Source organism: Barbus barbus (assembly GCF_936440315.1).
Source record: "Barbus barbus genome assembly, chromosome: 6".
NCBI classification, from domain to species: domain Eukaryota; kingdom Metazoa; phylum Chordata; class Actinopteri; order Cypriniformes; family Cyprinidae; genus Barbus; species Barbus barbus.
Genome location: NC_136734.1, coordinates 3563940 through 3708118, shown reverse-complemented (window position 1 = coordinate 3708118; position 144179 = coordinate 3563940). Strand labels below are relative to the sequence as shown.

At 35.6% G+C, this 144179-nt stretch overlaps 5 protein-coding genes across 7 annotated transcripts in view; 4 read left to right on the top strand and 1 right to left on the bottom strand.

Moving 5' to 3' along the window:
- LOC306871469 (nipped-B-like protein A) overlaps nt 1-43806 on the top strand; it is a 46168-nt gene extending 2362 nt beyond the window's left edge. Inside the window, exons 3-45 of one of the 2 annotated variants that reach the window (XM_079419428.1) lie at nt 1382-1547; nt 2538-2674; nt 4548-4656; nt 8089-8243; nt 8342-8397; nt 10159-10528; nt 11964-12677; nt 14779-14943; nt 15398-15565; nt 15886-15957; nt 16060-16143; nt 16476-16576; nt 19968-20054; nt 20170-20401; nt 21012-21163; nt 21264-21344; nt 22809-22909; nt 23013-23139; nt 23256-23338; nt 23432-23564; nt 25851-25994; nt 26098-26184; nt 27592-27809; nt 27921-28023; nt 28118-28216; nt 28324-28470; nt 30362-30496; nt 30611-30709; nt 31668-31721; nt 31812-31920; nt 33014-33144; nt 33677-33817; nt 34082-34330; nt 34927-35017; nt 35521-35694; nt 35884-36074; nt 36980-37087; nt 37323-37523; nt 37624-37770; nt 38926-39329; nt 39429-39603; nt 40357-40536; nt 41652-43806. In XM_079419428.1, the coding sequence (XP_079275554.1) occupies nt 1382-1547; nt 2538-2674; nt 4548-4656; nt 8089-8243; nt 8342-8397; nt 10159-10528; nt 11964-12677; nt 14779-14943; nt 15398-15565; nt 15886-15957; nt 16060-16143; nt 16476-16576; nt 19968-20054; nt 20170-20401; nt 21012-21163; nt 21264-21344; nt 22809-22909; nt 23013-23139; nt 23256-23338; nt 23432-23564; nt 25851-25994; nt 26098-26184; nt 27592-27809; nt 27921-28023; nt 28118-28216; nt 28324-28470; nt 30362-30496; nt 30611-30709; nt 31668-31721; nt 31812-31920; nt 33014-33144; nt 33677-33817; nt 34082-34330; nt 34927-35017; nt 35521-35694; nt 35884-36074; nt 36980-37087; nt 37323-37523; nt 37624-37770; nt 38926-39329; nt 39429-39603; nt 40357-40536; nt 41652-42011 (7040 nt within the window). In that variant the 3' untranslated portion in view covers nt 42012-43806. Of the gene's footprint in view, nt 1-1381; nt 1548-2537; nt 2675-4547; nt 4657-8088; nt 8244-8341; nt 8398-10158; nt 10529-11963; nt 12678-14778; nt 14944-15397; nt 15566-15885; nt 15958-16059; nt 16150-16475; nt 16577-19967; nt 20055-20169; nt 20402-21011; nt 21164-21263; nt 21345-22808; nt 22910-23012; nt 23140-23255; nt 23339-23431; nt 23565-25850; nt 25995-26097; nt 26185-27591; nt 27810-27920; nt 28024-28117; nt 28217-28323; nt 28471-30361; nt 30497-30610; nt 30710-31667; nt 31722-31811; nt 31921-33013; nt 33145-33676; nt 33818-34081; nt 34331-34926; nt 35018-35520; nt 35695-35883; nt 36075-36979; nt 37088-37322; nt 37524-37623; nt 37771-38925; nt 39330-39428; nt 39604-40356; nt 40537-41651 lie in introns of both variants that reach the window. The other variant, XM_079419427.1, reaches the window with a different exon arrangement.
- Nucleotides 43807-50278: 6472 nt separating this feature from the next.
- Nucleotides 50279-52094, bottom strand: LOC306871620 (glial cell line-derived neurotrophic factor-like; the record flags this gene model as incomplete). Its single annotated transcript, XM_079419685.1, has 2 exons — nt 50279-50700; nt 51941-52094. 2 exons carry the CDS (start codon nt 52092-52094, stop codon nt 50279-50281), a joined length of 576 nt encoding a protein of 191 aa, XP_079275811.1.
- A 3835-nt stretch (nt 52095-55929) lies between these two features.
- egflam (EGF-like, fibronectin type III and laminin G domains) lies at nt 55930-80252 on the top strand (the record flags this gene model as incomplete). 2 transcript variants are annotated; one of them, XM_079418807.1, is made up of 24 exons in its annotated part: nt 55930-56023; nt 59188-59297; nt 60863-60949; nt 61570-61596; nt 61681-61798; nt 61899-62034; nt 64305-64471; nt 65372-65484; nt 65625-66060; nt 70043-70143; nt 70228-70328; nt 70875-71019; nt 71188-71377; nt 72209-72334; nt 74035-74278; nt 74401-74512; nt 75301-75417; nt 75663-75843; nt 76896-76919; nt 77050-77128; nt 77876-78019; nt 78127-78210; nt 78400-78503; nt 78791-80252. In XM_079418807.1, 24 exons carry the CDS (start codon nt 55930-55932, stop codon nt 78940-78942), a joined length of 3192 nt encoding a protein of 1063 aa, XP_079274933.1. In that variant the 3' UTR covers nt 78943-80252. The 2 variants fall into 2 exon arrangements, with proteins under 2 accessions (XP_079274933.1, XP_079274932.1); XM_079418806.1 differs by lacking the exons at nt 55930-56023; nt 59188-59297; nt 60863-60949; ... (10 more) ...; nt 72209-72334; nt 76896-76919 and having other exon boundaries at nt 74190-74278; nt 78791-80248.
- Nucleotides 80253-82402: 2150 nt separating this feature from the next.
- On the top strand, nt 82403-91622 carry LOC306870655 (melanopsin-A-like). The gene is made up of 9 exons (XM_079418049.1): nt 82403-82669; nt 84381-84514; nt 84709-84912; nt 85822-85993; nt 86095-86250; nt 89108-89215; nt 89579-89753; nt 89982-90098; nt 91002-91622. The coding sequence occupies exons 1-9, from the start codon at nt 82533-82535 to the stop codon at nt 91278-91280; spliced, it is 1482 nt and encodes a 493-aa protein (XP_079274175.1). The 5' UTR covers nt 82403-82532; the 3' UTR covers nt 91281-91622.
- Nucleotides 91623-93878: 2256 nt separating this feature from the next.
- On the top strand, nt 93879-139674 carry LOC306870806 (PDZ and LIM domain protein 5-like). The gene is made up of 15 exons (XM_079418233.1): nt 93879-93921; nt 99568-99731; nt 107949-108100; nt 121298-121334; nt 122042-122418; nt 127142-127162; nt 127266-127283; nt 127449-127627; nt 128015-128054; nt 133808-133902; nt 135080-135254; nt 136532-136712; nt 137341-137461; nt 138236-138351; nt 138435-139674. The coding sequence occupies exons 2-15, from the start codon at nt 99633-99635 to the stop codon at nt 138522-138524; spliced, it is 1701 nt and encodes a 566-aa protein (XP_079274359.1). The 5' UTR covers nt 93879-93921; nt 99568-99632; the 3' UTR covers nt 138525-139674.
- Nucleotides 139675-144179: the final 4505 nt, after the last annotated feature.

Below are 144179 nucleotides of genomic sequence, written 5' to 3'. Positions count from 1 at the left end.
ACTTTGCAAATAACAATCAAATTAAAATCTATGGAGAAATATAAAACGACTCATTTAAGTATATTAATTGTCTATAGAAACAATGTATATTTAGTTTATTGCAAAAAATGCATATGTATGCAAGTATTTAAGAATTAAGGGAGGCTGACTCGATTACATTATTTGTGGTGCTTTATGGGCTTCAACAAAAGCATATACCATCGATTAACAACCTCGTAGCTCACAACTGAAAATGAAAAATTCATATGTAGTTTGTAGAGATTTTTTTCCAGCTTGTAGAGAGACTGGTTACAGTGATGACTTGGCATTGGTGGCGTTATTTAAAAAAATATGGGTAATATAGTTCTTCACCTCCTGGTGACATAAAGTTAAAATCAAACTCGTGCATTCTCTGGATACTTGTTTGTCCTAAATGGTTTATACATTGTTTAAAAGCCATTTCTGTGGAGTGAATGAATGATATTTGTTTTTACTTCCGAAATCCTACTGTTGTCTTTTTTTTTTTTTTTTTTTTTAAATACACAATTGTGGGAATCAGAGCATTGTGCATACGAGGTCATTGTAGGTCTTCAGGATGGTTTCCTCTGAAAAAAGTTTACAATAAAGATTTTGTGCTTTTTTCATTAGGTTTGTTAAAACAATTGATCATATACTGTAGTATTGAACTTACAGGTATGCGTGTATCTTCTATTTAAAATGGGTTCTATCAGAATTTAAAGTCTAAATTATCTATTTTGTAATTAAGCAATGCTCTATGAGAGACTTGAATATTTAGTTTTTTTTTTATAAAGCTCTTACATCATCATAAAATAATTTTTGTTGTTGTTATTGTTTTCACTATTTACACTACTGTTCAAAAGTTTGGGATTTTTCAGCATCATTACTCCAGTCTTCAGTGTCAGATGATCCTTCAGAAATCATTCTAATATGCTGATTTGCTGCTAAAAAGACATTTATCAGTGTTTAAAATAATTGTGCTGCCTATTATTTTTTGTGTGAAAACGATACATTGTTTAAAGGACAGCATTTATACAAAAAATCTTTTGTTAGCATTTTAAAGTGTCACTTGATCCATTAAAGCATCCTTGCTGAATAAAATTATTCACTGCATCCAGCAAAAGCAAAAAAACCTTGCAGATCCCAAACTTTTGAGCAGTAGTTCATATTAGATAATTTGCTGTAGCATCTGGATTAGCTTCAGGTTTAGCCGATAAAACATTGCTTTCTTGGACTCTGATTCATGTGCGCTGTGTAGAGGGTGTTTTAGATTGGCTGCGTCAGAGCATCTCTGACTGCACTTTAAGTGGCTGTTAGATTTCTTCCCTGGGAGTTCTTGTAATAAAGAAAGCTTTGCCTTATCACACTCTGTTTGTGTGTACAGTGTTGAACCAGCTTCCCCTGCCCTCCCCTTTACCGGGCACCACCACTAAGAGCCTGCTGTACAGTGGGCGTGTAGCTGAGGAAGTGGGGCATCTGATGGGCTGCAGGGATGAAACTCTGGTCTCTCAGCTTGCCAGCGGCCTCAGCCAGGTCTCCACGGAGCACATGTGAGTTTCTGCTTATATTTACCCATTACATACATCACTCCTCTATATGCCTGCTCTGTCTAAATCAAACTCTCTGCTCCATAAAAAAAAGTTTTAAAAAATTCCCAAATTGCATGCTTTCCATTTTCATTTTTCAGGATTCTGTTTAATAGTTTAATGAAATTTTAATAATCAGAAAAGATGTGATCAGAAAAGCAACTGAACCCATAAAACTTGAATTACTTAATAATTACTTAATAAAACAATTTTTGATAATAGGGGCTGTGAAATGTTTTATTTTTCAGAAATTGTGTTTTATGATTGAATCAAAAACGGTGCTAATCAAATGAATGCCTAAAACTAATAACGGATGCATATGAATGCATAAATCTTTTGAAGTGTGATCAAATGAAATGATCAATTCCAATTTTTAACGAACCTTTAAAAGTGCTGCATAACAGTATAAATGTAAACATAGACAAAAAAATTATATTCCTAAAATGTCGTTGCTAAAAGTGCATTCTACATGTATAGTAGTAATATATTTGTCATAATTTCTTCAAGTTAAACCAAATGTTTATTTTGATGGGCTGTAGTGAAGACCTTTGAGTTTCTGTGTGTATATCACAATAGTTTTATCAAATGAAAGGGTGAAATGCTGATGTCCTTATGAGGCGGCAGATGCTGAAAACACCACAAGCATCAAGTATATGTAGTAGACAAAACTGTGCCACTCACTCACACATGCCGACTTCATATCTAAATAGATTTTGCAGTTCAATGTTCACAGACACTATTCTATATCACAATTTGATTAAGTGCACAGCCCTTCTTTTGATTTATTCTTTCAAATTTTCCGAAGTTTTCTGACAGTCTGGTGTTATACAGTGAATTCCATATTTATGACGGATTCTGCAATTCTGACAGCGTTTTCCACATTGTGGAAATCATAGGGCCCTGTGTATTCTTTCTGTGGTGTGTGAGTTTATCAACTGTTATGTTTTTCTGCAGAGAGCTGAAGGACAGCCTTGGCAGTGATGAGTTGGAGGGAGATGTACCAGTGCTGCTGCAGCTTTTGCTGTCTAGGAACCCCAACATCTTCAGGAATAAGACCTCACCGAGCACTCCCCAGTATCCGGCCCAGGCGGGTAAGAGTCAGTCCGAGCACACAGGGAAACTGATACTGATACTACAAGCTTAACAGATTGCACTTGCAACAAAGCTTACTTTTGGGTTGCTAGTTTGCTGTCAGGGTACTTTCACCCAAGTAGGTAAAAGTAATGAAATATGTGGGTCTGCCTGCAGAATGTTTAGTTATCTTTGCAGCTTTTGTCCTTCTGATAAGACAGATTTTGCCTCCCTTTCCTCTCCCTAGAACTTGGTGATTTTTCCATCAGAACTGCAGAAAGAGGCATTGTTTTTCTCTGACCTTCAGTTATTCAAAGAAGATAACATTTATGCAACAACAGAGAAGAAACAAAACCAAGTGAATTATTTCTCCGTAATGTGTATGTTAAGGAGAAATAATTCATTTGATTTTGTTTCTTATGTATGCCAAAACAATCAGTATATAAAATAAAGGAACTTTGTTAATATAAAAAGCACATTAACGGATATATTTTCCACATGTAATATAGTTGCCACGGCACCATTCATCAGCAAAGGCCTGTTTACACTGACGGCATCGCAAAACAATCCAAGCTGATTTGTGCTATCGAGCTGATTTGTAAATTTGTGAATTTAGAGTATGTTTGCATAGCACATCAAACTTGTCTATTTAAAAAAAAAAAAAAAAACCTTTAGTGCCTAAAAGTAAATGGAAAGCTTTGTCAACTTTTGGACAACATACTTTAACATGTGATGATGGAAATGGCACAGAAAAATGCATGAAAGAATAATTTAAAGGAATATTTATATTATAAATTTTTTTTCATACAAGATAACTTGTTTAAATATATAATATCTCTTTAATAAACAATCAAGTTTATTTGTATAGCGCTTTTTACGATACAAATCGTTGCAAAGCAGCTCTACAGGAAATTAAGTTTCTACAATATATTTATATATTGCAGAACCTTAATATATTTAATTTATGGCAAAATTTGGTAATTCTGTATGTTGTCTGAGCGTTTGCATCCTCTGAGGCCCTCTGAGGGGTTGGCATCATCTTTTCTCAGGTGTTCGGTCATCTCAGATCATTTAAGCGTTGGATCCAGACTGAAGCTTGTCATTCCTAGTTATCATGGGATGTTAATCCTGTGGCAGAAACAGAGAAACAAATAGAGACATAATTAGCGTAGCTGCTGTTCTATCTAAGCAAAAATGATTTGTTCAACCCAAGCTAAAGAATAATAATAATGTACATTTGATCAGATATAACTGCAGTACAAGATTATAAAATGCATTATGTGAATGCTTGGCTAAAGAGATGTGTCTTTAATCTGGTTGAGGTTGGATTGTAGCGTGGTAGAAGACGAGTTAGGTACGCAGGAGCTAAACCATTTAGGGCCTTATAGGCAAGTAATAATATTCTGTAAATGATACGGAACTTAATAGGTAGCCAGTGCAGAGACTGTAAAATTGGGGTAATATGATCATATTTTCTTGACCTGGTAAGAACTCTAGCCGCTGCATTTTGGACTATCTGTAGCTTGTTTATTGAAGATGCAGGACAACCACCTAGCAGTGCATTACAATAGTCCAGTCTAGAGGTCATGAATGCATGAACTAGCTTTTCTGCATCAGAAACGGGTAGCATGCTTCGAAGCTTGGCAATGTTTCTAAGATGGAAGAATGCTGTTTTTGTAACATGGGAATAATTCTGTTGTGCCAGAATTATTTCATTCGTTGCTACTTCCTTGTATAGCAGCAAAGAAGAAATAATGGTTTTACCTGGCTCATTGGAACTTTGCCAGTCTTTAAACTTTCAGTAACCATCTCAAGTGATGTTGTTGTTATAGTAGCTTTTCTGCCAGTGTTGTTTCTCAACCAGACTATTTTTCACACTCTTGTATTTCACAGGTGTAAGTCAGCAGTCAATGGCACCGCCGTATAAAATCACGCATGGCTCCATGCAGGGAAGTCCAGCCTCTGCCAATTACCAGGCCTCTATGTCCCACAGCCCCTCTGGGTGAGCCTGCTTTCTAATTACATTTTTATGTGGAGTAACTGGTGCTACTATTTGTGTCACGTTCAGTTTGTTTTCATTGTATGAAGCTAACCAACAACTGCTGTTATTTACAATTAAAGCCATCATGCACAGTGGCGTAACTTTGGTTTGAAAAGTGGTGGGGACACCGCACAACTCGTTTTGCTATTTGTTTATTTAATAACCGAATTTACTTGGGGACTGAGTTCAGAGTTGGAAATGCACTTAATTTTCACTTTGATGTACACATGCATCACATTCACAAATATGTCTATAAACATCCGAATAAGCAAAACGTAACATTCACAATGTGAATGTTACGTTTTGCTTATCACAGCACATCCAGGGTAGCTAATATCAATCAAAATACGCAAGATAAGTATGGTGAACTTACCATTTCATGGTCAGCTCAGCTGCAGCGTATTCATTAATTGCACAATTGTGTGTGTGTGTGTGTGTGTGTATTACGATTCATTCTACTTTGAATTACTTGCATATTTTCTAATCAACATTACGTCAAGAGTCAAGACAAGCCCACAAAATGTTCCTCATCCAATCAAATAATTTAACCAATCCTGAACTACACAAAACCTTGTGTAAAACATGAGTGAGAGTTTATTTGTGTTTAAAATGGTTAAACTACCTTTATTAATTAAATAATTAAATAAATGAAATTGTTTTGACAAATCTTTTTTTTATTACGTTTTTATAAAAGCTCTATTTTTTCCTCCCCCACCCCACATGTAAAGGCTAGTTAACGGTAAATGTCGCTACCTATAGCATAAATGTTAAAACATCAACAAAATGTCCAAAAAAAGTGTGGAAGTGATATAAGAAGCTTTTTAGTGAAGCAGCCACGCACAGTAAGTTACTTTGCTTAACACGAAAACATATTATATTTAACTTACGTGAATATAGACATACTGTCGCTAATCATGTTTTCTGGCGGCCACTGGAGCGCGCTGTATTTAATACAAACAAAACTGAATTAAAGGACTATGAACTAAAGACTTGTATACTTTTTGTTTTAATTGTGAAAATCCCAGTCATAACATAGAATTGTCCTGTTGCCTAAAAGTGCTTTTACTATTATTCAGCCTTCAATGATGGACAAATGCCAATATATTGCTTATGATTGCAAATGTAAACATTTAGATCCCAAAATGAATTACTTACTTCTTACATAACTTCATTTTTCCTATAACACTTAATCATGACTTGTAATAATAACCGTGACTTGTGACTTTTTAACAATGCCTCAAGTGAACTCCCCTCGCTGCGTGGTTGAAGAAGAACCGTCGTCCACCTTCTAGTCATCACTTGATGACTACAGTGAGTGATGATTTGACTTGTGGACCAGGGATATTGTCCAATTAATCCTCTCAAAAATCTCAAATAAAATATTTCAACCTTGAAACAGTATCCAAACAATACGAACATCGTAAAAAGAAAGGTACAGGATCTGTAGACTAATTATACGGAAAGGAAACTACATATCCCATGACGCATATCGCATATCTCGCGATAGTTTCACAACGAGACTTAATATTCATCTTTGAGGACGTTGAAAAGCGTCTGACCGGCGGAAAAATGTGTTAAATGAATGGATTAGATTATGAAGAGTGACGATTTGTAGATGGTGCTTTTCCTTTAATATATACCTTACGCAATCTATTTTTCAGTTACTTTTTAAAAGTGGTGGGGACAATATCGAGCCTGGTAAAAAGTGGTGGGGACATGTCCCACCCGTCCCACCCGTAAATTACGCCTATGATCATGCAGTATGTTTTATAATAATGTGTGTGATTTAATATGTATTTGATTTGGTATTAACTAGGGCTGTAGTCAACCAAAGAAATGCTTAGTCGACCAAAGTCCTGTCCTGCGCAACGATCAGTCGACTAAAAAAAAAAAAAAAGACGTGATGTTTTGCATTTTGATTGAACATTTATTAAACAATTTTCATAGAGCATTTATAAAACAACAACGAAAAACATCACTATATAAAACTATAATAATACAATTCTTTGAAAATTAAGTGATTAAGTGAGGAGCTCTGTCCTAGGTCTATAGTGACAGTCACAATCGCGCACCTGACCACACCACACGCTACAAAAAATATAACTGCTAAAACTGCCAAATAATGACAAATCCTAACAAAAGCTCTCGTTTATACAGGCTGTATATTCTTCTTTACTTTCAAAGCTATGGGTTAACTTTTGTCCAGCCGATCTAGGCGTTTTAAAACAAACACACAAAAAACCCAAATAGCCTAAAAAACAACCCTAAATAATAGGCTGTATAGTAGGAAGGCCTATAGATTTATTTTCGTTTTGTTACATTATTTAGGCTATTTTCAAACGCGTCAAGTGTACAAATAAAAACAAAAACATAAGAAAACACAATCCTATATTCCTTACTAAGCGCGAAGCAGCAGTGCAGCCAGCCACAGGTGCGGTTCCCGAGTGTTCGTGGTGCGCTAAACTGTGGCGCTGTTATAAAATAGCCTAAATTAAAGCATTTAAAGTTGGGGATAAAACATAGGCTAATTATATTTAGAATACAGTAATATATAACTGCTAATAAAGGAATAAATATCAAGGAGTAAATCAATGAAAATTTCTTTATTGGTGAAAAAAATAAAAATTATGCAACTGGTCGACCAATGAGAATGTCAGTCGACCAAGACGGCATCGACCGATTAGTCGACTAAACGACTAAAGTTGACAGCCCTAGTATTAACCCATTAATGCTGTGCTTAGGAAAAAACAGATATAAATGTCATGATTAATCATACAAACCTGAGATTTTATTGTTGCATAGCACGAATATCAAATTGCAAAGGCTGCGATTGAATTAAATAAATGCGTTGCATGTTACCAAGCACTGTACACTATTTCATGCGAGCAGCTCATAATCCGCTGTTTTCTGTGCCTTAGTGAGGCTCATTTCACAAATACTTCTTTACACATCTGCTCTGACTTTGGGTCTCTTATAACATGCATTTGAGAACACAACTTGCGCCAACCATCTTTCCAGGCTTGTAAAGAGAAACCTGAAGAGCTCTGTGTAGCTTTCAGATAAAATAACAGCTTGTTGGTGTAACGTTTTACATTTAAATATTGCAATAGTAACATTTCTTATTTTGTTTAATTTTATTTAGTAATAACTTCATTATAAATAACTGCAATTGTTTTAGAATTTATAATAATTACAATATTTATATTTATTATTAGTATTAGATTTTAGACAAAATTACAATTTAATTTGCACATTACAATTTATGTATTTCATATATAACACAGTGCAATTTAAAATAACTGTTTTCTATTTTTCTATATTTGAATTTTAAAATGTTGTGTATTCCTTAAACGAATCCGTGTTGACCATGTCCCTTCCTGTTCCTTATGATAGGCGTTTTGTGCCGGGGCAGTCTGGCTCTGGTGGACGGTTTCTGCCTCAGCAGGGCAGCCCAGTGCCGAGCCCGTATGCCCCTCAGAGCCCTGCTGCCGGCTACAGACAGTACCCACACCCTCCAGCCTACAGTCAACACCAGCACCTACAGCAAGGTCTGTATGAAGATGCACACATTGGCAGATCTATACATCTCTTCCATTGATCGAGACCTTTCTGTTTTCTGGCTTATTTAAACTTTGTTTTTTTCCAGGTTCAGTAGCAAGCCCGATGATTCCAGGAGGCATGAGAAACGTTCACGAGAATAAGGTATTTAAAAGTCTGTTCTACATTAATAGCCGACCAACAGTTGCCAGTTTTTCTGTTTGGCTGATGTGGCAGAAGTGGGACTTGTATTTTGACAGCGCTGAGAATGCCAGCACATGTGTGCATGGAGCTAGAGCCCTGCGCAGGACTGTTTTCTTAAACCCGCACCCACCCGCTCCCGCGGAATTTCTGACCAGGACCGCCTGCTCCCGCAACCTGCGTGTTCCACTCCCACCCGCGCCCGCAATGTTTGTGTCCACTCCCGCCCGCTCCTGTGGACTTTCTGTCAGAGCTTGTGAAAATGTCGGCTACACAAATACTCAAATATTCATTCAACTTAACATACAGAATAGCAGGCTTTAATCATGATTGCGTTTAAATAAGATTAACTAATGCTAAACCAAAGCACCACATGTGACGACAACTTTGGGTATTTTTTATTAATGTTATAAAACATTAACCGTTAAAACAAAAGCACAAATAGCAGCACCTCAGTTTTTAAAAGTAGCCTACTGCTTGATACACAAGCACCAATCGATTTACTAAACAAACAGTTCAAAGGACATTGCACACCCAGTCCGAAATTTTCGCACGTTAAAAAATAAATACGACCTTTCATTATGTCAATCATGTTTACACATTGCCTCCGAAACTTTCGTCCGTCATAAAAAAATTCTCATCAGGTTCGATTTCTGCATTTTCGCATCCATAGCATGCATTATGATAGAATGAGGAATATGGAAAAAAACCCCCGGAAAAACACACGCACAAATTTCAGACTCTGTGTGCAATGACCAACTGTTAACAAACAGTTTATGTAAGCTAAATAAACCAAAGCAAAATATTAAATAACTTTAACTTGAGTACATAGAACTTAGAAAATAGGTGTGCCGTCTCAGGGCAGAGGTGCCAGATTTATGTCCTTGTGCACGCAACTTAAGTTTAACTCTTTCCCATTTTTTTCAGTGACAATTGAGAATTGTTTCCAGATGTCTGACTTGCCTTATCTTGCTTTGCTGTTGTCAAATAAACAGCCGCTTTAATTTTCTTCTCAATTTAATGTGTTGACTCCTTTTCTATTACACACCAAATCTCACCGTTCCATGCGGGTCTCCCGCAAAATTTTCTGACCGCCCACTCCCGCCTGCAGCAAAGGTAAAACCGCCTGCTCCTGCGAGATTTGCGTTGGGTCCCGCGGGAGCCCAAACCCAATGCAGCCCTCTACATGGAGCTCCCATTCTGTTAAACAAAGTAAATGGAATACAAAAATATAATGTTTAAATATGGAAATAAATATATATTAAATTTTAGCAGGTGCGATGCATCTTTACTATGATATATATATTAGCTTTATATAGCAGATTGATTTGGAAAGAAAAAAAAAAGTATTTCCATGGCACTGTTGGTTATAATTCTATAATAGGATTACAGTATCACAAATTTACCATCAAATCTTTTTTATTAGCTTTTTTGTTTTTTAAGTTCAGGATGTTGCTTCAATATTAATTTTCAAATGATTTCTAATTTCGTAAATGTGATGTAAAATAAATATACATTTAATTTCAACAATTACAATGCATGTATTTTACTATACTTTTGACTATTTTAAATTTAGTTTAAACTTTTTTTTTTTTTTTTTTTTTAATATATTTTACATATATATCGGATATCGGCATTGGCCATCAAAACAAAAATTTACATTTTGGTCAACCACTTTTCTTTTAAGAAGCTGTTCTGATTGTGTATTTCTCTGAAAACCATTAGGATCAAATGAGGGCAGGTTTCACGTCTCACATACTACAGTCATCTCCACCTTACACTCCTCCTTGCGACGGGGCTCAAGAAATGCATCTGAGCTCCCCGGACAAGCAGCGCGGTCTGAAGCCCAACGAGGGAGAGCGGGACCCGGCCGATAAGGCTGCGGTGTATGATATTGTGGGCTCTCCGGCAAAAGACCCCACTAAGCTGATCCTGAGGCAGTCACGGACCAGGCCAGCAGAGGTGGAGCTTGGGGGAATGTACCCCGGTTCGGACCCAGAAGGAGAGCTTGTGGAGGCTCTTGCTGCAATAGAAAGGATGGAAAGTGAAGCGGCCATGGAAACGGACCGTGGCGCTAAAGAGGTGCAGGATAAAGGTAGGATGTCTGTAAACACACAGTCTCCAAAATGGATATGTGCACTGATATAGAAACTTGACTGATGAATATAGTATACATACACGATAGATGCAGATTATTATTTTTATGTTATGGAATATACTTATTAATAATTCAGTCATCCCTAATATCCCCTTTCTGAGACATATTCAGGCTGAACACACTTTAGCTGAACACAGTATAGCAAACAGTTTAGCTGTACACTCGTTCAAAGTGTCTTATGCCCAACAAGGCTGCATTTTTTTTGTTAATAAATAAAGTAAAAATAGCAATATATTGAAGTATTATTACATTTTAAGAAAATCTTTTAATTAGGGATGCACAGAATTTTCAGCTGCTGAAAATGACATTTTCGGTCTTTGGCCGAAAGAGAAAAATGGCCAAAAATACGAGCCGAAAATATAATAATGTGTATATATAATAATAATAATAATATACATGGCACTCCCCGCCCCACCCAGCAGTGTTCAGCACGCAGGTTTCACTCTTCTAGTCATTGCGTGGTTTGATGCTCCGCTCAATATTCTGTTGTGGAATGTGTTCCGCTTATGTACCACTCATGTACCACAGCATTTTCGGTTTCGCTTTCAGTTCAAATTTCGCTTTCAAATTTCAGTGCAACCAGAATTTTCGGTTTGGGCCCAGAATTTTCATTTTGCTCCATCCCTACTTTTAATGTATGTTAAAAATGTGATTTTTTTCCTGTGATTGCAAGTTTAATTTTCAGCATCATTACTACAGTTTTCAGTGTCACACGATCCTTCAGAAATCATTCTAATATGCTGATTTGTTCCTTAAGAAACATTTCTGATTATTAGCCATGTTGGAACCAGTTGTGCCGTTTAATATTTTTGTGAAAACCATGGTAATTTTTCTTCAGGATTTTTTATCAATTGAAAGTTTTTAAGAACAGCATTAATTTGAAATATATATTTTTGGTTACAATACTTACCAAAAAGTTTTTACTGTCACTGTTTTACTGTTATTCAACTTGATGCTTTCCTGCTGCATAAAAGTTTTAATTTCTTTTAAAAACCCAGACTTGTCGGTGCTGATAGCCTCATGGGCAGCACACCGACATAAAGCGCCATTGCGCTACGGGCGTCCCGAGTTCGAATCCAAGCTCAAGGACCTTTCCCGATCCCACCCCCCTCTCTCTCTCCCACTTCGCGTCCTCTAAACTTTCTTATCAAAATAATTAAAAATATTAATCTAAATGGTAGTTAAATATCTGAATCATATTTCAATGCTTAAGCAAAAGAAAGAAAACATAAATTGTGTTTTGTGAAAAGAAAATTTAGTTATTAAGCCTGTTATGCCATAAAGACCCACGTTTTGACATTATATTCGTTAATAAGAACACTCCCTCAACTTTCATAATAAAAATTATGAATCTGATCTCTTCTCTCTGTAGATAAGCCTTTGAAGAAGCGCAAACAGGACTCTCACCCGCAGGAGCCTGGTGCAGCTGGCACAGCTGGTTCAGGCTCTGGGGCTCCAGGTGGAGGAGGAGGGGCTAACGCAGGGCACAGGCTCGCCCCCCAGGAGGCCAGCGCCGCTGGCACCAGCGCCAGCCGCCCAGGCCTGCAAGTGAGCTTGGAGCAAGTGGGCAGAGTGGAGGACGCCAGCATGGGCATGCCCATCCCCGCCAGCGAGGCTCAGCGCTGGCCTCAGGAGCCACAGGAAGGGGTCACTCCGAAGGCCCTCAAACACAAGCATGACCATGCTCCAGAACACCGGCATCAGCCTGATACCCCGCGGCAAAAACACAGACCTGAGGGTCGGCACGGTGATGTCGGCATGCAGTGTGCGGCTCAGTCGGGGAGTAAACCAGCAGAGCTTCTTCCGTACATGCTGGGCGAAAACACCAGTTCGGGAGTGTTTAAAAATTTCACCATTCCCAAAATCAGGAAAGATCTCGGAGCAGGAGATATTCCAGAAGGCTGGAAGCAGCCGTGTGTGCGGCTGGAGAGACTGGAACCTGAGGTGGATGTGAAGAAGACTGTCAAGCCTGTGGTCGTTCTGCAGAAACTCTCCATCGATGAAGTTCAGAGGCTCATGAGGGAGAGAGACTCGCGTGGCTCCAAGTCTGGCAAGAACAGGCTCTCCTCTGGGAGATCTGGGAAAGGTAGGGGAACTCCTTTTATCTTTGCTCTTTCCTGTTTGAATGACTGTTTCCCGCTCTGAGAACAGGTTTTTCCTTTCGAATTGAACGAACAGCCAGGCAGGGAGATATATTACTTGGCTGCTTGTAAAAGGGTAGTTATGCAAAATGTTCCTTGACTTTTCCAGCTGGTAAGAGCTGAACTGTTACCAATTTGGTGTTTATTTATTTATTAATTTTTTTTGTGCATTGTTGAAATGGCTCTTATAAGAGGTTGTCGTATGTTTTGAAATAGTGTCTCGTTTGTATAGCCAGATTTGTTGTTGGTAAATGGGTTAGAATTATAGAATACAAAAAGGAAGAACAGCAATTTCTTATAAAAGTAATGTTAAATAATTAGTAACTGGTATGTGTTTTTTTTTTTTTTTTTTTTTTTTTTTACAGTTGTTGATACGATTGTCATGATCAGTTACAGTACTATTACATTATTCATATTTTGAATGAGCTGTTTATAATTCTGCTTTTCATTTAAATTTTTCTTTTTTGTTTTAGTAATTTTATGTGCTTTTGTCGTTTTTATTAGCTTTTGGGTTTTGTTTATATATTTGGGTTTATGTAACATTTTAAATTTTTCTTCCAATATTTGCATTTTATTTGCAAATATAAATAAAATGTTTGTTTATAAAAAACAGCAATGGTCACTCACGAAATCACACTATAATGTTACATTTATTTTCCACAGTAAAATCTAACATGCTTTTGAACATACTCATTTATTCAACATTTCTCTATTAAGATTTTTTTTATTTATTCCTGTCTGACAGCATTATCAGTTAAGTTAATATTGATTAATTAAAAGAATGCAAGAGTAGTTAAATGTAAAAAAAAAATATGATTTTAGTACGTAACAAAAAATACAAAAAAACGGAAAACATTCACATTGGCATGAGGCTATTGTCACCTGCAACAAACTTATGGCCCTATGAATTTGTCCATTTTTTTGTATAAAACGATCAAGATTCGCAGACCAATTTAACAAAAACAGTCTTTCTGCTCTTCTTGGATATTACTGTAGTTATTGTAGTTATTTTTCACATTGGTGCCTGATTATTAAAGTATAAATTTATGAAATGTTGCATGTTGCCGCTACTTAAATTGGGTTTTAATTTGGGTTGTTACTTCTGCTTGTATTGTGAAGTATCGGTACTTTTGACATTCCTAGTGGTCAATTTATTTAAACTTGTTAAAGGGTTAGTTCACCCAAAAATGAAAATTCTGTCATTAATTACTCACCCTCATGTCGTTTCAAACCCGTAAGACCTCCGTTCATCTTCGAAACACAAATTAAGATATTTTTGATGGAATCTGAGAGCTCTCAGACCCTCCATAGACAGCAAGGGTCCTTACATGATCAAGGTCCAGAAACGTAGCAAGGAGATCGGTAAAATAATCCATGTGACATCATGGGTTCAACCGTAGTTTTCCGAAGCTACGAGAATATTTTTTGTATGCAAAGAAAACAAAAATAACGACTTTATTCAATAGTTTGTCTCCTCTACGTTAGCGTAGCGCCATTTTGGAGAATATCCACTGGACGGAAACTGCGTACGCTCTTCTGTGTCAGTCGCACCGCGCGGATACGTCTGTTTCTGTCCAGCGGATATTCTCCAAAATGGCGCTAGGGTAACGTGGAGGATACAATTTTGAATAAAGTCGTTTGTTTTTTTTTTCTTTTGCACACAAGAAGTATTCTCGTAGCTTTGTAAAATTACGGTTGATTATTTGACCAAATTACATGGATTATTTTACCGATCTCCTTGCTATGTTTCTGGACCTTGATCGTGTAATATCCCTTGCTGTCTATGGAGGGTCTGAGAGCTCTCAGATTCCATCAAAAATATCTTAATTTGTGTTCCGAAGATGAACGGAGGTCTTACGGGTTTGAAACGACATGAGGGTGAGTAATTAATGACAGAATTTTCATTTTTGGGTGAACTAACCCTTTAAGACCATTACGAGATGTTGTTTGTTTAGTCCCAATTACAGTTGATAATATAAAGGAGAGGATTTCAAACCCTGTGTGTGCTGTAGGCAATGCAAGTTTAACGTAAGTCTCTGTGCACAGGTGGAATAGACCCGTCAGTGCTGAAGGATCTTCCTCCAGAGCTGCTGGCAGAGATCGAGTCCACCATGCCTCTGTGTGAGCGGGTAAAAATGAACAAACGCAAACGCAGTACTGTCAATGAGAGGCCTAAATATGCGGAGGACAGCTCAGAGGACGAGGATTTCTGTGAGTAGCACCACTGTAATGATAACTGTCTGCTTCCACACAAAGAGGAACACCAAATAGATCAAATGCAATAATAATTGGGTCTTATTTATGAATCCTGACCTAACTGGACATTGTCTTATCTAAGTTCACAAGGTGCATCCTGGGATGCTTTAGTAGTAAATTCATGTGCATGCAGGACACTTGTTGACTGATTTCCCTTAACTTTCTACTCCAATACAGCCATTAAAAAAACAACAACAGAATAAGTACAAATTTTAACCAAACTAATGCCCCCTTGCCCTGATTTTCACTCATAAATTGCTAGTAAATTTCACAAGTAATTGCAAAGAAACTGCAAGTAACATTGAATTAAAATTGAAATTGACGTAGAAAAGCTGAAACGGTATTTTCAAAATTTCTTATTTTATTTACTTAACTTTATTTACATTTATGGTCTCTGTTTTCTGCCCAGCATCTCGTAAACGTCAGAAGAAGGCGCGTGATAGAACGTGGGAGTTTGAGGAGCGCGACCGAAGGAGTTCAGGAGAGCATCGAAGAGGAAGCTACGATGCACGCAGAGGCTCAGGCGGCCGATATGACGACTCTGACCAAGATTCACCTCCCCCCAGCCTTAGTGACGGTTAGCTACAGAATATTGTGTCCATGAAATGGATTATTCACCCAAAAATGAAAATTCTGTCATCTTTTACTCACTCTCATGTCAGTGCAAACCCACAATTGTCCTTCAATTAAAAAAGATCCAAAAAGGTCTGTAAATGATGTTTTGTTGACATAATTTTCCTTTTTGTGTGAACTATCCCTTTGAGCATTTAATTATGAAGTCAAAGATCTGGTCCAAAACTTAGAGTAGCTATAGTGTCATCATATTTGAGATTTTTCTGAAATGTGTTTAAATGGTTCATTAGTGGTTGAGTTAGAGATTTTTTATTTTCCTTTCAGTTGCAAGGCGTTTAAAGTCGAAGGAGAAGCAGAAGAGGAGGAAAGCGTATGAGCCTAAGTTAACACCTGAAGGTAAACCCTTTCACCTCTTTCTCAACCTTCTCACCTTCGTAGCATTTCCCCCATCAGAATGATGCTCATTAAATCCCTGTATTTTTCCACTTTTTTCTGTAGAAATGATGGACTCTTCCACTTTTAAGAGGTTCTCGTTGAGTATTGACAGCATCTTGGAGAATCTTGAGGATGTGGACTTTAATGGTCAGGGTAGGGCAATCTAGCCCTTTTTTGTAGAATTTACCACCCTGTATCATATTTGCTCAATTAAATCCAAGACTTGTTTATTATTAATTTTAGGGTGCTGTTTCCAAAAATTGTGTCTGTTTTGCTGTAACACATCACACTTTCTCACAAATTATGATTTGAATTTGAACATATTATTCTTTAATCAGCATTTTTCTTTAATCAGCAATTTTTGCAAAATAGTAGATTTAGTAGTACTTCAGATTTTGTTTTTTTTGGCACATGCAGTACTTTATGTACCATCTCTTTCAGTTTTTGACTATTCTGTGTTGACATTTGTTTGTTCTTAGATGATGATGAGATCCCTCAGGAGCTGCTGTTAGGGAAACAGCAGCTAAATGAATTGGGTAGTGAATCTGCTAAGATAAAAGCGATGGGCATCACCTGCAGGGTAAGAGATACATTATTGGTATACTACTCCTTTTATGCAATTGTTAAAAGTCCCATGAAATCTATATGATAGTACTTGTATAAAGAGCATCTGTATGATAGTGGCCTCCTAAAATTGGACAAAGTTTAAGTGCACTTTAGTTGCATTACATACACTATTCAATTTTTAAAAAAATTGTTTTTAAAAGAAGTCTCTTATGTTTTCAGAGGCTGCATTTATTTGATCAAAAATACAGTAAAACATTAATATTGTGGAGAATTATTACAATTTAAATTGAATATATTTTACAATGTAATTTATTTCTGTGATGTAAAGCTGAATTTTCAGCATCATTACTGCAGTCTTCAATGTCACTTGATCCTTTAGAAATCATTCTAATATACTGATTTGCTGCACAAAAAACATTTCTTAGTAGTATCATTGTCGAAAACAGTTTTTGGAAATGGAAAATATTTTTTTCAGGATTCTTTGAACAGTTTGAAAGTACAGCATTTATTTGAAATAGAAATTTTTTGTAATATTATTAATTAGAGATGCACCGATCATCTGGCCAGTGACCAGAATTAGCCAGTTTTCCATGAAAAGGTCATGAAAGGTCTTAAATTGTACAAGAAAGTTTTATAATTTCAAGAGGTATTGGTGCTTTAGATTTGACGATAATTTATTTTAGATAAAGACCTGTAGATTGTTTGCTTTGTTCCTATATGGGGATTAATTTGTTACATTGTTGCATTTTCTTCTTGGTTTGGTTCGCTACCAAACTGTTTATGCACGTCACGTGAGTAAAGCTGTCCTCTAATTGGTCAGTGTTCACCTGTTTACATTCCTCTGCGTCATTCATCAAGATGGACTGAAAAGATCGCTCCGTGGGTAGGGCTTGGCGGTATATCGAGTTTGTGCGATATATCGATATATTCTTTATAAGCGATACGATATGAGGCAATACCGTTTATATCGATATACTGTACAGTAGTTTGAAAATGAGCAATATCTGAGAATACAGTGGAGGACACAGACTGAGCTAGTGTGGAGAAAGTGCATAATACAATTCGTTCTAAACACGGACAAATTTTATATGAAGGTCTTTAAAAAAAAACTTGTAAGATATAGAAGCCTATAATTTAGTTTCAGTTTAAAGCGGCTCTGACAGAAAGGCTGCGTGTGCCGCTGATAGAGACTCGCGCTGTTTAATGTGTTTGAGATGTGCTGTTTTCCTAAATGCATAACTTACATTTCACAGGTATATTCTCCATCTGTAAATGTTTGAAAGCCATGGAAATATTTCCATTTTACTGTCAGAAGCGCATGAGCCTTCTGCTTTGAAATTCTCCGCTAAACTTCACAGACTTCAGTGAACGAACGCCGTTATTATTTTCATTTTTAGTTTAGTAAATTTAACTTTTAGTTTTTAGATTGCAATGTTACAACGTTAAAATCTAATTTTAACCCTTTTTTAACATAATATTTGTTTAGTATTTGTTTAATCCAAATTCAAAAGCATAGAAAATACCGAGATATATACCTTATACCGCAAATCAGCCAAAAAATACAGCGATATGAATTTTTGCTCATATCGCCCAGCCCTATCCGTGGGCTTATTGTGGCTTTTCAGCTGACCTGGCAAATGCAAAAAAACGCATGTAGCCATCATTCCGCTCTAATATATCTATCTCTATATAACTATATTTAATTATATTTTCACTCTATATACATCACTCATTATAATGGGTTTTATTGTCCGCGTCGCACCACTCGCGTCCAGTGTAGACACGGTGTGAGTTTTTTTAATGGGTTATGTTATAGCCCTGCTTGTTTTTAATGTTTTTATGAAATATCTGTATTGATTGCATGATCATATCATCGTATTATTTACTGTCATGCAAGCCAGAAATTGAAGCTTGGTGAGCCGCGCAATGAGTAACACTGTCCTACGGTCTCGTGGACTTAACAGATCTTTCCCAACATTTCTTATTTGTATGTTTAAAAAAATTAAAACATTAATCTTATAAAATTCTTTATGCATTCAAAATTTTGCAGTTTAAATGCATTTATGGCACCCCAGCTTCATCAAACAGTCTGTGTAAATACATCTAATGCCACTTCAGATACAGCTTCTGTTTCCTGCAGTGGAAAGATGGAGTTTATTGATACTGATTTCATTTGAATGGTAACAGCTCTATAGTTTCTTATTATTCTAACTGACTGAATTGAAACAATGTTAGAATGTGATGTGAAAGAAGACATATTTAATAAGGTTATGAAATTAAGGTTAATGAAAATATCCTAGTAAAGAAAAAAGTATTTCAGAAAGCATCTTAACCCTTAAAAGAGGTCTTAAGGTCCAAAATTGTTAGGAGTACGGACGAGGACTTTTAAGGGGCTTAAGAGTTTCTTTAGCAGTGGAGAAAATGGACGAAACATGAAGAGGGAGAAGAAATGTGTTGCACACAATGCATGACAGTGAGTTAATAAGACGCTACACATTAGATCGTGCAGGGATCATGTTTGTGACCGATCTTATTAAAGACACGCTAACATCTCCGACACCGTGCTGAAATGCCATAGCGCCAGAAATGGACGTAATCACTACATTAACATATTTGGCAACTGGAAAAATGCAACTATGCAGCAGTGATGATTTGGGTCTATTACAGCACTTATTAGGCTATGTCTCTGTTCATTTCCTATAAAATACAGTAAGTATGACAGCCTGTAATTTCAAAGTGAAGGCTTATAATATACCCTACTCTTAAACGCGCTCTATTATTTCCTCCTTGGACAACAAACCAATCACAGTCTTCAAAAGAATGTGTCATAGCTAGCAACAGGGTCAGCCCCGCCTCCTCACTAAAATAAAAGTTTTTGTCTTTTCTCGCTCAGAGTTGCTCTCAGATTGGTCCTGAATTACTTTTAAACCAAGACTCCTAGTTAGAAATGTTTAAGCTAAATTAGGAGCTCTTTAAAAGGATTCTTAGAATCTTTAGGAATACGGGCCTTGTTTTCTTAAATAGTACAGCAACTCCTTTACCGTTAATTATTATTTCTACCTCTTTTCCAGTCACAGAGAACTTTATTTTGAGAGTTGTTTAAATGAGATAACATCTGTAACTTTGTCCAGATTGGTGGAATTGTAATGTTTAATAATGTTTTTATGCATTATTAAAAGTATAGATTTTTTGTTTGCTGTCAATTATAGTTTTTAGAAAGAAAATCGGAATCGGCCAAGAAAATTGCAATCGGTGCATCTCTATGATAAATGGTTTGTATAGAGTACATTTATATAGTGCACAGAAATCTCAGAGAGTGAAAAAAGAAAATAAAATCAGTTTTTTGTTGCGTCCACCACTCTGGCTATATAACTCATTCTGTTGTTTTTTCCTCTAATGCCCAGATTCCTTCTGATAAACTGGTGAAACTGTTGAGTATTCTGGAGAAGAACATTCTGGATGGATCCAGTCTTTCTACACTTATGAACCATGTAAAAATCACTTTGTTCCTTAATCATGTTGGTTTTTCGAGTGACACTTTCACACTTCGAATGATGCCTTTACTTGTAGTTCAGTGCTTTCCCTCTTCTCTCTGGTCTTCATCAGAATAACGATGTAGAGGACGAAGAGCGTCTCTGGCGGGATCTCATTATGGAGCGTGTGACCAAATCAGCGGATGCATGTCTGACCGCACTGAACATCATGACATCATCACGCATGCCCAAAGCTGTGTACATTGAAGACGTGATAGAGAGAGTTCTGCAGTACACTAAGTACCACCTGCAAAATACTCTTTACCCACAGTATGATCCGGTGTACAGAATCGACCCTAAAGGAGGTGAGATTTTATTTTTCATATTCCATACATACACACACACACACACACACACACACGCATGCATACATACATACATAGTGTCAGTTTTTGGCCTTATTTGAAAATCATTTAATTTCTGCTGAAGGCCTGTTCACACCAAGTCTTATGTGTTTAAATGGTACAAAACCATAAAATATTCACAAAAAGATTTTGCTTTAGAACTTTTCACTGGATTTAATGCCTGAATGATTTTTTTGACAAATGTATGACGAAAGATGTACCCTTCAAGTATTGCATTAATTGTCTGACATCTAAAATAAAAATGTAAAAGATCAGCCAAGTGCAGTAATTTGGTTAGTCTGACAGAGTTTGTAGAAATGTATTATTTATATTTAAAATCTTATTGAGCAATTTTAAATGGTTTTATAGATGATTAAAATGACACATTTTATAAATGAACTAAATTTGTTATTAATACAATTAATAATGATGATGATCATTTTCTTTTTTTGACTAATTTTACATTGGTGTTTACTTCATGTTGTAAATTACCAGTACATTAAATAAGATGAAATGTCATCTGTTTGTAAATGTAAATGAACTACTTCCTAACATCTTGATGTGGTTTCAGGTTCCATGCTGAGCTCCAAAGCAAAGCGAGCCAAGTGCTCCACCGCCAAGCAGAGAGTCATCATCATGCTCTATAACAAAGTGTGTGACGTCGTCAGCAACATCTCCGAGCTGCTGGAAATTCAGCTGTTGACCGATACAACAATATTGCAGGTAGGAATATTGAATGTTCTATAGTTATATTTTTGAATGTTCTATAGTTTATTTGCATTTATTGTAAGTTGTATCGCGCTGTGTTTTTGTTCCTCTGCAGGTCTCTTCAATGGGCATTACTCCTTTCTTTGTAGAGAATGTCAGTGAGCTGCAGCTGTGTGCCATAAAGCTGGTGACGGCGGTATGTTTTCTTATATTAGCAGCAAAACCCTGTGCTTTTGGTTTATCATGCATTGAAAGTAGGGCTGCACAATATTGGAAAAAACACACATTGCAATATTTTGTTTTTCTGCGATTTATATATTGCGATATGAAAAAAACAAATCATCAATGACTTGAATAGCTCTATTTGAAAAAAAGAAAATCATGAGTAAATCAGCATAGAAAATAATCAAATTGCAAGCATAGATAAATATAATAGAACAAAGATACAAATTAAATAAAAATTGCTTTGTATTTTTCAGGTAAGTCAAGCAGTATTCAGGTACAGAAATTAAATAATCAAATGTAAAATAACCCTGCATAGTCTTCACCTAAATGAAATCTAATAAATCTGTGTTAAAGCTACAAAAGTTTGGTTTTTTAATTAACATTCATGACACAGAAAGCAGGAACATTAAACTGCTGTGAACAAGTATACTATTACACACTCATTTTCTTTCTCAGTTGTTTACCTTCACCTAAGCCATAAGCAACTGTGTTTACAAGGATATTTGCAGAGACATGCATTTTGACATAATTCCACATGCTGTGTATTTGCCATTACAGGCACAAATAGTGCATCAGTGCTCAGGTGCATCTGTGTGGCTCTCACTGTTTCTACAATGAGCGCGAGCGGTGTGATGCGACAAAATACAATAGAACTAGAAACAGTGATGTTGTCTACACTGGATGCAGCGCAGCGCGACATGACAAATCCCCGACAGTAAACTGATGTTTCTATTTATGACGTACTGACACAAATGATTTGCAGTGGTTCCATTGTCGCATCCAGTGTAGAGAACCTTGAGCTGTTCATGACGCTACACAACAGCTGTCGCGTCCGGGGTAGACATGATGTCTGCGTGTGATCAAAGAAAACAATCAGTATAAATAACGACAAGTATACTAAACATCGCACATCCTGCCATGTGACTATCACAGATGCGCACATCGCGATATCGATGCTGAAACGATATATCGTGCAGCCCTAATTAAAAGCATTTTTCAACATTGATCAAATTACATCTCACCAGTCATTAAACTATTTTGCATGATTTCATAAATTACTATGAGATTTATAATTATAAAATATAAAATCCTATGAATATAATCAAATTATTTTCAAAATTAGATTATAACAAAACTATTTAGCCATTTTCACCCTTTCTTCTGTCAGGAATGTCTCATTTTTCTTTTACGTCCTATTTTATGGCAAAATTAAAATAATTACAAAATGTTATTATGAAATAAATAACAATGCTATTAGTATAATCAAATTATTAATTTATAAAATTACATTATAACCGCAAAATTAATTGGCTATTTTTTCCAAAATGACCCATTGTGACTTTTGTCTTTTTGGCTTAAAATCTGGAACGCCGCTTTTGTTTTTTTTTATAAACATGACACTAATGGAGGCATTTCACTTCTCTCTTTGTCTCAGGTGTTCTCTCGCTACGAGAAGCATAGACAGTTAATTCTAGAGGAGATTTTTACCTCTTTGGCCAGACTGCCCACCAGCAAACGCAGCCTCAGGAACTTCAGGTATTGATATCACTGCCTAAATTCAGATGGCAGTTCTGCCTAAACTATTGATCTGTGATAAACACAAGCATTTCCTGAATGCCGATTCTGTCTGTGTGTTCAGGTTGAACAGTAGTGATGCTGAGGGTGAGCCCATATACATTCAAATGGTTAGTGCTTTGGTCCTGCAGCTAATTCAGTGTGTGGTCCATCTGCCCTCTGAGAAAGACTCTGAAGACGATCACAAGAAGGTACTAGTTACTCACCCAACATTACTTGAGCTAGTCTCACATTTGCACTATTGCCATAATGTCTGGTGTAGATTTACAGGCTATATTAACAATATGATTTAATCCGTTTTTTTAAGGTTGATGACGATGTGTTCATCACCAACTCGTATGAAACCGCCAGACGGACGGCTCAGAACTTCCTCTCTGTCTTCCTCAAGAAGTCAGAACATCCATATTTTCCATTTTTTCTTTATGAAGTATATGTCTGTGTGCAGTACTCAGAATATGTTTCTGTATTGTTGTTACATCTCAGGTGTGGCAGTAAACAGGGTGAGGAAGACTACAGGCCGCTGTTTGAGAATTTTGTGCAGGATCTGCTGTCTACGGTCAACAAACCCGAGTGGCCTGCTTCAGAATTACTGCTGAGCCTGCTGGGTAGATTACTGGTAAGAACAAGCCATAGCCAATCACATTATCTGCAACAGAGCATTAACTTCCCTGACCGTGCTAGACATGAAAACACATGCATACTTATGAACCCGTAGGAGTTTACGATGGAGCTTCAGGGGATTTGTGATAAATGAAATTAGATAAAATAAATATATATGTGTGTGTATATGCACACAAAACACTACCAGTCAAAAGTTTTTGAACAGTAAGATTTTTAATGTTTTTAATTCTCTTCTGCTTACCAAGCCTGCGTTTATTTGATCCAAAATACAGCAAAAGCAGTAATATTGTGAAATATTTTTACAATTTAAAATAACTGCTTTCTATTTGAATATATTTACAATTTTCAGCATTATTACTCCAGTCTTCAGTCACATGATCCTTCAGAAATCATTTTGTTAATATGGTGATTTGCTGTTCAAAAACATTTACTATTATTATTATCAACATTTAAAACAGTTGAGTACATTTTTTGAATAGAAAGATCCAAAGATCCGCATTTATCTGAAATAAAAAGCTTTTGTAACCTTATACACTATACCATTAAAAAGCTTGGAGTCAGTGTATAATTCTTTAGTTGGGAAAGAAATTATAGAAATTAATACTTTTATTTAGCAAGGATGCTTTGATGATAAAGACATTTATAATGTTACAAAAGTTTTCTATTTCAGATAAATGCTATTCTTCTGAACTTTCTATTCATCAAAGAAACCTGAAAAATTATATTCAGCTGTTTTCAACATAATAATAAGGCTTTGAAATCACATGAATAAATTTTAAAATATATTCAAATAGAAAACAGTTATTTTAAATAGTAATAATAATTTAATCAAATAAATGCAGGCTTGGTGAGCAGAAGAGATCGCTTTAAAAAACATAAAAAATCTTACTGTTCAAAAATTATGACTGATTGTGTTTGAGTCAAAAGGGTTCAAGCAGGCAAAATATAGTTAAGAACCCCTGATATATAAGCAGTATCATATAAGTAGAATTGAGATATGGCTGTATATCGGCTCGGCTGTAGACATGAGGCCGCAGGCCATCACAGCGTGCCGATATACAGCCATATCTCACGTTTACTCGTGTGATATTGCATTTATACAACAGTCCGACGGTATGAGTGTGTAAATACATAAATAACAACGGAGTGCCTTTAAAAGCCCCCTTCTGTGTTGACAGTTTAACAACTGAGCATAAGCCTCTGTTACTAATTCCAAAATGTCACTTTAGAACTAGTAAAGAAGGAACGTTGAGTTGCTTCATTAAAAGCTTGTTGTATTACTGTATTAAATGCGGTGTATTATGTATAGTAGAGATTTATGAGAGATGGACTGACTGAGCACTTGGTTAACGTTACCTGCATCTGATACAGCATTCATTCTTCAGATCAATCTCATATTCACAAAGAATTTAGTATGAATGTCTGATAGGCTCGTACTATCCTTTGATCTGTTAAGGGTGACTACTGATTACAGCGCTGCTATTCATATCAAATATTATTTATTGAATAATAATATTTAATAAACAAAAACAACAGCCATCATAAAAGTTGCAAGGCAATTCAGTCAAAAGTACAAAGGCAGTACTCTGATATCCAGCATTGAAGTTACATAAGATATAAGTTACATAAATGAGTTTTTGCCAAAACTATTTGCTCTGGAACAAATAATAGATTGAGACCAAAGACTGACGGTTAATTTTACCCAAAACGAAATATATCTCATGTTTAACCACATCAGAGCCAGTGGTAAATTCCAGAAGATCTGGCCGAGGTGAGGTGCTCTCTCCGTGGGTTTATGAACGCTGAACGTCCGCTGAAGCCCTGGAGCTTATGGCTCCGAAAACGTTGAAGCAAATTTTCAAATAGATATTATCTTTATTGACAAACCACATAGTTGAAGTCCAAACAAAGTACATTCTTGCCTAAAATACTCTTAAAACTACACACTGCGAGACAATATTATTATTTTTTTTTAATTATAGTGGATCTTGGTGTCCGCCATAACACTTGCTGTGAGAAATACAACAACTTCAGCAAGTGGAGTTATAAAAACGGTGAAACAGCTGTTGGAGTTCTGTTGGACTTTAATATCAAAACTCTTATCAGCCAATCAGATTCGAGGACCAGAAAGAACTGTTGTATAAATAATGATATTTGTAAGATTTATAGCATTGTAAAAGATTAAGAAAAACACAATTTGTGTAATGAAAGAAAATATCATAACAGTACTTGCAGGTTTGACTCCTTCAGTGATTCTTGACACTTCATGCTCTGTCTCTAGGTTCACCAATTCAGTAACAAGCAGACAGAGATGGCACTGCGAGTGGCATCACTGGATTATCTGGGTACCGTAGCAGCCAGATTGAGGAAAGATGCCGTCACCAGCAGGATGGACCAGAAAGCTATCGACCGCATCATCAGAGAGGTACACACACATGTATGCGCATTACACATGCTGCTGCATGTGAACTACATCTAAACACTCAATTTTAAATGTGTTTTTTTATGCTTTTTGTTTGTGTCTTTAGAGCTCAGAGGGAGATGAGACTCAGCGGCTGCAGAAAGCCTTATTGGATTATATGGATGAGAGTGCAGAAACAGACCCTTCCCTCACAGTGAGTCTAGCTCAGATGCTCTTCATTTCCTGCGGCCTTTATGTTGAGTTGTGGTCAGGCAATACGTCTTTCTCTCTGATCTAGTGTCAAAATCTAAAATGCATCTAAAGTTGCCTGTGATTAATATAACACCTCTAAATAACAGTACCAAAAGTCAAATGTTTTGACATGCGTGACTGAATTTGTTTCTCATTATCCTAAAAACCTTTTGCACTAAAGGTTTATGCTTAAAATTATAAGTAAACTTTGGTGGAGAAAATCTCTAGTATTATAAATAAATAGGTGCTCTAAATGTACCAAGATAATTGAGTTTAATTCCATTTGTGTAATTTTATAACTTTGAGATTTAACTTTTAAAATAGTAATATCTCATTAAATTAAGAGAATAATCCTTCAGAAATCATTCTAATATGCTGATTTGCTGTTCAAGAAACATTTCTCATTATTATCAATGTTAAAAACAGTTTTGCTGCTTAATATTTTTGTGGAAACAATAATACCACTGAAACATTTGTATAAGATTTAAAAAAGAGAAATGAATAATTTTATTCATCATGCATGAAAGTGATAAAAAGTGAGTGAAGACATTTAAAATAATTTCTATTTAATAAATGCATTAACAGTTTTAATTAATATATTTGATAAATGCAAATAAATGCTGTTCATTAAACTTTATATTTATCGAAAAATCCTGAAAAATAAAGTGTATCACCATTTCCACACAAAATATGAAGCAGCAAAATAGTTTTCGACATAATCAGAAATGTTTCTTGAGTCAAATAAATTGTAATGATTTCTAATAGATCTTGTGACACTGAGTAATGATGAAGAAAATTCTGCTTTGCATTACAGGAATAACATTACGTTTTATAATATATTAAAATTTGTAATATTTCACAATATTGCTGTTTTTTTTGTTTTTTACTTTATTTTGATCAAATAAATTCAGCCTTGATGAGCAGAAGATATTTATTTCAAAATCATTAATAATTGTAATGTTTCCAAACCTTTGGCTGGCACTTTAATAATAATAACAATTCTATATAGCGTACTTTACTACAATATATTATATTGTTATCATGATCATTAAATGCTGATTTAATTTTTTTTACAGGACAATAGTATGTATTATTACAATATAATGTATATTTTTTTTTGTCTCTAGCTGATCACATGCCTAAGTAATTACAGAGACATGCACAAAATTAACATTTTACTGATAGCAGATATCAGTAATAATAATTGTTGTAATTTATTGTAATGATTAATGCTTTTAATAATAATAATTATTATTATTATAGAGACATGCACGAAATTAGCATTTTACTCATACAGATATCACTAATTTGCCCTTTTTCTACTCTTAATCTGCCATGTCACATTCCTGAATCTGATTTTGTATTGTAGTTTGCACGCAAATTTTACATCGCTCAGTGGTTCAGAGACTGCACTACGGAGGCTGAGAAGGCCATGAGGACTCAGAATCAAAAGGAGGATGATTTGGAGGGCACGCAGCACGCCAAAGAACTCCAGGCCACCGGAGACATCATGCAACGTGCAGAAACTCGCAAGAAATTCCTCCACTCCGTCATTAATTCAATTCCCAATCAGTTTGCTACTCTCAGGTATTACCACACACATATCTCTGCTTTAATTAAGTAATGTCCTCAGCCTCAGTCAAGACTGTATTATAAGGGTTATATTGTGGTATTAATGCCAAATAAATCTTTTGGCAGGATGAATTCAGACACTGTGGACTATGAGGACGCCTGCCTTGTTGTACGCTACTTGGCCTCCACCAGACCCTTCTCTCAGAGCTTTGACATCTACCTGACACAGGTGAGAAGATGGGTCTAAAATGTAGACAAAAACAGTTTCCACCTGGTATTAATGTGTCTAACAAATGCTTCTGTTTTTTTGTATTTTCTTTTAGATTCTGAGAGTGTTAGGGGAGAGCGCCATAGCTGTCAGGACCAAAGCCATGAAGTGTCTGTCTGAGGTGGTGGCTGTTGACCCCAGTATACTGGCCAGGGTAAGAACTGCAACTAAATTAAAACTGACAGCACAAGACTATAGGTAATTCTGTCAGAGTTGACTGTTCATGTCTGTTATTGTGGTATGATTGTGTGTGTTGTGTAGTCTGATATGCAGCGTGGTGTTCACGGGCGGTTGATGGATAACTCCACCAGTGTGAGGGAAGCAGCGGTCGAGCTGCTGGGACGGTTTGTGTTGAGTCGACCACAGCTGACGGAGCAGTACTATGACATGCTCATCGAGAGGATACTGGTATGACTGCACTTCAGATCAGTACCTGTCTGAAAGTTAAGGCAGCAAAATGTAAAGCTTTGATCACTGTCATATGGAGCAATATCTCTATATGTAAATCAGAGGTTGCGTTAGACTTTAACATTGCCTGTCATTTTGATGGACAGGGTCGTAAAAATTCAGTCATAATCTTTTATTACCCATCATTTTAATTTTCATATTGTAATTATAATAACACATTTAATTGCTTTTATTTTTGTTCACGTTTTAATTTTTAATAATGAACCTGGAGGACCAGCATATAGGCTTATGCATTTATTTATTTATGAAGAGAACAGATGAACAGAGACTGCTTCACTTTTTATGTTCAACACCGCAGTTACAGCAGAGGCCACTAAAACCAACAAAATATGCTAGGGCTGGGTAAAAAAAACAAAACAACGATTTCTCTATTTTAATAGATCTTATTTTTATGAACCATTATCGTTTCTTAACTCCCAATCGATGCTGTTTTCATTTGATGAATGCACAGTAGGCTACATACAGTATAGTGCGCCTCCCATCCAGTAAGTCACAATAGGCTAAGCTTTGTGCGTTGTTACTTTTGATATGAAATACAGATTTCAAATTCTGCCCATTTTATTAGGAAATTCAAGCAATAAATACCATTTTGGTGCTCTTTAATGTGGTGTGATAGATCGCTGTCTGTCCGGGACGCCCCCATTGCTTAAAACAAAGCGATAGAGTAAAATCTTTCCCCTGTGCTGCACTGGGACGGATCGCGGGAGAGCTCGAGGGTGATTCCCGTTTATATCATGAAGCAGAGGTCCAAACACCACTGGCCACGAGCTTTGGGCTCTGCTCTCACGGAGAATATTGATTTATATAGCATATTTTATTTTAGATCAACTAGAAACTATGTTTAATTTATGAAGTTTTGTTTTGAAATGTAAGTCAATAACAATTGGCTGAAGCCAGAGCCTATGGTGAAAGTCTTTGCCCGAAGAGCCCCCGCCCCATTTTGGAGGTTCTGCCCACTTTTGTAGTTCACTTCCCATTTTGGAGCTCTTAGGTCTGCAGTTAGACCTACTTGGATGATCCCGCGCTCTGCTGCCACATTCACCACCAACTGGACAGGGGTGGCAATTACAGTTATAAATTACAATAAATCACCCTCAGTGTAATCTGTCAAAGTGACGGACGGCCTTCAGATTTTTCTGTCACTGCTAAAATAGATTCAGAGAATTTTCGGTTAACGTGACCTCTGATGTAAATGTATACACTACCATTCAAAAGTTTGGGACAAGGTTTATGCATTCAAGAAGAATGCATTAGATTGACCTTTTTATAATCTTATAAAAAACATTTTTTTTTTGCTTTCTCTTAAACAAACAAACCAAAAATCCTGAAAAAATTTAATGGTTTTCTAACAATGAAAAAAAGTAATATTAAAATGAATTCTGAAGGATCATGTGACAATGAAGATGCTGAAAATTCAGCTTTGCCATCCTAGGAATAAATGGTTATTTTAATGTGCAATAATATTTCACAGTATTGCTATTGTTTTTTCGATCAGATAAATATGAGCATAAGGAACTTTTTTTTTTTTTTTATTGTGAATGCAACTTTTATGACCTCATAATTATTTATAGGCAGTATTTGTCATTTAAAAAAATTATTTGATATACTTTAGGACCATTTAAAATAAGCTATTTGTGAACATGAACAAAATTAACAAAAATGTTAACGGTGACCCTTTAAAGGCATAAAATATGCACTTTCCCATTGATGTAAATTTTAGCCAAAAGTCTTGATGTTAAAAATGCGTACAGCTGTGTTTTTTCTGCTATTTTGAATACTTAACATGTAATCTGCGAGAAGTTTAAAGTGTTTTTATGTGCTTTCACTCCAGGACACTGGTATCAGTGTGAGGAAGAGGGTGATAAAGATTCTGAGAGACATCTGTTTGGAGCAGCCCACCTTCAGTAAGATCACAGAGATGTGCGTGAAGATGATCCGCAGGGTCAATGACGAGGAGGGCATCAAGGTGCAACCCCGTTCTCTGCTTTTTGCGTGATAAATGCGGTGCTGAACTTCTGCTGTGATAGGTTTTTCCAGTTAGTGACAAAGGTTTGAGCTAACAGTCTTTTTCTCCCTGCAGAAACTGGTGAATGAAACATTCCAGAAACTGTGGTTTACACCCACAGCCAGCCATGACAAAGAGACAATGAATAGGAAGATTCTCAACATCACTGATGTGGTCAGTCCTGTTTATATTGTATATATTTATTTAGTGTGTGTGTGTGGGGAGGGGAGGGGTTCCACTGGGTACAGTACCTGGTACTTTTTTCAGTACCACCTCGGTTGAGGTTGAGGAACCGTACCGTTACCAAACGTGACATGTAAACTCTGTGGATCACTGATTGGCCGGAGAAAATTGTCTTTGCCTGTGTCATTGAACTTGCGACACGAGACACAACAGACCCGCTAGATTTAAATCAGCACAGCCAGCGAAGGATTGAACACAACTGTTTTGAATGAACGCACCTTAATTTTAACATTTGTTGTCTGTTGAGGAAGTACAATGTTCATCTAGTTGATAGCCGAGGAGCGGATCCAGCAAGTGCTTGATGGAGCGACGTGGAATGAAAAAGTTTTTGAGGAGTCACGGCAGTAGAGGCGGCACAGCTATAATGACATGTGAATAATCCTGCCCATTCGATTGAGTTATGCTGCAGTAAAGTGCTTGTAGCACTACGGTGATTAACTTTGTAGCGCGAGCAGTACAAACAACAATGCAGAATATTAATAACTAGCCTATGACTGGGACTGTCATAGACATAACATTATAATAAGAACACTATTATAAAAGAATGCATCCACAAAAGGAGTTCATTCAGAGCTGCGCAGACACGTTCACTTCTGCAGTCGGGGCATTTTGTGAAGATAGCCTATTCCTGTCATGTGTCCTCAATCGGGAACCCTGATTTAAGAGAGAAGGAGGGACAGGAGAAACAACTCTTTCAAATATTTAGAATTTGGACTGCAGTACCCATTTCAACCGCTAGCTGTCAATATTACATACTGATCAATATAATATTACAAATTGATCAAATCAGATTGAGTCGTGTCCATACCTAAAGATCTAGTGTGAAAATGGCTTTTCTTTGAAATGGAGCATCTTCCCCAAGCTAATCTTATTCTTTTCTGTGCTGCAGGTCGCTGCCTGTAGGGACACTGGCTATGACTGGTTTGAGCAGCTCCTGCAGAATGTAAGTATTTTTGAGTCAAGTACGTTTCCATCTGCCGGCCTCTAGTTTGGAGGACTGTAGAGCTGCAACTCGGTGTTTTGTTTTTTATAGCTTTTAAAGTCAGAGGAGGACTCGTCCTATAAGCCAGCCAGGAAGGCCTGTGTGCAGTTGGTGGACAATCTTGTGGAGTACATCCTCAAATATGAGGAGGCACTTGCAGGTACGCACATACTACTAGACTTGTGAAATCCGATTTATTTTTTAACATATCAGTTACAGTGTTTCCCACAGACTTGCACTCTATGTGTGGTGGCATTTCCCCCGGTAGCGCAGAAATAGCGTTTTCCCCAGTAACGGCTCTAATCAAAGCAGCACCGCTCTTAAAAACGCTACTTCATCAAGCATTATAGGAAAGATGAAATGAAAATGAATTCGAAGCTTTTCTGAAGACGGTCGGTTCTTTTCAAAGATACATTCATATAAAAACACCCGCGCCACATTTTAATTTTGAAACGTGCAGTGCTCATGTTTATGGTCAAAGCCTTTTGGAAAATATATTTGTGGCCATCAGTTCTGACATTGTGGCGGTCCACCACAAATAATTTAATGTAAGGGAAACACGGAGTTATCAGTAACCCTGTAAAGCCTGATGTGTGAAATAGTAGTCACACAAAAAATCTAATTTTATTGTAATAGAACAGTTTATAGAACCTTCAGACAAATTTTTTTTTTAAAGTTTGCTAGGGTGACTTCTTTTTTTTTAAAGTACTTTTAAAGTTTGGATCACGTTAAAAGCCTAATTTGTACATTGTGAATTATTATTATTATTATTAATAGTTATGTTTGCCAGCATACGTTCTGTTTAGCCGCACTAGTGCATCATAGAGTTGTATTGCCTTCAATATAAGCTGTTTTTAGACTAACAAGAAAGTTTTGAGTTCTGAAACTTACAGGATTCCATTTTTTAATCGATTATGCTTATTGACAATTAATCAATCGTCGATTAATCGTCAGCATCCCTTGTTTTAACTATCACTCAGTTTTCCATGAAGTCTTAGTGTAGTTTTTTTTTTTTTTTTTTACGTTTATTAGTGTTTGTTGCATTTAATGTAATTTTATATAAATGTAAATAATAAATTATTGTATAAATAGTTTAATGAATTAATTTAAAGCACTTTAACATTCAACCAATTTTTGAAACAAACCGTCATGATCTATCAAGCCAGTGGATAAAACTTGCTCTACAGTTTGTTTGTGATATTGAGTTTCCCCAACATGTATTAATTTGCTGTTGTGATGCTGTCTGTGTGCAGAGCACAAGAGTGTGAACTCGACGCGGTTAGTCGCATGCATCACCACGCTGTATCTGTTCAGTAAGATCAGAGCGCAGCTGATGGTCAAGCATGCCATGACTATGCAGCCCTACCTCACCACCAAGTGCAGTGTAAGTTCAGACTTTCATTTTAACAGTAAATCTGTCGTTTGCAGCGCTTTGTTTGCCAAAAAATTTAAGGAATTGTTACATTTTCATTTGATTACATTAGATTCATTAATGTTTTATTCCTTTTTTATGAATTTGATTACCACTGTTATTAATAATAAATACCAATAAAACAACAGAATCTAGAAAAATGGAAACAGAATCCAGGAAAAAAAATAAAATAATAAAAAAACCTGACATAAATTGTTGTTAAAATGTATTAGTGTCATGATTTTAAATAGTCAGAAATGCTTATTAATGTTATTTAACCATTAAAACAAAATCCAGAAAAATTGAAAATTGGTAAAAAAAAAAAAAAAAATTTGGTTTTTACTTTCTACCAGTGCAATATTTGAGGTCATTCTGCCATCTAGTGGCCGTATATTGTTAGTGTTTTAAGATGATATTGTCCCAAGGTATACATGTCAGAAGATTGTTCTTTGTTTTTGTTTTTCAGTGTTTATGCATAATGCATTTGTGTTTGTCATTTTCACAGTCTCAGAGTGACTTCATGGTGATATGTAACGTTGCGAAGATCCTGGAGCTTGTGGTTCCTCTGATGGATCACCCTAGCGAGAGTTTCCTGACCACCATTGAAGAAGACCTGATGAAGCTCATCTTAAAATATGGCATGACCGTAAGTGACCTGCTCTCACCCACTCATATACGTAATTCAAATAGCTGAATTAATATTTCATTTACTTAAAAGACAGTAATGATTCTAGTGTGATTTGTGTACCTTTTTAAAGTAATAGTAAACATTCATTTATATGGTTCATTAATCTTAAATTAGTTTAACTACTGACTGGTTGTTCATTTGATGACATGTAGTTACAGATACACTTTTGCATCCTATTTCTACACATCCCACTAAGTTCTTTCTCTCCTTCTTTTCGCACAGGTTGTCCAGTACTGTGTGAGCTGTTTGGGTGCGATAGTGAATAAAGTGACTCATAATTATAAGTTTGTATGGGCCTGTTTTAACCGTTATTATGGGGCTCTGACTAAGCTAAAATTACAACATCAGGAGGGTACGAACAGCATGGCACTGGCTGCCACCAAAGCAGCCCTGCTCAGATCTCTCTTCACTGTGGGAGCTCTCTGCAGACACTTTGACTTTGACCTTGAGCAGTTCAAGGGCACCACTAAGGTATCACAACCTTTCCCGATACATAATTAGACCCATTATACATAACCCTGCAGCTGTGATTGCCATGTAGTTATTTGCTTGTTAACTTTAGCTCATTAGCATTAACAAACACAAATTACATTGAAACAAGACTTGAGATGCTTTCTAAGATGATGATAATTAATTTTTACATTATATTTATATATTTAGCTTTCTTAAACCCAAGATTGCTTGTTATAAGTGGGTTTTTATCTAAAGATATTATTTAAAATGATTAGTTTTATGAAATCTTTCCAAGATTGCCCATTTTGTTTTATTCTCACTTTTAGTACTATGATATTTGGGGTTACACTTTATTTTAAGATTTTCTTGTTACAGTGTAATTATTCATTTAAGTACTGAGGATTATTAATTAACTACATGTACTTGCTGTATGTTTAGGATTAGGATTCGGCTTAGGGTTACTTGAATGTAATTATGCATAGTTTATTGTTATTATAATAGTAAGTACATGTAACGTGTTACAAGGACGCCTTAAAATAAAGGGTTGCCTAATTTGGTATGTTTAGCTAAAACTTGCGTTATTTAAACATGGAGTCTTGCACTGGCATTGGCAGGTTGTAATAAAGGAGAAGGTTTTGGAATCATTACTGTACTTCACCAATCACGAGGATGAAGAAGTTAGATGCAAAGCCATCATTGGGTTGGGTAAGATGAAACATTCATTGTTTTCATATTTTTAATAAACTATTATAGTATTTATTCATATTTGAAATAAAGTTTTATTAATTTTGTTATATGCTTTTGTCATTTATAAGTTTTTTTATTTCTATATAGCTTTAATCAAAATAAATGTTTTGTTTAATTAAGATTTATTTCAATTTTAGTTTATTTTAGTACTTCAACTAAAATTTATTTGTTAATTGCCATGGCAACGTTTCTAATTTTCCTTTGCTTTTCTTTCATCTAAATATTTATATTATATTTCAGGTTTATTTAAATGACTGAAAATAGTGCTTAATAGTTTAATTTTACTTGACACTAACAACATTTCAAAAGAAGAACTGTGTAATGTTTAATATCTTAGATGCATAATTGTGTGTGTGTCTACAGAACCAGTTCTCTAAATTATTTCAAACATATTTTAAATCCTAAAAAAAAAAAAAAAACTTGTTTTAACCTTTTATCATTTTCTTTCTCGTGTTCTGCAGGGTTCCTGATAATCATGCACCCGAGTCAGATGTTTGCTCCAGAGGTGAAGTCTCTGTATAACGGGCTTCTGTCTGATAAGCGGTGCTCCATCACGCTGAAGATCCAGGTGTTGAAAAACCTCCAGATGTATCTCCAGGAGGAGGACTCTCGCATGCAGGAGGCCGACAGAGAGTGTGAGTGACCATGACATCGTTTGCTCAACATTTTTAAAAATGCTAGTATGATTTTGAGATTAATAACATTCACTACACTAACAGCAGAAAACTTGGGCCAAACTAGAAACTTGGATTGTCAAACTCTATAAAGCTACATGAACTCTGTACCACCCTTAAAGAAAGCTTGTTGTGTTTCTATCTTTTCAGGGCAAAAAATGTCAAAGCAGGAAGATCTGAAGGAGATGGGTGACATCTCTTCTGGTATGAGCAGTTCCATTATGCAGCTCTATTTGAAGCAGGTGCTGGAGTCTTTCTTCCACACGCAGTCCAGCGTGCGACACTTTGCCCTCAATGTCATCGCTCTGACCCTCAGCCAGGGACTCATACACCCTGTACAGGTACACACACCCCTATACAACAACAGTGACATTATAAACCCAGCGTCAATGTCATCACTAGTCCTGCAAAGAATCATAAACCTTTGCGTGTTATTTTGTTTTTCCAAATTTTATAATTGCAACACCACTTATGCACACCAAAGCTGTATTTATTTGATCAAAAATGAAGTAAAAACAGAAATATTATAAAATGTGACTCTGGTGCACAAAAGCAGTCTTAAGTCGCTGGGGTATATTTGTAGCAATAGCCAAAAATACATCGTATGGGTCAAAATTATCTATTTTTCTTTTAGGCCCAAAATCATTAGAATATTAAGTAAAGATCATGTTCCATGAAGATATTTGTAAATTTCCTACCGTAAATATATTAAAACTTAATTTTTGATTAGTAATGCGTTATGAACATCATGTGGACAACATTAAAGGCGATTTTCTCAATATTTCAATTTTTTTTTGCCAAATATTACAAACCGTACATCAATGGGAAGCTTATTTATAAATAAAGATTTATTTAAAGATTCATTATTATTTATAAATCTGAATTTCAAAAAATTGACTGGTTTTGTGGTCCAGGGTCACAAATTGAAAATAACTGTTTTCTATGTGCATATGTTTTAAAATGTAATTTATTCTTGTGATCAAAGCTGAATTTTCAGCATCATTACTCCAGTCTTCAGTGTCATATGGTCTTTCAGAAATCATTCTCATATGCTGATTAGCTGCTCAAGAAATATTTTTTCTCAGTGTTAATATTTTGATGGAAACACGAATAGAAAGTTCAAAACCATTTTGGATTTTTATTTCCATTCTATAGTTTTTTTTGTTTTCCACAATCCAGCAAATGTAAAAAAAGTCACAGTCTTGGCAGCAGAACTTGTCACTTTTCCTTCTCCTTCCAATCACAGTGTGTGCCATATCTGATCGCCATGGGGACAGATCCAGAGCCCACCATGAGGAACAAAGCGGACCAGCAGCTGGTGGAAATTGATAAGAAATACACTGGATTCATCCATGTGAGCACCAGTCCACACACCTTGCCATATGTGTCTCATGCAGTATCATTTTATTCATAAATTGTATAATTTTGGTTCACCATTCCTACTGGTCAAATACATCAAAGCTGTGAATGTAAGAATGTACAGTAGAAAACCACATTATAACATATATAACCAACCTGAACGCTAAATTGCTTTATCGCATCATTTAATTGAATTACTATTAAATCATATAATTTTAATTACTCTACAGATGAAGGCTGTAGCAGGGATGAAGATGTCCTACCAAGTGCAGCAGGCCGTCATGGGATCAGCAGGATCCGTGGTCCGTGGTTTCCGTCAGGACGAGTCCAATTCTGCTCAATGTTCCCACCTCTACAGCATGGTCCGCGCAAACAGACAACACCGGCGAGCGTTCCTCATCTCTCTGCTCAATCTGTTCGACGACAGCTCGGTTAGCGCTCTTTGTTTGTCTTTCTCTACCTGACGCTGGCTCATTGTTGTGATGTTGAGACTGATCTTTTCCATCTGTCTGTCTCTCTGTGTCCGAGCAGAAGATTGAGGTGAACATGCTGTTGTTCATCGCTGATAATCTGGCCTACTTCCCCTATCAGTCTCAGGAGGAGCCGCTGTTCATCATGCATCACATAGACATCACACTGTCTGTGTCAGGCAGCAACCTGCTGCAGACATTTAAAGAAGTAAGCGTGCTCTCAAGTGCGTGTGTCTGACCGTAGCAGTTTGTGTAGCACATTTCAGCACTGATTGTTCTGTGAGCCTGTCACTGTGTAATCCAGCTTTACGAAGCATCTGTGCTTGAAGGATGGAGCAGTGCAAACTCGCATCTCTGTGTGAGCGTAACAAAGCGCAATGGGAAGAGGGCGTTTACATAGTCATAGGCACAGTAGCACAAATGGCCCATTTAATTTTAAAACACAAAAAGATAAAAATGGTCTTGATAATATTATAAGGCTCAAAAATAAAATGCATGATATCCTTTTATAATCAGGGATATGATCCCACCCCATATTCATATGGATTTCCTTATTTTCTAACCTGGCCCACATGAATTGCTTAAATCTGATTTTAGAGTGAAGTGCAGCACAATCCTGTGTTTTTAGTGTCTCAGAGCGGCGCACAAACTCATCTCTGCATGTACTTTGTGTTTGGGTCACTTATAATGTGCATTTGAAAACACAACGATTAAAAATTAAAAAATAAATATCAGTATTGTAATTAGACTGTAATACCGAAACACTGAAACTTCGATAAGGTATCTTGAAAAATATTGATATTCAATACCATTTTTAATACCACGAAGAAAAATTGGTATTTAAAAGTATTTATCGCAAAGTACCCAAAACAGGGCGGTGTGAGCATGTAATAAATTTCTGTTCTGTAAAATACAATCATTATCATTAATATTTGTTTATTTTACAGTACAATGTTATTTTAGTCATTTATATCTTATTTATTTTAAATAATATAATAATATAATAAATCATAAAAATAATAATTTATTATTGTGATTATTATAATTATATTTGAACAGTCATATTGAATGGGAGATATTTTTTTTTTATTGATTAATGATCACAGTTTTTTTGCAGCAGAAACCTAATTTAGATTTTAAAACAACACATTCTCCATTCTTGCAATTACTCCAATTACTGCTGTTCCTTTAAGTTTATATATGTAAATGTATATGAAGGTTTATATATGTAAATAACCTCTGTTATGACTATATTTAACACACGGTTGTTTATTAGATGTAAACATGGATGGTCAAGTTAATGCACTGATGGTTGTGACAGTAGTTCCACCATGACTTCTAATCGAGTCATCGTTGTACCCAGTCTCTCATTAAGGTTCCAGGCAGGAAGAGCAGAAAAAGGAGACGGCGGCGGCGGCGGCAGCATCATCATCATCATCATCAACATCAACAGCAGCAGAACGGTTCAGAGGAGGAGAGGGGAGAGCAGGGCGAGGAAAGAGAAAGGAACAGCGGAGATGAAGAGTATGACAATGATGATTATGAGGAGGATGAGGAGGGGCAGCGGGTGAGGAAGCCCAAGCCCACGGAGGGCCCCAGGCAGTCAGAGTCAGATTCGGAATCTGACCTCGAGGATGCTGATGCTGTTATGGAGCGTCTCCCTGACGACACAACATCTCTCCTGGACTTTGCTAGGGCATCACAAGGCATACTGTTACTGTTGGTGCTCAAACAACACCTCAAAAACCTCTACGGCTTCTCGGACAGGTAACAAGCACCCATCATGCATTGCAGCAACCCTGAAATGATTGCTGTTCTCTTCAGGTTTTATATTTATTGTCTTTATTCTGCTCTCTTCCAATGCAGCAAAATTCAGAAGTACTCTCCCACGGAGTCGGCGAAGGTGTACGATAAAGCCGTCAACAGGAAGACATCGGTCAACTTCAGTCCACGGCAGACCATTGACTTCCTCCAGAATGATGAGATTCGTGACGAGATGACCTACGAGCTGAAGAGGAAGATCGTCAAACAGTACCTCGATGTAAGATACATATATGTACATATATATATAATTTTTTTTTCTTTTTTTGGTACAAATTTTCTTCAAGAAGTGTTATGAAATGTTATATTCATATTGTTAGTAATATTATTTAACATTGTATTAATATTAATTATAAGAATATTTGTTAGTAAGATTAATCATCTTGGTAAACTCCCGGGGAATTATAGTTTTTAAAAGAATTACTTAAATATATTATTAATATAATAATAATAATATTATTATTATTTTAAAGTAATCAAATTTTATGTAAATATATTTATATTGTTAGTAATATTATTTAGCGTTATGAAATTTGCCAGTAATGATCGTTATAATTAATAATAATATTAGTAATGATGCTAATAATAATATACAAAATTAGAAACATCTAAAATTTATATATAGATAAATGGGTAGTTGATTGGACCAAATTGGACCTATGTCCTATGATGTGACATAGCAAAAATGTAGAAAAAGACAACATATAACATGAGAAAAATATATCTTCATTCTTAAGAGTTACAGATAGCATGACAGAGGTTTATCTTCAATGTTAGAGGTTGTTTTTTTTTTTTTTTCCATCACACCATAGGACACATTGATACGTCAACTATAAATATATAGGCATTCCAATTTCTGTTAATAAAATCACTTGAGAACCGCAGAAGTGCTTGAAGAATTATTGTGTTGGAGAATAGGGGACCTTTCAGTGAAGATGTTGAGAATTGCTGATTTACACTGTTTGATTTTCAGTTTAAGTTGCTGATGGAGCACCTGGACCCTGACGAAGAGGATGAGGAGGGAGAGACGAGTGCAAACGTGAGGAATAAAGCCATTACGGCACTGCTGGGGGGAGCAGCCACAAGCCCCCGAAACCACCACACTGTTGACTCAGAGTATGAGGACAGTGACGGAGAGGAGAGGACACCAGGGGTGAGAGAATGCAAAACAATACAACACAGCCAGACCTCTGACTGACAACCTAGAGGGGGTGTGCCATATGTGTAGTCTAGAGTAATATCAGAAATGATATTAGCTGACATTATCAGCTTGCATTAAGTATGTCACTCACTTTGCAAAAAACAAACAAAACACACCTTGAGAGTGCATGCTTTCAGTGTTGTCTAGTAGCATGCAGACATATAGGGTACATAAAAACCATATATTGTGGCAAAAATACTCCTGTATGAGTTTGTCACACAAGCAAACATACTGTTTTTCCCAAATATCTCCACTATTACAAATGTGTGTGTGCACTGAAGCGTTGTTTGTTTGCATCACATTGCGCCTTACGTTATGAAAACAATGTTTGATATAGTATACAGACATAAGCACTTCGTGATGTAGACAGTTTGATATTCATTCAAATTATGGTGAAAAGTTCTGAAAACCAAGATATTTTTGTGTTAAAATAACATTTGTGTGTTCAAAATGTAAAGAAATGCTTATATTAGTTAACTGACCATCAGAGCGAACCAACCCCATCACATCACATGCTGTGGCATTGCAAGATGGCGTCACCCTTGCTCCAAAAGCTATAACAAAACATCCTTTTTTCTTTAAAATGGTTACATTAATGGTTACATTGGGGGCAGTCGTGGCCTAATGGTTAGAAAGTCGGACTTGTAACCCGAAGGTTGCGGGTTTAGGTCCGGCAGGGATTGTAGGTGGGGGAGTGAATAACCAGTGACCTCTCCACCTTCAGTACCACGACTGAAGGTGAGACCCTTGAGCAAGGCACCAAACCCCCAAACTGCTCTCCGGGTGCCACAGCAATATGGCTGCCCACTGCTCCGGGTGTGTGTTCACTTCTGTGTCTGTGCACTTGGATGGGTTAAATGCAGAGCACAAATTTTGAGTATGGGCCACCAGACTTGGCCACACGTCACTTCACTATTAATTGTGTTTGTTATTCTTAAATTTACCTTCATAAAACCTGCAGAAACCCTGTATAATAACAAATGTAATAAGGACATATTCAAATAAATTGTTAGTGCTTAGACAACCACCAGTCATTGCTCACATTTTGTTTGTGTCTCTCCTCACAGGCGTCTCGACGCGGGAGGCCCTCGGCGGACCTACTGTCGACAAACATGAACGAGTCGGTCAGCGCGCTGGACATCATCGCCATCCACTGTCCCAAATACCGAGACCGGCCGCAGATCGCACGTGTGATCCAGAGGAACAGCGACGGTTACAGCATCCACTGGATGGCGGGCTCGTACTCCAGCTCCTGGGCCGAGGCGAAGCGGCGCGATGGACGCAAGCTGGTGCCTTGGGTGGACACCATCAGAGAGACTGACATCATCTACAAAAAAATCACACTCACCAGTGGCAACAAGCTCAACCACAAAGTGGCGCAGACTCTACGGTCACTCTACGCTGCCAAGGACAGGAACTCCAGCTAATAATACGTAAACTCACGCACATACCTCCCATCTTGGATTCTCTCAGCCTAATGCATCACAGACACACACACACACACACACACACACTCTCACACTGTCTCTCCATATACCAACATGCCTGTCAGCCAAACATCTCCTGGGTCAGCCAAACACACACAAACACGAGCGGCTCTTCTACACTACAGACTCTTTCTCTCTCTGATGCACTCTGGGTCTGGCGGTGACGTTTGGCCCTCTGCGCCAGAGTGCATCGTCGTATCGCAGGAATAAAATGTTTGGAGAAACATTGTATGGGTGCTCCTTCGCTGTTGTGCAGCAGATTTCTGGTTGTTTGATTTCTACTCCCAGTGTATCATAGTTTAACATAAAAATATTGTTTATATCTATAAAAGAAATTTAAATATATACTGAATGTTGAATTAGTTTGTTGATCTTTTTACTTTTTTCCATTTTCCTTTCGGATTTCTTAGCGTCAAGCGGCTCTCTATAGCTTAGCTCCTTTACTGGCTGATGACGAGGATTTTCTCTGTTGAGCTGTTCGTCCATTTTGTACGATAGCACCGTGTGACTGTAATTTATTGTGTATAGCATGCAGTGTCTGTGAGGAGGGCTGTGTCGAAGGAGATTTGCGATTACAGGTCGCCCTGCTCAGCGTAAAGGGACCCACATGCCTCTGATGGAACAAATACTGCAATAAATTTTCTACTTCTCTTACTTGCAAGAGTCATCCTGTCCGTTTGCAAATCCTGTTCAATGATCTTTTTGTTTATTGCATTTTTTTGTTGTTGCCATGCACGCGTCCTTTATTGACAGGTATAGTGAAAAGAGGACAAGAAATTGTGGAGAAATGCGTCCAGGGTAAAGTTGCCCGAAGTCATTTTTTTTTTTCTAGTATTAGAAATTAATACTTTTTAAAGTCACGCTTTTTTTGATGTGTCTTTGTTACATAAATATTGTTTACACTGAAAAAACAATGGTGTGGCATTTAATTTTCACACAAATAAAATGACTAGCAGCACTCCAATAAGCTTTATTTAGAAACAAAAATCATTTTTAGTGTAGTATAGTGTTAGTTGCTGTACTAAATACATGTAATGTGTAACAATGCCACAGAATTATATTTTGCTCATTGAATATTATTGAGAATGTGCATTACCAAACCACAGCTGTGCACAAGAATGCACTTTTAATTAACATGTATACAGATGTGCACTCAAAAGACTTTTTTGACAGGCAATGCCATCCTTATGTCCTAATTTTCTCATCGCAAATCCAGATCCAGTGGAGAGACTAATTCTGTCATAGCAGTCGTTTAGGATAGGAGAGGAAGTAAAAGGACCTTTAGTATAATTGCAAAAATGTCCAGCCTCAGCTTGTAGTTCACATCTTTTTACTGGGAAATCTTTATTGATTTTTATAAAGTTAACATAACTTTTATATGGTTAGTCATATTTCAAGATGAACACTTATTAGATGAAACAACTTGGGTTTGATTATCCATGCATCGTTTTTAAAAACAATCATGATGTGAGTCTCAAATATGATCATCAGGCTTTTGAGGAATGCATATTTCTTCATCTCTCAGTCATCATTGTATTGCATTGCATTATATGTTTAGAAACTATAGAGCTTTGATTATTAAAGCTCTAAATATAACTATCAGCAACTGCACCAAAATGCATTTTTTGTTTCTTAGTTTCTGAGCCTCATAAATATACAAAACATAAAAGCCTGATTTATCAAATAAATATAGCACTCAACCAAAAGCACATCTGCAAACTTATTTCAACTTGTCAAAAATATTGTCTTAAGGTTTAATTTACCGTTCCATTAAAAAATAAATAAATTATGACTTGTATGTCAGGCTTTGCAGTGTTTACAGTCCAAAATTCAAATGCAAAATATTGTTGAATGTAGAGTAGCATACTATTTCTGTCATATCTTTGCATTCAGGCTTTGTATTTATTTCCAAGTGTACAAGAATCTAGATTTGAACTAAACACATTTAATATAGTGTCATGTGACAGTACTGTAGCATACTGCTGTTGTATACCTAGTGTGTACTCACTTTGAGTAAACAAAGAGTACTAGGCACTATAAGGTGTATATACTGCATGGTATTTAGTTAATATTGTAATATTTTCCGCAGTATGTAGTTCATATTCTATATGCATATTGTCTGTATGGACAAAATACTACAGTACCACATTTGCCAAAGTGTTCAGTGTATAAGCACACTGTGCTATGTACTGTATCCCACAATGCAATGTTCTCAACCTGCCATTAGCTGTGTAATGAACTGGAAGTAATAGCAATATCTCTTTATTGACTTCTTTGTACTGCCAAAAGTTAAAACATGTAACCTTTAGTTTTTTCTGAGATGACCGCTAGATGTTAATCACTCATTTATACACACATCATGGCGCTAATAGATATGCAAGTATCTATTTTTGATTTAATACTTTTTTATTATTTTTTTATGCTGAGGAAAGCGGCTCCTCTTGTTTCCTCTGGTACCGGAAGTACCAGAAATGTGGGTTTTCCATGTGAATTGTCTCCTCCTCTGGGTTCCTTTGGATCAATGAACTCACATGACGTTCTGCTGTTTAATGGATTCACTTCACCATTTATACACATCGTGCTTGTCAAAAGCAATTTTTAACCTATGAAATATTTTGGCCTATGAAATAAGTTGAGAATTTCCATGAATTTTCTATAATTAGGACTGTATTCTTACAAGTGTTTCCATTTACTGTTAACAGTGAACTGATGAAATGCATCAAACACAGCAATGAAATCATGTTCCAATTGCATAAATGCTACTTTTTTTTAAGGATAATCTTCAGAAAAAAAAATCTAGGATATAGCTTTTCCAGATGAGAAGTACTGCTCTGTTAACACGCTGTTAAATGTTAATCTTGCTTCTAAAATTGAAAAATCATTTATACATGTATAAAGAGCATGCATATAAAAGGTTCATGCTACTGTATGTTTAAATAACGTGACCCCCAGTGAGGTTTCACTGGTCCAAAGTTGATGTCCAAAGTTCAGTCATTTCTGTAGAACATGACGTTATTTACCTGTCAGCAGCTGCACAGGTGCTGGAAACAGGACAACAGGTGTTTGCTCAAAGGAAATGTTTTTCCTGTACGTCATTCTGGGAGAAGAATGTATGTTATGATTGGCTGAAGCCTTCATGTCGCAGAGAATACGTGATTTCAACTGATGAAAGACAGAATAGTCCAATAAATGTGTATGAAATATAGATCAATGTAGGTTATTTGTGCATTCAGAATGCATTCAAACATTAGATTCTCCTCACATCAATTACAAATAATCCTAAAATCTGTTTAATCGACTGTCCTATCCTGTCAAACAAACTATTACCATTCCTAAAAACAGCATCTTTCTCTTTAACTTCTGATACTCTTCATACTTCCATACTTTTATTTTTTAAGTTTTTGTAATTTTTTTTAATGTCTATATAGATTTGATTAATTTTCATTTCAGTTTTGGTTTAGTAAAAAGTAATCCACACCGCTCCAGTCCATCAATGAACATCTTGTGAAGTGAAAAGCCACGTGTTTGCAAGAAACAAGTCCATCATTAATGCATTTTAGCTTTAAACAGTCACTTTTGACCAAAATGCAAGTCCATAACATGTTAATTAATGGACTTAGGGTTGTGATGTTTTTATCAGCTGTTTGGACTCTCATTCTGACGGCACCCATTCACTTTGCTGAGCAATGTAATGCTACACTTATCCAAATCTGTTCCCTTGAAACAAACACATCTACATCTTGGATGAATACATTTAAGCAAATTTGATTTTTTGGGTGAACTATTCCATTAAAATATAGGAAACCTATGCAGCAGGAGATTTCTCAGCCGATCCTCTACATTTGTCTCTATACGTTAAACAGACAAAGATATGTATTATTATTACTGCTCATGATGGCATGTCTTCTGTTAACACACAATGCACTGTACTGAGGCCCTTCATCATTTGAGCTGAACGCTGTGGTCGTTATTTCAGATATCGACTTGAAATGCTGCTCTATAATTACAGATAAAGAAGGAGAGGCTGGAGCGTCGAGTCAAGCTCCAAGCTCCAGGCTGAACAGAAAGACCGGCTGCATAGTAGGAAAGGTAAGAGATGTTTTCACACAGGCAGTGAGACGTGAAGTCTTGTGATGTTACAAAAGATTTCTATTTCAAGTATGTTTTTTAAACTTTCCATTAATCAAATAATTCTGAAAACAAAGTATTGTAGTTCAGACAAAAATATGAAGCAGAACAACAGTTATGAATAATAATAATGTTTCTTGAGCAGGAAATCAGCATATTAGAATGATTTCTGAAGGATCATGTGACACTGAAGACTGGAGTAATGATGCTGAAAATTCAGCTTTGCATCACAGGAATAAGATATACAGTATATATGGACATTCACTCCCTCCACCTACAATCCCTGCCGGCCTGAGACTCGAACCCACAACCTTTGGATTACGAGTCTGACTCTCTAACCATTAGGCCACGACTTCCCCAAGATTGCATACAAGTTATAAACTCACTGCACATGTTACAGTCTTGTTGCATGATATAAGTGAAAATTTGTAAGCCATAACAGGGTTTGATGACATACATGTCAATTAAATGGTGTGAATTTGGTTTAAGGTATGATCACTTTGACAAATATGATATAACGCGCTCTCATTTTACTTCCATAATGTGGTATATTTTCCAGGACCTTAAGACTAGGAACAGGTCAATGCAAAGATAACAGCGTCAGTTTTGATTTCATGTTGACTTTAACACTAATTAGATAACTACAGACCTGTCTCTCTCCTTCCATTCATAGGGAAAACACTCGAACGAGCTGTCTTCAACCAGCTCTCGCGGTTTCTTTCACAGTACAACAAGCTGGATGCTAAACAGTCAGGTTTCAGGAGTGGCCATTCAACAGAGACTGCGCTACTCTCAGTCACTGAAGCCCTACGAACTGCAAAGGCTGATTCCAAATCGTCAGTCCTCATTCTGCTGGATCTCTCTGCTGCTTTTGACACTGTCAATCATCAGATTCTCCTGTCTACACTCTCTTCACTGGGCATCACTGGAATTCCACTTCGCTGGTTTGAATCCTATCTCACCGGTAGATCCTTCAGGGTGGCCTGGGGAGGGGAGGTATCCAAACCACATCAACTGATCACTGGAGTTCCTCAGGGATCGGTTCTTGGACCCCTCCTCTTCTCCACGTACACTACATCGCTGGGTCCCATCATACATGCACATGGCTTCTCCTATCACTGCTATGCCGATGACACGCAGCTCTATCTCTCTTTTCAACCAGATGACCCAACGGTAGCTGCACGGATCTCAGGCTGCCTGGCGGACATCTCGGCATGGATGAAAGAACATCACCTACAGCTCAACCTGGCAAAGACGGAACTTCTGGTCTTCCCTGCCACTCCGACTCTACGGCATGACTTCACGATTCAGTTCGGCTCATCAATGATTACCCCATCAACTTCGGTCAGAAATCTTGGTGTAATCTTTGATGACCAGCTGACCTTCAAAGAGCACATTGCAAAGACTGCTCGTTCCTGCAGGTTTGCACTACACAACATCAGAAAGATCAGGCCCTTTCTGACAGAGCATGCTGCGCAACTTCTTGTCCAGGCCCTGGTTGTTTCTAGACTGGACTACTGCAATGCTCTTCTGGCTGGTCTGCCATCAAACGCAATCAAACCTCTACAAATGATTCAGAATGCAGCGGCACGACTGATCTTCAACGAGCCCAAAAGAGCGCATGTTACACCACTCTTCATCTCCTTGCACTGGCTACCAGTGGCAGCTCGCATCCAGTTCAAGACACTGATGCTTGCGTACAGATCTACCACAGGCTCTGCACCCTCCTACTTCCACTCACTATTACGAACCTACATCCCCTCCAGAAGTTTGAGATCTGCTAGTGAGCGACGCCTTGTGGTACCATCACAGAGAGGCTCAAAATCACTCTCCAGAACATTCTCGTTCACCATTCCTGGCTGGTGGAATAATCTTCCCACCCCTATCCGGAACGCCGGATCTCTGGCAACCTTCAAGCAACAACTGAAAACTCATCTCTTTCGGCAGTACTTGACTTCATCCTAAACTTAAAAAAAAAAAAAAAAAAAAAAAAAAAAAAAACTTTCCCTCTATCTTTCTCTCCACCTACTAGTTTGTACTTATTTGAACAATGACTGAGACTTGGTGTTACGAGCACTTCCTCTGTCTGACTGCCTCTTCAAGATGAATCGCTTTTTGTATTCCCCAATTGTAAGTCGCTTTGGATAAAAGCGTCTGCCAAATGACTAAATGTAAATGTAAATGTAATTACAAATATAAAAATACCAAAGCATCTGTTCTAGGTAAACAAAATAAAATTATATAAATTATATAAAAATAACATTCACTTTCACTTGCTGTACAAAACAGACAAATACAATGCTGAGAGGTAACTGGTAACTTTGCCAATAATACAGTAAGTTTTAGAGCATCACATGAAACAGTAGTAAAGCAAGTTAGTTCAACTAGTGACTCATAAATACCCATCTAAATAAAGATGGGGCAGTTTGGCATTTTGGGAAGTTACCATTTGCTAATTTTCATTCAAAATCCGCGAGCAGAAAAGTTGCTAAGATAAGATATAGATAAATTAATAATATAAGGGCAACCCAGGCTTATTAGAAATACATGATACATACATTTCACTGCAGTTTCCAGGTGAAATGAACACTAGAGGCAGCAAAACACCAACGACTTTTGTTCCTTTTCACACAAATTATGATTACAGGGGCAGATTATCGATAAATAAAGGCTTAATTTTTCAAGTGGTTCCTTGGACAATACTGTCATGTCCTCAAAACACTTTTACATACATTTTAACATCTCACATGTTCTTCTCAATATGGCTTTACTGATAAAGTAAACTCGCTCGGTAGCTCACCCGGGACAGCACTGCGAAAACCATATCTGCAGTTGAGAAAAAATTATACAGCTTATGGCGCCTCCTGTAGACGTGTCATCTGACAAATTCAGCAAAATGTAACCAGAGCAACGTGTTTCATGTTTTGCAGAAATGTAGGCAGACGTATTTCCAGCGAGCCTGAGTTGCAACAAGGCATGAGTGCCAATATTTTCATTTCTGGTTAATGAGATTTAAAGTTGCGATAAAACTCAACTAGCAACTTTTCTTCTTTATTGTGATGTACATCAGAATGGAACAAATTATGAAAAAGAAAAGTAGGGCGGGGACTTGATTCTGTCTTTCGGTTGTTGATTGGATGTTGGGATGTGGGCGTGGCATTCAAACGCGCATTCAAACGTTTAAGCAGACTAAATGATTGGAGGATTCCTGCATACATCAGGAATGAAGACATTTTGATTAAATGTTCGGACGGAAAAATAATAAAAAATGTACAAATGAATGAATCACAATGAGATCTATAATATGCATTTAGAAAATTGATTGAATTTTCTTTTCATGGTGGCTTCAAGTACTACAACAGATAGGAAGATTTTCACTTTATAAAGACATGTTGGTCTGTTCATCATGAAAAGCTTCAGAAGTCTTGAATATAGTGCATGAATCTTTTGGAATAGATTTTTTAATGTGCTGACATATGGAAGATTGGTCATTTTTATTAGACAAAGAAAAAATTACTTGGGGCTGGGGGGGGGGGGGGGCATATAAATAGATATTTAAATATATAAATAGGGATGAATTAATTTGTTTTTGGTTTTGTGTTTAGCAATGAACATAAGAATCAGAGAAAATTCTCTTATTATCCCTAACTAGTGGAGGTTGTCAAAAAGACACCATAAGAACTTATAAAAATGCACATCACACAAAATATCCTGTCTTGCTGTTTAAGATGTGCGTTCCTATGATGTAAGAAAAAGCGTACAAAGCTGTCACTGGGGTGGTATTTTAAGTGACCTTATTTACCCCTAAATAATACATATTAGTAGCTAAAGTGTACGTATTCCCATCTTTTAGCTTTTGTATCTCAGGGTAGCGCCCCAGTTACAGCTATGTTTTTCTAAGAGTGTATGTACCAGTTTTTGAACATCTTGCAACACTATTCTTGCAATTCCTTATCCTGTATCTTCTCAGAGAAATGCAATCATGATGATTCCCTCGACCGAGCTATGCTCACACATGTAATAACCTGAAATAGTTTCTATTGATTTTCCCATCTGGTGTCATTGTCTATCACAGTTGCTTAGACACAGCCACATTTCCGTGCCGAGTGCCTCTTCATGGTGTGGTATATGAGGTTGTCATCCAGAAAGGACAGGTCGTCGTCGTATTCGACAGGTCGGCAGCAGGTGGTGGGAGGAGAGCTGCACAGAATGTTTTTGCCGTTGCCGGCGAGGCCGGTGAGGATTTTGTCGTAGTTTGTGAGGGAGTTCATACACACGCCGCTGCAGTAGCTGAATATCAGCTCCTCCTGACTCCGGTAGCCCAGACCCAGATCAGACACTTTCAGCTGGACTTGTCTCAGTGCACACGCTCTTCCTTTGCCCTTCTCTCTCTCGTCACGACTCGGTCTCTTTCTGTCCATCTTTTTACGAAGGAAACTTCTCCGTTTTGGAGATGTCTTGGATCTGTGGGTGAAAGCTGAGTGTGGTGTGGGAAAGCTGTCTGGATGACAGAGGAAAGAGATGTTCCTGCATTTGCATTACAGATACAATCTCATTTTAAGCAATATGCTAAAATAAGCTACAAAAGCCTCTGAATCTACTAAGGTAGTTTTATATGGAAAGGTGATACTCTGTACATATATATATGTTTTGAAGGGGTCACATCATGGGGAAAAAATAATATTTCGTTCATCTTTTATATGAAAACAATTTGATCTAATGAAAACATTTTTTTTCTCACTTTCTGAGGTGTAAACTTCCTCTCCAGAACAAAAAGCCATTTATTGAAAAATGTTATGAAATATAAATATGATGAAAAACATAAACTGAACACATAAACTGAAATTAAAAAAAGTTGAAGTTGAAGGACTAAATTAAACTAAAACTGAAATCAAAATAAAGCTAAATAGAAAATTAAAAATTATAATAAAAATTTTAAAAAATTACTAAATCTAAAATAAAAAGTAAATTAAAGCTTAAATATATAAATAAAAAACTAATAAAAATGACAAAAGCACAAAAATGACTAAAACTAAAAAATTAAAGCTAAATAGAAATATTGAAAAAATAAAATTGACAAAAGCATGTAACAAATGTACTAGAAAGTGAAATAAAAATATATAAAATAATAAAAATGACAAAAGCACAACAAAAGTAAAACTGAAATCAAAAAATAAATAAAAGCTAAAGAGTATTGAAAAAAATAAAATTGACAAAACAACTAATTACTTACAAATAAAAATAGCTATATATAAACAAATAATTGACAAAAAGCACATAACAAAATGATGAAAACTGAAACTAAAATAGGCTAGTGGATCTCAAGGAGAACACAGACTGCTGAGATGACCCTTTCAAGTGCGTTGTACATTGTGTTTTGACAGAATGTAAAGGTGGTAGTGTTTTGATGTGCCTTTATGACAGGACGAGTAAAGTGATCAAAGAGCCATGATAGAGTTTGCATTATTCTGACAGCTTTGAGCAACAATACTGCTTTTGTCCACAGATACCAGATATAATACAGGTTCAAATGGAGTTGTAAGCTCAGTTTGTAAGCTGATAGAACTAGAGTAGTGTGTGTGTCTAGTGTCTCTCCCAGGTACAATGGGTCATCTGAAACGTCTTTACTTAACCATCACAACAGTATCAGGTGTGTCCCGAAATACGCTTTATCACACCTGTGTGTGTATTCATGTGACTTTTATATATTTAATAGTAAGAATCGAATGGCTTCTCCTGACCTGAGTGACTTCTTGGCTGCAGATGTTTGCTGGTACGAGCATCAGGCAGATGATATGGTTTTCTCTGTAGGTCCTGTGGTCCGGTTGGGTTCGAGACGGAGGACACGCAGCTCAGCATCAGGGCACACGCCAGCATCACACCCCAGACCTTCATCTTACTCTCTCCTCAGCTCACAGAGCCTGTGCCAAAACATTCAGGAAAATTACACGCTTTTCTTAGTCTCTAATTAGGTTTTTTCTCTCTCTCTTAATTTCTCCATCAGGCTACTGTGAAAAAAGCACTTTATAAATTACATCTGTAATAATAGCAACAACAACAAATATTTAAGTTAATATATACAGACCCAGAACAGTTTAAGAAACAAAAAAACAAACTAGCCTTTCTGAATTATATTTGTGATAATAAAAATGGGCTATTGTGAAAAACACACTTTATACATTACATTTGATAATAATAATAATACATATTTAGCTTAATATAGCATTATTATTATTATATAGCCCAGAACAGTTTAAAAGTACATCTAGCCATTTGCTACTATGAAAAATAATAATAATCATAATAATAACTGTAATAATAATATTAACCAACTTCATATAGAATTATTAGCCTACTATTTTGTTAAAACATTTTAAAAGTAATGTTTAGTTTCTAAAAAAAATATAATAGCCACTTGCTATTGTGAAAAAATGCACTTTCTAAATTCTGTTATAATAATAAACCAACGTAATATCATTATCAGTAGTAGTAGTAGAATAACCTATAGCCCAAATATAATTTAAAAATATAACTTTTAAAAATAACCACAACTCGTGCTGACAAAAAAAAAATATTTGCAATAATGATTAGGCTATTATTGATTCTGTAAAAATAAAAAAAAGTGCAAAAGATGGTCACACTCACCTGAGCTCAGCTCTGTATATCCGGCCATCAGCACTGATGATCACAGCTACAGGTGCTTTCCGAAAACATTTATCAAATAAAAATTGTGTATATTATATTTCCTTTCATCTGACTCTACTGTTCTTTTGTCAGCCTGTTTGTGACGGCAGTTTACACGCACAAATATGATCCAAAATGTTGAATTCTTCCAACAAATCCACTTCTATGATTAGATTAGTAGTTTATGGCTGGTAATCTGATTGATTGTTAATTCAGGTCCAGAGTGAGTCCAGTTCTTTCCTGCATCAGCTGCGATTAAAACACGTGACCTCGTGAACAAAGCAAACCTACACCTGCATGTTATTTAAACGTGAAAAAATATGCCATATCTTTGTGAGGAACATGTCCTTCTCTCATATATATTATTTTAGTATTGAAGTTACCGTTCGTCTTGTCTTTCGTGCTGAAAACTGCAATAGGCCTACCTGTATATCCATGATGAAGCAACTGTGTTACCATTTGCGGTTTTTCAAAAAAAAAAGATTAATAGTAAAATGATAACCTGCTGCTGAATGGATTTCCAGCTCATATGAATGCCAAACACTCCCTCTACAGGTCAGGGCTTCATTTGACAAAATACATTTGAAGAAAAAATGTTTAGGATCATTTTAAAATATTTGAAAATAACTTTTAAAGACTATATATTTTACATCTGAATTCAAATTTGGTCTACAACAGACGTTAATTTATAAAAGCTGTATTATTTGAATCAATCTTGTTTAATCTGAACTGTAACATTTACTGAGCCTACCTAAACCACAAAACCAGTCATAAGGGTCAATTTTTTAAAATTGAGATTTATACGTTTATACGTCATCTGAAAGCTGTATAAATAATCTTTCCATTGATGTATGGTTTGTTAGGATAGGACAATATTTGGCGGAGATACAACTATTTGAAAATCTGGAATCTGAGGGTGCAAAAAAATCTAAATACTAAGAAAATCGCCTTTAAAGTTGTTCAAATGAAGTTCTTAGCAATGCATATTACTAATCAAAAATTAAGTTTTGGTATATTTATGGTAGGAAATTTACAGAATATCTTCATGGAACACGATCTTTACTGAATATCCTAATGATTTTTGGCATAAAAGAAAAATCTATAATTTTGACCCATACTATGTATTTTTGGCTATTGCTATAAATATACCCCAGCAATTATGGCTAAATGTTTTTTTTAAGACATTGTAGATATAAGAGAATTTAAAATAATGTTAAAATCCTGAAGAAATCAAATTTTGGATTTGGTCAGACCATTTTTCTTTGTATTTTATTTGATTTTTAATCAGAAATGTTTATCAGGTCAGGTTCCAGGTCCAAACTGAATCTCTGGACCATTCCATTATAAGGAATACATGTGATGTAAAGTGTGCTTGTGTCAGATGAGGATGTGATTTCTCATATTTGCTATTCAAATTAATTAAAAAATTATCGATTGTCATCCAAAGGAACGTTTGGAACAGTATTAGAGAAATAAATAGAGCATTTTCAACATGAATCTGAAACTGCACTGTTGCACTGTCCTCTACCGGTCAACAATCTGAAGTGCACGACTTCACTTATTTTACCATTTACTTATTACATATCTGTTGTTATCACCAATCTAAAGCTCTAGAGGCCACTCTATAACAACTAGCAGTTTCACCATGCAACCTCTTCCCAGTTAATATTGTTTAATATAATATAATATAATTATGTAATATCACTCCAGCAGAGTTTGGGGTAGTGATGAATCAATATCAGAGTTAGTGTAGGCTATGTACTCTCTCTGTGTGTGTGTGTGTGTGTGTGTGTGTGTGTGTGTGTTAGGACTCGTCTTGATTTAATTTGGGGGAATTTGTATCCCATTTCATTCCAATTTGCTATGAATTCAAATCTATTAGACTGGTTAATCTATGTAGTCTAATTGCTCTGAATGAATGTTGTCACTAATTAGACTGGTTAATCATCAAACTTAATTCAGATCTCCTTTGATTAGCCTATTAGAAGAGAAAACAATGCAGATAATGCAGTGATGACTTTTTGACGCAAACATTCATTTTTTATGAAAGAAAAGATAAAGATTGCTTTGAATCTGACAGTTTATGAATTCCAACAAGTAAATGGGTTTGGCGTCTAGATTTGTATAGACTACTAAATAGCTCAAGCAAGTGCAAACACATTTAAACTCAGCATACAGCTTACTTTTCACAAATATTTTCAATGAAAACTTACCTCTGACAGAAACTCTCGTGCCTTTTACATTTAAATCTTTATACAGACAGGCCCATAAGGAACTTTGTTTTTCAACCTAGTGCACATGTTGCCTTGTTTACCTAAAAGTGCACTTTTATTTGTTTTAAACCTAGCCTAAAAGCCTGTGAAACACAGTAGAATTTAATTATAGGCTATCTATTAATTATGGAATTACTACATTCCATGTCAATCCATGTTGATTTTTACGATGAACAAAGCGCTGTTACTTTAATTCAGGGCTCATTCACATTTAATCCCCCCCCTAAAGCAGGCATATTAAGAATGCCCATTCATCTCCCTCCTCTACCTCTCAAACTTTCCACCCAGTCATCCTTCAGTCTGTGTTGTAGTATTTTATCGACCAGTCTCCCGTGTTGCTATATTGGTCAGAGTTACTGAGGCGAGCTCAAGTCCCCATCTGTGTAGATTAGACCATTATCCTCTTAACTCTGAGTGTCTCTGCCTTCTCTCCTCACCGCTTCGCTCAAAAACGCTCTCAAATAAGAAGAAACTTGAAGTCTGGGGCTGATTCGCGCACTTTGGACAGCTGCTGTGACGCTCCGTGGATGCTGAAGTTGTCCGGAGTCGATCGCGGGTGTCTGGGCTCCTGTGGGGCCGCGCACGAGGAGCGTGTCTGATCTTCAGCAGACAGTAATCGCATCAGACCGGCTTCACCGTGCATACAAAGACCCGCAACAGTCTGGATCGAAAAAACGCCGTTTTTTTCTTCTCAACTAGTTTACAATGAGGAATGAGTGCATTTGAAACTCAGATCGACGCGATCGGGATCTCAGAATCTTAAAGGATTCAAAATGCGCCTCCAGAAGGGAGTGATGGTGCTTCTTGCATTGGTGTGGGTGTGTGATTTCGCTCTTTGCGCAAGAAAGTCTAGTGCACGCAAGACAGGTGTGTCATTTTCATTGCTCAAATTTAGTCTTTTTTAATGCTGGTTATTTGGGAATGCAGATAGTTACCTTAACAAACTGGACACATTTGAACATGTACATGTCATTCTACAAGTCAAATCAAGTCATTTCTCCCCGTCTTCACACTTGAGAACTGTTTAGCTGTTTTATCATTTAAACATGCCTTTTTTTCAGAAGTGTGTTTGCCATGTCTTTCTTTAAAATCAATGATATTTGTTTATCTAATGCAATGACATTCACACATAAGCATGCATTTGTTTTCTAAATACTTTTTGGAGCCTCTCTATGAGTCAAAATCCACTTGATGCATGCAGGATGAATTTTTAGGCTATTCCGATGGATGGATGTGCAGGTGATTTGTCACAGAGACATCTGGGGTCGCAGTCATACGGCAGGGTCAGCGCTGTATGGCACGTCCATATGCCCTCCGGACGATATCATGCCCAATACCCATGGCCAACAATTTAGAGTAATGAAAACCATCAGTCATTTCAGATAAACAAGCCCTCTGATAACTGACACTTCAGATGAAATGCTGCAAATTGGTGCTTGTCCCTTTGGTACCCTTGGGTATATGGGAATACTTAACCTTAATGCGCTTTTTAGTGGTATGGCCAAGGAACTGGGAACTAGATTTACTTTGGTAGTCTTGATTTATTGAAAGACTAACAAATACAAAGCGTATAGTAGTCACATATACACTTGAATCTGTTAGCATAGACAAGTATAGACAGGTTTGGGCTAGAGCACAGGGTCAGCCATCATTTCATGTTAGATCTTGAGGTTTCTGGAAGGATTGAAAGTGCAGAAGTGGTACCTGCTGGACTATTAGAAGTTGGTCTGGGTAAATGCAATTTCCTTAAGTCTGATTGCATCATCTGTTGGAAAAGATATTTGCCTGGAGCCTTTTCGCTTTAGTTTGTATTGACTCAGAGTTGTTAATGAAAATGAGACATTTTTGGTCTGAAGGCTCTTTTAAAAGTTTTCTTACCGTCACACGCACTTAAACATCAATTCCAATTGTGTTAGTCAGTTTTCTGTTGCCTAAAAATCCATACTTTAATGATATCTACATCTTTCTGGGTTGCTCTCAAATTAAAGATGCTGTTAAATCAAATCTGGTGCATTGTGGCTTTAGTGGCAAAACAATATAATACAAATTGCTATATAAATAAAAAAAGAATATCTCTCTCCATAGTAGGAGGTGCTTCTGGCTAGCAACTGAAAGCTGTAAATCATGGGTTGTTCAGAAAATGCAGTAAATACTGTGCAAACTATTTAAATTTTCTAGTATGCATACAGTAAAATATTAAGTGAGCTGAATATCCAAAATAAATAGCAACAAAGTATGTTACAATGCAAAGCTTTCAACTTCACCTTCCATTTTTAGTGTGATGTATAAAGCACAAGTAATGGCAACTTTGACGTTTACCACCTCTTTTTGAATCATTTGGTCTGACTCAAACATTATTTTATAGAAAATTGTATTAAAAATGCAGCCATTTTATTTCAAAGTAACTTTATTTCTGAAGTGCAATACCATGAGGACAACAATATAATGCAAATTTACTTGCTGTTTCTAAGATTGTATACTGAGTATTCATGGTTCACAGCTGTGATGTAAACTAAAGGCTATGAACTATTTTAAATAAAGACATGAGCCCTTCAATATTGCCTGTACCAACTTCCTGTTTAGTAGATATAACTAGGAAAGAAAGCTACGTTTATCAAGCCATTCCACATGGTTTTCAAGGAATTTCATGTTTTATGATAAATGTACAGTATTTGACTTATAGTGCAGCCTGTTTTGATTTTTGAGCTCAATAACATGCATTTTTTGCATGTTTTCAAATTAGTTTCAATTCAGACTGGTTTGTTGGTTTATTTTCAGAAGGCATCAATTTAATTGCGCCACAAAAACACCTGCAACTCGCAAGATCACATGGAACGTACATCATCAAAGAGTGTATTAGTCATACTCAGCCAAATGACTTGATATCTCTAATGACTATACACATCTTTAAAGTAAATGTTTTGATGCGTGTTTATTTTGTGAGAAAGCAAATGATCTGAAAGGAGAGAGCGGAATAAATGCATCTTTAATGCAAACTTTATGAATGTGTCGGGATGAGATGATGATGGGCTAATGTAATGCAAACTATATATGCAATATTCCTATATCTGTGTTGGTAGATGAAGCCAAAATAAGAGCAAGCTTTGTCTTTGAACTTGCAGTAGCAGTGGCTGCATGGCCATCAGAAAGGATGATCGTGTTGTTGTCTTCCTGTGACGAGAGCTGCAGCGACATTCACACACACTGAACTGTCCATCAGCGCTGTAGGCATCAACTTTTTACTCTGAGAGAGAGAATTTAGGAATGACCTTGTCCACACGCATCATCTGAAATGCATCTAAAATCAGTCTGTTTTTGTTTAGATGTTTCTACATTTTGTTCTTTCTTGTTATGGCCTTTCAAATAGGAATAGTTCATCCAAAAATGAAAATAAACCGAAAATGTATTCAACCTCAGGCCGTAGATGTAGATGAGTTTGTTTCTTCATCAGATTTGGAGAAATGTAGCATTACATCACTTGATCCTCTGCAGTGAATGGGTGCCGTCAGAATGAGAGTGCAAACAGCTGATAAAAACAACACAATAATCCTCAAGTAATCCACAGAACTCCAGTCAAGTAATGTCTCATAAAGCGAAAAGCTACATGTTTGTAAGAAACAAATCCATATTTAATGCATTTTAACTTTAGATGGCCACTTCTGGCTAAAATATTAGTCCATAATAACGCTTCCTCCAGTGAAAAAGTCCATCAAAATCCACCTACATACTATTTTGGACTGTTTATAAATGGAGCTTGATCTGTGCATATTTCTCTCCTGATTCAGAGCAGCTGACTTTTTCACTGGAGGAAGCAATATTATGGATAGAGGGTTTTCACAGTGCCATATAAGAACCATTTTAGGTTCAAAAACAATTGAAGAACATTTTAATATTCTAAAGAACTTTTTGTCCAATAGAAAGGTATGTTAAAGATTCTTCATGAAATCATAAGTTCAAAGAAAGTACCTTTATTCAGTACATAAATAAATGAATGCTAAAATGTTGATTTTGTTTCCTGTTGTTGCTGTCAGAGAGGTTGAGTCCACCGCTGGACATTCAGCTGGAGACGGTGAACTGCACTGCATTCAGTGTCCGGTGGAAAATGCCCCGTAGACACGTCAGCACTATCACTGGCTACAAGGTACAAACCTTTCCAACTTTTTAAATCATAAAAAATATTGCCTTTAATTGCATAACATATTGATTGTTTGATTCCCAGTGATTATCATATGACAGAGATAACTAAATAACAGAGACACTGCTGCTCACTTATTTAGTCAGACAAACCATTTTTTCCACCAAATGGGTCTGTTATTAGTGTTCATTTTGTATAATTGAGATACTATTGTAGTTTTTATTAATATTTTCAATTTTTGGATTTTATTTTTAAAAATGTCTGTGTAATTTTTATTAATGTTTTTTTTATTTTTAGTTATTTTAAATGATAATGAGAAATGTTACGAGTTACTTTTAAAAATATATATATTTTATTTCAGTTAACATTTATTTTATTTCAAGTAATGATTTTTTTTTTTTTTTTTTCTGTTTTATGATTTTAGTTTGTTAACTATAATAATCCAGGGATGGCTTTTGAGTAAACAACTTTGTGAATGGCTAGACTATAGCCACCATATTGAGTATTATGATTTTTCTATTCATATTTATATGAGCTCACCATCAGGTCCAGTCAGGGGCGTTGCTAGACCTAAAGCTCTACTGGAGCACAGGCCCCCATTCTATCAATTTTTTTCTTCAAAGCCTGCAACACAATGCGCTGTACAAACGTCCGTTGCTTAAACCACTATTCATACAGTGCAGCAATACTGAGGAAGGTAATTTAAAAATATTTAAGTATCTTTAACATAATTATGGCATACACTGTATGGAAATAATAAAAGCATAGATAATTTTTTCTTGCACATCTGCATTCTTCTACATTACACAATGATAACAATGAATAATTACATCTTTTCAAGAATTAACAATTACAATATTTCAAGAAACCAGTCATTTTATGGCTGCAACTAAAATAAGAGCATATTTAATCTAGCCTAACAAAACAAAACAAAGGTATTCCCCGGTTTCCCAGCCAAGTCCAAACAAGGTTGGTTCATTTTTTGAGCATTAAACTATAGCACATGGTCATCTCAGCCATAGTTACTGCAAACGTTTTATGTAATGTCCTAAATTAGAGTTAAAACTTAAACTTGAGATTTATACTGGGGCACAGAAGATGTATACTGGGGCACGTGCCCCAGTTAAAGGGGTCTAGCGACGCCCCTGGGTCCAGTCATACTGAAGTTCCATTCGGTACCACTCGTGACACAGAAATGACACACTTCTCCTTTAATTACAGACAGAAGTGATTACTAATTGACCTACTGTACATGTGTAAACAAGTGAAGTGCTTTGGGTTTTCCCTCTTTATCCTATTTGTAGAGACAGTTGGAGGTGTCTTCATCTCTGATTGCTGTTAGGTTACTAGTGTATCTGTGTTAACATGTTAATGCTGTTATCGTTGCTTGTGGGATAAAATCCATCAGGTATCTGTCTGTTGCCAGATCTGTACTTACAAGCCTCTCAAGGCTCTCTTACTTTTCTTCAGATTTCCACACTAGTGCTGTATAGATGTAACTGCAGGAATGATCTGAGAGTGATGGGCCATGATGTTCATGTAAATATATATTTATTTATTTTATTGACCAGGTGTTTTACACAGAGATGAGGAATAATCGTCCGACTAGCAATGCTGTGGCCCTGGAAGTCCCATTGAGTTTGGAAATGCTCACAACTGTATGTCCCATCGCTTTAGGATTATTATGGTTATTAATAATAATAAATTGTTGTATAATTATATTTTATTTATTAAAATAACCCATTTATATAATTGTATAATGATTATCTAATTATTGTATTTTTAATAATAACTAAATACTATTGCATTTACAATAATACAAATAAATTATATATAGGCTACATACATGTGTACACACACTTGTACATGGGTAGTTGACGTATCAATGTGTCCTATGGTGTGACAGCAAAAAAAAAAGTAACCTATAACATTGAAAATAAACCTCTTTCATGCTATTTGTCTAAGAATGAAGATACATTTTTCTCATGTTATTTGTATGTTAATGTCACACCATTGGATACAGTCCAATTTTTATTTGTCAACTACCCACATACACATACATACATATACATATATATATATATATACATACACACACACACACACACACACATACATACATATATGAATATATATATATATAATAATAATAATAAATAATACATAGAATAATAAATTATGAATTATCAGGGTATAGTGATTGCAAGGCTTCAGTGTAACTGTACCACAGCTGAAATGAGCAATTTCACTTCAGCAGAAATGTTGTTTTATCTTACAGGGACAGTTTGATGGCCAAGCCAGCTTTGTGAGTAGATGTTCAGTATCTGTTTCTCTGTTAATGCCATATGGTGTTGTCTTGCATGCTAAGCTGTTCCTGTGTGTCTATTAGGATGTGGTGATCGGGAACCTGAAGGTGGCCATGCAGTACCGTGTCAGTGTGGGAGCATACGGCTGGGCAGGGGAGGGCCGACCCAGCATGCCCCGGGACATCAGCACTGGCTCTCTTGGTGAGCAGACAAACCCCAAAACTACTGTGCATTTAACTCATCCGGTTTCTTAAGTAACTGAAATAAGCAATTTACAGGAAATGTTTCTCTTATTTTGTAGAAAAGTGCATGCCTCCTGCACCTCCGACCCAGCCTAAAGTGGTCCCAGTGTCAGACACAGAGCTGGCCTTGTCTTGGCAGCATGGAGAGAGTGAAGGAAGTGCACCTGTGCTATACTTCCTTGTGGCGTATATCAGGTAATTCATCAAATGATAAACATAAATATCAAGATTTAAAAATTGCTTTTCCATGTGAGAAACATTTTCAGTCGACTTCAGGGACAAAGTCACATTGTGTTAATCTTCATTCATTTACTTTCAAAGAATGAGTTTCCTGCAAGTTTTTCAGTGCATTTGTTGGCTTTGACTGATGTTTCTGCGTGTGATCTTTACCCTGTCGGGCTCTGTATGTCCGCATGACTCATGAAACTAATGCATTTCTGTGATAGCTACTGTTCTAGAACACAACTAACCCATTCAGACCAGTTCAGCACATTCTGCATGAGCACCCACATCAAACTACTGAGCCACATCACACAACCGTCTGAATTCCTGGAAAATGACTGATGATTGCTCTTCCTCTTTCTTTGTTATTACATTTTAAAATAATAGTAAAATCATGAAAACTATATGAAATGATACAAATGGCAGTATATGAGAATTATATAATGATTAGCTCACTTAGGACATTCATCTAGCATCTTCATGAAGTGCAACTTGTTATCCTTTTAGCGTTATACCTATATACATACTGGGTACTGAATGTTAAGCATTTTTTTCTTCTTCTTGTTTTATTAAATGAAATTAATTTAAATAAAATAAAATAAAATAAAATAAAATAAAATAAAACAAAATAAAATAAAATAAAATAAAATAAAATAAAATTAAATTAAATTAAATTAAATTAAATTAAATTAAATTAAATTAAATTAAATTAAATTAAAAAATAAAATAAAATTAAATTAAATTAAATTAAATTAAATTAAATAAAGTTGACACGATCCATATCTATTTATAATTATTTTTATTTATCATATTAACATAAATCTTTAGCTCTAAAGGTTTTTCTAAAGGCCAGTTACTTGATTAATTATGATTGATTAATTGATTATATAATTCATTGCACCAAAAATTAATATATGAACATTTATATATTCAATAAAAATTTTTTTTTTTAAATTGCAGTAGTCTTAACAAGTCCATATTTTCTGTTTTACTCTATTTCTTGTCATTACATTTTTTTCAGTGAGCTAAAGTGCACAGCACCGTTCTTACTTAACTGTAATTAAGACTAAAGTCATACAAAAAATGTTACTTGATATAAATGTTAACTGAACTCAAATAAAATATAAAATCATTTTCAAAAAGTATTTCAGCTAGTTGTCAAGGCAACATTTCTCATTTTTATTATATACTAATACTAATAAATAAAAATGTATATAAACAAATTTAAATGAAACCCAAAGACTAATGAAAATGATGAAATACAGAACTAAATTACTAAAACTTTAAATAAAACTAAAGTGAAAACAGAAAATAGAATAATAATAAAAAGAATAAATTCACTGAAGTGTGTCCAGATATTTTACAGGTATCCTGCTGTACATTTGTGTTAAGTAGATGTGCATTAGAGTGTGAAATTAGCCTGTTTGTAATCCTCATTGATAATTATGCAACATGATTGTTGGACTGTGTCCTCCAGCAGATTAGACTCACTCCCCCAGAGACCGTCTGCTTCTCAGATTAACAACCTTTCACATAATCGCCGCAATTTAGCCTGTCTTTAACATGAACTACACAGAAATGCAGATGTGTTTAATGGCACTATCAATTCATTCTCAGTCTTCAGTGCATTTGCTGCTTGCAAGCTAGAATGTTCTCATTTTGACAAATGGAGTTTTGATTATTAGTGGTGTTTAATAAGGCACGCATGACTATTACTACTGCTCATTCTCAGGTTTAAGGATATCTAATTAAGTGCCTGAAATAAAATTGAGGTTGAAAGCAGGATGCGGAATTGCACTTTGAAAAGATATTCAAGAAAATATCTTGAAAAGATATTTTAAAGATATTCAAGGAAAAGTATATGAATGTAATGTGTGAAGTGCCACCTGTATAAATTTGCATATATATATTTATATATATTGGTCAACCAGAGGACCGGGGTGCTATTTTATTATTATTTATATTATTTCATAGCTTTTATTTTGACATTTTCCGTTTTAATTTTAATTTATTTTTGTTTTGTGTTTGGCATTTAGTTATATATATATATATATATTTTATTTCAGCTTCACTTCATTTGAGGATTTAAATTTTTAAGTTTAAGAGACCTAAAGTCATAATTATAAACTTGGGCTGGACCCATAATCATTGCAAATATGTCTTCACATTTTCTTCAAAAAAATCCAAAAATCTAGTAGAGTTTTAGTGTTACAAGTGTGTGTGTGTGTGTGTGTGTGTTGCAGGCCAGAGATGGACACTGAGTGGACGCACATCAGAGAGCCAGTAGAGTCAAACTCTATGGTGCTCAAGGGTCTGATTCCTGAGACAGAATACCAGTTTGTAATCAGAGCCGTGAACGCACACGGGATCAGCCCTCCCAGTGCCATTAACAACCCCGTGCACACTCTCGGTGAGTTACAGTGCGGTCAGGACAGGACCTTATGAGACCCTCAGGTCTGGCTACTGTAAGGTTACTGGTTCACCATTGTGTTACTTTGGATAAAAGGATCTTAATGACTATACTTAAGTGTGTGGTTTGCATGGTTTATGTTGTGATCGTTATAGTTTGGATGCTCCTCACAGGTTTGTTTGCATGCATGGTGGCTGGAAAGACCAGACTAATTAAATTAAGCATCTTAAAGACTGTTCATTTTGAGGAAGGTGGAAGATTACAGCTCGTAACCCACCCCCAACCCTCCAGCAGACAGATTAAGAACAGAGACCCCCCCCAAACACACACACATTTACAGTCCAATCACTCATTTTCATATTATCAGTTTTAATTTTAATTTTAGTAATTTAGTTTGTTCTCATTATTAATATTTCTATTGAGCATGAATTTATTTTATTTCAGTTTTAGTGATTTTAGTACTTAAACTTATTTTATTTCAGTTATTTGTGAAGGCAATATTTCTAATTTTCATTCAAGTTGAAGTCTAGGTTTTGTTATTTTATTTTTTTATTTCACCTTTTATTTCAATTATTGAAAATTAAGGTTTAGTTTTAGTTTATTAACAATGCTTGGGTGGAGAACTTTTTTTCTCAGAATGCATGACCTGTGTTGAAGTTTTTGAAATGCAATTCAGTCATTTTCTCTTATTATTCCAATGCAATTCACCTCTTTCTGTACAAACTGACCCAATTTCTTAAAAAACCCCTGTGCAGTCAGAAACCTAGGTTTCTAGCATGTTTTTGAAATCTAAAATCAGGTGTGTTTTGTGCATGAAATTATGATGATTTTTTCCTGCTTACTGTACTTGGTATGAGGTCAAATTATTGAAATATACACTGTTTTATTTAAAAAAAACAGGTTCATCAGATATAGGCAGTGGAGACTATAACGTCTACATCTCAAACTCTGACAGTAAAGATGAGGACGGGTTTGAAATCGATGACTCAGATTATGACGTCTTCATTGAGGAGGTGAGTCATCTTTTATGTTGTTAAAGAAACCTAAAATTGAAAAAGGCAAAAGTCACAGAAAAACAAAAATATTTTTTTTTTTTTACAAAGAATGTGTTGTTATTTAATCTTTCTGGCATTCATCTATACATTTCTTGCAGATAAAGTCGTTTCCTAGCAGTAAGAAAGGCGGCAGACGGTCTCAGCTCCGCTCCCGCATTGGGACTCCCGGAAACGGAAATGTTATTTATAGGATGCGTACACCTGTTTCCCAAAATATCAGCTTCACTCCAACAGCAGCAACAGCGTGGACCACATCAACAACTCTTATAACCACAACAACGCTCACTAACTCCGCCTCCAGGACAACCACCACACCTATTATACTGACAGGCTCCGCCCCCACCACGCCTCCTCCTGTATTTCCTTCTCCCAGTCCGTCAGTGACGCCGTGGATAGGGGAAAGACCCCGGGTCTATGACGTACCATGTGACGAGACGGTCTGCCCTCCCGAAAGCTTCTGCCTCAACGATTACGACACTGGAGGCTCTCGATGTCACTGCAACCTCGGCCGGCAGGGAGACTTCTGCTCAGAAGGTGAGTTTGTAAACAATGAGAGTCAATTTTCTGAATGACGTCAATCAGTACATACTGTATTTGATGTTTAATATTAACTGCCAGCCAAAAGTTTGAAGTTTTTCTATTTTTTAAAGTGTAATTTATTTCTGTGATCAAAGCTGAATCGTTACTCCAGTCTTCAGTGTCACGTGATCCTTCAGAATTCATTCTAATATGCTGATTTACGGCATCCATGCCAAATAAAATTATTATTGTCTATTTAAAAAAAAAATCATACTTAGCCTATACTTTTGAATGGTAGTGTATCATGGTATCCACTAAAATACGAAACTGTTTTCAATATTCATAATGAATGAATGTGACACTGAAAACTGGAATAATGATGCTACAAATTCAGCTTAACATCACAGGAATAAATTGCATTTGAATTGAAAACAGTTATTTTAAATTACAATAATATTTTACAATATTACTGTATTTTTACTGTATTTTCTGATCAAATAAATACAGCCATGGTGAGAAAAATAGACTTCAAAAACATTTTAAAAATGTAATTATTCCACACGTTTGGATGGCATATTATAGTTATGTAAAATTACCGATGTGATTTCACAATGTGGGGCTATGCAATACATGCATTTTGCTGTGATTTTACCATGTTGTTAACTTCCACCAGACTTAAAGAGATAGCTCACCCAAAAATAAAATTCTGTCGTCATTTACTCAACTGCACCTTGTTCCAAATCGGTTTCATTTTTGCAGGGCCGCTGCTGGCCAAATAGGGGCCCTAAGCAAAATTGTATTGTTGTGACCCCCCCCTCAAATATTATGGAAGTAAAACAAAAAAAAACAAAAAAAAAAAACACCTACTATAGGGGTCAAAATAGAAGTTTAATGAAATATAAAAGTAAATAAATCAATACATTTTAATTAAATTGTATTATTTACAAATTACTATTGTTGCTCTAGACAGTTGCCTGTGGCTATTATTTTATTAATACAGTTGTCTGATTGATTTTATGGTCTCAAGCATTCAGAAATCACACAAAAGAAAATTAAGCAGTTTTACTACAATAAAACCATGGTTAATTTTTGTAAGGGTTGTGACGTCCACATGTTTTTTGTTGAAGAAATTACAGAGGCTGTGTCATCTATAGCAAAAAGGTGGCCAGAAATGAAAGATTAAGTGGATATCTCAATTAAATGTTTGGTCAATAGCCTATTAAACAAGGATATGATCGTCCTGTAAGTGTAACAGCAGCAATGACCAGGCCTTTGGCTCCCTTTGCAGGCATTTATAACATGTAATGTTGAAAAAAACAACAACAAAACAATAGACACCATCACACAATTTGTAATGGTTTTACTGGTTATAATGGGACTTGTACTGGTTTTAATGGAAACATAATGGACTCTGTGGGTCTCTATTGGTAATTGGTCACCTTCTATTGGTGGCTTGTTAAAACCAATAAATCCTAATGAAATATGTCCCAAAACACACTATAGAAAACCGTTTTTTAATGGTTAAAAATGGATGGTTTGTAATATTTGTAATGGTATTTGTGATTAATTTGTGATGGTATTAGAATTTTCTGTGATGGTTCTATAATTATTTTTCAGCAGGGTTACCTCATTGTTATTATATAATGCATTTTAAGTCATTTTAAAGGCTGTTGTTGGCTTAGATTTATTTTGATAACCACACAACAAATATTATCTTAATACTTATAATACTAAATATACTAAATATATAATATTAATAATAAATGTACTTTGTCCTTTATTATTTGAAGTAACAAAACCATGGTTAATGGTTACCGTGGCTACAAGAACCATGCTTTTTTTTGTTATTGTTGTTTTGTTTTGTTTTTTTGTTATTCGTGTTAAAACCATGGCTACCTTTCGTTAGGGAACATGGAAACTCGGAGAGAATATTAGATGCGTTAGTGGTGGTGAAATTACCGACATTAAAACACGTTATTAACCTCAACACCCAAAAAAGTTTCACAGGATTATGAATGTAGCCTAACTGAAAGTGACACATGAAATAGGGTCTTAATTTTTTTTTTCTTGGCGCCGGATTTTTGATGTCTGTTCACGGACATAGCTGTCCATCAGTTATGATCATTTGCATTCGGCAGCAAACATGAGGTGCGAGCGGACGCGGGATTGGTGCGTCACCTTTTTTTTTAAAGTTTTTTTTTTGAGCAACTAGGATGGTGGCCCCCCTGGGAGTTGGTGCCCTACACAAACTGCATACTCTGCGTATAGGAAGCGGCGGTACTGCATTTTTGAGTGAACTATCCCTTTGAATGAAGCCAAAACCCTGCCCACTAAAAACATGCAACATGAACATGCAGAGACTGTTTCTGATTGGCTGGTTTGTGGACTGGCTTAAAAAGTGCGAACTCGCAGTTTACAGAGTCTTGGGTGGTCAGAGAGACAGATGTGGTTTCCTTTGACACCTTTAACTTCTGAAACCTAGTATATTTTATATGTGGTATTTGAAAAAATAAGATAAATATTTAGAACGAATCAGGACTTTCGTGGTGCAATAGGCTTTTCGTCACTTTTCTTAGTAGACATGATACACCCAGATGTTTTTTGAAGTTTAGTTTGATTCAATAAGATCGAAAACCTTTCAAATCTACTAAACTCTTCTGCATCTCAGTCTCTCTCTCAGATGGATGAAGAATTTGTGTCTCTTTTCCTTTTTCATTTCATTTCTTCCTCCAACCTTCTCTCTTGTCTTCTCTGAGGTCTCTTGGGAGTGTGTCATCTTTGAGTGTGGAGGTTTTCATGTGCTGTTGTGTATTCCCCTGGCATTTCTCACTATGTCTAACATTTTCAGAGCGAGTACAATAACATTCTAAATCAAGTTGACTCTACAGACAAGATATTGCTTTATTGTTCTAAATCTCTCACAGTATTGCTTATCAGTTTCAATATTTTTAAATGCAATATATGTTGTGCTGAAAATTGCAATTGCATGAAATCTCACTATTCTAGTGAGCTGAACTCATTCTGAGTGTCAAAACATCTGCTTGGGTAATGGCCAAATATACATATATACATATTCTTTCAGCCTCTTGGGGTCTCCATGTTTTCCATTTGTTCCAAACTTACCTGATACTAAAGTCAACTATGCTGAATTATAATATTGTATCTCTTTCCAAAGAGAAGTCATTAGTCTGTCCACTTCAGATTTGTTTGAATATTTATATCTGGTGAAATGTAGTATTGCTTTTTAATTTTAAATAAATGCTGTTTTTTTTATTTTCTATTCATCAAAGTATCCGGGAAAAAAATGTATCACAGTTTCCACAAAAGTATTAGGCAGCACAACTGTTTTCAACATTTCTAATAATAATAATAATAAATGTTTCTAGAGCAGCAAGAATTATTTCTGAAGGATCATGTGACACTCATTCCAGTCGAATGATGATGCTGAAAATTCAGCTTTGCATGTCAGGAATAAATTACATTTTAAAATATATTACAATCGAAAACATTTATTTGGAATTATAATTATATTTCCCAATATTGCAGTTTTTAATGTATTTTTAATCAAATAAATACAGCCTTGGTGAGCAGAAGAGACTTCTTTCAAAAACATTTATTCTTACCAACCCCAAACCTTTGTCATAAACATGGACTAAAAGTCACAGAACTTTAATTTTGATTTAATTAGGGTTTGGGCTAAGGGGCATGTGGATGTGGCTGTAGACCAACATGGCAATGATGAACTATGGGATTTGTGCCCAAGAGATGAAACGCTCTGTAATCTCAATGCTGTCACAGAAGATGATGACCGGCCAGAAAGCTTGTCCAAACTGACTGAAAGAATGATTTTCTATGACCTTCAGTCATAGTGTTTGGATCTATAGACTCTTGAGACTGAGACACACAGTATACAGAGGGTGTGTGCATGTGCAAACCTAAGATTGAAAAAACGAGTGTCACAGGAAGTGCTATAACCGCTTAGCTTTGTGTCTTACAGGTCTGATGGTAAATTTCCCAAAGTTCTATGGCTACTCCCACATGACGTTTGAACCTCTTAAAAACTCTTACCAGAGCTTCCAGATCAGCCTGGAGTTTAAGGTAATCACATATACAGGCAGACTTTGATGCGTTTGAGATGTTTTTGAGATCAGACGCTTATGAATGACTGCTTTGACCTCTCAGGCTGAGGCTGAGGATGGATTGCTGTTGTATTGTGGAGAGAATGAACACGGTAGAGGAGATTTCACCTCCCTGGCCCTTGTACGGGGAAAACTACACTACAGGTATCTCTGATTTTAAACACAGTTCTTGCTGTCAATTCACCTCGTGCTGATTCCAGTCAAGCTCTGTTTTGTAGCTGAATTTCACCTTGGATGTGCTCTATATTTTAAAGTAATCCATACTTAAGATTTGCATACAGGATTGTGATTTATACAGTATATACGGGACTGTGAACTATATATGTGTGTGTGTGTGTGTGTAAATCACAATATATAAATAAATATATATATATATATATATATACATATGATACATACAGACACACACACACACACACACACACACACACACATATACATATTATACATATACACATTAGACTATTTATTTATTGAATCATGATTGATTTTTCCATTTATAGTAATTTATCAATTATTATTATTTAATGTAAAACTATAATTTTTTCATTGTTTCACCTGTAATTTTTGACTGCAATCTCCAGTTTCACTTATCCTATTGAGAAATATTGATTAATTAGTTTTTTTTCTCAATGAAATTTAATTGATTTTGTGATTATTAGTAATTAATCTTGAATTTTATGTGCACAGGTTTAACTGTGGAACGGGTGCAGCTCAGATCATGAGTGACAGCTCCATTGTGATTGGACAGTGGCACACGGTCACAGTATTTAGAGACGGCATGAATGGCTGGCTGAGATTAGATAATGACACACCGCTGTCAGGCCGTTCTCAGGTATGCATGTTTTCATACACCAACACAATGATAAAATAATAAAAAAAATAAAGTTGGGTGTTGTAGCTGGTTTTGTGTCATGTGCTGTACTGACCAGTCAGCATCCAAGACTGGAACTATCCATTTTATGAAATGTATCTAACAACCTTTTTTCTTTCTCTCTTTTAGGGTCAGTACACTAAAATAACGTTCCGCACACCTTTGTTTTTGGGCGGAGCTCCGAATGCCTATTGGCTGGTGAGGGCGGTGGGCACCAATCGCGGCTTCCAGGGCTGCATGCAGAGTCTGACTGTCAACAGTAAAGTCATTGACATCCGACCCTGGCCTAAAGGAAATGCACTGAGTGGAGCAGACATCGGTTAGTTTGATACACCCCATAACTATGAGTGTCCAAATACATTTTGTCTTTATTTTGAACAGCTTTATCTATTGTTTTATGATTTTCAAATCTTAAAGTCTGTTTTTTTGTCAAATATTGTGCTTAAAGTATTCTTGTTTCAAATAAATGCTGTCCAGTTGGGGTCCGGCAGGTGACGAAGAGCTGATAATTAAATCATAAATGTCAAATTTAAATAATAAATAATTGAAAAATAAAAGCAGTGAAAATAAAGCACTTACTAAAAAATATTTTATTTGTTTGCATGCATGTAATGTGATCATTAACTGACTTCAGGGAACTGTGAAGTTTGGGTCAGATTATTCACCAAAGATGCATTAAATTAAACAAAAGTGGCAGTAAAGACTTTCACATTTTCAGAAATTATATTTCAATTGAATACTACTAAATTCTGATTCTTGAAAAACAAAAAATTTTGTAATAATAAGAAATGTTTCTTACGCAGAAAATCAGCACATTAGAATGATTTCTGAAGGATCATGTGACACTGAAGACTGGAAATTTGCATCACAGAAATAAATTACATTTTAAAATATATTAAAATGCAAAACAAGTATTTTCAGTTGTGATAATATTTCACAATATTCCGGTTTTATCAGTGGTTTTGATCAAATAAATGCAGCCTTGATGAGACTTCTTTCAAAAACATTAATTATTACTGCCCCCAAATTTTTGAATGACAGTACCATGATCTAATGCATTGATATTCAGACATTTTTAAATGTCCACATACAGTACATATTGATGTCACTGTATATGTGTTGAAAGCATCTTCTCGTCTGTGTGTTTCAGGCGAGTGCAGCAACAGTGTGTGTGAGAAGGTCACCTGTGCTAATGGAGGAATCTGCTTTGCCAACCGTGCAGACGGCTTCATCTGCCTGTGTCCTCTGGGCTATAAGGGCTTCCTCTGTGAGGAAAGTGAGTCACACACGCTGGCGTTTGCTTGTGTTCACACACACACACACACACACACACACACACACACACACACACACACATGTTGGTTTTTGTGGTTTATGGGGACTCTCCATAGGCGTAATGGTTTTTATACTGAACAAACTGTGTGTGCTATTGCCCTACACCAACCCTACACCTAAACTTAGCCCTCACAGGAGACTTTGTGCATTTTTAGATTTTCAAAAAAACACCATTTAGTATGTTTTTTAAGCCTTTTGAATTACGGGGACATAGGCAGTGTCCTCATAAACCACCTTCATATTGTAATACCTCTGTCATACCCATGTCATTATACAAATTTGTGTCCTCATAAACCACATAAACATGCACACACACACACACACACACACTCACGCACTCACACGCACACACAAACACACGCACACTTGTTTCGCTATCCTTGTGGGGACTCTCCATAGGCGTAATGGTTTTTCTACTGTACACCAACCCTACACCTAAACTTAGCCCTCACAGGAGACTTTCTGCATTTTTAGATAAAAAAAAAAAAAAAGTTATTGTTATGGACAATTAACTGAAGAGTGTTCTTATTTAAATGTATACTTAAGAGTGTTTTTTTACCCACTTAAGTAGGACTTCAGTACATCTTTAAATGTAATTTTATAATTACAGAAATCTTAATAATATGCTGATTTAATGCTCAAGAAATATTTCCTGTTATTATGTTGAAAACATTTGTGCTGCTTTATATTTTTATGTAAACTGTGATACGTGATTTTTTTCAGGATTCTTTAATGAATAGAAAGTTTCTGTTACTTTTGATCCATGTATGTATACTCGCTGAATAAAAGTATTAATTTCTGTCCAAAAAAATAGAAATCTTACTGACCCCAACCTTTTGAATGTTAATATATTTAGATTTCAAATAAAATGATTCATTCACACATTTTCACTTAAGTGGGACTTAAGTACATCTTTAAATGTAATTGAATAATTGTCTTTGAATTGAAATATGGTTAAAGTGTACTGCTGAATGTACTGACAAGCATTTGTGGTAATATAAAACATACTGTAAAGTTATTTCTAAAACTTGAATATCATGTATTTAAATGAATGTATCATTTTTAATGATAAATTTGCAATTTAGAACATTTAAAATATATTTACTTTAAATGTAATATCAAATAAAACACTACAGTTAAAATTATAATAAAGTACTTTACATGTGTATGTTGGTCAGCTCATCAAAATAGGCACTTCTTTAAAGCATGACAAAATATTATTAAAACACTGATTTAAAATGAACTGTAAAGTGAAACATTTAATATGATATTATCTTCAAGTAGAGTTTTTTTTAAATATACTTTTAAAGTAAAATTTGAAGTACACTTAAGTGAAGTAATAAGTATCACAGTGTCTTCAAAACACGTGCAAAAACATAAATATATGTCTTACAAGACATAACACACAGCATTAAACGCACACAAACCATTACAAATGTAGTAGTAGTAAAAATAAATACAATCTGCAGTTACCTCTCAAGATTTTGAGAACATATTTGTAGTAAAAATGTATGGTAAAAAGTGCAAAAGTGTGACTAGAATGAATTTTCAGGTTCCAAAATGAATTTGAACCAGCAAACACAGCCAGTCACGTTGTGTGTCATTACCTGACTTCATATTTCTTAACACCTCTCGTTTCAGGTTTCCTGTTGTCTCTACCCCAGTTTAATGAGAGCATGTACTCGTATGCCAGCGCCCCCTGGCCTCAGCCCTCCCACAACTACCTGTCCTTCATGGAGTTCGAGATGACCTTCCAGCCGACCAATCCCGACGGCACGCTGCTCTACACCGATGATGCGGCCAGTCGTGACTTCCTGTCAATCAGCCTGGTGGGCGGATATGTGGAGTTTCGCTTCGACTGCGGCTCGGGTGCCACAGTTATCAGGTGGAGTGTGTAGTGAAGTGCAATACATTCAACTTGCTTTCCATTTTGGTAGATGACTGTGAATCCACAGCTGGTAAATATTCAGTAAGGACCAGAAACAATTTAATTGTTTCCGTTGTCAGGAGTGAAGAGGCTGTCGCTATGGACGTGTGGCACGAGTTGCGTGTCTCTCGTACGGCAAAAAACGGCATTTTACAGGTAGACAACCAGAGACCAGTGGAAGGCATGGCAGAGGTGAACAGTTTCATATTATTTTAGAACATTTACTCTACCGTACAGAAGTTGGTGTCAGTATTTTGGAATGTTTTTTATACTCAACAAGGCTGCATTTATTTGATCATAAATGCCATAAAAACTGCAATGTTATGAACATTATTGCAATTTTAAACAACTGTTTTCTATTAGAATGTATTTTAAAATGTGATTTATTCCTGCGATCAAAGCTGAATTTTCAGCATCATTACTCCAGTCTTCAGTGTCACATGATCCTTCAGAAATCATTAGAATATGCTGAATTTTTTTTTTATTATTATTTTGTTGTTATCAATGTTTAAAATTAATGTTGTTGTTTTTTAATCAGGATTCTTTGATAAAAAAAAATAATACAAATTTTAAAAGAACAGAATTTATTTGAAACATTTTGTAACATTATAATTGTCTTTACTGTCACTTTTGATTAAAATTAATGAATCATTTGCTTAAAAGAAATTTAAGTGACCCCAATCCTTTGAAAAAAATTTCACTTAATTTCATTAGTGATTTAGTTTCATGATATACTTTTAAATCTAGATATTTTATTTTATTGTATTATTTTATTATATTTTTCATTTTATCCTTTTATTCAGGCCACATAATTACTTTTAATGACAGAGTGAAAACATCATTTTATGATAAGAAAATCTCAATAAGAAATAAATGTATAATATAAGGTATCTGTATGCTTTCTTATTATTTTGAATGTATATAGTGTATTATATAACAACAAAAATAATAATCTTTATCTCTCTTTCTCTCTCTCTCAGGGTGCATTTACACAGATAAAGTGTAGTTCTCCTCTCTATATTGGAGGAGTTCCTAATTATGATATTACTAAGACGAGCGCTGGTGTCCTGAGACCCTTCAGTGGAACTGTGCAGAAGGTACTAGAGTTGTAGAAACTACAGACACCCAATGCACCCTGACAACCACATAGCAACATTAACAAATAATCATGATTATTAAGCTGTGTAAATTCAGCAGCAGTTAATTCAATATGAGATGCTTAGTGTTCAATGCTGCAGTTGAATTTGATGCTGCAACACCTGACTATTTACTACTGCACATGATCCATATGCAGATTTAATGTTTGTTGTATTATTATTTTCAATCTTTCCTCCTGACCCAGATCACTCTGAATGACCGCACTATAGAGCTGAATCCTGGTCAGGCTTTTGGGGTGAACGTGTTGAACGCAGATCACCCGTGTGTGGAGAACCCTTGTGCTAACGGAGGAACATGCAGGCCAAAGTGGGACGGATACGACTGTGACTGTGCGCTTGGGTATGATGGGAAACACTGTCAGAAAGGTGAGAAAACAAACATCTCTAAGGCATCTGTCGTCCATAGTTTAGCTCCAGTTTTAATCCGCTAATCCAGGGATAAATTCAATATGCAATACTTACTGCTCATGCAATTATTGCCAAATGCATTATGTACAGTATGTGAAAAAACATACTTTATCCATTAAAAATAGAGTAGGCATACAGTACACATTGTGCACCATGTAGTAAGCAGTATGCTAGTATTTCATGCATAAAAGTAGGCTATGTTCAAAATCCTCTACTAATTCATAGTATGTTAACTAAACACTAAAATTCCTTAAATACAAAGAAAAAAATGGTAATTGAAATAAAGCAGAAATAAAATAAAATATAAATATTAGATGGAAATATTAGAATATTAGACTTTTAATTACTAAAACTGAAAAAATTTAAGCTATATAGAATAATAACAAATGTATTTTAATAATTAATATTATAATGGTTAATTTCTTAAATATATGTGTTATTTTAATGGACAAAAACATAACAAAATGACTAAAACTCAAATTAAAATGAAATTAAAATGAAAACAAAATATAAAAATAGAAGTTAGTTAAAATTTGAATAAATACTATGATAGTATATAAATAATATCAGCTATATTTGCCAAAATGTGCATTATATTACCAGATAACACTGCAAAAAAAATAAAATAAAATCCCACAGTGCAATGCAGTAGATTTAATCTTCCATACCTGTAATGACTCCTCCTTGTCTTGTTATTTAATAAGTTTTTTTTTTTTGTTTGTTTGTAATAAAATAAAGATTAAAATGCAAATATCTGTATGAATATGACTTGAAGAGATGTAAACTACTTGGCATTGCATAATGCATACTGCATCTGATAATATTAGTAAACGATTGAAACTAAACTCTGCAGGAAGCTAGATCTCCAGGAGAGGGATTGAGCACAAGCAGCATTTTTTGATTGGTTTTAGACTGAGATGTTGCTCTGATATTCTTTGCAGACTTCTTCCATAACACTTCAAATTCTTTCTTAAGCTTCTTTTATTCTGTTTTGTGCTCTCACTGTGCAGAATGTGGGAATTATTGCTTAAACAGTAAGTACTGGAGGCAAAATGTCTCATATTCATGTCTGCTCTCTAATAACAATGGCTTTAGTGTATTTATGTGTGCTGCCATCTAGTGAATCTAACAGAGCTGTGGATTCTTTGTCTTTCACTGGATCAGCTGTCACTGAATCTATTGAGATCCCTCAGTTCACTGGACGCAGCTATCTGACATACGACAACAGAGATATCCTCAAAAGGTAGAGCACTTTTACACGCTATCACTGCGCTCAAATCAATAGAGTGAATTAGTCCCTGAGCACTGTTTCAGCAGCCTTGACTCTAGAAGGATTTATTCCATTCAGTTTATTCCATAGGGATTTTCAAAAAGTCTTTGTTAATGCATTATATGCCATGAACTAAACCAACCAGCTAAACTCAGAACATTACGGAATTGGATTTTAAGTAAAAACGTACTTGAAAATCAGACAAAAAGAATACATACTTAACTGTTTTAGTGAGGGAAAGAACTACAATCTATTGAAGCACTGATTGGTGGAATTTTGCACAGCATCATGGGTAATGTAGTTTTCCCACCTTGAATTCCACTGTTATTTGAAATAATCCGAACAAATTGCTCAGTGTAAAAAATACACTTAAAACCAGCTTCAGCAGATTTGTGAGTTTTGTCAACTTGTTGTTGTAGAAGATTTTTGAGTTCTCTCAACTTTTTGTTGTATACTGAAAACAAGAAGTTGGGAAAACAAAAAAATCTGCTGAAGCTGGTCGTCTTAAACTTTTACGTTTTCTCAACTTCTTCATCAAAAGATTAGCAACCAAAGTTGGCCTGTCTTTATAAGTTAAAATTCTATTACCCAAAGGAGAAAATGAATGATTTTACTTCCAGAACCCGACTGTTGCACTCTATATGCTTCGTATGAAGTTTTTGTCCTTTCTCTGCATACTGTACATGCATGCACACATGCTAACGGCGCATGTCTCTGCAGGGTATCAGGTTCCAGAACAAACATGTTCATGCGTTTTAAGAGCACGTCTAAAGATGGTCTTTTACTGTGGCGGGGGGACAGTCCAATGAGAGCCAACAGTGACTACCTGTCTCTCGGCCTTCAAGACGGAGCGCTCATTTTCAGGTATCACAACATATCCATCTGCATGCACCCACATGCCTTAAAGGCATGAGATGTCAGACAATCGACAGATTCTAAGATCCTCCTAACATTTCTTATTCTCTCTACAGTTATAATCTTGGTAGCGGAGCCGCCACTGTGGTCATTAATGGCACGTTTAGTGATGGCAAATGGCACAGAGTGAAGGCTGTCAGGTCAGACATTTGCCATCAAATGTCTTTCTTCATCAAATTTCAAAATGTTTTTTTTCTTTCTAGAGTGAAATTTCTGAGTGAAAACTGTTTAAAATTAAATCCTACATCAAATATCAGGCTATTTGCACCATTTAAAGTGGCTGTAGTTTTCTTAGATTTACAGTCAAGATGGTTTGTCTCTGTTTAAAGGGATGGACAGTCTGGTAAACTAACCGTCGATGATTACGGAGCTAAAACAGGCAGATCTCCTGGAAAGATGAGACAGCTGAACATCAATGGTGACCTTTACATTGGTAAGAATAAGCACAATTATGAAGGTAATTGTGATAAAAATTATGATAATGACAATAGATGCTCATGCCAGATTGTGTATGAAATAAAGTAGGAACCATTCAGATTATTTAAATTGGTAATAATTATTCAAAAATATTACTGTTTTTTGATTCAATAAATGCAGCTGTGGTGAGCATAAAAGACTTCTTTTTTTTTAAAAAAGCATGAAAAAAAACCTTTTGAATGGTAGTGTATGTACATGTAGTTGTCTAGTTCTGTTGGTGATTTTGATTTCAAACTTCTCCAGGTGGGATGAAGGAGATCGCGTTGCACACTAACAGGCAGTACATGCGAGGTTTAGTGGGATGCATTTCTCATTTCACTCTGGCCACAGACTACCATCTGTCTCTGGTTGATGATGCAGCTGACGGCAAGAACATCAACACCTGCACCAACTGAACACCTCAAAAACACCAGCTTCAGATCGCGAACATCAGTATCTGTGATCCAAGAAACAACATCATCAAAATATCAGGAACACCAACATCACAGACCTCAGCTGAGAAGCAACAAATACATTTGCAGTTGCAGCCAAAATGAATATTTGCTCCATTCAACCCTTCAAAATGATCATAGTTAGTCAACAGCTATAACGTAATAAAAGAGCCTGGAACATTATATATGTGATGAGATGAGGATGAAAGTGTTATCTTGTGAACCTTCCATTATACACCAAATCCCTGCACCAACAACAAGAGTTGGGCTTTTTTTGTTTAGCTTTTGCACCCAGTGTAATCACAAAATGGTTTTCAATGTAGTTGAATCACAGTAAATAAATGTTATAATATAAGCGAACATGCATATATCTGAAGGCAAACCCAGCTCAGAGGTTGTTTGTCCATCATGCAACATTTGATCTTTTAAAGCATACTGAATAGTCACAACTAAACATATTTATACGCCAAACTGTTAATCTATAAGCCCTTTTTTATGACATTTACTATATGATTCTGCAACCAGTTCTTGTCCTTAGTCAGATGGGTCCTCTTGTAGTATTCTCCTCAAGGGCAAAGGTGAGAGGCAAATGTGTATGTAATTATTGTTTTTTTTTTATATACCATTGATTTGAAATCAGAATTTAGACTGATGAATTTATAGAGAAAGATGGTTGTGATGAATAGCTGTCACGTAGCGTAGTACGTCTCTCTCTTCTGAGGTATTGTTTGCACTGTGAGTTCTTAGGCTGCTAGTGGTGGAAGGACAAAGTGATGTGATTTTTCTTTTGTATCAGAGGTTTCTCTTTAACGTCTCTGCCTCTCTTTTCCTTCTAGCTACAAACTGTTATAAATCCCAAAGACTCTTTTATAGCTACTGTAGCTCTTTATTTATTTTAGTTTTTTGTAAGTTAATGGATGTCTGCAAAAAATGCATCTCTTAATTTTTCTGCCTTGATGTTTTAAAAGCCTATCATTTTGCCATCAAAAATGTGACTTATTGATTTTATTCATAAAATAAAAAGAAAATCAGACACTTCATTTTATGCGGGTGTATCTTTAAATTTATTTTAAAGAAGACCCTTGCCTGTTACAATTAGCCACTTTGTATTTACAATTTTTTCTCAAAAGAAGTAAATAAAAGTAAATTTTTCTCAAATCAGTAGATATACCATGCAGTTGTAATATATATCTACAGTACATATACTTGTAACTTGTAGTGTCACCTTTAATGTCATTTAATAAAAAATAAAAAAGTGTTGCTTGATTTTGACCTTATTTTACACCGTTTTTTATTTATTATTTGATCAATAACATTATGAGGTGTTTTACTGTTAATATATAACAATCAAAACAAACCTACATTTTAACAAAGCTCTTTGTATTTTAAACACTAGATGTCAGCAAAAGATTTCTGAGAAAACCAAAGATTAAGCCCATTCAAAGAAGATATTTTGTTATTATAGGCTATTAGTGATGCCTGTGTCTCAGATCTGCTGTGCTAGAATACATGTCTGACTGTATCTTACATTAAAGTGTCTATTGTCACAGTATGATGTATTTGAATCCCCTGTGATTATAGGGAAATTTCATCATTTTGGATGGCATTTTTGCCCTAAACCCAAATTTGATCTTGGATAAAGAGCATTCAGGCTGATAAATGAGCATTTTCAAACAAGCAAGCCACAAGAGTGCTGTTGTATTGATATCAGTTTCAGCTAATCGTGATTCATGACACAACTGTTTTTTGATATTCAGTGTGTAATGCCCTAAAATACCCTCCTTTCCTTCTTTTCTGCCCAGGTTGACACATTTCTCTGACGTTTAAGCCTAACAGAGGATCAGCAAGTAATCAAAACTATTCATTCCAGATAAAAAAATTACATGACAATTCATCTTGGCCCAAAATAAGAGTAATCCCAAGACATCAAAAGATTAAGATGCGACATGACTCAGACAGCAAAGTTTAAAGCCTTGGTAAATTACACGTTATCTTATTTCACTGGGGAATAGATCGCCAGTCATGTGGAGTCAGATAATTTACGAACACATGATTTATTTCCATGCAAACGTAATGCTTTCCAAGAAAATCTATCTATCCCTGAAGACCCCCCCCCCCCCCCCCCTCCCCACCAAAAGAAACAAAGATTGTGATTTAAATGAAAAGATATGGATGAAAGGCAGAAGCCTTTTCAGAAATGCATTGTGGATTGCAGTGGTGTTAACTAAAACTATCAAAAAGATTGAATTAAAGCTCAGATGTGACCCTGGAGCACAAAAGCAGTCTTAAGTCGCTGGGGTATATTTGTAGTAATAGCCAACAATACATTCAAAATTAATGATTTTTCTTTTATGGCAAAAATCATTAGGACATTAAGTAAAGATCATGTTCCGTGAAGATATTTAGCAAATTTCCTACTTTAAATATATCAAAACTTAATTTTTGATTAGTAATATGCATTGCTAAGGACTTAATTTGGACAACTTTAAAGGCCATTTTCTCAGTATTTATATTTTTTTGCACCCTCAGATTCCAGATTTTCAAATAGTTGTACCTCGGCCAAATATTGTCAGATCCTAACAAATCATGCATCAATTGAAAGCGTATTTATTCACCTTTCAGATGCTGTATAAATCTAAATTTCACAAAATTGACCCTTATGACTGGTTTTGTGGTCCAGGGTCACAAATATTGATATTAAATGAAAAAGAAAACATAAATAAAAATAATAACAAAATTTTTTTTTAGTAACTGAAATAAATAAAAATTTGAAAAATTCAGTTAGTTGCCAAAATTTGAAATCTAAATAAAAATAAAAATGACAAAAGCACATAACAAAATGACTAAAATGTAAACTAAAATTGAAATGAAAACTGAAAATATAAAATATTAGTAAATAGTATGCACTGGTGGATTGTATTGGTTCGCATGGCTGTGTTGCTCTGTGACATTTCCGAAGTCTGAAGAAACATTCCTGGTGTTTTCTTTGCTTGAATCTCAATGGCTGTACATGTTCAAGCCCTCAGTCACTCTCTCTCTCATTCAGAATCTCTCACTGACCCTCACATCCATTACAGGCCTGATGAAAGACGGAAAGCACTGTAATCTATCTGACACATGCTCTCATTTCAACTCATCTTTCCTCGTTTTTTCTTTTAGTCTCATGTGTTTTCTCTTCTTCTAGTCATGTTCAAAGAGGACAGAATGTGAAATACCCAGCAAATGATAATATTCAGACTAGTAATGCTGCTCATTTTTCGTAATAACCTGCTGCTTGTGTGTGAGATGAGCGTGGGATCGCTCTGAAGACACAGGAAAGCTGGGGTGGGACAGATGCTGGAGCAAGGGGTGTGTCATGTGACAAGTAGGTCGCAGTGTGTCTGTCTGTTGCTGTTACTGATAGTGTTTAACTAAACTCTCTCTTACTCTGAGCAGAGGCAGACTGAGAGGAAGTGATGCGGGAAGCAGAAGACAGAGACCATGACTGAGTCTGCGCTCAGGTTTGGTTTGTTGAAGAGCTATTCTTTAGTGTCTGTTGCTGTATCTTCTGCTTGATGATGGAGCCTCAACGGCAGATCTACAAAAGACTGGACATCCCGGATTATGTGCATTATATCATCGCCTTCCTCATCCTCATCATCGGCACTTTAGGAGTCACAGGAAACGCTTTGGTCATGTTTGCCTTCTACAGGTATGAATGCTTAGTTGTTTGTTGAGTTGAAGAACCAATATCTTAGCTCATCTCAGAAAGTGTGGTCTTTTATTAGTTAGCACCTTATGATGCAGTTAATTAATTACCAAAAATATGAAATTATCCAATGCATAATAGATTAAGGAATGTGCATGAATTCTGTTAAACGTGATTGAACTTGGATTCATACACTTTCATGTATATTTGAGTAGTTGATGCTTAAAGTGTAAAAATATATGGTGTAAGATATAATGTACTGTAAAATTTTTCAGTTTTAATCACCTTTTGGTTTTACTTGTACATTCAGTAAGTGCATTATAATTATGAAATAATTAGCAAAATGCTGTTTAAAATGTGAGTAGATGTGTTTTATTTTTGTGTAGATAATTGATGTCACATTGCCAACTTTCAAAAAACATTTAATATCACTTGCACCTTGATATATGGATGTTCATTAAGTATTGATCTGATATGCATTGATAATATTTGTTAATGATATACTGTTTTCACATAATTATTATTTTAAATTTTGATTAAATTAATTATATATCAATATATATACATATATATATATATATACATTAATTACTATAATGTGAAATAAATAGCCTAAAAAATATTAATATATTTGATCATATAAAATAAATTTTAAAATAATCATATATTAAAAATAATATTTAATAAAATAATTTTATGAATATTATCCAGCATTATTTCCTTGTTACCTTATCTAGTTCTATTGTGTTGGAGTAGACAATCTTTCATTAGAAGTTTTAAATAGCCTTGTTTCATTTTTGTCCACTTCAAAGAGTTAAATCCATTTTAAAATGGTGCAATATCAGTATGCATTTTGTTTTTATCATAAAAAAATATTTCAAATGAAGTCTTAAAGTGATATAGTGGCAGGGAGTTTCACTGTCTGATTCTGACCAATCATCTCTCAGCCGTTGGGTAATCCTTGCAAGTCTCAAATATGTTATTGACATTAATTGTTTTAGTAAATTGGGGCAGTGCAGTAAAACTAGAGCAGGCAGTGAAACACTAGTAAAAAGCATTTATTTTATTTTGTACTACCCCCATTTGCTCAGATTAAAGTTACTCAGGCAAACACCCTGCAGGTCAGCCCTAATCCTCATTTTCCATAATTGTTTTTTCCTTTGTATTCAAAATAGACAATTTTTAGGGCAGGAAAATATTGTGAATGAGGTATAAATAACAAGGTTGGTTCATTACCATAAATGGGTGCAATTATTGAAATCATGGGCTTCTGTAGAGTGGAAGGAATTGAGTGCTATTCCAGGAATGCTGGGAATCCCTAGAACTGCAGTACACCGATGGAAAGAACTGCATATGATATGCTGGACAAATAACTCTCATTTGCATCCCATCTTCTTTTTATGCATTTACAATGAAAAAAAAGATTAGTAGGGATATAAGTGTTCTCTGTGTGTAATAAAATCTGTTTATAAAATTACATACTTGCATTCAAATGCAATTAAAAAGATAGTTATTGACGCTTATTTCTAATTCCAAAAACAGTTTTGGTTCACATTGACTCCCATTGTACTTTTTGTCCATGTAATAGAACCTAAACTGTTCTTCAAAATATCTTTTGTCTTTCACACAAAAACAAAAATTCATTGTTCATAAATTGTTCTTTCTGTTTTAACAGTGGAATAAATATAACTTGATCTTAACATTTTTTGTGCAGTAATAAAAAGTTGCGGAGCCTGCCAAATTATTTCATAGTGAACCTGGCGGTCAGTGATTTCCTCATGGCCATCACACAATCTCCAATGTTCTTCATCAACTGCCTGTTTAAGGAGTGGATGTTTGGGGAACTGGGTAACATTATCATTTTACTGAAATTTCTAAGATTTGGAAAAATGTAAAACAAACAAAACTCGTATAAAATGAATAATAAAAAAAAAACATACTAAGACTCTTATTATTATTCTATCAAAAATTCAACTCAAGTGAAAGTCCTGTCTTAAATGTATGTTAACTATATTGTCTATATATTTTCTTTGTGTGTTCAGGATGTAAAATATATGCATTCTGTGGTGCGCTGTTTGGCATCACCTCGATGATAAACCTGTTGGCCATCTCAATCGATCGATACATGGTCATCACCAAACCGCTGCAGACCATCCAGTGGAACTCCAAACGCAGAACCTATCTGGCCATCCTGGGCATCTGGATCTACTCGCTGGCCTGGAGTCTGGCACCTCTGATTGGCTGGAGTAAGATATCATTGTTCTTTTATTAAATTTAGATTTGAATATAATGAAGTAGGTGTCATTTTCAGGTTATAATAAAGAAAAGTTTTTGTGCACAGTAGGCTAATGAGATAATCCACCAGATAAGCACAAAAACTTGTTTCGCTATGCACATGATGATCCTTGACACGATCATGGACAGCAATGCAAAGTTGATTCTCTGCTAAACTGATCTAAAAATATATATTTTAAACACTATCATATTTATTGTTACTATTGTAAAAAAACAGACATTATTAGGGGATCTCTTTTAAAGCTTTCAGAATTACAAAAAAAAAAATCTGTATTTTTAAAATCAACATATTTTAATGACAGTATATTTATTAAACAAAAATATATTCTTTTATTTATCAAAATAATTAGAAGATTGTACAAGCTTTGCTGAAGTGATTATTTTTATGCAGATATTATGGAAAACACTTTAGCTAAAGTATTTTTATTGACACTGGTGATTGTGGAAGATTATTAATGCCAAGGAATAAAAATATAAAAAAAGCTAACTGTGACTTTTTGTCTTAAAATTATGTTTTTTTTCGCAATAGTGAGTGCTGATTTTTTTTCTGATATCTTGATTATTAATTGCTAGATGTACACTAATAAAAATCATCATTTACTCACCCTCAAGCTAAACCTGTATGAGTTTCTTTTTTTCTGTTGAATTTACAAGATACAAAACAGTTGCTTCGTCCCCATAGACTAGCAGGGCCAGCAACATTCTTCAGAATACCTTCTTTTGTGATCAAGAAAAAAAGAAACTCATACAAGTTTGGAACTTGAGTAAATAATGACAGCATTTTCATTTTTTGGTGAACTATCCCTTTAAGATGTGACTTTAGCTTGAAATGTCTGATGTGTCTTTTAATGCTCCTGCAGGTTCCTACATCCCTGAAGGTCTGATGACATCCTGCACGTGGGACTACGTCTCGCCGTCTCCCACCAATAAGAGTTACACCATGATGCTGTGCTGTTTCGTCTTCTTCATCCCTCTGGCCATTATCCTCTACTGTTACCTGTTCATGTTCCTCTCTGTACGAAAGGCCAGCAGGTCGGAGCTCCTTGAGGCATCTTGAAATTGAAGAGTGTTCACTGAAAAGCATTTATGACTGCATGAATGATATATGTGTGTGTGTGTGTGTGTGTGTTTAGAGATCTAGAGCAGCTGAGCTCTCAGAAGGCCAGTTTTGTGAAGCAGCAGTCCATGAAGAGTGAATGGAAACTGGCTAAAATAGCGGCTGTGGTCATAGTGGTGTATGTGCTGTGCTGGGCTCCCTACGCATGCATCACCCTCATCGCCTGGGCAGGGTGAGTGCTGAGCATCTACACATTTACACAAATTTCTGAGGACTTCATATTCATGTGGTCTTCATATAAATTTTGGAAGCATCACTAAATCTGTTGCTCATACATGGGATTATTCCTAACCCTTAGGATGTAGTTTGTGCTGCATGCATGAATGACTCTCTACCGTTTACCGTTTTTAAAAAAAAGAAATCAATGTTTTTATTCAGCAAGAATGTATTAAATTGATCGAACGTAACATTTGTAATTCTACAAAGGATTTCTGTTGCAAACAAATGCTGTTCTTTTAAACTTTCTGTTTATCAAAGAGTCAAAAGAAGAAAATGTATCTATCATAGTTTCCTCCAAAATATTAGCAGCAGGAGACCTATTACCACAACTTAAATAAATGCACGGTTGCAAATAATTAAACCTTTTAAGTTGCAAACATTATTTTGATTAGTTCTGTTGACATAATAATGTTGATCATTACATCATTGTAATAATGAGTGTAATTTAAACACAATTTTCCACTTAATTGTTTTTGTAATATTGAGGGTAATTTAAACAGAAATTTCTGAATTCATTGTTTTCTTTTTTATTTGAGTCAATATAGTCCATTAAACTGAAATTTCTGTGTTAATCGATTTTACTGAATTGATTTAAATCAAAGATCATAGATAAGATTAATGGATACAGTTAATAGATCAGATTAATTGGTGATGCAAACTGTTTTTGTTGAGCCAAAAAAATTGTTCTTAGGGTGTAGAATGGTTTCTGGAGGATCATGTGACTCTAAAGACTGGAGTAATGATGCTGAAAAGTCAGCTTTGATCACAGTAATAAATTACATTTCAAAATACAATCAAATAGAAAACATTTATTTTACACTGCAAAATATTACCGTTTTTACAAATACTGTAAATGCAGCCTCGTTGAGCAAAAGAGACTTCTTTCAACAACATTAAACATTCTCACGACCCTAAAATTTTAAACAGTAGTGTACATCAAATTCCGTGACTACATGCATTATACATAAATATCAGTATTATTGTCACATGCAACCATATGTGGTTGTAAAATTACGGCCTCGTCCTGATTTTACAGCCATGTGATGAGAGCCAAACAACAGCTTACTTGTGTAAGCGCTGTGTTCACTGTACTGCTCTGTTATCTGTCCTGTAGGCATGACATGGTCTTTCCTCTGAGATTAAAGAGATACATTTGATGAGAAGTAATTATGAAATACAGTATTTGTCCTAAATTTGAAAGTGTACTCTTCCTAACACATATTATTTGTTGTGTTTGCAATTTAAAATTGGGTAAAATCTGGATCATTTCAGTAATGGGGATACAATTTCTGTTTAACCATGTATTTTAAAGTACTGACTAGAGTTATTGTCTATAAAAAAGTTTCAAGAACATTTGCAGATGTTAATTTTATAACAGGACACATTGTCACACTATGTGGGGTAACTTGTCACAGTGGGAACTTACTGTTCAAAGACGCTGATTTTAAGAAAAGTTTTTTTTTTTAATGATTCACCATTATTGTTATTAGCGATCCCTTTTGAAATCAGAATTCTACAGGACACAAAAATATAAAATGTTGCATAAAATATTCCTAAAGGACATAAAAAAAAAAAAAAAAAAAGAAATAATGGAATTTTAGACTCCTAACCAGCTACTGAGATACAGACAGATATGAGAAAATTCCTCAATATATGATGCATTGAATCAGTATACTAGATGCTATAAATAGTTTGCTGTAATCTTTATATATCAGAAGTGTTACAGTAATTAATTTATTAATAGTTAATTAATTATTAATATTAATTAATTAATAGTTCTGTAATCTGCAAATCCCCTGATTACTGTTTATCTGGCACTTTTTGATGTACATTTGTCTGTGTATGTAAGTGTGTATGTGTGTGTGTTTGTGGATGTCTATAGTAGTTAAGCTCAGCACAGCTGTGAGAAGTAGGAAGTGATTATAAAACACTGTAATCTCTTTTTCTCTCTTCAGCACTGCACTTGAATTTTTTTAATGACCTACATGCATAAAGGAGTCATCGATATGATTTGATATGATTATTTAGGGTCTTAATGAAAAGTCTATAACATACATTGGTTAAAATTTCTCAATGGTAGTGTAAAAAACACTCTTTTTACCCTGTCAAAATCAACTCTGTTTTCAGTAAGCCTTTTTAGTCCTTGTCACTTTAAATGTTAATGAGATCTGCTGACCCCGCCCCTCTCTTCCATGGAGTGACGAGCAGACTAAACTTCAGCCACACTAGCACATTATTAGGAAAGGTGATTTGCAAAGATTCATAAAAACCCTTATACTCACTTCTTCTGTATATGAAGCTGGATCATGAATGATTCGAGCAAACATAAACGCATTTAGGCAGATCGGGATCAGTGCATTCCATTCAAAATGAAAGTAACGTTAATCCTCTGCGTCTTCAGCGGCTCAGATGTCTAGAGTAAATGATTACTGCTATATTCATTATTACACCCAACAACAAAACACCTCAATTGCTTAATCGGTGACATTATGTCTTCCCTTGCACCGGAGTCGACACAGCGGACAGCTCTCGGCTCATTCAGGGCGGGTCTAAGGTAAGACGGCCTTGTCAATCAACTATCGTTGGAGTGGCCTGTGCAGAACTACGTCATTCTGACAGGACTCTCAGAACATTCGAGAAAGGGGATTTTAAAACAGGAATTTAAAGAAATCACTGGGTGGATTTTTTATCATTATAGTGTGGATCTGTACACACACTTCCAACACACATTTATGTTCAAACAACATGTAAAGTGAATTGTGCATCCGATGACCCCATTAAAATTAACTATATTTTCCTGTGTTTCTCAGGCATGCAAACATCCTCACACCCTACTCTAAAACACTGCCAGCGGTCATCGCCAAATCATCTGCCATCTACAACCCTTTCATATATGCCATAGTTCACACCAAATACAGGTAAATAGATAACAAAACAAACAAAATACACAATCACGCACATTTCATGCAAAAATACATGTTTGTGTGTGGAAAAAATAAATACAAAGGGTTAGTAGAACATTAATGTCAAGCAGTGGCAGCAGTGCCCCATACTTTATCTAAAACTAATTTAAACAACTTATAATATAATATGCATTTAAACTGTTGCAAACATATTTAAACATTTAATGATTGGGAATTCTTGTATAATTATTATTGTGTAATATGTTGTCTTATAATCATTTGTCACACCACACGCATATATATACTGTATATATGCGTGTGTGTATATATCTATATACATTTTTTTCCACATCATGACATATATTCGTTTGTCTGCAGAGCCACATTGGCTGAGAAGGTCCCAGGTTTGTCCTGCCTGTCTCACGTTCAGAGGGGCTGTTTCACCTCCTCCGCCAATAGCGAGGCCTCAGTCCAGGACACCAGCGTCAGCAGACAGTCATCGGTCTCCAAGAACAAACTCCACACAACCACCGTCAACGACTCCAGTACTATGGTACAGTAGAAAGGTCCTGTAGGCTTGAGTTTCTATGACTGAGATGAGACTCCTAGGCCTAAACTTGAAATCACATGACCGGCTGAATACTACTCACTTTATTTCAGTAACACTGCTATTATCAAACACTTTAGGATGCTGAATAAGGTGCTGGTTTGTCCTCACTTTCATTATGGATCTATATTTTAGGGTGTGTGTTTATGTGTGTGTGTGTGTGTGAGATTGCAGGTAATGGGAGAAGTGAAGCTAGGCCTGATGGAGAAAAGGTCCAACTTAATTAAAGTGTCATTTAGAAACTCATCGAGACAACGGATCCTCAAATCCTCCTCGCTGCTAATAGAGAAGGTGAGGTTTAATCCAATGGCACTGAAAAATTTCTATTTCACTTAAAAATGGGCAGAAAATGTACTTGCCCTCAGGCTATCCGAGATGTAGATGAGTTTGTTTCTCCATCAGATTTGGAGAAATTTAACATTTCATCACTTGCTCACCAATGGATCCTCTGCAGTGGATGGGTGCCGTCAGAATGAGAGTCCAAACAGCTAATAAAAACATCACAATAATCCACACCACTCTAGTTCATCAGTTAATGTCTTGTGAAGTGAAAAGCTGCGTGTTTGTTAGAAGCAAATCCTTCATAAAGGCATTTTAACTTTAAATCATCTCTTCTATGAAAATATGAGTCCATAATCCATAATAACGCTTCCTCCAGTGAAAATGTCTAGCCCATGTTGTCCTCTCACATCAAAATCCACCAATATATTTTGTTTATAACTGTTTTTCGCATTTGATCTGTGCATATTTCATTCCTGATTCAGACGAGATGACTTTATCCCTAGACAAAGAAATATTATAGATAGAGGACTCATTTGAATTCTTTTGAATTTAAGAACATCTTAATGATAGATTTGTTTATGCCAACCATTGAGCTTTTTTCTTCACCAGACATTAATTGATGGACTGGTGTGGTGTGGATTACTTGTGGATTATTGTGATGTTTTTATCAGCTGTTTGGACTCTCATTTTGACGGCACCCATTCACTGCAGAGGATCCATTAATAAGCAAGAGATGTAATGCTACATTTCTCCAAATCTGTTCTTGGATGGCCTGAGGATGAGTACATTTTCAGCTAATTAAAATTTTTGGGTGAACTATACCTTTAAATAGACTTCCAAATGAATGCACATGAAGGGGTGTGTCCATATACAGTAATTCATCCAATTACCATATGTGTTTGTGTTATGTAGCCTCCAGTACAGATGAAAGAGTCGTTCAGTCTATGCGAGCAAGATCTCATCTCCGGTTCCCTCGCCATGGCAACAGCACCGACAGTCGTTTACACTAAGAAGAGTGGGAGTGCCGATATGACCTCTGACCTCTCATTTAACCCTAAGAACGACTCTGTGACCAACAGCTCCTCGGACGCTCCTACAATCATCATCAGTCCAGCTTCAGAGAGCAACATGAGAGAAGATACAGTAGGAGAAGAAAAGTCTGGATCTCACTGTCAGGACTCACAAACATAAACTGCCCTGCAGAGCTACTGGACACTAAAGAGAGATTTCTCACATGAACCAACCAGCACTGATCTGACACTGTTCAATAAACTCTGATTCTAACTAGATGTGCACTTCATGAAGGAAACATTTATTTTTTTTATTTTTTTGTGTATATGACGATCAGACCTTATCTGTTTTTATTGAAAAGTGACATTTTTTGTCAAAAGAAATTCTAAAAATAATATATTTGTGAATTCCTTTTGTCCCTGCACACATGAACCTCATGGATCAGAACAGTTTTTCACATATACTGACAAATACGTTATAAGTTAGTGATGTTGTGGTGTTTATTGATCAGTGTTGTGGGGGAAAATAAAATCTAAATAAAATCTATTTTTGTATTGCTGTCTAGTACACTAAAATGTTTAGATTTTAAATAGATCCCTTCCAATTTTACAGATATATTAATATTTAATACGTTTTTTTTTTGTTTTTTTTTACAAAAATTCTTTTAATGACCAAAAAGCACGCTTGTACATGTATTTATTTCATCAGCTTTTCTTTAGCTAAAACATGTTTTCATTTGCTTGAAAATTATTTCACCACCAAAGATTTTTCTATGTATTGATTAGCTTTGTTCAACTTTGTTTTTGTTTTTTTAATTTGATGCCAAAGTCCCTACATAACGATATATTGGTTTAGTCCAAGTCAGTGGGTATATATACAGCAAGTATGATGCAAGTCTTTGAACTCTCTTTCAGACTCTTTAAAAAATAATAATAATAATTGTTAATTGACAAAAATTTATATCATTAATTTATATCATATAAATATACTGTTGGCTAAATTTCCAAATATCCTAGAAGACACAGAGCTTCATTTTCATCCTTCATCCAGCAGAGGACGCTGCATCTCATGCAATCACAACCTGTGTAAATGATTCCCAGATTGTCTTTAATGCAGAATTGATTAACTTTAAGAAAATAATGTAACTATTGTCTCACCGTCAAGTTCCTTAATATCTGTAACACTAGCCTGTGCTTCAGTGAGACTTGACTGTATTTAGAGTGCATTGATTTCTAAACAGTCCCCTCATTTGTCTCTGTTGCTTTATGAGTGCATTAGCCCAGAGCATAAAATAAACTCTAATCACTCTCACTGCTTTTTCTAGAGGAGAGTTTGAACTAGAGTACATTATTGATCCCCATTCTTTGTACAGATGCTAATAATAGCTTCTTTATGCATTGGCATGGTCTGTGTTTACACTACATCCTATTTAGCCCCCATTAACATCGATGTGCATGCTTTTAGACTGTCTGTGTGAGGTTTTCAACCATTGTCTAACATGTCAGACTGTTTAAACAGTCTGTAGTCTCTGTAAAAGCTGTCGTCCTGTGGATGGAGGGGAAGGCCAGACAGGGCCTGTGTGATTTAGGTACTATGCTGTGCAGTAATGACTGTTATCTCTCTGTGAATGTGAGGATTGCTGGGTTTCATCAATAATCATTACTTTTCTGACTGATTCAGTATGGTAGTAATACTTTTCCTCAAACTTGTAAAGCGCATCTGGCCACTTTCCCTGAAACCTGCACCACCAAGTATTATTTAATAAGACTGAAACAATCTAACTACATTAAGTCATTTTATGTTAACTTCAGAATAAAAGTAAGAAACTATCGAAATAAAAGATATAATCAATTATCCCCTAGTAGTAAAGCACAATTATCCTCCCACCCAAAAAAAGAAGAAAAAAACACACACTGATGACCCCCAGCAACCTCGCCCCACCCACCCAAGAAGAAGAAAAAGCAAAAACCACATTCTGCACTTGTGCCAAATGAGAAAATTTAACAATTGAATCAAACTTAAATATCAATCAATAGTCATCCATTGGGAGAAAATAAAATAAAATCATTATTTTCAATTAACAGTTAAGCAGGGGATATATGTTTCCATATGTTCAAGAAAAGAGCCGGCACAGAGTTTTTTTTTATTTTTATTATTGCATCAGTGCAATATAGCTTGTAAATGAACTATAAATTAGCCAATTGGTTTAATATAAATTGTTTAATAATAAATTGGTTTATTTGATTTTATTATTTGACTTTATTTTTTAAACTTTGCCAGGACAATATATTTATGATTGGTATAAATGTAATTATTTATATTATATATATATATATATATATATATATATATATATATATATATATATATATATATATATATATATATAAAATGTAATTTAATTATGCATTAATTTTTATTTTTATACATATTTGCCTGGACACTATATTTAGGCTATACGTGGTATAAATAATGCATTGGATTGTTTTAAAGTTATTTTTTATTTTATTTATTTTGCATCAGTACAATGTGATGTAATATTTTTATTTTTATTTTATTACAGAACTTTATTGCATGGACAGTATATAAGCTGCTTAATAGTAGTACAAAGTATAAGTCTTGCACTGTAGCGTCCATATAAAAAAAATAAAATAAAAAAGGTTTATGGGGGTTGCGGGAAGGTCTTTGGAGTGTTTTGCTTTTCTGCAGGTCCAGCCCATGTTTGTTGACGTCACTAGCGGAGGAACCATGAGCCTCTCAGCGCCGCCGCAGCTGCACAGACGCGACGCGACGCGACTCATCTTCACACCTGCACGCACAGGTAAGCGCGAGCTCATCACATGCCACAAGACTGGAGCAACTTTAGAACTTTAAAACGGTTTTTGAATGGATTTCAGTTAAATACTTTTTGTTGTGTGGGAAACCTGGGCAAGTTGTCACTACAGCACTTGCTCTTTATTGACACCGATTTGAGAAGAATACGTTTGTTTAAAACGTGAAACACTATTTTAAGTAAAAATGAGCAATTTTCTAAAATGCAAAATGTAAAGAGTAAGACAATTTTGAAATATAATTAAAAAATAAATAAAAATATAGGCCACCATTGTTTTGTTTCTAAAGAACAGATTATATAAATGTGACAACTTGCCCCAACCCGATTCTTTTGTTTTAGGAACACCGTTAAACTCTTTGGCTTGTATCTTCTTTCATTATATTTATCTGCCTTCTAGTGATGCATGCCAGTTTGTGTGTGTGTGTTTACTTTAATCAACAGCTATAGAAAACTATGATGACATTGGTTATTTAGTTATAATAATTCATCAGGGTTTTGAGTGAGTTTTTATGAAACCACACTGATATTCACTGATGAAATTAATGAATGCATGCAGTTTTTATTTAATTTATTTAGATTTGAATAACAAAGTTTAGCAGAGTTCATCTTTGTGTTGACGTGGCATGCCTACAAGTTGCCTAATAATATCCATAACAAATGGGGTAAATGTTGAGTGTGAAATAGTGAGAATAAACTGAAATCAACAGCGATCAACGATTAGCATTTGGTAGTGTTCTTCAGGAGCTGTAATGTCTCATGATGTCTCGGGGGGCCCCATATGGATGGGGGGATGTCATATGTTATTCAGGCTGGGGTCGATGTCTGTCTTCACCTCCCTGGATGAGCAAATTAGACAGGCAGCAGATGAATGAGAAAAATTGTTTAAACCACTAAATTACCATGTATAAAAAGGGCATATATTAGTGATTTAGTGATACGTTAGTGACATGAAATTAGATGTTTTGCATAATATTTTCTGTACAATGCTTAGTTTCTTACAAATTTTTTTTCTTCCCCAAAAGTCAAAAATATGATTCAATATGACAAAATAAATCTGACTACATTAAAACTTTTATTTGACTTTATTTTATTTTATCATTTGTAGAAACCAAAAATATATGTTTTTCTATTATTTATGGCAGTGAGTTCAACTACACACACATGTATATGTGTGTGTGTGTGTGTGTGTGCGCGCGCGCGTGTGTGTGTGTGTATATATATATAAAAAAAAATATTTTCACAACTTTTTCAGGAAATTATATTTACAAATTTATATAAACCATAAATTCAATATTTTTTTCATTTATTTAGCTTTTTTTAAATTATTATTTTATCTTTTTGGATAAACAGTTTCTAGCTTCTTTGCAATGTCTGTTTGGCTTTTTAAAATGTGCCAGTTTAGTGTATACTTACATTTTTTGAATGAAATTGCATGCATATATCTTTGTGGTCACTGACTCATTCACATACAAGCACAGCAAGCAGATGCTCAGATGCACAGACACGGTTTCATTATTTATTTTTAGCATGCAGAACATTGGTCCTTGTGAAGATCTGCTCACTGTTCCAGGAACTAGCACCTTTTGGGGCTTTAGTTATTGCTTTAGTAGTGTTTCAAAAAGTCAAGCATTACTCTTGCTCTTATTTACAGATTTGAACAAACTCCAAACCCAACTCCAAGTATTTAACTTCAGTGTTTAACCTGTCCTACAGTGTTTGTGCTCCAGACATGAATGATAGCTAACATCTTTTCTATGCAATTAGAGTTGAAGTTTTGAAAGTGTTGTCAGCAGGTATCAGACAACTGAATTAGTTACTCCTCTGGTGTAATTGCAGATCGGGATTTAATTAGATTAGTGTGAAGTCATATACAGCCAGGCAGTTTCTGTGTGTTCATGTGCATGATATTTTTATTCAGAAATGTCTCTCACACACACTCTAATGGTGATTTATATGTGGTTAATGCAGTTAAATCTCTTTGTAATGCTAATGAATCAGATCATCTACGACCAGCAGCCAGAAGAAACACAACACAAAGCAGCAATCTGTATTCCTTGTGTCTCCCACTGGAGTCACTGGATCTATAACGCATGTTGTTGGAGAAAACTGTAAACCAGAGAGGCACTTTCCGACAGCTATTATGAACACACGCACACACACACACACACACACACACACACAGACACACACACGCACGCAGACAGCATGTATTGTTCTGGCTTTGGTCTCAGCTGTTCTCACTCAAGCCTAAAGCTACTTACTGCCGCCACTCAGCGTGCCTCTGAACGCTCTATTGTGTGTGTTCGCATATATCATTTATCATATGCCACTAATCTGATTTCCTTATTGTGTACTGCTGCACTTCTGTGGCAAGAGAGATGAGTGTGTGTGTGTGTGGAGATAGGGATGAACACATGGAGTGTAATGAGTTTTAAACTCTTGATATTATATCTGGGTCAGATACTGGACAAACCCCTCACTCAGCACACACACACACACACACACACACACACACACATACGGTCAGTGATCCCCAGGCCCGCCTGAGGACTGACCTTATGGCTTCTCATTGTATTCAGACTTTGTTGCTGAAAATGTTCTTCCATTCTTTCCTGTACATTGAAGTACAATATGTATGTGGTGTGTATGTATGTGTGTGTCTGGATATATTATTAATAATCACCTGTCTATTGTCTATTGTAGTTTATCAAAACTTTGAAATATATAAAGATATATAGAGAGAGATCCATCCATCCATCTATCATTTGATTGTTCTTTGGTTTGTTCTATGGTTCACTTTATTAATTTCTGCATCCATCCATCCATCCATCCATCCGTCCGTCATCCGTCATCTTCCTATCTTTCCAACCATCATTCTATCCATCAGTCTGTCCGTTCATCCATCTGTCTGTTTTTCTATCATCTTTGAATCTCGGTCCGTCCATCCATCCATCCATCCATCCATCCATCCATCCATCCATCCATCTTTCAATCTTCCGTCTATCCATCCATCCGTCCATCCGTCCAACTGCCTGTCCATCCATACATCCATCCGTCCATCCATACATCTGTCCGTCCATCCATCCGTCCAACTGCCTGTCCATCCGTCCATCCATCCATCCGTCCAACCGTCTGTCCAATCTTCCATCCATTCATTCGCCCATCCGGCAGCCCATCCATCCATCTTTCAATCTTCCGTCCATCCGTCCGTCTGTCCATCCATCCATCCGTCCATCTGTCTGTCCAATCTTCCATCCATTCATTCGCCCATCCGGCAGTCCATCCATCCATCTTTCAATCTTCCGTCCATCCATCCATCCGTCCATTTGTCTGTCCATCCGTCCATCTGTCTGTCCATCCGTCCATCTGTCTGTCCATCCGTCCATCTGTCTGTCCATCCATCCATCCATCCATCCGTCCATCTGTCTGTCCATCCATCCATCCATCCATCCGTCCATCTGTCTGTCCATCCATCCATCCATCCATCCGTCCGTCTGTCCATCCATCCATCCGTCCATCTGTCCCATCCATCCATCTGTCTGTCCATCCATCCATCCATCCGTCCATCTGTCCATCCATCTGTCTGTCCAATCTTCCATCCATTTAGGGCTGACACTAATGACTATTTTTATTTAAATTAATCAACAAATTTATCGATTAATTGATTAATCTAAATGATTAATTTAAAAAAATGTAATTAAGAATATTTTATTAAACCAAATGAAATCCAAATTTCGATTATTAAAATTTAATGGAACCATTAAAATGTAATCCAGAAAATAAAAGAAAACAGAATTTGGTATAGATAAAACTGTAAAACTCAATTAATTAATTAGATTTTTTGATTAATACAATTTAATTTAAATATAGAAAGTATAAATATAGAGTATAGAAAAATGAAAATGGAAAAAAATGAATTTGGAAAATAAAACGGATTTCATAGGGCCCTATAATTATAATACATTTTTTTGTGGTAATTTTGTCATTGTCCGTTCATCTATCCATTATCCTTCTGCCAGTCTATCATTTATCCATCTGTTCATCCATCCATCCATTTTTCTACCTGTCTATTATCCATCAACCCGTCCATCCATCTATCAATGATATTTGTGCCAAATGGGAAATTTTAATGCAACACAGTAGCTGTGCACAATCAACACAGCACAATACAACATAATAGAAACATTACTATGATTTTCCATCATTTGGGTTTGTTTAATGAGAGCAACATTTGTTTTTCTTACTGATAGCAGATGAAGAGCATTCTGGATAATGCGTGATGACAGCATGGCTCACATGTGAATCTCATCTGTATTCCAATGTTTAGAGTAGTCTTACTATTTTCCCATGACGAATTATTGGACAATATGAGCAATAGACAGAGATACTGGCAGGCTAAAGCATTCCCTCTTGAAATGTGCCGATGACGGGACACCCATCTGACCCGTGGAACATTCCAGCGTCTAATCTCAGGACCTTTGTTTTGGGTTCTGGTGGCTTTATGATGGTTCCTCCTTAATATTTGGCAGCACGTCTAGAGTCTGTTCCCAAAATATCAGCGGGTAAGCCTAGCACCCCCATCCCAACCCCCAAAATACACACACACACACCCTCTGATAGATGGGTATAAATGGACAATCTGCTGTCTGTGTGGATCATTTGGTGTCAGACCTTTCGACCTGCATTGCAGAGGAGTTTGTGTTTCTTTTTGTCAAGGTTGTTGCTTTCTGAAGGTAAATATATCTGAATAACATATGAAGACATATTACTTTGCTTTATCTTTGTTAAATGCATGTTAATTTACGCATAATGTATTATTTGACTGTTTGTTGTGTTACATTACTGTTCAGAAGCTTGTTTGAATGCTTTTAGCAAGGATGCAATAAATTGATCAAAAGTGATAGCAAAGACATTATGATGTTAAAAAAGATTTTTATTTTAGATAAGTGCTGTTTTTTTAAACTTTCTATTCATGAAAGAATGCTGAAAAATGATTATGGTTTCCACTAAAATATTAAGCAGCGTTATGAAAATCAGCATACTAGGATGATTTCTGAAGGATCATGTGACACTGAAGACTGGAGTAATGATGCTGAAAATTCAGCTTTGCATCACAGAAATAAATTACATTTTAAATGATATTCAAATAGTAAATCATTTTTTAAAATTGTAATTATATTTCCTAGTATTAATGTTTTTTTTCTGTATCTTTGACCAAATAAATGCAGCCTTGGTGAGCATTAAAATATTACAAATCTTACCAATGCCAAACTTTTGAACTGAAGTGTATGTAAAACCAGCTTTTTTTTTTTTATTGACACTAAGCATGTTTTTTTAAATATCTTTTATACTGCCTTCTGCTACTAAGCTTCATTAGCAGTGTTTCACAAGGCAAGCATCTCTATTTCTATTGCTCAGAAACTTCGAACAGGTTTCTGCGAGTAAAAACCACCCTAAACACTTTAACAACAGCATAGAGATGCCTTGGCAACCTCCTAGCATTGAGTTTTCCACTCACATTTTTTTTTTGAAAAAGTAAAAATCTAGTTCTAAATCCCAAGCTTTTTCAACGGTGTATGACTGAACACTTCTGCATCACTCTCTCTTTTTCTTTCTCTCTGTCTGTCTTTCCAGGGCCTTCTGTGAGGAGTTTCTGAGTGTTTGGCAGCTTCTGCGGGTGTGTTTAATATCAGAGCGCTATGAGTGGTAAATACAGTGTGGTGTTACAGGGTCCGGCCCCATGGGGCTTCAGACTGCAGGGGGGGAAAGACTTCAACATGCCTCTCTCCATTTCACGGGTGAGTACAAACACACACTCATTCAAACATGATACACCCCTTCTGACCCCCGGACACCATCTGTACCCTTTAATGATCCCTCGCCCCCCCTCTTTATTCTCTTTTTGTCTGTTATTCTGTTGCTTTTGACCTCATTATGTATAGGAGAGAGAGGTGTAAGCTGTGTTTTGAAACTGTACACAGTGTTTATAATGTCGTCATATTTTTAGAAAATACATTTACAGCTGCCTGTGATTGAGAGATACACAGGAGAAAATATTTTTTTGCATGTCAAATGTCACATCAAATCAAACCCATGTATTAATAGTATACACTATTAAAAGTTTGGGGTCTATAAAATGTTTAATGTTTAGGAAGTCTCTTCTGCTCACCAAGGCTGGATTTATTTGATTAAAAATGTAGTAAAACTGTAATATTGTGAAAGATGATTACAATATAAAGTATTTAAGAAATATCTAAAATATTTAATATTTTAATACATGTTATACGATCCTTGAGAAATCATTCTCATATGCTAATTTGTAGCTCAACATTTATTGTTATTATCGATGTCAAAAACAGTTCATATTTTTGTGGAAACTGTGATACATTTTTCAGGACTCTTTTGATTTGAATAAAAACTTCTTCTTATAATCTAACTTCATAAATGTCCCTACTGTCATTTTTGATCAATTACATCTTCCTCTCTGAATAAAAATATAAATTAAATATAAATCTGGCAGACCCCAAACTTTTGAACACACATATTGGTGAATTGCCACTGTATAAAGCCTTTACAATTATTTGATTAAAAATGAATTATTAATAATAAAAATGTTTTTTTTTTCTAATGTCACTTGATGGCAGATATTCTAAAATATAATTAAGACTCTTAGTTTTACCTCCATCTCATTTCATCTCGACTGCAGGACAAACCTAAGACACAAGTGGCACAGCTTACCTCGCCTCTCTCTTTATCTGTTAAGTGATCTATATAACCTTTCCTTTCCACCTGTTCATACTTTTTATTTCCTAATGAGTCTTCCACCCTCTATCTACAGTATCTCACACACACACACTCGCTCAGATGCACTTATGTCACACACCCGTTTGGGCTTCCAATGCATGACAGCTATTCCCACAATGCCATCTGGCAGAGGAGTGATGTAAATGACCTTCTGATTGATTTTCCTTGCCTCTCTCTATTTCCTTCCCTCCCCCTTTCCAGATTCTTCCTTCTTTTCTTCTGCCCTCCCCTCTTCATCTCAGTGTTTTTAAGTCTTTATTTATTTTATTATTTATTTTTAATCATGCTGTTGCGTTTTACAAGCTATTTTTACAGTGTTATTTAATAATAACTTTTATTATTTATATTATTTTCAAATAAAATTAATAAAATAAAATAAAATATTTTATTAATAATTTAATTTAATTTTAAAACAATTATTTAAAAATAACAAAAAAACAATACAATTTAATTAAAATAAAATAAAAAATATTTTATGATGTGCATTCAGGTATGAAAATATATGCATTGGACAATTTTGTATTTATTTTTTCAGTCAGACAGTGATTCTTCACATTAGAGTTTGTGATGTTGTGGTTGGTCTGGTTTGTGATTTAGGGCGCTTTATATGGGAAGCCAGTGAAAATATTTGATCAATAGAGCAAGAGCTCTTTCGGATCCCGCTACAGACGTTACACACACTCCATAAAAGATGTTATTTCAACTTCAGATCCTCAGTAAAGACTGGGAGCGCAGCCGTCAGCTGGCTGGACACATCATAAATCTATGATTTATAGTCTTGTATTGTTGGGAAGTCAGTATTAGTGATGCTAGTTACTGCATTTGTCTGTAATAGGACAGTAGCTCTAATGTAAAACTAATGTAGTCTTTCCAGTGTTTCTAGCGACATTTTTCCAACAATTAGTGTGATAAGTATACTATTAAAAAGTTTAATTAAATAAATAAAATTCTATATATTTATTTAATTATATAATCAAATTATTTATTTAATTAATCTATTTAATTAATAATTTTATTTATTTAGTTATTATTTATTAAATTAAATTTTAATTTAATTAAAATTTTATTTTATTGGTTGTATTTCATGGAAAGCTTGGTGCAGTGACCAATCATAATCAGGTATTTTACACTATTTTTTGGCGTCAGTGATTCCACGAAGAATCTTTACGAAGCTTTACATTCCTCAAAAGGTTCTTTAAAGTGGAAAAAAAAAGTTATTTAGATTTTTAAAATGTTCTTCACATTAAGAAATCACTCTTTTAAGAACGCTTCACTGAAAGGTTCTTTGGGGAACCAAAAATGGTTCTCCTGTGGCATCACTGTGGCATCCCCTTTCACAAACGTTATTTTTGTAAGTGTGTGTAGCCATGTGTTTTAGCCTGACTGAAGTTAACTACTTAAAACAGACCTGCTGCCTCAAGTTTTGTCTTGCATTTCTCATGACATCATCTCCAGAGGAGTGCGTATGTGTGGGTGATAAACGTTTCGTCGCTGATAAGATAAAACGAGAATGTTCCAGTTCATGTGATGGTAAAGTTAGCTGCTTTCTCAGAGGTCCTCTGCAGGTTTCATCCATGAGGATTAAGCTGCAGTTTTTCTGGCAGGAACTTGTAGGTTGCAGATGCAGTTTGTGCTGATTTCAGACAGGACGGGCGCTGTGACAGGTTTAGACTGTAAATAAACCTTTGGGGGGAGTGTGTCGGGTTTGGACATGGACGGGTCTGAGGTTGTGGGAGTGTGATTTTATTTTATTTTGTTCTGTGTGAAAAGCTGAGGGAAGTTTGGGTTGGTTTGGACCTTCGCTGTACCTCAGCCAGCTTTACAGAGATTTAATATTCTGAGTTCTGGTTTATGGTGGGATTTAATACAGGGATCTGGTCTAAACTAGGCTTTATGAGACTGTGGTTTGGAGCTGCTGCTTCATTCTGGTTAGTGTCAGTACACAGGATCACAGCTGGGTGTGTGTTCTGTTTCTCTCTTTCTGTACTTGCTGGTATCTGATACCAACATGGAGGTCCCACTACAGATGTTTTCTCTCTGTAGGTTTGAAGGAAATGTGATATGCCTGCATAAAACCTGCAACAACAAGCCTAGGAGGATGGTGTGGGTGGTTGCTAGGATGTTACTGTGTGGTTGCTAAGGTGTTCAAAATGTTGTTGTTTTTAACAGTATACAGGTTCTAGAATGTTGTGGGTGGTTGTTAAGGTGTTACTGTGTGGTTGCTAAGGTGTTTAGAATGTTGTTTAATGGTATACAGTTTCTAGAATGTTATGGGTGGTTGCTAGGGTGTTACTGTGTGGTGGCTAAGGTGTATAGAATGTTTTTGTTAACAGTATACAGTTTCTAAAATGTTGTGAGTGGTTGCTAGGGTGTTACTGTGTGGTGGCTAAGGTGTATAGAATGTTTTTGTTAACAGTATACAGTTTCTAGAATGTTGTGAGTGGTTGCTAGGGTGTTACTGTGTGGTGGCTAATGTGTATAGAATGTTTTTGTTAACAGTATACAGTTTCTAGAATGTTTTGAGTGGTTGCTAGGGTGTTACTGTGTGGTGGCTAATGTGTATAGAATGTTTTTGTTAACAGTATACAGTTTCTAAAATGTTGTGAGTGGTTGCTAGGGTGTTACTGTGTAGTGGCTAAGGTGTATAGAATGTTTTTGTTAACGGTATGCAGTTTCTAGAATAGTGTGAGTGGTTGTTGTTTGGGTGTTGATTGATTGGTCATTCAGTGGTCAAAACCATTCAAGTTTGAAGATGATAAAATTTATTTTTAAAATGTTTTTGAACGAAGTCTCTAATGCTCACCAAGGCTTAATTTGGTCAAACATACAGTAAAAACAAATAGTGAAATATTATTACAATTTAAAATAGCTATATTCTATTTGAATATAATTTAAAATGTAATTTGTTCCTGTGGTGTATCATTAGCATCATTACTCCATTCAGAAATCACTCTAATATGCAGATTTGCTGTTCAAGAGACATTTATTTTTATCAGTGTTGAGAACTGTTGAGTTTCTTAATACTTTTGTAGAAACTGTGGAACAGTCACTTATGATCAATTTAATGCATCCTTGCTGAATAAAAGTACTTTCTTTAAAAAAAAATCGCATGTTTATTTAATATTTAATTTTTATATACTTGAATATTTTAAGAAGAACTTATCTTTAAAACTAGAATGAATAATTCTGTATTTAATTTTTTAAAACAAAACAAAACAAAAAAAATCATCCTAGGGTACGGAAAATTCCCCTTAATTGAATAATCACCCATTTTTTATATTGTTACAGCACCAGAAACAAACACAAGCATTCATTACGATCCAAGACTCTGACTTTTCGAACACATAGCTAAATTATTTCTGCAGATCTGGTCAGTGTAACGTGATGAAGCAAATGGTATCTGTCTCACACACTTCATCTGAATATTACCGCACTCATTCTCTCAGCAGTGACGTTTCTTGACAGTTTTGGCCACTCTCTATATACAGACTGTGTTCTGCTTGGAGTATTGATTTCGACAGCACTCGCGCTGTTCCTCAGACACACACATAAGGCGTTTTATGAGTATTCACAGCTAGTTTATGTGTGTTTAGATTAAAGTTAATGAACGCAGCTAGTTAGCTGAACGGGGTGGCGTGTCTCTGAGGGACGTTTATGAAGTTGAATGGACCTACTGTTCACCTAGCAGCCATGCAACACCTTCAGAAACAGTAAAACCACTGATGCTGGAGTGGCAGACCATCTGTATGTGGTATGACTTCATGGTTATGCTGTGTAAAATCACCACCTGTTGTATTTCAGGTTTACGTGTGCTGTGGTGTGATTGGGAAACTGAATACATTCGTGAAGAAAACATGAATGAGATTTTATATCTGATATTGTATATAATGCTTTTATGTTGTATAGAAGGAAGCAGTGTGAAGTTTTTGCTGAACATCTCCTTTTGTGGGCCAATGATCCTTTTAAAGGAATAGCTCATCCAGAATGAAAACTGGCCATTCTTAGGCCAGATTAGGAAATCTTAGGCCATGCAAGATGTAGGTGAGTTTGTTTTTTCATCAGATTTGGAGAAATGTAGCATTACATCACTTGCTCAGCAATGGGTCCTCTGCAGTGAATGGGTGCCGTCAGAATGAGAGTCCAAACAGCTGATAAAACATCACAAGTAATCCACACCACTCCAGTCCATCATGTCTTGTGAAGTGAAAAGCTGCATGTTTGTAAGAAACCAATACATCAAGACATTTTTTACTTTAAACTCTCAATTCTGGCCAAAATACAAGTTCTCTATCCATAATAAGATTTCCTCCAGTAAAAAAAGTCCATCCTCTGTTGTCCTCACACTTCAAAGTCCACCAACATATTAGTTTAGAGCTTGTTTTGGACTGTTTTTGCTTGTAAACGGTCAGACCAGGCGACTTTTACACTGGAGAAACCAATATTATGGATACAGGAAAAGCAATCGTTTGAAGATAAAAGCATCTTAATGATGAAATAAGCTTTTCACGTCACAAGATATTAACTGATGGACTGGAGTGGTGTGTTTCACTTGTGGATAATGGTTTTGTTTTTATCAGCTGTTTGGACTCTTATTCTGACGGCACCCATTCACTGCAGAGGATGCATTGGTGAGCAAGTGATGTAATGCTACATTTCTCCAAATCTGTTCTGATGAAGAAACAATCTCATCTACATCTCGGATGATCTGAGGGTGACAACATTTTCAGCAATTTTTTTATTGTTTGAGTGAACTATTCCAAGAATTACCAAAGTTCTATACTGTTATATAACTATGCTTTCTTCTTTGCAAGCATAGTTTGGCATTAAATGTCAATTGTCCCTTGAAAACATTTGGCACTGGTGCTCTAACCAGCACTGGAACCAGCAACTCTCTAATTACTGGTGTGGCGTCTTGACTTTCAAAACCACTGTCACACCACATGAGTAAACAAGTCGTGAAAATATTTAGCACCAGATTCAGGCCCAGCTAAAACCAAAATATGTGTTTTCATACTGGCTGCCGGTGTAACCTGTCACTCTGAACATGCCTGACTTACTTTTTTACAATGAGCACAAAAGAACTAAGCAGAATTTTAATGTTGTTTTTCCAATGCAATGAAAGCATAGAGCGACCAAGGTCTAAAAATGGCCAAAAAGTTCGATAAGTGTATTTTTTTTAAAGGAAGGAATAATTTAATTCAGCAAAGATGCATTAAACTGATCAAAAGTGAAAAAAGTCAAGACGTTTACTATGTTACAAAAGATTTATATTTCAAAAACTGTAAATTAATAGAAAGTGTTTTGAACTTTCTATTCATCAAAGAATCCTAAAAAAAAAAGTATCACCATTTTCATCAGAAATACTGTACGGAGCAGCACAACTGTTTTCAACATTAATAATAGCAAATCAGCATATAAGAATGATTTCTGAAGGATCATGTGACACTGAAGACTTCATAATGATGCTGACAATTCATCACAGGAATATATATTTACAACAGAACACTTTTAAACAGTATTGTGATGTATTGACCAGGAGTTAAGTTATAGTCGTAGTTCATTTTCAAGTCAAAATTTGAATTTTATCAATTAATTACAAAAAGGGAGCACAATTGTGGCATTTATTTAATATCTTTCTTTTATATCTGCAGCTCTGAAACTCTGTAAGTCAGTGAATAAATGCATGAATTTTCATCTTGGCTTGGCTTTCTTTAAAGACTCAAAACAGAGTTCCTCTTTGCCCTACGGATGAATCAGAACGACCTGACCCCATTCACTAAACATGCATACATTTGTATGCAAATTCACACTCTTACACACATGCTTCATGTTCTTCCATCAGATGTCATATTGGTCAAATTTCCTTTCTTTTGAAACACTCTTCCTGATTTCAGATGTGTTTATGTGTGTAGTGTCTGCTGTTGTCCTCGAGGGCACAGCATGCAACTGAACTCAATCAAAGACCAACACGCCACATGTTCTCAAGAGCATTAATGAGAGAACCCAAGAAGCGATTACAATCGCACACGATGGCTCAAAAACAACCCCAAAACACGTGTTTGCGAGTTAATCATTTGTTTCCACCTCCAAATTGGCTTTGCTTTAGCTATCCTGAGATTGTGGTTTCGTGAAAAACGGCATCCGCGTTGTCTTTGGGTGCCGTTGCGCTGTAATTGCTCTCAGATGCTCTTTGTGTTTTATTTCTGTTTACTCTCCAGTGGAAACAGAAGTTATGACAGGAATCAAAGACCGCGGTGTGCTTTTGTGTTATTGCGGCATTAAACCAGCGATGCTGCATACTTGTACCACATGTTTTCAACCAGGTTCTTGTCTTTTCGCCGCATAAATGTTTTCTCGAGTGCACAAAAAAGAGCGCTGCTTTCATGCAAGATTGTGGCAAAACATTGATGAATGAGATGTAGTCTCAGATGTTTACAGCGTCTCGTATAAAAGGCAGCTGAGCACACATGAACGCATATGTCTGCCATCTGCAGGGTTTGTGTTTATATAAGATAATCTTATTAAAGAGGTGGTCATGTGATAATTGAAGCACACTTGAGTGGGTTGAGACAGAAAGCGGACTGCGGTTTGCAGTCGCAGGAACTTCAGCCCTGCTGTAATGTCATGCTCCACTTGCACATCAGGCTGGGATTTCTGAATTATCTTTACTTAAATTCTGTTTGAATTGGCCCAACCGCACCGGCCTCAGGTTCGCAGGGACGTCCGCTGTGATTTACGCACCGCTTAAACTGGGGTTTTTTTGTTGCGCTAAACATGAACTTTTGTCTTGAGTTGTTTACTGTTGAAAGCTCAGCTGTATTTGAAGTGAATCTCTTTTACTGATACTCTTTTATTGTTTCCTAAAGCTTTTATGGTGAAACTTTACCTGAGTTCAAAAGTGCAGCTTGTCTGTTTTTAGTCACTTTTATTTGAATTCTGATTTGTACGGAACAATACCGTTCAAAAGTTTGGGGTCAGTAAGATCTAATGAATGCTTTTATTGAAAAAAAACAGTCTTTTAAACAGTAGTGTATGTTGAAATTGCATCAACAAAAGTTCAGGATTGCCTTACTTCGTAAAAATGAGATTCTAAGTATCATATGAGGTATTTTGTTATTTATATTTAAAAGAGCAACCCAATCTATTTGTGGCATATTTAACAATAAGATAAATATGGCTTGTTGTTTTCTTCATTATCCGTGTGGTTTCAGCTGTCGGATGGAGGAAAGGCTGCTAAAGAAGGAGTAGCTGTGGGAGATCGGGTCCTGTCCATTGACGGCATCAGCACTGACGGAATGAACCACCTTGAGGCTCAAAATAAGATCAAGTCCAGCACAGACAAACTCAACCTCTCCTTACAGAAGTAAGAATATGCATGCACTGCTTTGGTAATGGGCAAAAAAGTTATTTATTATGCTAAAAATGACAAATACATTTCGTACACAATATAGGAAATAGTACTGTCCAGTATTCAAGTAGCCCTATGTGTGAAGCCATGGGAATCACACACAAGCACATGCAAGACATCTAAGACAGAGACTCGGTTTGCTCAGCGGTGACAGAAAAACACTCACGCATTGGTCTGGTTAAAATGAAAACATCAAGAGAGAGACTGGCACTGACGGACAGATGCATGAGCTGTGTCAAACACGACAATTATGAGAGAAAATATGCTCAAATGTGTGTTTTTTTAACAAGAGAGATATGCAAAGAAGCCTTTTTTTTGGAGATACATTTAAAAATATTTCTGTCGGGACCCCTATCGTCAAAATGATAGACAATTAACACAGTTTGGTTTGGCAGTATGGTTTTGTTCTGGGCAAAAACTCCCTGCCCATCTATGCAGCCTGTCGTGAATGAGCAGGGAGAGCAGCAATAATAATACCTCCCTACAGGTAAACAGAACAAAACAAAGCAGATATCATTAATGTACTTAATATTCAAGATAAAAGCAGTCTGATTCAACGAGGAATATCAGAAAGCCAAGTCCTGACTGTGCGAAAGGAGGAGTTGGGGATGGAGGAGGGTAAAGTGAAAAAGCAGCTGAATAATACTGAATAGAGAATGCCGTGATAGGTGTCGTATTCCTATAGGTAGATGTGATCAGCTGAGAGTCGGCCGATGCAAGCTTGACTCACGTGATCAGCCAGAACTAATGCTGTTCACTTAATTTAGGCCTAAATATTGTTGTATTTGAATTGCATATAAAAAATCATGTTCATACTTTGTGTAATTTTTTCACAATTAACCGATTTTGAGGCAATTTAAATAAATGCATTTTAAAAGCATAATTATTTACATAGACCAACGCAGATGCAAATAGCTAATAATAAACTATGCCATGATTTTTTTGAGTGCAGAAATCTTACAGTTTTCTTACATATTGCATTAAAGGGGTCATATGACAATGCTAAAAATAACATTATTTGATGTAATGCAATGTTTACATGGTTTAAGGTTCAAAAAACACATTATTTTCCACCTACCGTAAATTATTGTTGCTCCTCTCTGTCCCGCCTTTCTGAAACGCGTCGATTTTTACAAAGCTCATCGTTCTGAAAAGTGCAGTGTGCTCTGATTGGCTATAGCTATCCAGTGCGTGTGATTGGCCGAATACCTCAAGCGTGTGACGGAAATGTTACGCCCCTTTCCATATTAACACAGCGTCATGGCGGCGGCAACGATACTACAGGGAGAATAAAAGTGAAGCCATCTTTCTTTGCATAAACATTTGGGCGGTGTTATGCAAATGTTCCCACACAGTGATGTTGATATGTGGGGGCGTGTTTGAATGAGCTGTTTTAGGAGGGCGTGGATGAGTCTAAACTTTTATAAAGAATATCTCTTTGGGTTTAAGACTTTGGTCTTTGCAACTTTATGGATCTTATGCACAAACAGCTTGTAACACTCCAAAGCCAAAGGAAAACTTGAAATCGCATCGTATGAGCCCTTTAATGTATGACTGACATATGCATCACATAAAGTTTATTAGTTTACTATGTAATCCAAATAAATGGAAATGCGTTATTTATTTATTTTCTATGCAATTCAAACACATAAATCTTACATTAAGGTTTGTTTTTTGTTTTTTTGAGACAATTGATTCATCTCACCCATATTCAGGTTGACACTGTGCAGAGTGTTGTTTTGATATGTAGTGCTGGTAAACTAATCACCTTCTCTGATTAGTATTAATAGAACTACACAAGCATCAGCACTATCTGAAACCAGCAGTGTGTGTGTATGTGCTTGTTTGTGTGTGTATTTGTGAAAGTTAATGACTGCAGTGTGATATGCAAACTTTCTTCATGGTTCATACTTCTCTATGCAAGTATGTTAAAGCAAATGCTTCTGTCTACATGAGCTCCATTTCGTGCACTGGAGATTTCTGAAATGTGTCAGTGCAATTCATAGTGTTGCCTCTAGGGTACTACATATATTCAGGGTTATTACTAAAACTAAAACCATTAGGAAGAAAAAAAAAAACTTGGAATGAAATAACATATTTTTTAAAACATCAGCTTATTGCACAATTTCATTTGATTTTACTTGAAGTACTTAAATAACGAAAACTAAAACTAAATAAAAATAACAAAATTATTTTAGTTAGTCTAAAGGATTAGCAATTTTGTTATTTTTGTTTTTATTTTTTATTTTATTTATGTAGTTTATATATACAGTACATGCATACATGCATCCATATATACATTTGCATTTTTTCAATTAATTTTAATGTTTTATTTAATTTATTAAAGTAATGCTTTTTTATTGTTTTTAGCTAATGATAATAACTCTGATTATTATTCAGATCAAAAAATTGTTGCTCTGTTTTGACAGTAGCTGACCTGAAAGAGAGAACTTTTGTTGCATGAATTCCATTTTGAAAAATTTCAGAATACAGTGATGCATGAAATCTAGCTTGTCAAAATAGACGTGTTTGAATATATGTAGTAATGCAAGGAGTCAAGTTTCTCATCTTTCTCCTCTGACAGCCATTCAACAACAGCAGTCATGTTCAACTGAAATTTTAGCCATATCATTTAAAAAAATTTTTTTTTGGAAGCAACATCTAATTTGCAAATGTTTCATTATATTATCAATGTTTGACATGTTTTTTGTCAGCTGCACATGCAGTGATACTGTATGATTTAGTCTGTGTTATCAGGTTATGTTGTAGTTTGGGTTTAGTTTTACCTCTTATGGCTTTCTGTGTTATTTGTAATTACAGCAGCCTGCAGGTAATTTTATTGCTTTTAAATGCTTTTGTGTGAATCGGAAACTGTCGAGAAGCTAAAAAAGAAGCAAGACACTGAGAGACCAGCCATTTGTATGTTTGAGTGTGTTGAAGTGTGCGTCTGCGGGTCCTTTAGCACTAATGGAGGGCGCTGGGGTTTTACTGGAGAGCTGCTGTGGAGATGCCAGACTTGGCTTCAGCTGCAGTTACGCTGGAGTTTTACAGGCTTTCTGTTGATTCTCATAGATGACAGTAGATTACTCAGAGAGAACGAGAGACTCCATGTTAATTAAAAGCACATGCAGTGAACGATTTTACTGATTTTTTTATTTTTTTTTGGTTTGTGTTCACTGTGAGAGAGCCAGTGTCACTGCTTTAGTTCATCTCATTTACCATGAGCTCACACAGATGCTCCTATCAATTCTGTTTCTAATGCTCATTTCTTAACCTTTGAAGTTATTGATTGATTGATTTTTCATTACTTCCATTTGTTTGTTTGTTTATTTATTTATTTTCTTTCCTTTTAAGTTCATTTATTTATTTGTTTTTCCATGAAGTCCATTTACTTATGCACTTATTTATTTAGCAAATAAATCAATAAATCACTAAAGCAGTCAATTAAGGTTTTTTGATTGACTGATCGATTGATTGATTTCTCATGACTTCCATTTATTTATTTATTTATGTATTTATTTGTTTTCCATGAAGTCTATTTACATTTATTTACTTAATTATGTACTTATTTCGTAAATAAATAAATTAACTCTATTTATTTACTTTTAATGAAGTTCATAATGTTAATTTCTCAAGGCTTCTTATACCAAAACATTCATAATTTGACAATTTACACATTTTCTCTAACCCTTCAAGTTAAAAATCTTAATTATTTAAGTTGTTTTTGCTGCTTTATTAAATTTAAAGGGTTTTTTTTTTTTTTTTACAAGCTCAAACTTGTTGGATTTGTAGATAGGATGTGTAGATATATTCACTTATTATTTTTTATATAAATATGCATGTTGCATAATATGCATAGTACAGGTGTAATATGTGCTCTAATGAAATTAGAGACGGTATGCTGTAGGAGGAAAGCTGAACATCTACTAATAAAAATCATTGCTGTTTATTTTATTACAGACTGTGCAAGCATAATTTATAATGCTATTATTGCGATTAATTGCTAAAGCTTTTATCACGGCATACTGTATTATCACGAAATTGAAATTTAGTTGCAAAAAAGTGTTGTCATAATACAGTATAACAGGCTTAATAACTTTTTTCTTATAACAAAAAGAACTAAACATTTAAATACAATAAAGCAATACACAAAAAATGTATAAAGTAAAAAATTAAAGAATTATATAGATGAATAGGTAACAATTTACAATAAGATCTCATTAGTTAAGTGAAAGTGAAAAAGTGAAAGTGACGTGACCTTTGGCCAAGTAAGGTGACCCATACTCGGAATTCGTGCTCTGCATTTATCCCATCCAAAGTGCACACACACAGCAGTGAACACACACGCACCGTGAACGCACACCCAGAGCAGTGGGCAGCCATTTTTTGCTGCGGCGCCCAGGGGTTAATGCATTAATGCATTAATTTTAACAATGAGCAATAGCTGCATTTGCTACAGAAGTTATTTTTTGTTAAAAAAAAAAATGCAGCTGTTAGTTCATGTTAGCTTCATTAAATTACACAGTTGCAACTTTTGATTTTATCAACATATTATAAAATATTGAAATTCCCTAAGGTGGATGAATGTTTAGAAGAATATTTCATTGGCAGTAGCCCTAATTGTAAAGTGTGACTAAACAATAAATAAAATTTCGAACAATATTTATGGCATGTTGTAGTCCAGATTAAAATGTAAAAATATGTGAAAATAAACAGCCTATTAAGTATTTGGCGCTGTGATTAACATCATTGCTAATGCAAAAATCTGAATGGCTATTTATATGTTTCAGAAACAGAAAGTAGCACAGCTGCTACAGGGGTTTCTGGGGTAACGGCTGCATTTCTGCTGTTCCATCAGCGCCATCTGCTGTCAGAGAGTGAATGTGCTTTCATTCAGCACCTCTCCTTCACTCGTTCCGCCATGCACTTCTCATCCGTGCTTGTTTACTTCAGAGTGCGCATGCATCTTTGGCGCAGCACACAGAGGTGTTGTGCATTGTGACCAGTTGATGGGAAAAGTATTCTTAAAATGCATTCAAAAAATCGGAATAATTTGTAATAAATAATTATTCTCGGTATTTTGAAGTACCCAAAATAACAACATCGTGCATGTTCATTCTCGTGATATATCGCATTACCGAATACCGGCACATGTCTACTTGTCACCAAGATGGTTGAAGTGAAGTGTCTTGACTTGTTGACGTGCGTGTGTTTGGAGGATGTTTATATTGGCCATTCTGAGACACAGCAGGCTTCTGTTTCCACATTAATTAACTAAAATGAGTTTATATCCACTGTAAATAGCAATGAAAGTACTTTAGGAAAAAGAATTGTGAAATCGCAATGTTGTTTTTTTGCCCTTGAACGGCCTCTCTCAACAGCTTGAATCACCTAAACTAAGCTAAATATCAAATCATGTCAGGTTTACGAAAACCTGTAATTCTTTATTCCCTTTTTGGGTCTGTGTTCTTGATTGTACGCATGTGTTGTTTATGCATCTGTCTGGTTTTGTGTTACGGTTCAGGTTTGACGTTTGTTAGGCCACATCCAAACACACAAATGTTCCTCGCTGTTTCTTAACGCTTAAACACACAGACGGGTGCCAGATCCTCATCAGAGCGCAGATTAAACTGACCGCACAACTTCCTAAGCACAGAAGACGTCAAACATAGCATCAGATTCAACCATTCACAGCAGGGTTGAATGCAGGCTGCTTGATTAGATGGGTTTGTGGGAGGTGTTTTTCTGACCGATTGGAGGAAATGTTTAGCTTGATTTAATTAAACCAGCTTAGAACATTTGAGTAACCTCAGGATCATAACAACCCCTGACATGAGTTCACATTTCCAGAGAGAGATTAAAAAGAGCTTATTTATGCTTATTATTTATTGTGACTGGCTTTATTTTTTAACTTTCTGCTTCCATGTCTGTAGCTTATTGCATTTTCTTTAAAAAAAATTATTTAATTTTCCCAGAATCATCTGATACAAATTAAAGATGACCGGTGATGCTAAATTAGATAAAGGATCTTCTGTGAAATCTGGATTTTCTGAAAAATATATCAAAATAAAGTGAGGTTTTTTGCTTAAAGAACAAGGGAAATATATAGATTCTAAGTGAAAATTGAAAAAAAAAATCTATTATCACTCAATTACATAGAACCAGCATGTAACTGAAATGGTATTTTGTAAAATGTACTTCAATAACATTTGTTTTATTTATTCTTTTTTTTTTTTTTACAGTGTGGTAAATTGTAAACTTCTTTAATTTGTATTAGATAAATCTGGGAAAATGATCTGATAATGTAAATAAATAGCACAAGAAAAATAAAAACATTTGTAACCGGTTCTACTTCGCCTCGCTCCGAGCGGGATTCGAACCGCAGTCTCCAGCGCGGGAGGCGGGCGCTCTAACGAGGAGGCTAAAGGCCACGCCCTCTAGCGTCAGTCGCTAGAGCGCCACTTCTTTGAGATCAAGGGAGTGAGGTTTACACGCACCAGCACACTTGCCTGCGTCTGTTACACATTTATGCATGTATTTATTTTCACAATAATCAGCACTGACAGTAATGAATGAAGCCATAATAACACTGTACATTTATTTGAGCATTATTATTAATATTGTTCAAGTTCCTGTTAAGAGTCGACTTTCTCACCGGATTAATTTAACTCTCTCAGATCTGAATTTGGACCGTTAACACTCTTTTGTCCCAAATGTCTGAAACATTATTCTGAAAGAAAAACAGTTTGGACATTTGGACTCCGATGCAGAGAGAGAAAACAAATGTTTCTCTGTAATTCATCTATTCTAACTGATACTTCATTAGCTGAATTTGTAAACAATAAGAAACGGAGAGAGACAGAGCCAGCAAAAGACGCCAGAGCTAGAGACTGGCTTGTGTTTTAATATGTAGTGTATTGTGTATTTTGAATTTTAATGTGACCCATTTTCTATGTGCACATTCAGAGTGGAATATTAGCTTACTGTGCAGTACACTGTATAGTGTACACACTTCAAATGCTACATTATAGTCACATGGCCTTAAAATGTCACATGACCTCATTTGCATGTTTAATTTGGTGAGTGTCGTCAAGTTATCATCTTCTAAATAAAAGCTTATTTTGCCGTTTTTATCCAATTTTGTATAAAAATGTCTTACATTTACATTTGAGTCGAGGAAGGAGATAAATAAACTTGCTGGAAATGAAAGATCAGGTTGAGTACATTGCATTGTGGGATGCAGTTGCGGTTGTATGTCTTTCTTCCTCGTTATTTTGTGTCTTGTTTTCTAGTATAAGTTTCTAAACATTCTTAATTCAAGATAAATTTATAAAGTGAAATGACTTAAGATTCTGAGACGAAAAATGTGTCAAAATGAAGTGAATTTATGCTTAAAACAAGAAGAAGAAAAAAAACTGGGTCAGAATAATAAACTTAATTAAAAGGAAGAACATGATCATTATCCTTACCCACTAACAGATTTTTTCTCTGTTTTTTTAAGCATAAACATTTTTTAATAAACAAGTCTTAACCCCAATGTTGTGCTGGAAATCCTTTACCTAATTTACCTAGTTTTGTAAAATAATGCTTGTAAATGTTTGATTATGCTATATTATTGCTAAAATTCAGTCTTTTTATCAACTTGTTTCTTTGAATGAGCACAGATTTTGTATTTGTTTTTGGAACTGATTGATCATAGGCCTCACCAATCTGAGTTTATACACCTTTTTGGAGTGAAAAAAATCAATATTTATGCATAATGTTTGAAATATTCACTCAAAAAACTGAACTGCTGACTGAAATGATCAAGCTGACAAGAGATTGAATCCAGTATTTGGTGATAATATAGGAAAACATGAAATTTGTAAGCAATTTTTTGTAGGCTGACCATGTTTTGATAAGGAACACCGCAAGTGCAACAAGGTAGGAGAAATCCTTAAAGGTACAGAAGTTACCCTATTTTTGGGGGGAAGCTGTTATACACTGTGTGAGAAAAATCAGTAAGTTTTAGTCCAATGCGATAACATTGGGGAAAAGAAAATCCTGGTCAAAATGACTTGATTTAAGAATTTTTAGATATTTGTAATGGAAAACAAGATCAAAATACCAAGTAAGAAATCATGTTTTTGCAGTGTACTGCTCATTTTGGATAATTCATGTGTATATTGTACTGACCTTTTAGCAACCATTGCACAGACCACTGTGCAATCTGCAATTCCTTGCTCAAACAAGTAATCAGACAGATTTACTCATAAAGTCAAACAGTATCAGGGTTATTTTATGAACCAGGTTTGCATAGGTCTCTAATGTAAAGTAATGGGAACAAGAAAGAGAATGTGAATCAATCAGGTTTTTAGCTGTTGCAAAACTCTGTTCTGGGCTGTGTAGGATGGTCAGTTTGCCCTCACATGTACATGATTTGTATGCCACGTGTGTTGTTTTTTCTCATGACTGCTCTCAAAGCATTAAATTACTTTGTAAACCTCCTGCACTTTTATCTCTAAACTCTCTCGCTGTGTATTCTAAGCTCTTAACTGTCTACAAGTGTAAGCTGAAGCCTGTTTCACCAGAACAACACACACTGTCCTGCACTTCAGCACATCCCTGAATGTGTGTGTCGGCGTTCACAGGATATCACAGCTGGATAAAATCCCATTTTCCATTAGCGAGATACAGCAGGATATTTGAAGAGAGTTCAAAGCGTAATGAAATTTCCACCCTGATCAACAGAAATTTTAATATTTCATGGTTTTGAACTTGAAAAGAATATAATAATGACTCTCCTTCATGTCCTTTTGCTCTCTTGATTAATTACTGATATAGTAATTTCTGATTTCAACACACATTGCATCTTAAAGAAATAGTTCCTTAATAACCCAGAAATCAATATTCTTTCATTATTTGCATACCCTCATGTCGTCTTATTTTCTTCTGTGGAAAACAAAGGTCTAGAAGGAGGTATAATGCCCAAATAGGTTTTTTCCGTGTCCTGTAAGTAGGTCCAAAATGGCAAAATAAATAGAAAAAAGTATACATGATGGTATGATGATAGTTTTCTAGTTCTGTAGAAAACCATTTCTGGTTCTAATTGGAGCCTTAATTTTTAGGAGTGAAGTTAATGCCATTTTTGAGCCCATACACTCTTACATTCACTCTTAAAAATAATGTTTTTTTATTGGCTTTGATGGTTCCGTCAAGATCCTTTAACATCCATTGAACTTTTCCATTCCATTCGTGATTCTTTTTTTTTTTTTTTTTGAGCAAATTAATCGTGATTAACCGTTTAATCTTGAATATTTCGCTCAAAAAATATAATCACAATTATTAATCATGATTATTGTCGTTACATTTTTTTCTTCATTTCATCACAGCTTTTGCACTTTCTCATAAGCACAATGTCAACTCGCAAAAAATAAAAATAAAAAAAGCCCAACTGATATGTTTGCAGGTGTTTTCAGCTCATCGTTGCTTTTTTCATAATGTAGAGAGTGTGCAGGCGCGTGGTTGCCAAGTAAAATGAGTCTCTGAATGGTGGATTTAAGCTCTTGAAATTTGGCAACCATGAAAGCTTGTGGAGGCTTGTTCATTTGTTAAAATGAAAAGTTTTCAGGATAAATAATCAGCAGGCAAATAAAGGCTTCATAAATCGAGAGAAATCGTGATCATGATTAAAATACAATTTATCGTGCAACACATGAATTGTCTGAGAAGCAGGAGTCTTATTTTGCTCTCCATTTATCTCACTGCCGTCTTATTGAGATAACACAGATGTGATATTTTGTTCCCGCGGCATGTTTTTGGTGTTTTTCTCACTCAGACACAAATGTTCATTCACACACTGTAGCAGAACAGGAAAGTGGAGTTTGAAAGAGTTTAGTTATTAATGAAAGGAAATCAGCGAGTCGTGCGTCAGACTGCAGTCTCAGGGTGTGAGATATAAACGAGACGTCAAACAGATGGGAGAGTATTATTATCTGAGAGAGTATTATGATGACGCCACCGTAGGGCAGATGTACATCTTCTTACACCTTTGTGCTACAGATGTAAACATGCAGAAATGTAAGCGATCAGACTTATGATATTCACATGGTGGATAATAGTAGTAGTAAAAATCCCACAGACTTGCACTAAAGGAGGAACTTGTGCCTGGATCTACAGACCAGAATATCACAGAAACTTCACGGTGGACAAGTAAGAAACCAAAGCCAAAGTTCTGAGAACATTCTCTGTTTGCTGGGATTGTGTATGTTTCTGTCTAAACATGAACAAACACACACACACACACACACACAGAGCTGTTCATCTGAGTGTAGTAAAATGGTCTAAGGAGTTTAAGAATGTAAGAATGACCTTCTTTGTTTATCAATTAAATACTATTAACTTAATAAACAGTTCCACATGTAATTTAAGACTTACTCTCATTGCAGGGTTATTGCATGTGCTGGTATTTTTGTCATTGTGTGTGTGTGTGTGTGTGTGTATTTTCTCTCTCTTTCTTTGTCATTATAATACTGTAGAATGACAGAATGTTCTAAGAATCTGAGTGATGCTGATGCAGTTAATTTTTTATTGTCTTTTGACATAATTTCTCTGATTGGTTGACGCATAAATAATTATCCACAAATTATCTCTAAATATGATGTGTGTTAATTATTTTATAAGTTCTATTTATGGGCTTTTTATGCATTTATTGTGAGAGAACAGCGGAGAGCTGACAGGAAAGCATTATGTGGGAGCGTGATCGACAAAGGATCTCGAGGTGGGAATTGAACTCGGGTCGCTGCGAGCGCAGTTGCGATAAATTATTAATTTAAATAATTTCTGCCAGTTACACTACTGTTCAAAAGTTTGGCGTAATTACGTAAAAATTATTCTTTAAAAAGTATTTTCTGCACACAAGGCTGCATTTATTTTGATCAAAAATACAGTAGTAACAATAATATTGTCATATATTGAATATATTGTAAAATGTAATTTATTCCTGTGATCAAAGCTGAATTTTCAGCATCATTACTCCAGTCTTCAGTGTCACATGATCCTTCAGAAATCATTCTAATACGCTGATCTGCTGCTTAAGAAACATTTCTGATTTTTATCTTTGAAAAGTTGCGCTGCTTCATATTTTTGTGGAAACATTTGTTTCGTGTACATTTGTGTCAGGGATTCTTTGATGAATAGAAAGTTCAAAAGAGCAGACTTTACTTGTTTACTTTGTATTAATTAATGTCTTTACTGTCACTTTTGATCAATTTAATACATTGTTGCTGTATAAAAGTGTTAATTTCTTTTAAAAAAACTTTTGAACAGTAGTGTACGTCAAAGCGGGTTTGTGGTGTTTTAGTCTGTGGCATTGTTTTTTACTTCTCTGTGAGATGTAAAACAAGCTATTTAAATGTCTGGATTTCATTTGTCTTGCATATTTCATTACATGCAAGAAACTGGCTCCTTAAAACAGTCTAATTGTTGATTCTTTCTACTTTTTCTAGGAAGGATATTTAAAGACTGTATGTCAAATTTGATTGAATACCACTGGGAAATCAATGAATTTAATAAAAATGATTCAGTTAACAAAATTAAATCAGATTGGTTTCTCCCTCTCTCTCTCTGGCGTTGTTCTGCTGGTCTTCTGAGTCCTGTGGATCTATATCGAGTGATACTGGGAACAGAGTGTTAGCTCATAACTGTAGAGTGTGAGCGCTCATGTTCATCTGACCAGATCAACAGTGCTAAACCCAGCCCGGCCCACTGGATCTCACTCTAAAGACCTCCACTGAGGGACACGCAGCCTTCTCATGAACTCACGATGGTCACGTGTGTGTGTGTGTGTTTACTTAGAAACAAAGATGCCGAGGCTCCACATATAGGAGCAAATGCTTACATCTCCTGTTATATAGCACTCTCATCTACACTCTTAAAGATGTGTGTTAGGTACAAAATTGTACCCAGAGGCTAATTTGGATAAAACCTCCCTTTGGGAACATCTTTAAAGGTCAAAATGATTCAATAAATAAAAAAAACTAAGAGATGTGTGAGATTGTTCTAGAAGGTCTTGAGCTCAGATTCTCAGAGAAGGTAACTAATACTCAAGCCGTCTGCCAGCCTCACACACACATACACAGCAACAGTATCGCTTACTGTCAAAGCATAGATTGAGTTTAATAACACACCATGTCATACACTACCGCTCAGAAGTTTGGAATTATTAAGAGTTTTTTTAGTGGTTTTAAAAAAGAAGTCTCTTCTGCTCACCAAGTCTGCATTTATTTGATCACAAATACAGTAAAATCAGTAATATTGTGAAATATTATTGCAACTTAAAATAACTCTTTTCTGTTTGAATATATTTTAAAATGTAATTTATTCCTGTGATGCAAAGCTGAATTTTCAGCATCATTACTTCAGTTCTCAGTGTCACGTGATCCTTCAGAAACCATTCTAATATGCTGATTTGCTTCTCAGGAAACGTTTATGATTAATAATGTTGTGCTGTTCATATTTTCATACAGTAAAGGCATGGTAATGTTGTTCTTTTGAATATTCTGTTCATTGAAGAATCCTGAAATAAATGTGTCAGGGTTTCCACAAACATATTACGCAGTTTTATTAACGGTTTTCGTAATTTATAATAATAATAAGAACCATTGTTAATAATTGAGCAGCAAATTAGAATAATTTCTGAATGATCATTTGACACTGAAGACTGAAAACTCATCTTTGTATCACACTAATAAATTGCATTTAAAAATATATTCAAATAGAAAATACTTCTTTGACATTTTAATAATATTTCATATTATTAATGTTTTGTACTGTATTTTTGATCAAATAAATCCAGGCCTAGAGAGTATAAGAGACTTGTACTCAATAAAATCATAATTATTCCAAATTTTTGACCACTAGTGTACTAGTTTAAAACCAAACCTGGCCTGGTTTCTTTAGGATACAAACCTTATTCTGTTCTCCTCTGCAGGCGAAATGAATTCAGAACCACTCGACAAACTTCCATGCGGTTGTTCCGCGTCATTATGAATACAGGCCTGTGATTTTACAGCAAACCACAGTTAGATGTTCCCTATGTATTGCCACTGCCAGCTCTAGATGTGGTTACAACAGATTCATTCATGTTTTTGTCCATTGTTTGTGTTCCAACAGAGCTTCCAGTCTTCCAAAACCAGATGTGGCACCAAAGGTATGAGATTTAAACACACATACAGCCAGCCAGAGTGGAGTATTGTGTATATGTCATTATTCCCCTCTGAGACAGACACGCAGCTCTATATGTATGCATGAGTTTCAGTTGTGCATGTTTGTAGCAAACAGAAGTGCTGCTGTGTTCAGTTATCTGTCTTGAATTGCTAAAAGTCACATGCTGTCATTTAGGTTGTGTTCAGAACAGAATACTAGAACACTGCATAATGAACATTTAATATTGTATACTAATATTGTATACTCCCTGTATTGTATTCTATAAAATTACAGAAACTAAAATGAAAATGAAAACAAGATGCAAAAATAAAAACTAATTCTCAATACTTAATCAGTTAAAATGGTGAAATCATCTGTTGCTTCATGTGAGCAAAAAACTTCTGAAAAGGAATACATTTCTGTTGCCTTTTCAGTGCAAGATGCTGTCAATGAGATCAGGGCTTTGAAAATGCATCATAAAGTCATTTGACAAAAATATTTATCATGGCATAATTTTTTGACTTTTTTCTAAAATGATATATACTTTATTTAGTAAGTAGTCAGCTATCTATTCTGAACATACTGACACATTATTTAGGTCTCCAGTGGTATAGCTTCTGTTGTATAACCCAGTCGTTGTTGTCTGTTGATTTTGTTGAATTGCTGTTGTCGTTTTGTTTGAGTCCTGCATGTGCTTTCCTCCGTGTTTAGGATGATTCTGTGGAAATCATCAAACCCGTTCCCATGACAACCTCCATTCCATCTTCCTCTGACATCACAAACTCCACCCACATCACTTCATCTTCCAATAGGAGCGCTCGTCCGTTTGGAGGGGCGGGGTCACCACACATAGCCTCCATTCCGTCTGCCGCGTCTGCTTTTGCACCCCCCGCCCCAGCTCAAAACCTTAATCCACAGGCTCCGCCCACTCCTACTGACGGTTCACCCAATCATCTACCGACGGTGCCCCGCCCTTCAGTGTATAACACACCCATCAATCTCTACTCCAATGAGAATGCCTGTGAGGTTGCCATGGGTCAGAGGCGGGGCCTGCTGGAAAGCCAGGGTGAAAGCTCTCAGCTGAATGGGTAAGAGTTTGATTGACACTTCAATGCCCCACCCACCCTATAAACATACAGCTCAACTCAAAAAGTGGCCTGGGTTCTGGAAGTATATTTCCAGTTTGTTTTCTCCATAGACATGTCAGAACAGTATAAGGGAATTAAAAAACTACTCATCCAATAAAACTTTGTAAATGATGTAAACAATTCAGTTGGTGCTTTTGTGGCTTCCCTGCTGCAAAAAGCATCTTAAACCAGTATAAGCAGGTTTGCTGGGTCTCCCAGCCTGGTTAAGCTGGTCTGTTAGATGGTTTTTGGGAGGATCTGGGCATTTTTCAGCAGGTCAGATTGGGAGACCACCAGGTCGGTCTTTCTAAACAAGCTGAATATCAGAGTTATTATACTTAACTAACACAAAAACCATAGAAAATTGAATTTAAAAACATATTTGATTTCTGCTGGTTACCAAGGATTCATTTCTCATTTTCATTTACTTTAACTTGATGTACTAACATAACTAAAACTAAAATAGTTTTTTTTCTAAAAATTGTATAAAAACTATAATTATAAAAAACTAAACTAAAAGTAATGAGAATGACACAACAAAATTACTAAAACGTTATACTAATATATCACTGTTCAGAACAAGTTAAAACAACCAAATCGGACTATTTTAAGCTGTTTCAGCAGAGGTTTATAATCCTAATATAATTACAATATTACCCAGCACTAGACTTACTTCACGAATGTGAACTAAATTATGGCTTACAGTTTATGATTTTGAATGCATATACTATTTTTAAACAACCTCCATGCTTACAGTCAGTCTATCTTTAAATGTTCAGATGTTTTCACTGAAAATCATAGATTTTGATGACATTTTTACTTCCAAATCCCACCTTTGAACTCTATCGCAGACTCTCTCACTGAGACCAAAACATAACATTTGAATATGAAACTGTGTTTAGTTGGTTTCCATGGCTGCCCACTGCTCCGGGTGTGTGTTCACAGTGTGTGTGTGTGTTAACTGCTGTGTGTGTGTGTGCACGTTGGATGGGTTAAATGCAGAGCACGAATTCCAAGTATGGGTCACCATACTTGGCAGTATGTCACTTTACTTCATGATGTCCCTCCCCACCTTTTTTGTAACATGGTTTAGTCCAAACGCACTTCAGCTGGTTGGATTAAACCATAAGTACACAACAGGTGAGTTTTGAATACTTGGCATAATGTCATATTGAGTTATCAGAAGTCATGCCAACATTTAAACCCAACCAAAGTAGGAAGTACATTAGTCATATTTACATTTCTTTCCTTTGTAGTTTCATTTAATGCATTGTTTTTATACTTTATATACTATATACTTAAAAAAAAAAAAATTTAATACTGGCAGCATCTCTCAGTATCTCTTTTCACACAGTGACGTTTACAGGCGGGTGTCAGTAGCTCTGATGTTTGTGTGTATATTTAGCTCTGTGTAATGCTATCTGTTGTGTGTTTTGGTGTGTGTGTGTATGTGGGCTCTCCCTTGGATAATGTCCCAGGGGATGCTAAGATGTATTTTGTGTGGGTTTCATATTTTAATGATGGTTTAAAGTGCTGATTGACATTATTACGCAGAAGAACTGTCTCTGATTACACGTGCTGTTGCACAAGCATATTCTGCGACTCATACATACACACGTCTCATCAAATCAGCGTATTTGTTGTGATGCATTTTGTTTGTTTCTGTGTGCTAATAACATTAATAGCATAATATCAGCCTGACACCAGCACAGATTAGAGTTTAATCACCCAATAAACCCATTCTGCTTCTCGTTAACTGTTTGGATTATACTAGTCATACTGCTATTTTTGCAGTATGTGTACATAGTATGCATGGGATATAACCTGCTACGAGTGCCAAAATATTCAGTATATACTGCACAGTATGCTAGCATTTCATTCTAAACATGATATTTGTTAAATGCTTGAACGCTGAAAAAAGGAGAGAAAGGAAATGATTAGAGATGTGGGAGAGAAAACTGATGAGAACCAAATGCTTCTCGTCATACTACGCACTCATCTAATGGTTTTTATCCTCCCTCTCCCATAAACGCTGATAAATCCTCCTCATTATTCTCATACAGCTGTACATTATAGAGTCAAATCAGTGCCAGTCCTATTTCTATGATTTTTATAGGCAATTGTTGAGAAAACCTTAATGCAGCCCTGCGTGTGCCTGGTTCTGGATACTGTATTTTGTTTGAATGGAAAGAATCTCTCTGGATTAAGCTTGTTTTTCTCTTTGTCGACCGATATGGTGTTTTTAAAGGAATAGTTCACCCCCGTTTCTTCATCAGAACAGATTGTGAGAAATGTAGCATTACATCACTTGCTCAGCAATGGATCCCCTGCAGTGAATGGGTGCCGTCAGAATGAGAGTCCAAACAGCTGATAAAAACATCACAATGATCCACAAGTAATCCACACCACTCCAGCACATCAGTTAACATTTTGTGTTGAAAATCTGCGTGTTTGTAAGAAACAAATCCATCAAGGCATTTTAACTTTAAATTGTTGCTTCTGGTCAAAATACGTATCCTTTCACAATAACGCTTCATGCAGTGGAATGTATGTGTTTTCAGCTGTTGGTCTGTCTCAGAGGGCTTCAGGATTCAGTGATATGTATATTCAGCCAGTGATGATGAGATGATTGTATGAGTTTAATGGTTATTTTTCTCCTCTATGTCCTCTTCAGCAGGCGACTCCAGCCACAAAGTCAGTACCATACTGATACTCCTTTCATTGTGTGTGTGTGTGTGTGTGTGTGTTGTAAATATTGCCATGATTTGTAGTGAAAACATTGCTTTCCCAAGAAGCTTTGCTTTTCTTTATGAATATAATTAACACAATGAAGAACCACTAAGTATTAAACTTTAGTGTAACTTGTCTTGTAATTAATGTAGTCTAATTTACATTGTACTCAAGATTTTTTTCCATAATACCATGGTAGATATTCAAAACCCATGGTAGTACCATGGTATGCCTACTTTTCTTGTGTTTTTTTATTGGTATCATAGTACAGTGGTATCAGATGGTGATGTCATGGTATTTTAATATGAATAATGTACTTAAGGATCACCATGTTCATGTAGCTACTAGGATTTACATGGTTTTCCAAAGTCTTTAAAACATCTTTTGTACTACTATGGTATATGTAAAACAAATAAAGTAAACAGAAATATTTTATTAGTGTAGCACCATGCCCTGCTGAAAAAAACAATTGACACCATCGCAAAATTTTTAATGGTTTTGCTGGTTATAATGGGACTTGTATTGATTTAATGGAAACTGTAATGGACCCTGTGGGTCTCTACTGGTCTATTGGTAGCCCATATATGTGACCCTTAAGTCGCTGGGGTATATTTGTAGCAATAGCCAAAAATACATTGTATGGGTCAAAATTATTGATTTTTTTTATATATTAATATGCATTGCTAAGAACTTAATTTGGACAACTTTAAAGGCAATTTTCTCAATATTTAGATTTTTTTGCACCCTCAGATTTTCAAATAGTTGTACCTCGACCAAATATTGTCCGATGCTAGCAAACCATACATCAATGGGAAGCTCATTTATTCAGCTTTCACATGATGCATACATCTCAATTTTGAAAAATTGACACTTATGACCCTTTTGTTGTCCAGGGTCACAATATGTCCCAAAACACACTACAGGAAAGCATTTTTTGATGTTTTTAATTGTTAGAAGTTGATTGCTTGTAATGGTATTTTTCTGTGATGGTTCTATTGTTTTGTTTTTTTTCTTCAGCAGGGATGTAACAGTAATGACTTTTAAAGCAGAGCACACTTGACTCATGTAAAGCAATGCAAAGCTGGATTTGTGGTTGACTGTTTGTTTTGCACGAGTGTGTTGACGATATGCATGTTATGTCCATCTGTGTGGTGTTGTATCGCAGTGGTCAGGTGGTCAGAGGTGTGTTTAACAGCAGTTTGTCAAACACAGACTCTCTTTTGTCACACGGTTCATCCACACTGATTTATTGACAGCTTATGAATGTTGTACGTGTCCGTACAGACGATCAGTGCGTGTTTTTGAGATGAGTTTCTTCTCAAACCTGTCGTATGTGTTTTATTCCACGTGCACCAGCGCCATCTTCTGGTCTCATGCGTTTCTACTTTCATTTGTTTCATTTCCTTTGGAGGATTTAAAACTCAAAAGCTTTTGTTTCTGTTTAATATGATCTATTATCCGAAATACTGACTCAGGCAGCGCAAAAAGACTACTTTTGAGGTGTTTTCCGTCGATTTGAGTCTTTGTCGCCATAATCAGTGAATTTACGAAACGTCTTGGAATCAATCTTAAGAAATTTCTTTACTTTTTTCTTGAGAAGATTTTCCCTCCAGAACCTTAAAAGAAGCTTCTGGTGCTTTCTGAATCTGAGTTACCTTGCAAAGTTTTACCATGGTAATCAAACTGTCACAATACCATAGTAAATAGCTACACTATTATAGCAAAACTTACTTGATACAGACTGTCACTGCTATAAATATAAAACTGACAGAAAGATTGTGAAGGCTTCTTATATTAAGATGTTTTAGTCTACAGTATTAACTAACTGTTATACCTAACTATAGTATTTTGGCAGAAACCATGGTTTACCGTGGTGCATTTTTGTGAGGGAATATTTGAATCGAATGCCTCCAAAAGCCTGTGTAATGACATATTTTTATTTTATTCTTCATAGTGGTCCTCCAGCTGTGTTTAAGTGAGTACATCTGTAATGTGTGTGCCATCAGTAAAACCCTTCTAAAAGAGAATGAACGATTGAAATGTTTTATCTTTCTTATTCCTTTTTATGCCTCCTTCAGAAAACCTCCAATGAACAGGTAAAGAAGGAATAACCAGCGGTGCCCTTATTTCTTAAATGCTTAGTTGCTTTGTGCATTTGATAGGCTATGCAGTTTGGTATTTTTGTTTAATTGTGCATTTGATATGCAGTATGATTACATGTCAAAGAGACTGACAGTATCTGTGTTTGTGTGTGTATGTAGACTTCCTCGTAAACATATCACAGAGACAGACATTGAGTTTTACCACGTCCCGACTCACGGTGATGCCAGCAGGAAACGCATCATGGAGGACACAGAGGACTGGTGCCCACGGACAGGAACGTCACAATCCCGCTCGTTCCGTATCCTGGCCCAAATCACCGGCACTGAATCTGAACTCGGTGAGAGTTTATTCAGTTTTTGAATTTTAAATAATATTTTATAGCTTTTTAAATGTTATTTTATTCCTTTTTATATTTGATTATAATGCATTTGTATTATTTTAATAATAATAATAATAATCAGAAAATAAAATCAGTCAGAAAATATATTTTAGGCAACTGTTTACTGTTTGACAATGGTTTTATGAACCATTTTGTTCTGCTCATGTTTCATGAATGAGACCCATTGTGTGGAAAACCTTCAATACTGAATTTGAGATCAAGATTGAAATTGACGTTTTAAACTGAACCAGATGGGAGAAAGCAAGAGAATGTCTTTTATTACACCTCTATCACATGAAAGCGTGTCGTATTAAATGTGTTCTGTATCATATTTCTGTGTTTCAGATCGCGCACAGGAAGCTGAGTCAGCGAAGAAGACAGCAAAGTAAGTTCCTCTGCTCACCAGCTGTGTGTGCGGTGTGCTTTTTGTTTTTGTGATGATTTGTTCAGGTTTTGTCTGAAGGGTGTTTGTGTGCTGTGATTTGATTTAGCGTCCTCTGGCCTGTTATTTTGTGGTGTTTCTGTTAAAGCTCTGGCTCATGTGCAGAACACTGACACTTTCCAGCACTAGGGCATAAAACAATCTTTTCTTTATTCCTCAGCAAAAGGTCAGTAAAAGGGATATTTCACCAGGAAATAAAAATTCTGTCATCATTTACTCATCCTCAAGTTGTTCCAAACCTGTATGAGTTTCTGTTGAACACAAAAGGAGATATTTTGAAGAGTGTCGGTAACCTAATAGTTGACAGTACATAGTATTTTTTTTCCCATAATGTGGAAGTCAATGAATCTACTTTTGTTTGGAACAACTTGTAGGTGAGTAAATGATGACAGAATTTTTATTTGCGGGTGAACCCTTTAACCTTAAGAAAGTGTTGGTTATCAACCTCAAAAGGTTGAACAAAATATTACATCAGCTGTTTTAATTAATTGTCTATTTCAGTTTGTAATTCTTGCAACCTTTACTAAAGATTTTATTTCTAAAAAAGGTTTAATAGACTGTTTGTGTGATTTAGTAATTGTGTAGTGATAATCATCACTAAAGCATACTGTATGAAATAATATATATATATATATATTTTAAATGAAACAGTTTATTGAAACAAAGCATTACATTATAAAAAAAAATGCACATGGTAACACTTTACCTAAATCCTTTATGTAGAATGCATTATAAAATAGTTTTAATGCATTTATTATGCCTTGCATCACAGCTTATAATGCACTGTATGATCTCATTTATAATTGTAAGCAGTTATAATACATTATAATACTTTAGAAAGTGTAATGCACTAACAACACATGACAAACAACCCTTAAAATATTAAAATGCATGTTTACTTTGGTTGTTTTGTTATTTATGAAAACATATAATGCATTACAATGTACATTACGATTACCTTTATAATGTATTATACATAGGCTAAAGGGTTAGTATGTTTTTTGGTTTGTTTTGTTTGTTGAGTATCATATATCAGGTATTTATGGCTTATGTAGTAAGATATAGTATGGAGCTCATACTTGAGACGGGGAAAAACACCTACATTTTATTCATAGGCCCAAACTGAGAGTTATTTTAGTAATCTTGCACTGTTGTTGGTTTGCCGTTGAAGTTGTCGTTTAATAACTTGTCTTGTTTCATGTGGGTGAATTCATAGTTTGTGAGGTTTCTTGGCTTCGCTTTCCAAAGAAAAGCAATATTATTATGACAATACAGTGTTTGCTGTGTATTCTTTGTGTATTTTAGTAATACATTGAAGCTCGGTTTGGGACAGAGTTACAGAAGTGATTTTAACTCGTGTGCAGTGGCATTTACGTCTGCATGGTTTGCAGTATCTCTGTGCTGAAGACATTCACTTCTACAGCTCTTCATACTGTCTTTGTTTCTGTTTCTCTCTCTCTTGTTCATTCTCTGTGAACAGGGAAGTGAAGATCAATGCTGAGATTGGACCTAAATATCATAAACTCAGAAACTGGCACCATGGAGTGTCTGCTCGAACCCTCAACGTCCTCAGCCTGTTGTAGACGTGTGTGTGCGTGCGTGTGTGTGTGTGCGCGTGTGTGTGTGCGTGTGTGTGTGTGCGCGTGTGTGTGCGCGTGTGTGTGCGTGTGTGTGTGTGTGTGTGTGTGTGTGTGCGCGTGTGTGTGTGTGTGTGCGTGTGTGTGTGTGTGTGAGAGAGAGGGTCTTTGTGGAACATTTCCGTGTTGGAAACTGAAAAGAGACTGTAAAAATACGACTGCAGTTTTGAGTGGGTCAGAATTGTCACAAGAAACAGCAACATGAGCTCTGTAAAGTGTGTTCGTGTTGATTTAAAGTGTGAAGATTCAAACCGTACATCTCAAACTCTGTTCTTGTAGATTTAGTGATTTTTATTAGTGAAGTTTATTAGTTGCACTACAGTATTGTATTACACGTGTGGCTTGGTTCTTATTTCCTTTCTGTGATATTTCAGTTTTTAGTCTTTTGATTCCTATTTAAAGGAACATTTTGGGCTAAAAACTAGTTAGACTACACACAGCATCTGTCGATTAACACTGAAAAAAAAATTCACCTCATCTGTCCATTAAATTTAGCAGCATTTACAGTAAGGCAATTATATGATAAGGAAATGTGTAGCTCATATTTTTGTGAAAGTGCTTAATTCTTGCAGTTCTTAACTATTATTTTTGTTAAAATGATTATTCTTCAGAACAGAAATGTATGTAGTTAGTTGCATGGTCATGACCCAAGTTTTAAATGCAGTTTTAATTGTGAACAGGTTTATGCAATGTTGTTATATATCAAAACTGTGTGTATTTGTATTTGCTGCTCTATGGACATCCATTGTATGTGCATTACTGTAAATGTCATATTTATTTTCATAAAATTTGATTATTTATACATTTTTATTTGTATTTTCTGTGACAAGCGTGTCACAGGTGCTGTTCAGCAAGTTTTAAACCCAGAATATTCTTTTATTTTTTATTTTATGCTTCACAATTTATTTAAATTTATGATTTAATTCCTTCCCCACCTAGTTTTCCTTATGTAGCAAAATAGAATAAAGTGGCGTGTATTTTCTGAAGAATTTCTGTTATTTCTGTATTTTCTCCTTATTCGTGTCAGTGTTCAGTGATTTTATTTTTGAACTGCTGCAGTTTACATGTGTCGCCACTAGAGAGCAGCACTAATTCTTTCTAGTGGAAGGAAAACATCAAAAATACACATTTATTTGATTATCACATTTTTCCCCCATTTGCGTCTGTAGATTTGAATTACAATACATATCTTTAAAGTTTTTTTTCAAAATGAGAGTCTTCACTTCAGCAGCACTTACTGTACATATACCAAACTTTACAGTTTTATTTTAATCTATATTCTAAAGATTTCATTTATCTGATTTACATAACTTTTTTCAGAGAACATGGTGAAAATCTTTCAAAACATGCTTTATATGCAGCAACCATGGAAAATGTTACAGGGCTGATGGTCACTTCAAAAATGGCTAAATTAAACCGTTAAATTAAAACCATCCATCTATCTATCTATCGATCTGTCTATCTGTCTGTCTGTCTGTCTGTCTGTCTGCGTCCGTCCGTCCGTCTGTCTGTCTATGTATGTCTATATATATATATATATATATATATATATATATATATATATATATATATATATATATATATATATAATGATAAATGGGCTCAGATCAATATGATCAGGTTCACACTGACAGATTTCCTCTGCACATGGATGTGTGTGATGGAGAACTTCCTGTGTGTTTGCCGATTGCTCCTCTCTCATTCGATTAGCCTACTGTGCTGCTCCACTCTGATTGGATTATTTGCTCTGTAATGAATCTGATTGGCTGAGAGCAGTAACGATCACTCTTATAACTGGGGAGACGGGACCTGTGTTTGTTCTCTGTTGTGCCTCTGTGTGTTTGTGTGGATCTCAGTTTGTTATTTTCACAGAATAAAGTTGATTCAATTGTGTGTGCTGTATCCTGCCGCCTTATTCCTTTACTGAATATGGAGGATTATCAGTTTCACTAACAAAAAACTACCAAACGTGCTGTGCTACTATAGTACTTTGGACCTGTTGCAAAAAAAAACAAAAAAAAAACACAGTACTGTAAATATATATTATTTATTTTAATTAGTGTTTAGCAATGCAGTTAAATGCATCTGTAATGTAATGCATTCATTTGAACTGAATTCTTTAAAAATGTAAAATGAATATAAATATCATATATAAATGACATTGTTATTATTATTATTAAATTATGATATTATATTCTTTGCATTTGCCAGTATCTTTAATCAGTTCACTTAACCTTAACCCAGTGCTAAATTTAGTATCACTGATAATATGCCATAATAGTTTTTGTTAATATTTAGTATTTTCTGTTTTCACTTTAATTTGAGTAGTTTTGTTGCGCAAATGTCATTTTTATTACTTAGAAAAATCTATATAGTATTTATTATATTTTCATTTGTTAGTTTATTTATTTATTTTATTACTTCAAATTAAACTTATTTTCTAGTCACCAAGACAAAATTTCAATTTTTTTTTTTGTTTAAGTATTTTATGTTTTTTTTTTTTATTTCATTGTTTTATTTCAAGTAATTATTATTATTTTTCTTATAAAAGGTTTTAGTTTTTGATAATAACCCTGCCATACCTATAATGCTGTCTATGTTTTTAGGTAATATAATGTCCCAAAAATACTTAATATAACTAAATAATATATAATAATATAACTAAATATAACTTTATATAACAAAATATCAAATCATGTGCCCACATACTGTGTGTCTCAAATGCTGCAGGATCTTTTCTCTTCACTAGCTTCACTTTTCTTCATTATTTTTGCTCCGCATCTTTGAATCAGTTGGTGTTTTGGTGATTTTTAAGGGCTGTATGAAGTCAGCCATCTTCAAGCTCACACAGGTGTCCTAGCAGACGAACCACAGGTGTAGAGAGATCCTGTAACCACAAACAAACACACAATACTGACTTCATTTTCAACACTAGAGCTGTTGTTGTATCACTTAAAACTCTATAAACGTCTTTTCTGACATTTACTGTATGAGTGTGGCTGTTTGTATTTTTGTGAATGCATTTCAGTGTGGAATATCTCATCAGCGTCCAGATTCAGAGCTGAACGGTGGTCTTTTGGGTTTCTATGGCTGCCGTTTCCATAACATTCAGTCTCCAGGGGCTTGTAATTAGGCAGGAGAGATTGACAGAGCGCAGTTGTGTGGCAGAGAATCGGGGTGGTACGGTGTGTGTGGGAATGAATGTGTGCGTTTGTGATGGCCACCCAAGATTTCTAAGTGCTCAGAGCCAAACTTCTGTCTTCCAATCCATCAATATTCCTGCCTCGCTAAATTTAAGCTGCTGGATGGCACAAGCAGACCTGCTGTGTGTTTAATGAGCTTTGTAATGGAATGTCTTTCTGTACTATAGGTACAGTAGAAATATATAGCATCAAATTACTAGCTTTAAAACTTATCACAAAAAAGAACAATTGAACATATATCAATGTGATAGCAACTACTTGAAATAACCAAAACTATATTTCGGAAAATTGTATTGGAAGTGTAATTAATTTTTTTTTGACAAGTCCCATTCGTTTACATGGAGAGGGCGGGGTTTATGACCTGTACTGCAGCCAGCCAGCGATCAAAGAGCCCGCACCTTCAATTTTCAGGACATGTGAGGCTCACCCGCATTCAACAGTCACAGCTTCAATTACATGGGGGGTGGGGAGGGTCTATAGACTCTGATGATGAATGACAAAATAGCCTTATATAATTTATACACTATACGGTTGAGCACATAGTGTATAATTGCATAGTGTATAGTGCATCATTTGGGACGCAGCTAGTGTGCTTGCTGTTGCTCTAATAATTTTTTGTTTGATTCTGAGGCAAAATCTGGCACATTTCTAAAGGTTTCATAGATTCACACAGTACTGTACATCATGTGACTCTTGCATGTGTACAGAGAGTTCATGCAGTATTCTGCACACAGTGTACATATTGCATACTGCTTTCTTTAAGAAATAATAGGTAGTATGCCGTTTTGACTTTCACTTGCACTATTCTTGTCTTGCCCTTGTAATTATGTCTCTCTCTGTGTGTTTGGTGTCTCAGTGAGGAGCTGGATGATTCTCAGCCCAGCGCTCATGTCACCTGTCCTGTAAAGACTATGATCAAAGCCCCAGGAACACCTGTCAGAAGCACAGCAGGTAATATCACCTCATGACTGAAGATCCAGCCTCTCTCCTGTCCACATACTGACCCCAGCGCTGTGGTATATGATGCTTCTCTGTGTATACTGCAAATCTAAAGTTCAGACACACTAATTCATCTATTTAAAAAATACATCAAAACTTTAGTTTGGTGCAAAGAAATTTCACAAAATTTCTTTCAATTATTATTGTATTAAACAGTGTTATTTTTAGGGTTGCCCCTTAATAGTCGACTAACCGTTAGTTGACCAGAAGAGGCTTAATCGACCAAACTTTTATCAGTCGCTTAGTCACAGAAAAAAATAAAATTTAAAAATCCACACGCGAAGTCACGCAGTCCATGACGGACAGATCGTTAACGGCTGGTTTTTGTGGTAATACAGTACATCAGGCAGGACATCCAAACGCTCACCTGTCATTCATCGACCTCAAATATAGCTTATCATCTTAAATATGTAAATATTAGCAACTTTACATACTTTACATAAACTGTACTTAAAATACTCCCTCATTTTTCAAATCTGTATAGACTCTACGTTGTGTGCACTCACAATAACAACAAAACATTGCGCTTTTGTAAAATAATGAAAGCAAACAGGATGTGCTTTCTGCTGTCTCGGTCTGTGAACTTGTACAGAGATGATGAGTCAGTGTCACCGATTTCATCTCTTAAACTGAAAACAAAGAAAGCACTAGTTTATCAATATGTTATTAAAATGTTAATGTAGCCTCATTATCGTTTTCCCCTGAGACATTCATAATCATTACTTCTGCCGGTGTGTCGTGGCAAGCTTTATGCTTGTGCTTAAGCGCTTATTAGGCTATGTAAGCAATTAAAGGGTCATTATAATGATGCTTTATTAATAAATATTTGATTAGTCGACTAATGCTTAAAATGAATGACTACTAGTGAACCAGAAAAATCTTTAGTCGAGGGCAGCCCTAGTTATTTTAGTACCATTGTGGTACTATTATAGGTTTGATTGATTTTTTTTTTGAGTGATTTTTGGGGGGGCAGGTCTTTTTGCGAAGGGTCAGTTAGCAGTTCAGACATATTCAAAGTGCACCAGCCTTTAATTTATCATTTAATACACTGAGGAAGCGGAGACACCCAAGGATGAGCTGAAGCGCTAATGAGTGTTTGTGTATTTGTGTGTGTTTCTGTCTTTGGCAGGTCTCATCACTCCCACTTTTGGTGTTATGAGCAGTAATACTCCTTTAGGCCCCGCCTTGGACCGGCCCATGCCCCGCCCACACCCCAAAGACGAAGCCTCATTGGTCCAGATGGCAGAACACATCCCTGCTGGAACACGCACTCCTGTGTGTGCTCACTGCGACATGATCATCAGGTACACAAACTAGAATTCAGTGAAAAATCTATTTTTGTATTTAAATTAGATCTGTCCAAAATAAGGTATCTTAGAAGGCTACATAATCCTGTCACCTACTTGGACAAACAATCCCTTGTTGGGATTATGCTTATGATTCTCTACAATGCTGTCTAGGTAGGCAACTCACTTCCTTTTGGAACAGATGCACAATATAAAAAATGCAATAAGCAAAATGAATGTGATACATGAAAACACGTTTAACAACAGCTGGTACTATTGCTTCATTGTTGTTGTCAGCCTTCCAATTTTAATTTAACAAATACTGACACTGACATTTCGTTTTCTCTGCACCTCAAGCACACTATTACAGGACGTAATATTCATAGAATCACAAAGTCATTAAAAGAGTTTTGCCGTGTAAATATCACATAACATATGTTCATAATGATTAGCTTTGCTCACAAGCGTCCATGTGACCTCTCAATTGCCTTCAAATCTGCTCTTTATGATTCTGATCTAATACATACTGTAGTGAGCTGCCTATGTAGTAAGCATTATAAGGAATCATGGATGCCTAAAGCAGCCTCTCATATATCCTTCATGGAGAAGGCAATCTCATAATTCTGTACAAATAAAAGTATGCAAGATGGTGAGAAAAACAAGAGACACTTTTTGTATTCTTGGATAATTTTTAAAGTGTTGTAAATGTACATGCATGTATATTTTTATGCAGCAGCTATTTGCACTGTGTAAATAGCGATAGAGGCTATTTAACTAAGTGCAAATACGTATTTACACTATGTTAAAATAGCAGGATTTTGTGCTATGTATACTACTTGTTGCAAATAGTGGCAATTATCTGCACCTCAGTATTGTAGTAAAAAAACCAGTATGCAATAATAACGTATTGAGTGTAAATTATAATTTTAATTCAAATGGATGCCACCTTATTGGTACAATAAAGCTCTCCCTACACCTACCCTAACCATTGTGTGCTGTGGGGGATAAACACACACTATCACATAATTTTCAGATTCAAGATACTGTCTACAAAAGTGCAACCCATTGAAGGTTTCACTGTACAGTCCTTATTACTTTTGGAAAATGGTGATGGAAATTCAGCCAGATGGAAAATCTGGCTAATTTGGCTTGTCAGTCTCGTACTGTCTTGGTGGGCTTTTCTTTGCCCGAGTAAACTGCAAATTGGACCAGAAATTGCCCTGTGTCACAACACAACATTTAATCACAAATCATGCTGCTGTTTTATCCTTTATACGCATGTATGTGTGTTTCAGGGGGCCGTTCCTGATGGCGATGGGGAAATCATGGCACCCTGAGGAGTTCACGTGCGCTCATTGCAGTGTGTCTCTGAGCGAGCTGGGTTTTGTGGAGGAACAGGGCTCTGTTTACTGCCAGCACTGCTATGAGGAGTTCTTCGCCCCGACCTGCGCACGCTGCCAGTACAAAATCCTGGGGGTCCGTGACCGTGTGCATCTCTAACTGCCTGCTTGAGCTTTAGGCTCATTTATACAAACATATTCACACACAGAGAGACATTAATGTCTTTTAGGACTGCCTAAACATTCTTGTCTTTATTTTACAGTATGTGCATGTACATTCAAAAGTTTGGGGTCAGTGAATGAAATTGATTCAGCAAGGATGCAATAAATTACTCAAAAGTCACATTAAACACGTTACAAAAGATTTCTATAAATGCTGAACTTTTAATTCATCAGAGAATTCTAAAAAATAAAATGCATCATGGTTTCTATAAGAATAGCAAGCAGCATGAAAACAGCTTTCAACATTGATAATGATAAGAAATGTTTCTCGAGCGGCAGATGAGCATATTATAATGATTTCTGAAGGATCATGTGACACTGAAGACTGGAGTAATGATGCTGAAAATTCAGCTTTGCGTCACAGGAATAAGTTCGATTTTAAAATATATTACAATACAAAATAATTATTTTAAATTGTAATAGTACTTTATAATATTACTGTGTTTACTGTAGTTTTGATCAAATAAATGCATTTTTGATGACCCCAAACTTTCGACTGGAAGTGTATATGTAAAGATGATGATGATGTTGTGTTTTAACAGGAAGTGATCAATGCACTCAAGCAAACCTGGCATGTGTATTGTTTCCTGTGTGCATCCTGCCAGCAACCGATAAGAAACGATACTTTTCATCTTGAGGATGGAGAGCCGTATTGCGAGAGAGGTGTTTGTTTGTCTATTACTTTATAGACTTATTTTAAAACTGAACCAATGGTATTTTAAATCACTTCCATACAAACCTTTCTGCATTTATTGTATATTATACATTTTCATTAAGACATTAACCGATCATTTTCCTCAATAATCATTGGAACAATAATCATAGGAAAGGAAAAAGATTCACAAATTATATCTTTCTTATATCCACATTATTTATCTTAGACATTTATAAGCTTAAGCAGAGAGTAAATGAAGACTTTTATCTAAGTCTCCAACTTCTCAGAAAATGTATTCAATGAAAAATACAGTAATATTGTGAAATATTATTACAATGTAAATAACTGTTTGAATATATAGTCAAATGTGATTTATTCCTGTTATTTTCAGCATCATTTCTCCAGTCTTCAGTGTCACAAGGTCCCCCAGAAATCATTTTAATATGCTGATTTGCTTAATTGCTGCTTTATATTTTTGTGGAAACATGATACATTTGTAGTTTTCTGGGTCCTTTGATGAAACTCTTTTGTAACTTATAAATGTCTTTATTGTCACTTTTGATAAATTTCTTGCTGATTGAAAGCATTCATTTCTTACAAAAATCTTTTGAACAGTAGTGTATACTATCCAGATTCATTTTTTAGCTGTGTGCTCAACAATTGTCACTTTTGTGTGTATTTTAATTACAACTAAGGAATTTTAGAAGAAACATCCGAGACGAAGCTGATAGTTAAAGTGTCTCTGAGTTGATGTTTTAATAGTTTTGTAATTGTGTGTTTAGATTACTACAGTCTGTTTGGGACGGGCTGCCGTGGTTGTGATTTCCCGATAGAAGCAGGAGACAAGTTTCTGGAGGCCCTGGGCGGCACCTGGCACGACACCTGCTTCGTGTGCTCAGTAAGTGTGTGTTCAGGCTCAGCTGAGAGTGTTTGTGTGTTCACCGAGTGCTGTGTGATGAATGTCCGCTGTGTTCTCTTCAGGTGTGCAGCGTCAGTCTGGAGGGCCAGACCTTCTTCTCCAAAAAGGACAAACCGCTTTGCAAGAAACATACTCACACTCTCAAAATATAAATGCACAGTGAAAACAACTGTTGAAGTTCAAGAAAAAAATTAAATAACACATATTTACAAAGATATAAATGACACATACTCAAAGGAAAAGCAATTCTGATGTGGTTTGAGTGAAGGATGATCTGTTAGAAGATGGTTGTGTGAACAGCAATTTGAAAACTTATGTTAGTGTTATTTTATCAAATTAAAGAAGTATCTTTTCTTTTTATTTTTAAAGGGATAGTTCACCCCAAAATGAAAATTGTCATTTACTCGCCTTTTATTCAATTTTTATGTTTGAACTATCCCTTTAATCTCCTCACTTCACTGAAAATTGTGTATTATTTAATAAAATAAGGACCAAACGATCGGAAATAGAAAATTCTGAAGAAATGCACATTAAGTGAACTGACATTTACATTTATGCATTTAGCAGACACTTTTATCCAAAGCGACTTACATTGCATCCAAGTTACAGTTTTTACATTTTATCAGCTCTTGCTTTCCCTGGGAATCGAACCCATGACCTTAGCGTTGCTAGCGCCATGCTCTACTATTTGAGCTACAGGAAAGCGAAATGCTGCAGTGATGTTTTTTGTAGTCCAACGAGAAATTTAGTTTCATCCTGCTTCCCTTGACAAAAATCAATAGGAATTTTCCATTGGATTTGGATTATTGGCGAACGATTACATTTTAGTGCCACGTTAATAAATAAAAAAAATCTACGATTACGAGATTAAAGTCGTAATATTTTGAGAATAAAGTCTAAATGTTTGAGAATAAAGTCAAAATATTTTGAGAATAAAGTCAAAATTCCGAGAATTTGTACGTAGCAATTATGAGATTAAAGTTCTAATATTTTGAGAGTATATTAGCCTATTGTGCATGCAAATGGCCCGGATTGGGAGCACCGGAAGATATTCCAAAGTCTCAGCTTTCAAAATCAGTCAGTTTTATTGACAAATACAAACAATATGTCTTACAGTAATGTGTTTTTCACGCTTTTTTAATGTGGCGTGACATGACAGATGGCTGTATTCGCTTCAGTTCAAGCGGCATGTGAGTCAATCATCTTTCTGATTACAATGAGACATTTGTTTCAAGTTTTTTGCGCCAGCAGGAGGAGGAGAAATTTGGGCCAAAGGAGGGGATCCATAAGGGAACACTACGGAAACAAAACACTGATGAAAAAAAACGGAAACAAAAAACGGCGGGAACACACGGAGGTTACAGTTAGGGTCGGGTCTTCTGTCACGTTATACTGCCGGAAGAAACACGGAGCCGTGGATAATCAAAATCGTCTTTAATACAGACCAACACAGAGGGTAATATCCCACACGGAACAGGAGGAAGACACACTTGACACCTATATTCTCAAAATATTATAATTTTAATTTCTACGATTTAATTTCTCAAAACTTTTTTCTCGTAATTTTTTATTTTTTTACGTCGCATTAAAATGCTGTCCTAATTGGAGAAATTAAGCACAGTGACTGACAAAAGTTTATGATTCTTGCACATTTATTCATCAAGATGATCTTCACAAATGAACTCAACTTTTGAAGGCCTAAACACAGTCACCAGAAGTAGCAAACTAAACAAAAGCTATAAACGAATTATAAACAGTCACCTGACCTTTCATGTGACTGCTTTATGCTTCCGACAAGTCTTTCAGTATTTATTTAAAACTATAAAGTATTATTATAAACACAAAAGGCTGTGAAAGCAGACTAGAGATGAGATTTTGATGTCCCTGACAAGCTCTGTAGTCCCATTTAGCCACTTGTTAGCAACCACCTTTTTCAAGACACACATAAAAGGTTAAAATAATCACGAGTGGGGTATTACTGATGTATTTTATGTTGTAGAATAAAATATGAAAATATCTTGTTTATGTTAAACACAGACCTTATTTCAGACATAACAGAATGATGGAACTGTAAGTGCAAAAAAAGCAAACTCACTTCCAGGTTTTCGGACTCATTCTTGCAGCGCTCTATTGCCAAAATATTACGAAAAGTCTTATGTCGTCACATACTTATATAGCAAACTTCACAACATACAACGATGCCATCTGAGAGGTTAGATAAGAAATAAATAAGTAACATACACTGTTAGACATTTCAAAGGGTTTTTTCAAAGGGTAATTAAGATTTTCAGTAGCAAACTGTATTTGATTTACTGTTGCAAATTGTACTGTTTTACAGTAAATTACTGTAAATAAATCAAATTAATCAGTATACTACTGTAATTCATTCATTTTCATATAGATTTCATTAGATTTTTATTTTTACTCTAATAAAAACAGACACAATAATTACAAAATATCAAATTCTTTATTTAAAACATTGCATGTATAACACTTAAAAATACAGTCTTCCAATGCTGGAACAGTGCATCTTAACCATTTCTCCTGTCTTAGGACGTTTTGTAGTGCATTATATTGTGTCTTCTGGATTTATCCTCACAAAGAATCTTTAGGCAACAGAAACATAATGGGGAAATTATTTTGCATAATCTGCAAAACCCAGGTGCTGCTCCAAAACATGGCCACCACCTTTGCTCACCATCCACTTTGTTAGTGACAGAAATGTCTTCTCTGAAAAACAAGCCTTTTCAAAACTGCACATTTTGTGTTTCACAGTAGAAGGAAATTATATGCATTTGTACGGAGCCCTTTAAGGGACATTGTGGTGGGAAAAATTCAGGGTGAGTGGAAAACATTTGGGGTGGGAGGAAAAAATATTTTTCAAATGTTTTGCGTTCTCTCGCAAAGATATTTGCGTTTTCTCGCAAAACCAGTTCGGACAAACTCTTCCTGTTTACTTTACAGCTTGCAGTGGGTACAAGGTACATCTTGTATGTTCACAATGGAGCGGTTCATAGAGTTTTGTTTTGAACTTGGACTCTAAAAGTAATAGTTATACAGTCAGTGCTTAGTTCAAGACACGGTTTTGGGACATTCTAAAACGCCTAATGTGGCTTAATGTTTCAAAACAGACATTAAATTCTATAATAATAAATCCTGATAAAAATTATTAGGCTAACATTAATAACCTTATTAATAATATTACTAATAAAGCAGAATATGAATGCAACGCCCTGCACGTTAAGCCTTTTCTTCCCCATAGAAACGCTTAAGGTAGGCTAATGAAAGGTTCATACTCGTATGTTCACAACGGAGCGGTTCATAAAGTTTTTATTTTGAACTTGTACTCAAGTATAAAGAAATACAGGTTAGTTCAAGGCAAGTCATATTCTGGGCTTCTGCTTAGTAATATTATTAATAAGGTTATTAATATTAGGCCAATAATTTGTCACTGTTTTAAAGCATTAAGCGTTTTATAATGTCCCAAATCCGTGCCTTGAACTAAGCACCGACTGTATTTCTTTATACTTGAGTCCAAGTTCTATGAACCTCTCCATTGTGAACATACGGAGCTGCATGAACCACTGTAAGGTAAACAGTCCGAACTCAACTGGTTTTGCAAGAGAACGCAAATATCTTTGCGAGAGAATGCAAAGTTTCTCGAGGGAACGCCAAAGTTTTGCGAGAGAACGCAAAACATTTTTAAAATATTTTTTCCTCCCACCCCAAATTTTTTCCACCTCAATGTCCCTTAAAGGGCTCCGTACATTTTTAAATGTGAATTGAAGGGAAGTGTATTTATATGCGATTAGTGGGCAAATCTGCTTTTACTAAATTGTGTGAAATGCTTGTTTTTATGCCTGTTTTATATATACTTTTTATTTTGTTAATGGTAATGAAATATAAGATTTGCACTTTCTATAATTTCTGTTTTTGTAAAACTTTAAAAACTCCTGTTTTCTTTTATACAAGTTTTAATAAATATCAAATGCCAACACTCTGCTGTCCCCTCAATTTCAACCTTTTACCATATTTACCTCCAATTATTAAAATGTATATGGAAAATTTGATTGGTGAACTGTATGGATTTTTTCTTTTTGTTGGATTTTTCAAGAATGTATTTTTTTCCTTGAAATAATGGGCGAAAATAAGTAACAAGGGCTGTATTTTCTATTTTATTAGGCTATAGGTTTACAGATCCACACACGCTGATAAATAAATAAATATTTTTTTAAGTCTCAAACGGAGTCAGTTCTTCCATATTGTACCTTTTAAGGATGTTTTCCATCCAAGGCAGCATCATTATTGGTCATATTTGGTGTTAGTCATTTAAGCAAACACTTAAATGCAAACTTTAGAGTTTGAATTCATCCTGATGCATTTGTGCTCCAGACATGAATGACTTCTTATGTTTCTGATTCAGGAGAGGTGTGCTGCTACTTTACTAAGATTAAACCTAAAAACAGGCAATAAATCTAACAGATTCATGAATTGAGCCATATCTGGCAATCAAAATATCATAGACTTGATGATGGAGGACTCTTTTGGGCTAGTAAGCCACCACCACAACACCTTAGCAACTTTGTAGCAAGCATTTTCTTCAGAATGTAAAACGTTTAGTGTCAAAGTGAAGCATTGTGTGCGTCTCTCTCTATCTCTCTCTCTCAGGTGAGTGGTTTGGCTGTAATGGCCGTAACTCACACCAGCACATGAACTCAGAGGTCATGACCTCTGCCTAACACATGAATGAGACATTCACTCTGTCCACAAAGAACACCTTCTCTCACTTTCTGTCTTTTCTCCTCATCCTCTCTCTTCACACTAGTCTGGGGGGGGCTTAATTCTGTGAAAACTCAAAAAACAAACAAACAGCAGGTACATCTAAAAAAATTAGAATATAGTGAAAAAGTTAATTTTTTCTTGTAACTTATTTCAAAAATAAATGACCATCCCTACAGTATAAATTCCGGGTATCTCTTGTTCTTTGAATCCACAATAATGGGGAAGACTGCTGACTTGGCAGTGGTCCAGAAGACGATCATTGACACTCTCCACAAAGAGGGTAAGTCACAGAGGGTCATTACTGAAAAGGGTGGCTGTTCACAGAGTGCTGTATCAAAGCATATTAAATGCAAAGTTGACTGGAAGGAAAAAATTGGGTAGGAAAAGGTGCACAAGCAACAGAGATGACCGCAAGCTTGAGAATACTGTCAAGCAAAGCTGATTCAAACACTTGGGAGAGCTTCACAAGGAGTGTATTGAAGCTGGAGTCAGTGCATCAAGAGTCACCACACTCAGACGTCTTCAGGAAAAGGGCTACCAAGCCACTTCTGAAACAGAAACATCATCAGAAGCATCTTACCTGGGCTGTGGAGAAAAAGAACTGGACTGTTGCTCAGTGGTCCAAAGTCCTCTTTTCAGATGAAAGTAAATTTTGCATTTCATTTGGAAATCAAGGTCTCAGAGTCTGGAGGAAGAGTGGAGAGGCACAGAATCCATGTTGCTTGAAGTCCAGTGTGAAGTTTCCACAGTCAGTGATGATTTAGGCTGCCATGTCATCTGCTGGTGTATAATAGAGAAAAACTATGTGGGCATAAAAAAAAAACTAACAAAAATGACAAAAACACAATAATATTGCTTTAACTAAAATTAAGTTGGAAACAGAAAATATAAAAATCTAATTCAAAATAATAATAAAAACTCTAAAATACCTAATATAAAGTAAAATAAATCCATATAAAGTAATGCATTCCAAAACATTCTGTTTAAAATGTATAATGTATTAAAACGTATATATAAAACGTAAA

Coding starts and splice junctions, on each gene's coding strand:
- LOC306870655 (XM_079418049.1), top strand. CDS start 82,533: ATGATGGAGCCTCAACGGCAGATCTACAAAAGACTGGACATCCCGGAT. Junction 89,216..89,578: donor ATAGTTCACACCAAATACAG/GTAAATAGATAA, acceptor GTTTGTCTGCAG/AGCCACATTGGCTGAGAAGG. Junction 89,754..89,981: donor TCAACGACTCCAGTACTATG/GTACAGTAGAAA, acceptor GTGAGATTGCAG/GTAATGGGAGAAGTGAAGCT.
- LOC306870806 (XM_079418233.1), top strand. CDS start 99,633: ATGAGTGGTAAATACAGTGTGGTGTTACAGGGTCCGGCCCCATGGGGC. Junction 122,419..127,141: donor GAAAGCTCTCAGCTGAATGG/GTAAGAGTTTGA, acceptor TATTCTTCATAG/TGGTCCTCCAGCTGTGTTTA. Junction 136,713..137,340: donor GCCAGTACAAAATCCTGGGG/GTCCGTGACCGT, acceptor GTGTTTTAACAG/GAAGTGATCAATGCACTCAA.